A 143,277-nucleotide genomic window follows, 5' to 3' on the forward strand; every position below is an offset into this window, starting at 1 on the left:
GGAGACAGACAGAAAGATAGGGAGACAGACTGACGGATAGGGAGACAGACAGACAGAAACACAGGGAGACAGACATGGTATGCGTACACAGTAACACACACACACATACGGAGACAGATAGACAGACAGACAGACAGACAGACACCCAGACAGACAGGTTGACAGACAAACATGGAGGCAGACAGACTGACGGATATACAGACACACAGATATGTCATGAGATAAATAGTTGCATTTCAATTGCTTTGGCAAAGTCAGTGTTTATTTTCGATGTCAATAAAGCTTTTTGGAATGGAAATCTTTTGAATTCCCTTCATTGATAGATGGACACAAAGAAAGATAGATATAACACAGCTAGACAGACATCGGGACAGACAGATGGTCTTCAACCATATCATTCATTTTTAAATCTCTCTCCCTCCAACTTTTTCTCACCCTCTGTGCTGTCGTTCACTACAAAGTGAAACCCCTTCTGAATGAGACAATGGTAGGGGGGACACGCAAACTCTCTCCCCTCCTCCCTCCCCCTCTTCTCTCTCCGCCTCTTCTCTCTCCCTTCCTCTCTCCCCCTCTTCTCTCTCCCCTCCCCTCTCCCCCTCCTCACTCTCCCCTCCTCTCTCCCCATCTCCTCTCTCTCCTCCTCTCTCCCCCTCTTCTCTATCTCCTCATCCCACCCCATCTTCTCTCTCTCCTCCTCTCTCCCCCTCTTCTCTCTCTCCTCATCCCACCCCATCTTCTCTCTATCCTCCTCTTTCCCCCTCTTCTCTCTCCCCATCCCTCTTTCTGTTCCCCGTCATCAGCTTCACTTGACACTTTCCCTCTATCTGTCTGGCCCTCTGACTCTCCCTATCTTTCTCTTCTTCCATCTGTCCTATCTCTCTCTCTCAATATCCATCTCTCCTTCTTTCTCTAGCTCTTTCTTTCTTTCTTTCTTTCTTTCTTTCTTTCTTTCTTTCTTTCTTTCTTTCTTTCTTTCTTTCTTTCTCTAGCTCTTTCTTTCTTTCTTTCTTTCTTTCTTTCTTTCTTTCTTTCTTTCTTTCTTTCTTTCTCTCTTTCTTTCTTTCTTTCTCTAGCTCTTTCTTTCTCTCTTTCTTTCTTTCTCTCTTTCTTTCTTTCTTTCTCTCTCTCTCTCTCCTCCTATCTCTAATTCCATCTCCCCCTCTCCTCCACTCCCTCTTCTCCTCCTCCTGTGTGTCGTTCTCCCTCTCTTTCTCCTCCTCCTCTCTCCTCTTCCTCCTGTGAATGTCTTTCTCCCTCCTCTCCAACGAGCTCCTCTTCCCACTGCTCCATCTGTTTGGTTTGTTTAGACGGTCGCTCAGAGAACACATTTATTTGTTTATCCCCCAGAGCATAAGCTGCTTTACTGACGTTTTGCTAAAGCACAATGTTGAATATACAATCATTTAGCATTATTTCATCCCAATAATGGGATGAATCGGATCTGATCACTAATCCCGGTGCCGAATCCATCAAACTGGAGTGAAACGGGAAAATGTACATGTTTACGTTTGCACGTAGCCGCCGCTTTGCCCAAAGGGATTTACATTAAAGTGATGAAATTATGTAAAAATTACATTTAAATTAAGGCGATTTTGCTTACGCTTCTACCCAAAGCTACTTACAGCCATTCATTCAGATAATTAGTGCATGTAGTAGAGTTTCATTCAAATTAATAGTTTTAAGTTTGTCAAAGTTTATGCTTAACTTAACGATCCGCCTGACGTCGTACTTTGGAGTTTGGGTGATTTTTTGAGTTTTTTCCATAAATATTATATAGCATATACCAATAATGGCAGAAGCTCTGAAATATAAAAACAAGATTTGCACAAATTTACCGTAAGCATTCCAGTACCCGGTGACAGTCAGTATATTCCCCCTGTAACTCTGAGGACTGCTTTCTCTTTCTCTCTCCAACAGGCTGCAGGGTATTCTGCTTAAAATGCAACGCTACTGCCAGCCGCTATCACAATAAGTAACAAGGGCCAATTCTGAGAGGGGAGGAGGGAGGGAGGGAGGGAAATAGGGAGAGAAATTGCCTTCTCATAGTGAAGAAAAATACTAAAAGGAGAGTTTGATACTTTTTATTCTTTGTGATTGGCGGCTGATACGTCTTAGCCCCTGAAGGTTTAAGTATCTCTCTGTCATCATCCGCCATTTTGTTTCTCTGGGCGGAGCTCTGTTTTATACAATTCTGTGTATATTGACTTTGATTTATTCATTTCCAGTTGACGTGTACCATCTCTGTGGAACTGGAAGAAACTTTTCAACAACCAGTTGTGTGCAATATCTCATGTAACCATAATAATAGATAATAATGCAATAATCTAAAACGCGTACTCAGAGTGTGATGATTCTCATACCCTTGTAGTCTGCACTCTGTCTGGGGTTGAATTGAGGTTGTACTGGTCGCACAGCTTCTCTGGCCTGATTGTATGCTTTCATTGTGAAGGTGTGTGAATGCAACATCTCACCATGGCAGAGACGGGTATGGAGGGACAGAGGAGAGAGTGAAGGGAGTTTTTTTTTAGGTTTGTTTTATTTGGTCTCTTCTGCTCTTTTTCACTTTCTCTCTTTATAACTCCTGAATCGTACCTCCAGCAGCTTCTCAATGATTTGGTTGATTGATTTGACTGGTCTCGGGTGAAGGAGAGATCTGGTCTCTATTGAAGGAACTTCTCTGGTCTCTAGTGAAAGAACTTATCTCCTCTCTAGTGTAGGATCTTCTCTGCTCTCTGGTTTAAAGGCTCTCCTTCTCTGCAGGTCTGGAGAAAAGACATCTCAACTCGACAGCGCCCTCTATTGGTGGAACTGGTTCACAGCGGACTCCTGTTCGTTCTTTATGGTCCTCACAGCGGATATTTGATTTCCACGGCTAGTAACTGTAGCATGTGGGAATCAAAACAAAGAAATCCAAAGGAGAGAACAACAAAAATGATGAACAACAGCCAGGGTATATTTAGAGTCTGTCGATGGTGGTTATGACTGAGGGCAGGGAACAAAGGAGAACATTGTTGTTGGAGATGAGGATGTTGTGTATTGCTAGTCCCTGATGTGTCTGTGTGCGTGTGTGTGTGTGTGTTTAGGTTTGTGTGAGTGTGCGTGTGCGTGTGCGTGTATGCAACTGTGTGTGTGTGTGTGTGTGTGTGTGTGTGTGTGTGTGTGTGTGTGTGTGTGTGTGTGTGTGTGTGTGTGTGTGTGTGTGTGTGTGTGTGTGTGTGTGCCTGCGTGTGATGTGAAAGCTTTTTCTTCATGTGGACAAAAGTGTGTTCAATGGCTTATGAAAAACATTGGAGGTTAAAAGAAAATCTAGATGTACATTCTGTGTGTGAAGGAAATGGGTCGGCTCTGACGCAGTTCCCCGCATGAACGTTTCTCTCCCTCGCTCTCTCTCTCTACCTTTGACCCTCTGTCTCTCTTTACCTTCCTCTCTCTCGCTCTCCCTTTCTCTACCACTCTCTCTCTCTCTCTCTCCCTTTCAAGATTCAAAGGGATATGTTGGCATGGAGAAAGTACATTTACGTTGCCAAAGCATGATAAGTAAGTGAGTCTATAACGTTAGATGGTGCGTTATGGTCGGGTAGGGTTGAGTTATTCAAACTGTTTCCTGGGACTAATCCATAGAATGACTTGTCTATAGCCAACTCTGTAACTCCTCTCTCTTTCTCTGTCTCTGTCTCTCTCTGTCTCTCTCGCTCTCTGTCTTCCTGCATCTCCATCTACCCTTTTCCCCATCACTACCACTCCCTTCCTCCATCAACTCTACTATATCTGAACCACCACTGCCACCATCTGCTGCTCAGCGATGCGGGAGAGTGCCGTGGTTACGGAGTCGAACTCCAAACAGAAGGGATCTTGATTTGATTCCCAATATCCGCTTTCTACTTGTAGGGATCCTTGAGCAAGACGCCCTAATCCTCCCGTTTTCCCCTGAATGAACTCCGTTAGAACCTCCCAGGAAGTCCCTTTGGATCAAATATCTTCTTAATGACAACGATGAAATGGGAAGGACTGGATTGCTGCTCCTTTGTCCCGACTTACGGCCCCCCCACCCTCTGAAATGAAGGACAAACAACGCCATGGTAACACAGAGACTCACGGCCTGTCCCCCATTGAGTCCTCCGGAACAATGGCTCCCTGCGGAGCCGGTGATGGAGCGGTCCAGCCACGACGCAGCCTCCGCCGACCCGGATGTGCTCCTCGTTGCCATGGCTCCACCGCCTCAGCAGCCGAAACCCTGCGGTATCGGGAGGAGCGTCCGTTCAGAGGTAGGGTGGATGGGTAGACCAGTCCACCCCTTGGACCGTACCAACTTGCAGGCCGGTCCGCCCATCAGGCATCGGGATGGACTCTCCCACTTGTGTGTCGGTTATTAGTGGTTTAAAAAGACTGATCAGCATCGTATCACTCCTGGGGAAGTAGGGCACCTTTTAATGTGCTGCGTGTGTTTGGTTGTCTATAGCACATTAGTGGTGTGTTAAATGACATAACAACACTGAATTGCATCATGTGTTTCTTTACCTATTCATCATTTGGAATTACGGTTACGCTAACTATTTTCAATGTTTTATATTACCGGGACAATTTGAAGTCCTTCTCATGGGCAAAACGAGACAGTAGAGAGAGTGTAGACATGATAGCAGACACATCATGAGCCTGGACAGAATACGTGCGGGAAGTGACGGGAAGTGATGTAATTTTACCTTTGTGTCGTGTTTGTTTCTCCACCCTTACTTTGGTGCTCCCGGTCAAATTTGACCGCCCTGTTTTAACTGCCCTTACATTATCACAAAAACCATTGATCATCACCAAATAATATTTGGTGATGTATTTTAAACTGTAAATAATGTCTCAGACTACTGGTTAACATGAATAACTGCAGTGAATAGACACAGAAATTGAAAGCTGCATTCCAAAATTAACATTTATGGTAAAAAAAAGACAGAAAAATCAAAACAGAGACCAAATTCACAGAACGTCAGAACATCAACATGAACACATCGTGTGTGTGTCTGTGTGTGTGTGTGTGTGTGTGTGTGTGTGTGTGTGTGTGTGTGTGTGTGCGTGTGTGTGTGTGTGTGTGTGTGTGTGTGTGTGTGTGTGTGTGTGTGTGTGTGTGTGTGTGTGTGTGTGTGTGTGTGTGTGTGTGTGTGTGTGTGTCTGTGTGTGTGTGTGTGTGTGTGTGTGTTCACAAACAGGAGTGGCATTTTTGCAATCAGGTGGCAGTGTGCCTTGCAAACGTAGGCATCACATTTGAAACATGTAAGACTTGTCTTATTGTCTCTAGGGGCAAAGAGCTCGCATCTTTTCCGTTTCTGCCCCTGTTTTGGGGGGATAGCGGCCAGGGCAGGCTGGGGCTTGCAGTCTCCTAACCAGACTGCCCGAGGCTGGTGTGCGGGGAAGGTGCTGGCGCCGTTGATTTAGAAGAGTCACTAAAGCTTTCCCAAGCTCTGCCAGGAAGAGTCTCCTCTTCCTCATTTCCCCTGATCCCAGGCTGGGTCGATCGCTGTCCACGCCACACATGCATTACATGCCGGCGCTCGTCCACTGTCACCTCGGAGACTGGATTGTACATCGGTAGTAGGCGCTCCACCCACCTGTCCCAAACGTTCCTGATGGCAGCTAGTTTGTCGTCTTGCCAGCGGAAAGGTCGTATAGCTCTGTCATCAAATCTGATAACTCTTGAGAGGACATGAAACTGCTGCAGGGACATAGTTGACCGGAATATAGGCCTCCCTGACTCTGCATCCCACAGGATTTTTGTTTGACCGATGGTTTCCTGCTAGAATCAACAGACCCATTTAGGCTTGGAGGTCTACCTGGTCCAATGCCTTCCATGTGTCCACAAACACAAGCCCCCCTTCCAGGTTTGTCATCGCCAGTATAATTTCCACAATGGACTCTGGTAAAAAGAGTTGGAAGCTGGACTTGATGTGATCCACACGAGGTGTTGCATACCGTGTTGGTCCTGGCGTCATCCTGATGATATTTATCCTCTGTCCTGGGGGGATGAATACCAGAGCAAGTTGCCATCCTTGGACATGGAACGTCACCTCAGGTGTGTCTTCCCCAGGGGCCTCTTCCCCTGGTGCCTCTTCCCCAGATGCCCCCTCCCCAGGTGCCTCTTCCTCAGGGGCCTCTTCCTCAGGGGCCTCTTCCTCGCCATCTTTTGACTGTTCGGTCTCCTGATGGTCTGGTTCAAAATCAGGATTGTTGTCTTCTATTTCCGAGACATCCTCCTCTATTTCTGGTTCAACCTCAATCCCCTCTTCATCAGTTTGAAAAAAAAGGTCATGAGCCTCAAATCGTCCGATCGGGCGCCGACTCATTGTGTTCTGAGTAAAACAAGAGCAATGCACAAGCAAACTATATATAGGGGATCTGTGAGAAGATATCGTACATTTTGTATCGAAAGTGTGGTTCACGTGGGGGGATGGGCACATAAGCCGGGAAAGAGCCGGGTTCCCATAACAAACACCTAATTGGTAACTTTGAAATGTGGAACAGGTGTTACAAAGTTGACTAAACAACTCAAAATTCAATGAAAGTAGTCATCAGCAATTGTATATTTTCAAATGCCCAGTGTGGAGGATATCATAAGCTCGAGACAGATAAATGTAAAACACAATATTTATGATCGATCGAAATGAAAATCGGTCAGATTGACCCGAACACGACGGGAAGGTTAAGATCGGTCGGATCATAAAGACATAAATGAGCACAACAGCTGGGGCGGCATTTGGCTCAGGAGGTAGAGCAGGCTTGCTTGCAACCGGAAGGTTGCTCGTTCAATCCCTGGCTCCTCCTAGCTGTCGAGTGTCGACGTGTCCCTGAGCAAGACACCTCACCCTGACTGCTCCCGACAAGCTGGCTGTCACCTTCCATGGTTGACTCCGTCGTTGGCGTGTGAATGTGTGCATGAATGTGTGCTTCGAGTGGCCAGCGCTCCATTAACGCAGTCTATTTAACAGAGGTGGTAAATCCATGGGGATATTAAGATGTTAATTAATACGGTTGTTTTAAAGTTCCCAAAACATCCCATACATAGCATATGAAGCGACTGACTTCCCTTCCTCTCAGGACTAATAACCGTCGGGGCATCGCGGCTCGTTTACTCTGAGCACCTTATGGACATTGATCTCATTACACCTGTTAGTGGCGCTAATCAGATCTCCTATGTGATCTCTGTTAGCACGATGGAGACGTTTCTCTCTGAGATGAGGGAGCAGGCACAGGGAGGCACCGGTGTCCCCGGGACAGGGAACACATCGTACCACACTCTCAGTTCATGATTTATTGATTTAAGACGCAGGCATCGTGCAGGCTGACGCAGGGAGGAGGAGACGGAGAGGGGGTGAAGAGAGGGAGGGGAAGGGGGTGAGGAGAGAGAGAGACGGGAAGGGGGGTGAGGAGAGGGAGAAAGGGGGAGGGGGGTGAGGAGAGGGGAAGGGGGGTGAGGAGAGGGAGAAAGGGGGAGGGGGGTGAGGAGAGGGGGAGAGTGGGAGGGGATGAGGAGACAGAGACAGTAGAGGTGAGGAGAGGGAGAGATGTGAGGATCGGAGAGAGAATGGACAAAGGGGAGAGGTAAGAAGAGATAGAGGTAAGGGAGGAAGAGGGTGAGAGATGATGGATAGAGGAAGGTGGGGAGACAGGGGGTGAGAGGTGAGAGAAAGAGGAGGAGAGGGATAAGGGGAGCGAGGGGAGGGAATTGCAGAGATGGAGAGAGATGAGAGAGGATGGGGAGAGAGAGGAGGGGAGAGAGACAACCAAGACGCAGACAGAGCAACAGGAAAGTTAAGAACAAAGATGGAAGTGTATCAATAACGAATGAACCGAGGAAAATCTGGGAGATTCAGCTGTAGAAGTTTACGGGAGAAAAACATTCAACACAGCAACGGAGACGATGAGCCAAGAGTGGGAGAAGAGAGATTCGAAATACGGGTATAGAAGATCAAAATCTGTCATCGTGGCAATGTGCTGGAGTCTATAAATCCACCTCACCTGTCTTTGAACTGCAACCGGCATGTTGCCCTAGCTCACTCCCCCTGCGCTTGTCTTTCACTGCGATACCGTGCTGTTTGTCTGTCGATATTTCTCTCATCTCGCACCTGAAAGTAAAGCCCTTAGGAGCAGGAGAGACTGGATTATTTGGGTGTTTCTACATGTATAAAGGGGGCGTTTCCACCACATGTATGATGTATGATTTCCATCATACAGGTGGACACTCCCATTTGTTATATCACTAAAACACACGGAAAGGCAGATTTCAAACGGCTTGTAATGGCTCATCACACTCACACCTGGTGGCAGGATATCACCCCTTTAAAAATAAGGCGAAGGGTTCGAGAGCAGAGGTCGACGTAGAACCATTCAACACGTGGTTGTTGTGTTCATGCGTGGTCCACTTCACTCGGCCTGCTGTGTTTTATCAAAGCCTTTATTTCATCACAGGGACTGGGAGTTCTCCTTGACAGCAGATATACGTCTCCAATATCTAATGCTTTCCTTCCGGGATGCAAAATACAATGGTTTCATTGTTTTACGCTGTTGTTTCTGTTTAAATAACTTTCAGTGATACATCATCTATAAGCCTTTTGTGATGGACTAATCTTTCACAAAACGTTAATATACATTTGCAGACGATTAATAAGTGCTCAGATCCTAGCAGCCTACCCAGAGAAATGTACCAACCGGTAGGCTGATCCAACCATCATGCATCTGGTGGAAACTCCCATTTGTGATGTCACTTGGTGGCAGATTGTGAAATGGCCGGTAATGATTAATCAATATCCCACCTGGTGGTGAAATTGGGTCCCGCTGATATACCACGTATTAATCATCTACAAATGTATGTTTTGTAAAAGATCAGTTTGTCATTAACTAAAGGCTTATAAAAGTCTTGACTGAATAAATGTTATGTCCCATGTTACTTATTTTATCTTTTATGATGGGTTATACATTTTTCTTCAGTACTTCCTCAAGCTAACCAGGCTACACAGCAACCCTACAGCTCAGTGCTATTTCTTATTTAACAACCCTCTCTCCCGTGCAGGCTCTCCCACTCTCCCTCTCTCACCTCTCCCTCTCTCTCCCTCAAGCTCTCTCTGCCTCTCTCTCTCTCTCTCTCTCTATTTCACCACTCTCCCTCTCCCTCTCCTCTCTTCCTTCTCCTCTCTCTCTCTCGCTCTCTCTCACTCTCTCTCTCTCTCTCTCTCTCTCTCTCTCTCTCTCTCTCTCTCTCTCTCTCCCTCTCTCTCTCCTCTTTCCCCTCTCCTCTCTCTCGCCTGCTCTCTCTCCCTCTCTCTCTCCTCTCTCCCCACTCCTCTCTCTCGCTCTCGCTCTCGCTCTCTCTCGCTCTCTCATCTAAACTGTTTTAATGATGCATAAAGCCAAGGTTGGCATGTAAGACATATCGCTGCAGTAGGAAACCATATAGCCTAGTTCAACATGGACAACAGGAACTGCTGTTCTTCTGTTTGGATGATAGAGGGGTTATAATGTCAATAGGAGGGGCATTTTGACCAAACAAAAATAAAACGTCTTAATAGTTTAATAAAGACCATGAGCTCCTGGTCATGGGATATTTTTAGACAACAGCAGCAGGAAGTAGATAAACCAGCAGGACCAGATGAATCATTCGGCTTCATCACGTCAGGTGCTCAAATCTGCGTGAAGTGTGTGTGTGTGTGTGTGTGTGTGTGTGTGTGTGTGTGTGTGTGTGTGTGTGTGTGTGTGTGTGTGTGTGTGTGCGTGTGTGTGTGTGCGTGTGCCGCGTGTGCGTGTGTGTGCATGTGTGCGTGCGTGTGTGTGCGCGCGTGTGTGTTGCATTCAATGACAAGCGGTTAGAGAGAGTACAGCACTGTTTTAATTTAAAAAACAATCATAATATATGATATCCAAAGGGTAGTACAGTAATGAGTGTATAAACGTATGAATAAATGTATTAATTTGCCAGGCCGGCCACGGTGGAAATATATTCACCTCACACTTGCTCTGCCCCATAGCCCCTCTTAGTGGTTCGTTTTGAGTACTGCACCTTGGTATTATTAATACTACGTTTGAGACGTAATGACGTCGAGGGCTGTTTCTGTCCTGAAACATCCCACCTGGCCCAGGTGTGTTTATCTCTTCATCTCAGCCTCAGCTCTGCAGTTACAAATAAGATTGAATCGGATCTCCTCTGAAATAGAAAAACCTACTTCTCCCAGGAGTTCTTCTCTCATCACGGAACCCCTGGAACCCATGCTTGTCCTAGTTGTCGTTCTTCTGGCTCCGTGGACTGTTTATCTGGTGACACAGCTCAAAGGAAGTGGGAGGCTTGTAGTAGTCCGGGACAACGATACAACTCAGGAACCTCTCTCAGCCTAGCCTCAAACCTGGTCCTGTTTCTCACGCACACGCACGCACATGCACACACACTCACGCACACATACGCGCATGCATGCACACACACACACACACACACTCACAGAGAGACAGACAGACAGACAGACAGACAGACAGACAGACAGACAGACAGACAGACAGACAGACAGACAGACAGACAGACAGACAGACAGACAGACAGACAGACAGACAGACGCGCGCGCACACACACACACACACACACACACACACACACACACACACACACACACACACACACACACACACACACACACACACTCACACACACACTTCTGGTATTCACACCTTTCCCAACTCAGACATTGCAACGCCGACCTTGATGACCCCACACACACTGTGGTCGCAGCCAGGCCCTGCTCAACATTGTTTGAGATTCGGCGCATTGTGTGTTATCTGAGCTTGGGTGAGGGGGGTCCTTCCGTCTCAGGAGGTATGCACGCATGGAGACAAAGCTGCTCTGATAACAGCCCCCGACAGAGAGGTGGAGAGAGGCCTTGGAAGTCCTACCGACTGACTTTTATGCATCTCTCTAGACCCGACTGACGGATGAGACCCAATGGCTGACCTGAATGATTGACAACTGATTGACCAGCCAACCGTAGCCTTTAGGTTGAATTCGATTAATTTGATTGGACCTGTTTTTTGTTTTTGAGGGTTTTGAGGGGGATGATTGTGATGATGTTATCTTTTATAATATTTTATTTTTGAGGGTCGGAAAACCGTTTGGAGCATACTGTAAGCTGTGACAATAATAACTGTATCTCTCCATATCTCAAGCCCATATCTCTTGCACCCAGTGGAGTGCAAGAGATATGGGATGGAGCTATGGAGAGATACAGTTATAGTTTTCCCCGCCCCCTGCCAAGCATTCCAGTTGTATGGCTAATTAAAGTTTCCACATGTCTATAAAAGACTCGCTTCATGACAGTCACTTGACTCCATCGTTCGCGATCACAACCTCATAAACGTGATTATGACCTCATCAGTGAGGTGGTGCCCTTATCAATGTGATAGTGACCTCATAAATGAATAAGCCTCACTCAGTGGCACCTTAATAGTGGTGTTTTAGTGGGACGTGGGTGAGCTGTTTCCATAGCTCATAGTGCGGTGGGTAAAGTTAGCTACAGGTGACTTTAAACAAACAGCCACAATTATTGTATGTTAGCGACTTCAATTTTTAGCTTGCTTGTTAGTAAGTAAACTATAACTATAATTAATTATAACTATAATTAATCATGATTAATTATATTTTACTACCCCTATTTTACTACCGGACGTGATCATTCCTTAGAAGCCACCCATTAGTGACTTCTAAGGAATGGGGGGACACACCCACAATTGGGTGTGTCCCCCCCCAGATGTTTGACAGTGGACACGCCCACTTGGGGTGTGACTCATGGGAGGATTTTGTATTGTCTCGTCATGGTGGACCAGTGTGAAGCTCCCGGCGGTGAGGCAAGGACCCCTGAATAAAGACTGATCCACAGTGAGCAAGGGGTCACGTGGAGGGCAGAGGAGTGAAGAAACCAGGAATATCTTTGAAGTCAACACTCTTGTTAATGCTAAATGGACTGCATTTATACAGCACTTTTCTAAACAACGGCCACTCAAAATGCTTTACAATATTTCTTAAGATTCACCCCTTCATGCACTCGTCGGGAGCAGTCAGGGGTGAGGCGTCTTGTTGAGGGACACCTCGACACTAAAACTAGCGACCTTTCGGTTACCAGCCAACCCGCTGTACCTCCTGAGCCACATGAGAGAAGCCCGATTTTATATTGACAGATCCAGAATGAGCATCAGATGACCCGTTTGGAAGATCTGACCGACTCTCTGGGCTGTTACGCGTCAGACAGCGAAGGAGGAGGTGACGTCACACGTGAAAGTGGACGTGCACATACGCACACACACACACACATACACATATACACACATACACACACACACACACACACACAGTTACACGCTGATAAGCACACAAACACATGGATGACTCACAGTCAGGCTCAACCATGTACACAGAAACACACACACACACACAAAACACAGGCAAAACCAAACACACACACACACACACACACACACACGCACACACACACACACACACACACAGGCTCAATCATGACCATAGCAACGCACACACCCACCACGCCGCCCGCGCCACACAACGCACGGGCAGAAACACACACACAGAGGCACACACACACACTCACAACTAAACACAAACACACATCATAAACACACACACACTCACATGCAGGTGTTTTGGCAAACTCAAAACAACACCTCCCAGGACACCGGATGTACTTCATCACGTGACCTGCGATGGTACACGGTGTCCCGTGTGTCTCCGACCTAACAACCACCAGAGAGCAGTTCCACAGCGTCTCCTTCAGTCCTCCGGCTGCTAGTTAGTCATCACTTACACGGCGGCGGACAGGACACGCTCTTATTGTGAAGCTCTTAGAGCGGACAGCATTGTTCTGAGGAAGTCTTGTGCACGGGCCCAGGTGTGGGTTGAACTACAGTGCATTGAACGATAAAGAAAATGTCTCTAGTCCCCCAGAAGTCTGAAGGGCAGTGCCTAGGAACCTTTGAGCAACTCGGTGCTTCCAGATTGTGTTTTATCTTACCGATAGTCGTTTTTTGTGGGTTAAACAATCATAATATTGTCAATCATAAATAATCATAACCCTAATAATAATAATGATCATTTGAAGGTTGATTGAAAAGATTGGCAGCAGAGTAGTACTGGGTGGAAACAGTGGAAAAAACAGGCGGTAATAGAACACGATGGCTCCCACTCTCCCCTGGGTGAACAGTTACTGCCTGGCGGCGGTGTTTATGGGATCTCAACCTTTTATAACGTACAGTATATCACCTCCGCTCAGAGCTGTTGTTTTTATGGTGCGGAGCGACCTTTGCTCCCATCTCACCACGGAAGACCGCCTGCTTACCTTCTGGAAAGTAGGAGTGTATTTTGTGGAGTGGGTACCCCTTCACATTTACATTCACATTTAGGGCATTTAGCAGACGCACACATTTGTCAGTAGAAAGAGAAACAACAATGTATCGCTGTCGGTACAGTAAGGATGTTCATAGAACCAAGTGCCAAGCACTAACAATCACCAGGTTTACCCATTCCCTGTATGCAACAAAGATAGCTAGGATAAGATGCTACACAATGCTAAATACTATTTTTAAGTGCAAGTACGTACAAAATACAATAAGTGCTCCTGCCTAGATCTCTGCTCTTCTCATTGCGTTGATCTCAGATGTGGTAATATGTATAGTGTGTGTTTTATCTCTGTATCCCTGAGACGTCACAGTGAGGCACTTCACTGCAACTAGTAGAAAACTGTCAAAATGGACGCCCTCCAATAACACTTTGCCACTCCGGACTGCAGTGGTTAATTTATCAGAAGCATAATGTGGGTTTTCATATTTACATATGCTTTGATTTTTCTCAGCCTCGCTGGTAAATGAATGGTAATAAATGCACTAAGTGCTTGATGACTAAATGTATGCCTGCCTGGTTATTTGACTGTTAAATATTTGTATTATTAGGCTAAAAACGATGGTAAAAGAAAACAGGACCACTTCTGTGTGCCTGTATTATTGTCCTCTTAAGGATCTCTAGGGATGTGTTTAACCGTTACCATTAAGCATTGATGAACTCTCAGGTGTGTGTGTGTGTGTGTGTGTGTGTGTGTGTGTGTGTGTGTGTGTGTGTGTGTGTGTGTGTGTGTGTGTGTGTGTGTGTGTGTGTGTGGGGGGGGGGGGGGGGGGGGGGGGGGGGGGGGGAGTCCAAAGTCCACCCAGCCTAACCCAAATGGAGACAGAAGATAGCCCCCCTAATCCCAAAGCAAAGCATGAGTGTTCCCGTAAACCTGGAGACACACTCTGGTGACCCAAGCTACTCCACAGTCATCCACAGCTCTACTAGTGCAGCTGTTGTATGAACTCCAATGACTTCAATCTCATTTTATACTCATATTATTCAAGTAGGAAAATATAAGGTCACAGTGACTGTATTGGGGCCCAAATCAGTCCCTGTGACCTTATATTTTCCTACTGGAATAATATGAGTGATTTATGGTCAGCCTATACGTAACATGTCCAACGTCCCCAAAATGAACACATGACATTGCGCACATTAACATTAACATTATGCACGATATTGATCTTCGTCAGCCGGGCGCACTTTTCATTAGTGGGTGTTCAGAAACCCATCGATTCTAGTGTGTGTCACTCCTTTTGGCCCCCCTCCCTCTTTTCGTTTCACTGGTAAGCGGCCACTTTGCAGTTCATTTACGCACGGAGGACACCTCCTGCATGGCACAAGTGCACCTTTCACGCGACGCGTTATGATCTCGGATTATTGCTTTTCTATTCAAAGCAGACTATTTATCAACTATTCATAGATAGCCGACTAGACACTTGGATCCAACTGTAAAACTATCTCCCTTTTTTATTCTAACTTCTGTTTTGGAGCATCTGGTGAAACTTGGATTTCTTCTACGATCAGTGTTTTATACCATGTAGTAGCTCGATTGTCGATCACCATGTTAAGAACACAGTGTTTACTGTACCTCGGAGTCCTTGTGGGGATAACTGCCGCCAATGAGATGTTGAATAAGTGCATTAGAGGCAATCACTCATTCCTCATGAACGTCGTGCTGCTGGAGGACAGCACGCACGACTGGAGCTTGCGCTACGTGAAGGAGGCCGTGCAGAACGCCATCGAGAAGGACTACAAGATCAACCAGGCCGAAGGTACGCACGACATACCGTACGATACGATACGATACACTTGTCTCACTCACTCAGACAAACACAGCCACCAACTCACTCACTCAAACAGACAAACGCAAACACACACGCGCACTCACTCATTCACTCACACGCTTAGGCCTACACACTCTTGTTTTTTAATTAACAATACAGATTAGGTGCCATGGATTATTACACATTTCCCCAGCAAAACTGTTTCAGTCAGACATTTGGAGCCATCCCACTGTCTGTGTTTCATAATGTTGTTTTTTTTGTGTAACTTTTTCTCTATAACAATAATAATAATAATAAAGACAGCTCAAATGGTAATAAACACAAGTAGATATTTATAGACTTGACAATAACTAGTGTCGTGGACAAATACAAGAAGCCGAGAAGGAATGATCAAGGCTTTATTGTCACCGCAGAGAGTAGCCTATCAACATTACCTGAGTTTGTTTGCAAAAGAACTGGCCAATTCGGCCCGGGATCACATGGATACATATATTCATACATTCAAGCATCAGATACAAAGAGTTACATATTAAACATTAGTTATATGAAGTTTAGATATTATGCATTACAGTTATATGAAGTGAGGTTTTTGATTAAAATCCATTCATCGCCTTGTTTATTTACCTGATCTTAAATCACCATGACTTACCACATGTGTTTAAGAGATGAGCCCTGTGAAAGCAATATCAATTTAAACAGTAAAATCGGCATTTGTAATAGTTAACAATGCCACTTTATTTGTCTGTGGCAGATACACTCATAATCCTAAAGCTGGTATTGTCTGATTTTAACCGGGAAAGGATTAAGTTACCTTAATTTAACAATCCGTCTTTACGGATCGTTTTCGCCCGTTTCAGCTCCGTATGGATGGGGCCTAATAAGAAGCCATTTACGTGGGGCGTCGGGGGTTCATCGGAATGGACATTAGTTTAACAAAGGAAGACCAGAGGGGTGTTCCACGAACGGAGGTTTAACAAACACTGAGTTAACGCTGAACTCTTGATTGACCCTGTGCCGACCAACCCAGAGTTTTCGGTTCCACAGCAGCGGTTATGCATTAGTTCAATCAACTCGGGGTTGGTTAACACAGGGTTGTGCGCGTCCACGCCAAACTTAAAAAGACGTGATGTATGGATCATGGAAACCCTGATCGATATGGCGAAACGGGCCGCTTATTTCAATGAAATGGAACTCCAGGTTCTCCTTGAGAGCTATGACGAGGAGAAGGACATTATCACAAGAAAAGGGAACGCTAAAACCTCTGGAACCCGGAGAACCAAAGCCTGGCAACGGATCGCTGACCGCGTAAATGCGTTAGTTACACGTCAAAAGCATGATCCTTAATATTTGAGCCATGAATAGGCTATATAAATATCCCAGTTAAGCATTCTTAAAGATCCACCACATAACCCATTTCTTCTAAAACAATAGGCCTATGTACTCCGATTGCTTCCAAGCGGTCAGAGGATCAAGTATAAAAATGAAGTAAAAAACATACAAACTGGTAAGCTTTTCCCACCATCGTATTGGTATAAATTTAAATAAGCCATTTTTTTAAGCAAATCGTGAAAAGGCCGACAGTCGGCAGACTGGATCTGGCCCTCAAATTGTCTTCAAATTGTCCTCGGTGGAGGAGCTGTTAATAAACATAAATTCAGGGCGCCCTGGCATGGAGGGGGTACCTGGAGGTACCTACCACCTCAGAGAGACATGGGCCATACCCCACACTGGTTGAATGTAGGTTTTTGTGTTTTCTTGTATTTTAGATTTTTTTTGCCTTCGAAGTAACACATGCAAACCGTGTGCTTGCCACAGCGCATACTATTCCAAATGTTTCTTTTTTTGGTAACTGGGTAGAAAACCTAAAAGTGACAATTCATCAACTTCGCAGATCAAGATGGATCAGTGCTTGTAATGAAGCCGCCGGCTACGATCGAACATTCTCCAGTGGATGCAAGTCCGTTAGGACTATTTTATACTTTATGTTGTAAATAGGCCTACTCAGACAATATTGCTCTTTGTATGATAGGAGGCCGATACAAATCTTGGATGTGTCATCTGAAACGACTGCGATGCGCTCAGCATCTCCAGCATTATAGCCTAAATAAAACTACCATTTGAAAAAAACGGAGGGCTACGCAAATAGTCTGGAGTGAACTGAGGCCAGGTCCTCGATTGGTAGTGTTGGCTATGTAAGGCTATTTAAATATATTAAAGATTTGCGCGAGAATCCTATATCTCCACTCCAGCAAAAAGTCATCCAATATGCCAAGATGTCGAGCCGTGGTCTTATCAATCGCTCCCGGTGGATTGCACGTATAATTTGCGCTCTGATATCAGCAGTTCTCTCATCAAAAGGGCATGCCATTGTGAACACATGAAATCTGCGGTGAACGCCGGTTGAAATACCCAAAACCGGGTTATGTTTCAAACTTAACCTGCGCAAAACCTGGTCCGACCAGGTTTGATTCAGAGCATATGTTGCTATAGCAACTAACATACCGTGATCCTTTTGGAACGGAAAACCTAGGGTTACAGCAAACCCTGGGTTAACTTACCCGGTTATGTGATAAAACCGGCTTTGTGGAACACCCCACAGGCAATATCAAGTCTTTAACATTTGGCTCCATTGTAAATATATTTACCTTATATTCTAATATCATTTATACTTAGTGTTAACCTTACGTATACTTATACTTATTATCTAAGTGAACTGAGAAATAGACTGATGTCATTGGCTACGGAGGGATGTCTTGTGTTTGCCGGTCAATTCTGAACTCACTGAGTTGTGTTGAATAACAATGGGACAGGTCTGGTGCCTGTCCTTCCCCTCCCTGATGGTACATTCCTCTCCACTAATATATTCTAACATTTGGCAAATATTCTTTTAAACCTTCTTTATTTTTTATGCCACACTAGGTGGTTAAAAACCAAGAAAGTGATATACTGGTTATTCACCAGGTCGTTGTGAACACAGTGAATTGTTAAATGGTTAATAACCAGGTCGTTGTTAACACAGATAGTTCTAGGCTAGTTATTAGCAAGGTAGTTTTAAACACAGAGTAGTTGGGTGTTCAAACAGCTTTCGGTCTGGGAGTCAAACAGGTTGAGTTCAGAGACACCACTGTAGGAAGATGAACCGTGATACCTGAATGCATCAGGTTTTAGATGTTACAAATCCTTCCTCTCCCTGTGGAAAAGTGTTGTGACAACATGACCAATGCTCGGGTAATATACAGGATGGTGTTCAGCACTGTTCAGCACTTTAGGGAGGCTTAGTCCAAACTGACAGCGTTCAGATACATGTGGGGAAGGAATCCTTTTTGTAGACCGGGCACGTGAACCCAGGAGTTTTAAGCCTCAAGAGACCGTCCAGAAATTGCAGGTAAGGTGACAGGGTTAGTTGTTAGGGTTAGGTCTTGGCTGAGGTGTTAGGTTGAGGTGTTAAGTGTTTTTTTATTGTAATGTCCTTATCCGTTTGTGTCACATTTATTGAATATTGATTGATTGGGGGCGGAGTCCTGGCTGATCGGTGCAGGGTTAATGAGTTTGATCGTCATTCATTAATGCTTGTGGTCTCCCAGGTCTGTCCCTCAAGCTGACGGCGTCCTACACGGGCTTCGACACCGCCGCCTACAACCGGCCGGGCTGCGGCAGCAGCAGCTGTGAGGGGGTGGAGATCCTCAAAGAACTGCACGTAGGAGAACACACGCACACACACACACACACACACACACACACACACACACACACATATAGAACACACCGCGTAGGGGACACAAACACACACACACATATCAGACACACAAACACTGATATTGACTGTAGTGATTGATTATGTATTGATGTTGCTTCTCATTGTGCAGCTAAACAAGAGTCTGGGCTGCATCATGCTGGGACCGTCCTGCACCTTCGCCACGTACCAGCTGGTTGAGTACGTACATGCACGCATACACGCACGCAGGCAGGAATGCACGCACACACTCCGTCACAATAACACACACACATGCACCCGTACCCACTCACTCTCTTCAACCAACCTAACCACACATACACACATACACACACATAGCTAGTTCAGTAGATATAATAAACACCAAAACTGACACAAACACATACGTACAGAGGCAAAAACGCACACACAATACTTTGTTTGGTGTGTGAGCTGACCTCCGTCCCCCTGTGCTGCCCCCCCCCCCCCCCCCCCCCCCCCCCCCCCTCCCCAGCGAGGAGGTGGGTCTGAAACTCAGCATACCTGTCATCTCCGCGGGGAGCTTCGGCTTGTCATGTGACTACAAGCCCAAGCTGACCCGCCTGCTGCCTCCGGGGCGCAAGATCGCTGACTTCCTGCTCCACTTCCTGGTCAAGGAGGTCCCCGACGTCAAGCCGGTCTGGGACATCGCCTACGTGTACAAAAACGAAAACGGCTCCGAGGAGTGCTTCTGGTGAGGGACGCACACCACCGACACACAGCAGGGACACACACCAGGGACACACCCGACACACATCAGGGACACACATCAGGGACACACATCGGGGACACACACCACGGACGCACACCACAGACATACACCAGGGACGCACACCACGGACACACACCACAGACACGCATCAGGGACACACACCAGGGACACACACCAGGGACTCACACCAGAGACACACACCAGAGACGCACACCAGAGACGCACACCACGGACACACACCACGGACGCACACCACAGACACACACCAGGGACACACACCAGGGACACCCACCAGGGACTCACACCAGAGACACACACCAGAGACACACACCAGAGACGCACACCAGGGACGCACACAACGTACACACACAAGAGACACACACCAGGGACACACGCACACCATGGACACACACCAGGGACACACAAGGGACACGATGTACCCCCAGGTACATCAATGCGCTGGAGGGTCAGGGCTAGGGTTAGTGGTTAGGGTCAGGGCTAGGGTTAGTGGTTGGGGTTAGGGTCAGGGCTAGGGTTAGTGGTTGGGGTTAGGGTCAGGGCTAGGGTTAGTGGTTAGGGTCAGGGCTAGGGTTAGTGGTTGCGGTTAGGGTCAGGGCTAGGGTTAGTTGTTGAGGTTAGGGTCAGGGCTAGGGTTAGTGGTTGGGGTTAGGGTCAGGGCTAGGGTTAGTGGTTGAAGTTAGGGTCAGGGCTAGGGTTAGTGGTTAGGGTCAGGGCTAGGGGTAGTGGTTAGGGTCAGGGCTAGGGGTAGTGGTTGGGGTTAGGGTCAGGGCTAGGGTTAGTGGTTGGGGTTAGGGTCAGGGCTAGGGTTAGTGGTTGAGGTTAGGGTCAGGGCTAGGGTTAGTGGTTGGGGTTAGGGTCAGGGCTAGGGTTAGTGGTTGGGGTCAGGGTTAGGGTTAGTTGTTGGGGTTAGGGTCAGGGCTAGGGTTATTGGTTGGGGTTAGGGTCAGGGCTAGGGTTAGTGGTTGGGGTTAGGGTCAGGGCTAGGGTTAGTGGTTAGGGTCAGGGCTAGGGGTAGTGGTTGGGGTTAGGGTCAGGGCTAGGGTTAGTGGTTGGGGTTAGGGTCAGGGCTAGGGTTAGTGGTTGGGGTTAGGGTCAGGGCTAGGGTTAGTGGTTGGGGTTAGGGTCAGGGCTAGGGTTAGTGGTTGGGGTTAGGGTCAGGGCTAGGGTTAGTTGTTGGGGTTAGGGTCAGGGCTAGGGTTAGTGGTTGGGGTTAGGGTCAGGGCTAGGGTTAGTGGTTGGGGTTAGGGTCAGGGCTAGGGTTAGTAGTTGGGGTTAGGGTCAGGGCTAGGGTTAGTGGTTGGGGTTAGGGTCAGGGCTAGGGTTAGTGGTTGGGGTTAGGGTCAGGGTTAGGGTTAGTGGTTGGGGTTAGGGTCAGGGCTAGGGTTAGTGGTTGGGGTTAGGGTCAGGGCTAGGGTTAGTGGTTGGGGTCAGGGCTAGGGTTAGTTGTTGGGGTTAAGTGTTTTGCCCTGCGGAGTGTTTAACCCTCGCTAACCTCTCTCCTATCCCCCAGGTACATCAACGCGCTGGAGGGTCAGGGCTAGGGTTAGTGGTTGGGGTTAGGGTCAGGGCTAGGGTTAGTGGTTGGGGTCAGGGCTAGAGTTAGATGTAGGGGTTAAGTGTTTTGCCCTGCGGAGTGTTTAACCCTCGCTAACCTCTCACCTATCCCCCAGGTACATCAACGCGCTGGAGGGTCAGGGCTAGGGTTAGTGGTTGGGGTTAGGGCTAGGGTTAGATGTAGGGGTTAAGTGTTTTGCCCTGTGGAGGGTTGAACCCTCGCTAACCTCTCGCCTTTCCCCCAGGTACATCAACGCGCTTGAGGCCCCCTCAGCCAGCTTCGCTAAGGGCTTCGACCGCGTCATGGTGCGCGGGGAGAAGGCGTTCCACGACGAGCTCACGGAGAAGCATGGGAAGAGGAAGAGCAACAGTATGCATCCCATAATACCAGGCGCCTAGCAACTGTACCAAGTGGGAGACATGATACCGTTTGTTTGTTTGATGTCGTCAGGGGTGTAGTGGGAAGGTGGACCTACCGGTCAAAACAATATCCAGAACATCGGCCTATTTATTTGTAGAATGGAGGACAGAGACGTGGGAAATTACTGCCTCTAGAGTGGGATTCTGGACATGACGTAATGTATGTTTATGGGGAGTATGACTCTCAGACAGTTTTATAACGTTGAAATACTATACATAATGTTGCTTGGATACTAAAATGTGAGCGACAGCAGGAGAGGCTCATTTTGATAACATATGTCGACATAGTATAGAAACTTTAGGAGCAGCAAGAGTTTATAAATTGTGAGCATTGGGTGGCATCTGCTCACTGCTTCTCCTCTCTGTTCCTCCTCTCTCTCTCTCTCTCTCTCTCTCTCTCTCTCTCTCTCTCTCTTCCTCTGTCCCTCCTCTATCTGAAACTCTATATAGAGGGGAAATAACTTTTTTATACTCTAAAGCTTTTCTCTGCCAAAACAATAACTCTTAACCCTAGCAAGTGCTTCAACGCTAGTTCAGAAATGTAGGATATGTGCAAACACCGTTCACATACGTTTAGCCTCAACTACAACCCTGGATAACTGGGTTGTGCGGAAAAAGTGTTGATGAACATTTGAAAACTTTTTTCAGTTATAGGTGGGCAACCCTTATTAAACAGCTATATTATTCAAAACGAATGAAATATTTTATAGCATTCAATTAATATGAACAAACTTATTTGCTGCTGTTTCACTGCGAAGGTTCATATATAGTATATAAAGAATATATATATATATCTATAAAACTTAAGCAGGCGTTTCATTCAGATACATCGGTAGATGTCATGTAGGAGCAGGTAGAGAGTCGACATCTTGCCTGAGGATGCCTTCAAGTAGACTGTGGACTGTGGATTTGGTATCTTATCCAGAACTGTGTGACTGTGGTCACAAAAGCCACGACACTATCCTGAGTCTTCTGTTGATATTTTCCAATTCACTTCCAGTTTTCATCATGTGCGGGACGATCAGCGACATTGCGTTGCTAAAGAAGTTGAAGATTCATCCGGACATCGTATTCGTTCTCCTCGACATTTACAAGTGAGTAACTTGTCTCTGCCCAGTGCATCACAGTGGTGTGGGGATGGGACCCTCAAAGGGAAGTGTGCTGCTCAGGTGTTGACCATTAAGGGCTGATTATAGTCCCACGTCACGCAACGCAAGGACCACGCAGACGCTTCAACGCAGTCGTGAACCTGTTCTGGTTCTGCGTCGGGTTTTAGTGAGCGGACCAATCACGGCCCTTGCTGCTGCGTCGCCTCGATGGAAGGTTAAAATCTGTGTGAGGCGCACGTCAGGTCCTTGCGGTGGACGCAAGGAGGGTCCGCAAGGAAGTAACGGGTCCGTAACCCCCTTGCGTTGCGTGAACGTGGAACCATAATCAGCCCTTTAGTTGGTTAACACATGGTGATCACTAGTAGGTACAAGATATGGTGATCACTAGTATAAAGAGATATGGCGATCACTAGGAGATACAACACATGGTGATCACTAGTAGATACAAGATATGGTGATCACTAGTATAAAGAGATATGGTGATCCCTAGTATAAAGAGATATGGCGATCACTAGGAGATACAACACATGGTGATCACTAGTAGATACAAGATATGGTGATCACTAGTATAAAGAGATATGGTGATCACTAGGAGATACAACACATGGTGATCACTAATAGATACAAGATATGGTGATCAGTAGGAGATACAAGATATGGTGATCAGTAGGAGATGCAAGATATGGTGATCAGTAGGGGATAAAAGATATGGTGATCACTAGGAGATACAACACATGGTGATCACTAGGAGATACAACACATGGTGATCACTAATAGATACAAGATATGGTGATCAGTAGGAGATACAAGATATGGTGATCAGTAGGGGATAAAAGATATGGTGATCACTAGGAGATACAAGATATGGTGATCACCAGAAACAACACATGTAGATACCAGCATATGTTGATCACTCGATCCACATTTTTGATGGCTAGAGAATGCTACATTTGTGTCTCACGAATTTTCACCGTCTGCATTATCAACTTTGTTTAGATAAAAGTTGGACCATTCACCTCATCTTTCCAAGACTTGCATTCAGGACAGATTTCCTTTCACAGCAGTTGAATATTTCACACCTATGAAACAGTGCTCGTTTGAATTAGAAAATATCCAAGCATGACGGCTCCTGTTATGAGACTTTAGTCTAGGGGATAGAGGGGGTAGCATAAAGCTAACTCAAATAGCACAGACACAGGGTTTCACAAGTAAACAAAGGCTTTATTGGAACCACAAAAATATCTCAAGCCCAGAACAGGTCATATAAACCGTCAGGGTGAGGCTGAAAACAAAACAATCTCTCAAACAGCCCAACAGAAAAAATAATGGGTAAGCCTAGCTCCCTAGCTCAATAGAAACAGGAAAGAATGGGGCACCAATTGAAAGACCACTCATCCCTCCCAACGACCAAAGCTTAAATAAATCGTGACCAACACACATTGCCGAGTGTGGCATAAGGTTGTTCTATTTCATGTAGGCTAGGCCGTCTAGGCTTCGTGCACGGGACAGGCCCATAAGGCGAAGCCTAGACGGCCTAGCCTACATGAAATAAAACTAGAGTTATAATAATAACATAACTGTCAGAGGCTGTTGACTCAAAACAAGTGACCAACGGCCACGGTGGCAACAAACCACAGTTAACAGGCAGGAGCATCAGAGTGCATGTGAGAGCCTGCGAGAGCATGAGGCAGCATCATGTCACCGTCGCCCTTTGAGGAGGTCTGTTGTGTCACGACCGTGTCGTCTCTCCGGTCTCCAGCCCCCAGTACTACGACAACACCACGTCCAGCGCCGGCATGGAGGACGTCCTGGTGGTGACACTGCCTCAGAGGAACTACAGCCTGGACTCTGGGATGCCCTACAACGACACGGTGAGAGAGACTCACTGTCTTTCATCCTGTCTCTCTGTAGGACTGCAGGGTCTGCCCGTCTCGACCGACTGTCCGCTTGCCTTTCTGTCTGTATATGTCTGACAAGCCCCTGAGTCCAGCTTGAAGAAGGAAGCAGAGAACGTTGATAATGAGAGTGTGTTGTGTTGTGGTGATAATGAGAGCACGTTGTGGTGGATAGTGAAACCGTGTTGTGTTCTGGGGATAATGAGAGTGTGTTGTGGTGATAATGAGAGCATGTTGTGGTGATAAAGAGAGCATGTTGTGGTGATAATGAGAGCATGTTGTGGTGATAAAGAGAGCATGTTGTGGTGATAAAGAGAGCATGTTGTGGTGATAAAGAGAGCATGTTGTGGTGATAATGAGAGCACGTTGTGGTGCATAGTGAAACCGTGTTGTGTTCTGGGGATAATGAGAGCATGTTGTGGTGATGATGAGAGTGTGTTGTGTTGTGGTGATAATGAGAGTTTGTTGTGGTGATAATGAGAGCATGTTGTGGTGATATTGAGAGCATGTTGTGGTGATACAGAGAGCATGTTGTGGTGATAATGAGAGCATGTTGTGGTGATGATGAGAGTGTGTTGTGTTGTGGTGATAATGAGAGCATGTGGTGATGATGAGAGTGTGTTGTGTTGTGGTGATAATGAGAGTGTGTTGTGGTGATATGAGAGCATGTTGTGGTGATAATGAGAGTGGTTGTGTTGGGGTGATAATGAGAGCATTTTGTGTTGTGGTGATAATGACAGCGTGTTGTTTTGTGGTGATAATGAGAACATGTTGTGTTGTGGTAATAATGATGCCCCCCCTCCTCCAGATCAATGACTACGTGGCGGGCTACCACAACGGGGCGCTGCTGTTCGGCCAGGTTCTCCGGGAAGAACTTCGGAAAATTCCCCGGGCCTCCAGCATCGACGACAACCCCTTCGGAAACGTCACCTTCGACGGTACCTGTCTGTCTGTCTGTCTGTCTGTCTGTCTGTCTGTCTGTCTGTCTGTCTGTCTGTCTGTCTGTCTGTCTGTCTGTCTGTCTGTCTGTCTGTCTGTCTGTCGGTATGTCTCTCCCTGTCTGTCTGTCTGTCTCTCCGACTATCTGTTTGGATGTCCGTCTATCTCTCAATATCTCTGTCTCCCTGTCTGTCTCTCTCAATAGCTCTCTATCTCTCAATAGCTCTGTCTGACTCTCTGTCTGACTCTCTGTCTCTCTGTCTGACTCTCTGTCTGTCTCTCTGTCTGACTCTCTGTCTCTCTGTCTGACTCTCTGTCTGTCTCTCTGTCTGTCTGTCTGACTCTCTGTCTGACTCTCTGTCCGTTTGTCTGTCTATCTGTTGTCTGTCTGTCTGCAGGTTGGGGGGGACGCTATGTGCTCGATGAATACGGAGACCGGGACGCCAACTTCTCTGTCATCTACACGACCAAGACCACCGGAAAGGTGCTCCCTCCTGTCTCCTCCTCCTCCTGTCTCCTCCTCTCTCCTCCTCTCTACTCCTGTCTCCTCCTCTCTCCTCCTGTCTCCTCCTCTCTCTTCCTGTCTCCCCCTGTTCTCCTCCTCTCTTCTCCTCTCTCCTCCTGTCTCCTCCTGTCTCCTCCTCTCTCCTCCTGTTCTCCTCCTCTCTCCTCCTCTCTCCTCCTCTCTCCTCCTCTCTCCTCCTGTTTCCTCCTCCTCCTCTCTCCTCCTGTTCTCCTCCTGTCTCCTCCTCCTCCTGTCTCCTCCTCCTTTCTCCTCCTCTCTCCCCTTGTTCTCCTCCTCTCTCCTCCTGTTCTCCTGTCTCCTCCTCCTACTGTCTCCTCCTCCTCCTGTCTCCTCCTCCTCCTGTCACCTCCTCTCTCCTCCTGCCTCCTCCTCCTCCTGTCTCCTCCTGCCCCTGTTCTACTCATGTCTCCTCTCTCTCCTCCTCTCTCCTACTGTCTCCTCCTCATCCCCTCATTTTGTTTTAGTAGCACAATGACTTATTAGTAGAGTTCGAGTTTATGAGTTGAAATCTCTATCTCAGGTTGAAATTCCTATGACTAGAAAATTCCCAGAAAATTCCGAAGCCTTTTAAGTTCCTCTTCAACGGGTATGGCAGGAGAGATCTGCTGGATAAGGGAGACAGAGGATTACCTATTACAGTATCAGAGGAATTCGCCCTCCGTATAAACACAGGATATCTGTTGAGGACAGGGAAAGATCTCCTGTAGGACGAGCAGGAAGAACTAAAACTTTCCCCTGATCTCTCCTTACGGGGTCCAGTACCAAACCCTGCTGATCTTCGACTCGTCCAATAACTCGACCACCGTGGTGGACGCCGTCCCGGACCTCCCCTGGGAGGGAGGGACTCTACCCAAGGCACAGCCAGCTGACGGTAACTCACACCTCATTGATACCTGTACAACACACCTGTATGACACATATATGAGTCAACATGGATTTGTTAATCACAATCACTTCCACTCTGAAAATAAGCAGACCTTCAAACTATTTCTAACACTACCACCGTATGTGACTGTAGAATACATTCATAAAGCAGGCAGAGTTCTAACTTTGACTGTAGCATTAACTAGTTAACTTTAACCTATAGTATGAGTATTTCAGTATAAGTACAGTCGGAGATGACTGAAGGGGGCTCCTTTCTTCTTTATAGCCGTCATAAAGCCCACCCGTCTCCTGCTATCAGGATGGGGTTAGACAGATACAGAGAGGTTTAACGCTTCAGGGGTCAACTGAGTAACCATCTCAGGGTCGTCAGGTGAAATGAGGGACACCTGTGGATGTCTGTCAGAATGTAGTCCTTCTATAACTCATTTGACACTTATTTCATTCATGTAGGCAAGATAAAGCTCAAACTTCCTTTAACCATACGGTACATTTCTCCCATGGTATTTTACCTCTATAAAACACCTGTAAACCTGTAAGAATTCACACATTCCACCTTTACATTACATATATAACACACCTGATATGTGTGCTTGTGTCCATGGTTTCATTTGAACGTGTGTGTGTGTGTGCATGTGTGCGTGTGTGTGTGTGCGTGTGTGCGTGTGTGTGTGTGTGTGTGTGTGTGTGTGTGTGTGTGTGCGTGTGTGTGTGTGTGTGTGTGTGTGTGTGTGTGTGTGTGTGTGTGTGTGTGCGCAGAGATGGAACTGCAGGATATCATTGTGATCGTCCTGAGTGTAAGCGTTGTCGTGGTAACAGCCATCGCTTTCATCTTCTACAGGTAAACACACGTCAGCACACATCAGCTGACATCTTTATTCCCCCATTCTTTAGGGTCAATACAGGTGTGTGTGTGTGTGGGTGTGTGTGTGTGTGTGTGGGGGGGGGGGGGTGGGTGTGTGTTCACATGTGTTGGTTCATTTCCCCTGTGTGTGTTTACCTGACATTAGACAGAACAGAAAAGCGCGTAAGAGCCAGAAGAAGTGGTCCCACATCAACCCTGACCTGATTGGACCACTAGACGAGAAGGAGGTGTCCTTGACGGTGAGGTGCAGCCGTCCCAGCCAATGGGAGGACAGCTAAGAGAGGGAGCGGGTGCATTCAGATGACATTCAATTGTTAATTCTATTTCATTAAATTCATAAATATAAATTAACATTATATTTGATGGCGGGATAACATAAAATGAGCAGGTGGTAATTCTAGATTGGTAAATAAATGATGATGAATTTTGTGAGATAATCTAAGTCAATAAAGTGCATGTTGAACTCCCAAGTCAATATGTGTGTGTGTGTGTGTGTGTGTGTGTGTGTGTGTGTGTGTGTGTGTGTGTGTGTGTGTGTGTGTGTGTGTGTGTGTGTGTGTGTGTGTGTGTGTGTGTGTGTGTGTGTGTGTGTTTTACAGATTGAGGACAAAAGAAAGAGCAGCACGTATCATATCAATCGGGGCCGTTATGACAAAAAGGTACAAAAATACATCCTAAAATAAATACATCCAGTATATTGTAGAACCACTTTTATTAACCACTTTTATTGATAGTAAGACAATGTCTTACTACAATAAAAGTATATAAATAAAAGTAAAACTATTTAACTTCAAACCGTTCATAAGATATGTGAGTGTCCAAAGAATGAAACCTATCCTTTATACACGTTAATATACTGTGAGGTTATGGTTCTTGTAATTCTTATTGTTTTTAATATCTGTTTTGTTTAGTCCTTTTTGTTCTGTTGGTCTTTACTTTAGCATTTACTTTAGGGTCTATTCTTCTTTTCATTAGTTGATTGATTTTATCGTATCTTATCCTATGTTTTCCTGCTGGGCTGTTGTAACAAAGGAATTTCTGCTCCGGGGGATTAATAAAGCTGTTATCTACAGTATGTATCTTATCTATCCACCCATGACCCGATCAACACCGGGGATTCGTTGACTTTGACTTTGTTGTTCTGCTCTCCAGCCGGTGATCCTGAAGCAACTGAAACACGCGGACGGGAATTTCAGCGACCACCAGAGGATTGAGCTGAACACCGTAAGACCACTCTCAGCCTGTTCCTGCCTATCTCATCCTGTTTCAACCTGTTTCAGATGGTTTTGATTTGCATCAGACTGTTTCGTCTGAAACACCAGACCTGTTTCAACCTGTTCAAATCAGTTTCAACCAGTTTTAACCTGTTCAACTCAGTTTGCCATCTGTTTCGAACCAGCTCCAACCTATTCAGACCAGTGTCGACCCATTTTGAGCGACTCTGACTTGTTAAAACCCGTTTCAACCAGTCTAGAGTTCGTTCTTCTCCACACTTGTTGGCATGGCATTTAATACGATGATGTCTCGCTGCTTCGGTTGACTTATAGAATAGAAACCGCCATCCCGTGTGTCCAAAGGAGATGATCATCTGCGGCACATGTTTCTGCGTGGCGTGTCACTTCCTGTTGTCTGTTGCAACTTCCTGTGTGTGCTCAGGGACAGGTCCATGGAGCGCTGTGTCAGGCTGTCTGTGTGGGAGTCTCCCATGGCTCGTGTTGTGATGTAACAGTGTCGGCCAATCCCTTATCTCAAAGTGGCTCTCCGCTCCGTCTGACCTTTGACCTCGGATATATGACCGTTTTAACTTAATGACTCTGAACGTAAAGCCATGGTTTTATTAAAACTGTTGACAGGTTATGAGTCACTAATATATCTATCTAAAGGATCACTGTAACACTTGGTTCTGCTCCAAACCGGTCTGCTGCATCAACTCTGTTTCTGAATTCTTTGGGAAAGGAAAATGCAGAATTAGCAGACCAGGTATTAAGCAGTAAAGAGTACTCACTAGTACTCATAGAGTACAAATACTACTACTCACCCACTAAAAGTACTCAGTACTAAGGAAATAGTCCATTGTGACAGTACCCCTTTAATGACATGTATCTGAACTAACCGTAAGTAATTATTGTATCATAAATGAGAAGATCTGAAGATCTAATGATCGTACTTAATACACCCTCCTTGTATGTTGTACGTCTAAATGTAAAAATGGAATAATGTTGACCTTCGCTCCACCAGCTGCTGGGCATCGACTACTACAACCTGGCCAAGTTCTACGGCACGGTCAAGTACGAGTGGGGCGTGTTCGGGGTGTTTGAGCTGTGTGAGAGGGGGTCCCTCCGGGTGAGTGAACCTCTGCTCGCCTCCAGTACAACCTCAGCCGCATCACACCCTCCTCCATACCGTTATGACCAGCCTGTCTCACACCCATCTCCATTAGAGAACATTATGATCAGCCTGTCTCACACCCATCTCCATCAGAGAACATTATGACCAGCCTGTCTCACACCCATCTCCATTAGAGAACATTATGATCAGCCTGTCTCACACCCATCTTCATTAGAGAACATTATGATCAGCCTGTCTCACACCCATCTCCATTAGAGAACATTATGATCAGCCTGTCTCATACCCATCTTCATCCAAGCCCGTTATGATCAGCGTGTCTCACACACAGCTACATCTGAGCACATTATGATCAGCCTGTCTCACACCCATTTCATATCCTCAACAACTTACCGTAATACCCCAAGTATTATCTTAACTTACCCTATCTTAGAATCACAGTCCCACTTTAAATCATTCATTCTCTGCTCTGTTTCATAATAAAGTCGTTGACGATGAAGTAACTAAGCATGAAAACCAGTTAAAGCAATCTCATTATTTCCTTTCAGCATGTTCTCAACGACCTCATCTCCTACCCTGACGAGGCGTTCATGGATATGGAGTTCAAGATCTCCGTGATGTACGACATCGCAAAGGTGTTCACATCGTCCTTCTTCCTGTCTGTTGGTTCCTCCTTGTAAAAAGTTTTCAAACCGTGTGCACCCTGAAAGATGACTGAGTAAACATGTTTTCAGGAAAGTATGAACTACAACTACAAGGTACTTAACATGGTGGGTTACTTACCATGTAAAGTAGATACTAACCATAATGGGGCAATTCAAATATTAGGATACAAATGTTACTTGTAGGGTGTTCCGCGTTCTAATCACCTGTAACTGTACTTGATAATTCAAAGATGGCCGACCCAGGTTAAACACAGTCCCCCTGTCTGTATTGCAGGGCATGTCCTACCTCCACTCCAGCAGCATCGAGAGCCACGGCCGCCTCAAGTCCACCAACTGTGTGGTGGACAACCGCATGGTTGTGAAGATCACTGACTTCGGCTGCCACACCATCCTGACTCCTGCTCTCGGTAAGACCACCCGGACCCCTTCACCTTTACACACATGACCTCGCCACGGTGATGCTCGTAATCCTCAACGTCTTCCTCGTTCTCTCCCTACTGCTCCTCCTTTGCTTCTTCCTCCTCCTCCTCTTGCTCTTCCACTTCAACTTCCTCCTCTTCCTCCTCCTCCTCGTCATTATCCTCCTACTCCTACTATCCTCCCTTTTCCTCCTCATCTTGTTTTTCTTCTATCTTCTCCTCAAACCCATACAATAACTCCTCCTACCCCTCCTCTTCCTCCTCCTCCTCCTCCTCCTCATTCTACAACTCCTGCACCTACTACTCCTCTTCCTCCTCCTGCTCCGCCTCTTCCTTCTCCTCATACCCATACTCCTCCTCCTCCTCCTCCTCCTCCTCTTGCTCCTCCTCCTCCTGCTCCTACTCCTCCTCCTCATCTGGCTCCTCCTCCTCCTGCTCCTCCTCTTGCTCCTCCTACTCTTGCTCCTCCTCCTGCTCCCCCTCCTTCTGCTCCTCATTCCTCCTCCTCCACCTGCTCCCCCTCCTCCTCCTCCTCCTCCCCCTCCTCCTCCTCCTCCTCCTGCTCCCCCTCCTCCTCCTCCTGCTGCTCCTCCTCCTCCTCCTGCTCCCCCTCCTCCTCCTCCTCCTCCTCCTCCTCCTCCTGCTCCTCCTCCTCCTCCTGCTCCCCCTCCTCCTCCTCCTCCTCCTGCTCCTCCTCCTCCTCCTCCTCCTCCTCCTCCTCCTCCTGCTCCCCCTCCTCCTCCTCCTCCTCCTCCTCCTGCTCCCCCTCCTCCTCCTCCTCCTCCTGCTCCTCTTCCTCCTGCTACCCCTCCTCCTCCTCCTCCTCCTGCTCCTCCTCCTCCTGCTACCCCTCCTCCTCCTCCTCCTCCTCCTGCTCCCCCTCCTCCTCCTCCTCCTCCTGCTCCTCCTCCTCCTGCTACCCCTCCTCCTCCTCCTCCTCCTCCTGCTCCTCTTCCTCCTCCTCCTGCTCCTCCTCCTCCTCCTCTTCCTACTGCTCCTCCTCCTCTTGCTCTACCTCCTCCTCCTCCTCCTCCTCCTCCTCCTCCTCCTCCTCCTCCTCCCCCTGCTCCAGACCTATGGACCTCCCCGGAGCACCTCCGTGTGGAAGGAGTCTCTCAGAAAGGAGACATCTACAGCTACTCCATCATCGCCCACGAGATTGTGCTGCGGAGGCCCACCTTCTACACGGCCTGCTGCTCTGAGCGCGCAGGTAGGCCAGGAGGGGCGAGGGCTCCAGTCCTCAGGGTGGTCCACGGTAGAACCCACAGGTAGAACATCTCGGATGAGGAGGTGTGGGGGTTCATCCTTTTCCTCATAAAAATGTCCACAAGCGATGGAATAGTGATGCAACAGTGCAGTCCCAGTGGCCACTGAATGTAATTGCAAGGCATGTTTAGTTTAAATGAAAATATCTAGCATTTTCTCCTAGACCTGACCTTTAAAACCTGACCCATAATCCAAACCACAACCCCCTATCCCTAACTCCTAACCCCAACACCCTATCCCCTAACCTTAACCACTATCGTCCTTTCCCTAACTCCTAACCCCTAACCCTAAGTACTACTGCCCTATCCTAACTCCTAACTCCAGGGTTCAGGGTTATCCATGGTAGAACGTTTCGGACATTGACCTTTGAAACCTTTGAGTGTGCGCCCTTGAAACGGGGTAGGGAATTGAGAAATTGATATGTTATATTCTGTAATTATTGATAATGCTATGAGGCTAACGCTAAACAGTTGAGTAACCATCTATACCCCTGGATTGTAACATTCCGATGCGTAAAATGAACAGTCAATGACCTAACGAGGTAAATACGAAATGCCAGCTACATTATCAGAGCATGCGTGCGTACTGCGTACTGGTAGATAAGGTGAGCGACTCAGAGAATGAGGGACTTTCTTCTATCTTGTTGTGTAACTGTCCATTTCATAGTTATATTATATGCCTAGGGTGTGATCCGCTCACGGCAAGGTGTATCTGCCTGCCTGCTTGTCATTTGCCACCAAATTAAACCAGGCTTGGCTGACCTGACCTTTAAACCTTACCCCCTTACTCTAAAATCTCAAACCCTTTTATGAGCCCTGAACCTTAAAAACGAACCCATACTCCTAACAAGTAAACCCCTATCCCTTAACTCCTAACTCCCTATCCCTAACCCTTTACCCATAATCCTAACCATTAACCCCCATCCCTTCATTCCTAACCATTAACTTTCCTAACCATTGACCAAACCCATAACTCCTAACCCCTGACCCCTGCTGGGTTCCAGAGAAGCTGCACCGGGTTCAGTACCCTTCAGGCCAGACTCTCTTCAGACCGGACCTCAACTTCCAGACGGCCACAGAGACGGAGTTGGAGGTGAGTATAGCTCCTCTGTGATTCTATGGTTTCAGCCCTTCTCAGATGGTCTTCATCACCGGACGTTGAAATCCAATACTCCAAAACGTATGTGTGTGTCTGTGTGTGTGTGTGTGTGTGTGTGTGTGTGTGTGTGTGTGTGTGAATACAGTTGTTCACACTGATTAAAAACTGCTGGGATGAGGACCCAGAGCGCAGGCCAGACTTCAAGAAGATCGAGGGAACTCTGGGTAAGATCTTCAGGTACGTACGGAACACCAACATTACCTGCAAATGCACCACATTTATTACCACCTTTAAGGGTCGGGTAAAGCAATTCTAAACACGATTCCTGCCTATGTAAGGCCATCTGAATGCCTTTGGTGTTTCAAGAGGTAACAAATGTACACTAGTCTTACATCGCCCTGTCCCTGCTAACTCTGGATGGATTAAGATCAGGGTTTCTTATACCAGTGGTTCTCAAATGGGGGAACAAGTACCTCAAGGGGTACTGTGGTAGAAATTAACCTTACATTTTATGTTAAACTATGATTATTATTAGGCCTACATATCATATAGATACTTGAATAGTGGAAAAGAGCTGATCACCTTTAGCCTAGATGTTATGTGCCATGTGGTACCAGTGAGTAGGTCCAGTCCATTCCCACCTGATGTGCCATGTGACACCAGTGAGTGGGTCCAGTCTATTCCCATCTGATGTATACTCTGAAGACAATGCTAACAGTCACACGTGTGCATCATCTCTGTTTGTATAAGGATAATATATGTTCTAAGGTCACATTGCGATCCAGAAGACATGAGAATATGCTGACATCCACACAGTATGACCCAGAAAAACATTCTATGCACATCAATATTCGATGAAAGTCCAACTTTGTATTGTGTAAGAATTGGGGATATAAGGAGCTGTCCGGGATTCATTCAGTAGTGTGTATTCGCGGATACCATTCGGCTTTGTTGTCTCTCGTTTGCGGGTGGCAATAAACTCTCCATCTATACTTGACCTGGACTCTCCGATTCCTCTTTGCTTATAGCTAGTTGAAGTGAATTAGATAAGTTGTTATTATTAATGCCACCACAGTACTTTGGAGCACAGCAGGGGCTACTCAGAAATGTGTTCCTCACCCTGAGCAACTTTAAATTCCGAAAGCTGGACAATCGAAAATCGCGAAAATAGAATAATGGTTGAAATGTGACCCTTTTAGATTAACTAGAGTGTTTGCGCGCAATTGTTCAATGGAAAGTGTAGTATGCTATGAATGCAACTCAATTATTAAATATATTTTACTGTTATTCAGGGCTGATAAGGGCATTGACATTTTAAGATGCAAGGCAACTACTATTGGTTAGTTTAAAATAATAATCATCATTGAGATTAAACATCTCTTCCAGTGTCCTGGCCAAGACAGGCAGTAGTAGCCTACAGTCAGACATAGCATACACACAAAACATAAGAAAATAAAACAACTAAAACAGTCCGCAGGGGGGAAGGGGGATATCAATATCGCAAGACATTACGGGAGGCTCAAGGAGGAGAGTAAAGTGTAATCTTGTGGTTGACTCTATAGACATAATACAACATAGCCTACTGTGTTATTGACATGTTTTCATTGTGCTATAGGGATTTAAGATCGCGCCACTTGTGTGTTGATATGCCGGACGGCGCATTGTTTGAATTTAACGTTTTTTATGTGACAAAATGAACGACATGCCGTTGCTTGTCGAGGTGAGAAATTGTCTATTCCCTTATTTTATTGCAATCTGTACAGTCTATAGACAGAACGTCTTACCTGGGAGAGTTGGTCGACGGCGGAGCCGTTATGTTTAAAAACATAACGTCTTACCTGGGCGAGTGTCGCTGCGGTGTGTGCGCGTGCGTGTGTGTTCTTACAACCCAGTCGCCAAGAAAAAACCTTGACGGTGTACGTTTCCATGAACACTGGATACGTAGCATTTCAACGTAAAATAGCGTGTGATACCTACAATATCAACTCGTGCCGCTGTGGAAGCGGGATTCGGGGTTTGGGTTTCACGGGTTTCGCGGCAAATTGTGGACACGATTGTTGTGGGGGGGGGTTGTTGGGGGGGGGGGAGGTAGACTGTTGTTGACCGGGGAGGGGGGGGGGGGGGAGACACGTTTGTTGAGGGGGGGGGAACACGTTTGTTGAGGGGGGGGGGGGGACACGTTTGTTGAGGGGGGGGACACGCTCGACAACGAGAGTTGTTTTTTATTGAACGTTCGACAACGAGAGTTGGTTTTTATTGAACGAGACTTCAACACGGAACAGCTGCCCGAAACGATGGTCACGTCACTCTCGGTGACGGTGTCGACAACAATGAACACACGAACAATGAACATGTTAATAGAACAACACACAACCACATAACATCCCGAACCCATCAACCCCACTTAATCCTAACAACAAAACAAGTTAACAAAAGCCCCTTTTGTCAACTGACAACCCCAATTCCCAGAATCCCCCGTGGCTCCGGAACACGGCGTCCACACCCGTGGTCGCCACAATATATATATTTTTTCATTTTACATTCCCCTCTGCCTTGGAGCAAAGCGTGACCCTGAAAACGTTTTCTTCTCCATTCTAAATGAATGGGGGAATAGCACCAACAGGGGGCCATACGTTCTCCTAGCATTTGGTGAAATTGTTACGTAGCCTATATTAATCTTTATTATCTGAATGGGAAATGCAATATTTTAGGACAGATACACCATTAAACGCGTTTCTAATGACGTTTCTAGCGAGAAATGTACATTTTCCTTACATAATCTTCAGTCAGTGAATGTGTATGATCTTTATAAATCTTTATTATCTGAATGGGAAATGCAATATTTTAGGACCGATTCACCGTTAAACGTGTTTCTAATAACATTTCTAGCGAGAAATATACTTTTTACTTGCATAATATTCAGTCAGTGATTGTGTCTGATCTTTAGTTTTATAGTTATTAGGAAGATTTTATCGGCTCGCTCGCATGTTTCAACGACGTCAGGTCGTTAGGGACGCTGCTTTCACTAAACTAGCAGCTCACGTGTTTCATGCGTTTGTGTTATTAAACCGTTACTTTATGTAACTTTTAATGATATCATCTTGTTAGAAACACGTATATCTGAGAGCCAACCCAGTCGCCAAAAGCATACGTTGACAGCGAACACACACACACACACACACACACACACACACACACACACACACACACACACACGCACACGGTGCATTTAGCTGCTAAAACAGCAACAAAAAAATATTCCCTCAAATATTATTACTTTCAAAACATTGGCCAAAATGGCCAATAATATAATTTTTATTTGGGATGCTTCTAGGACATTTTGGGTGGATTTTGAACGGTATGTGGGCAGCACGTTTTTTGCAGGCAGGACCTGGCAACCCTGCGCTGTTGCCTGAGGTGCTGAAATGGATCCAGATCTGGATCCATCACTAATCTCCTGAGTGTGTTGGGTGGTATTCTATTTTTTTCAACGGGGCTGCATCCAGTCACTTGACCGTCATGGTTGCTATGGTGGTTGCTATCGACCGCCCCCTCTAATCCTTACATGGCTCTAAAAACCACGCGGCAAAGGAGCTGCCGTCAATTGTGTTGTTTTTGTCGTAAACTGGGGTCCGACGGTTTAAAAATAGACAGATATTCCGAGGTATCCTTAAAAGGCAGCTTGGATGTTTTTATTTTCTGCAGTTTAGACTTCTTCTATAACCTATTTTTTAAAGCAAAACACCAAGTTCATTGACTAACGAGGCAGGGTTATTTGAAACAATTTATTCAATAAATATTTGTGAGAGGTCATTCCTGTTCCTGAGTTTGCTTCCTATTTATGTCTAGTGTACACCCCAACTGTCCAAAAGCATCCCCCCCCCCTCCCCATATGGATTTGGAGAGTTGTTGCCATGTCCCAGTGGTGGAAGTATCATATAATATGAAAGAGGGCATTCAATTATACTACAATGGTCAATTAGGAGGCCGAAGCCCTAAAGGAAGTGATGCAATAGGTGACTGAGTCGAGAACATTTAAGTAAACTGTACCTTGGGGACTCTTATATATCAAAGGGGGTTTCGAAGGACGCATACGCTTCAACCTGTGGCTCCAGCCCTACAGGAAATGACTCAGCAAGTGCTCCATCTCGTTGCACCTCACCCAGCGGCTCGCTTGCAAGATTTTGGCCTGAAGTTCTTCCCAGACCTACACCGTAGCCATGCAACCTGCATATCTGAGAATCAGGCCTCTCTTTAATAATGACAAAAAGTTATGAGAGAAATACACATGAACTTTTTGTTATCTCATAAGCGGCGTGGTGCCGGCTCCTTTTGACCTTTTGACCCCAGACTTCAAAGACGTGGCCACAGGCCAGCTGTGTCTGCACACATTAAGCCACAAATGTACACCTCCATCCCGCAAAAAATGGGGCCTAGAAACTAACCTCTGTCTTATGTACATTGACTGTACTGTTGGAGGTCACGCCCCTTTTCCGGCCTTTTCGAGATAGCTAGGGATGCTAAAATGTTTACACACATTTCCCGGGGCCCCGAGAACGACATATCCAATATTTGTAGTTCTAGCCCATAGAGAAAAAAAGTTTTCCCAAATGGACTGTCATTTGGACAAAGCCCCTCAGAAGTGTTGCCTGCAAGACCTAATGGTTCAGAATGTGGTGGAAAAACAGTTTTTGAGATACGAAGGTCCTACCGCCCTGAAATTTGAATACCATATTCTAGGGCCTAACTGGGACCCCCGCACCGAAACTTGGCCCGGTCGGACCCCGAGGGCAGGAAGGGGGGGCCCTTCCTGCCCGAAACTTGGCCCAGTCGGACCCCGAGTGCAGGAAAGGGGGGCCTGGACTTTCATAATCTTCGCTCAGTGAATGTAAAGGATGTTTGGTCGGATGTTATGACGAAGAATCATAATGTGAATGGGAATATTCTATAAATGTCTTGATATCATCTTTCGTCTCAACACTTCTGCTGCAGCCGCTTAAAGTCTCACTCTGAGAACCTTAAAATATGAATCAATCCATTAGAAGTATGAAAATATCCTTTGAAAGGACATGAAAGTGTCCTTTGACATCTACGTTTCGAGGCGATTGCAACAGTGCATCCACACATGATCATATTTGAATATGTTTCGGGGTAGTAATTAGCTGTCGATTTTGGAGGCCTTTATCAATAATGACCAGCTATAGATTTGCTTCCCGATGGAGATTTTTGACAAATTACATGTTATTTAGCATCTACACGTTAAGCTGAGTCCAATGAGATCAAGCTCGCCCTCTTGCTACACCGAGATCATGTGCTAGACCTAGGTGTACCATGTAAAATACATGTTACCATTTGCTAGAGTGTCATGCTTGGTGTCATTGGACTCAGCTGACACCAAGTCGTAAACTATCTATCTTCTTAAACTTTTCTGAACTCTGTCCCCAATCAGAGGTGGGTCACGGCATGACCACGCACGGTTCTGTCATCTGAATTATTGCCGTCGGGTTCCGACATAGAACAGTTAAGAACCCCTTAGTTTTTAGGGTTGGCGGTTGAGACAGTAGCAGGTCGTGACCCCCGACCCCAGTCCGGAGGCGAGTCCCGCTCACGTTCTCTCGTTCCCTCGGCTCCTTGGCAGCAACCTCCACGACCAGGTTAGCGAGACGTACATGGACAACCTGATCCGCCGGCTGCAGATGTACTCCAGGAACCTGGAGCACCTGGTGGAGGAGCGCACCTCGCTCTACAAGGCCGAGCGGGACCGCGCCGACCGCCTCAACTTCATGCTGCTGCCGGGGTACACTGACTGCACACACACACACAGACACACACAGACACACACAGACACACACACACTGGGCTGGACGTGTAGACCACTCCGCTGGCTTTGCTGGGGAATTGTATCGTCTATTATCTTATTCATTAGATGAGTTAACCCTATTTACTTTATACGTACAGGCGGTGTTTTCCATAACTATTTGCAGCCACTCTACCTCCATCACCAACGCAACCACCACCCATGTTATTATCCCCTCCTCCACCCTCACCAACAATATCATTGGCCCGACATCCACCTCCACGCCTACCACGTCACTGCTGCCCCTATCGCAATCACCTCCTCGAACACCACCACTACCGCCACCTCCTCCATCACCACCACTACCACCACCTCCTCCATCACCACCACTGTCACCTCCTCCATCACCACCACTACTACCTCCGCCCAATCATAACCTCCGCCTCTACCTCCTCCCCCAGGCCGGTGGTGCGCTCGCTGAAGGAGAAGGGGTGTGTGGAGCCGGAGCTGTTCGAGGAGGTGACAGTGTACTTCAGCGACATCGTGGGCTTCACCACCCTCTGCCACTACAGCACGCCCATGGAGGTGGTTGACATGCTCAACGACATCTACAAAAACTTCGACAGCATCCTGGACCACCACGACGTGTACAAGGTACTGATGCTGACGCTAGCTACACTAGATTAGAGCTAACGTACGGACAGACCATTTTAATGAGGTTCAAAAGATTATTAAAGGTCCCATGGCATGAAAATCTCACTTCAGGCGGTTTTCACACATTCATTTGAGTTCCCCTAACATGCCTATCATCTCCGAGTGGCTAAAACTTGCGTTCGGTGTCAAACAAGCATAGGTAGGCTATCCTGCTTGCCTTTGAAAAAATGGAAGCTCAAGCGCACTTATTTGGAATGTGGCCCCATATGTTGTTATAAGGGGCCAAGCTACCCCTTTCTCTGTCTTGCCCGCCCAGAGAATTTGGCCCGCCAATGAGACAATGAGGTACGACCGTGCGAGTGCCACGTGTGTGTGTGTGTGTGTGTGTGTGTGTGTGTGTGTGTGTGTGTGTGTGTGTGTGTGTGTGTGTGTGTGTGTGTGTGTGTGTGTGTGTGTGTGTGTGTGCGATAAGACACACTTTAACGCAAGTGTGGCGCAAAACACGTCTCTGACGTCTGTGGTATTTAGGGTAGTGGGGGTTATCTCAGCCATGGTTGAGAAGGAATCGGGGGAAAGGAACTTCGGCTTTGACTCCCTGAAGTACATGAACTGCGACATGGAGGAGAAATTGATTGTTGCCCAGGGTTTTTCTCCCGCCGGAGCCCCACTGCCCGCTGACGCGAAGCACCACCGCTGCGAAGCGCCGACGCCACGAGGCGCCACCGCCGCGAAGCGCCAGCGCCGCGAGGCGCCACCGCCGCGGGGCCGAGGCACGCCGCTGCCCGCTGCCCGCCGGCCCGCTGTCTGGGGCGCACACAGCTTTTGGCCACGATAATATATATTATATGATATAGATATCTATGTATAGTATGATATAATTTAGATATAGAGCTCCAGGACTCCCGCCGGGGCACCCGGAGTGTTCTAGAATATTTATAGAACAGGACCAAAAGCTGTGTGCGCCTCGCCGTGCGATTAATCCACTGTAGAGAGCGCATGGTACCGTGTCAGCAAACTGCTCAGGGCCACACCCCCACCCTCCTCCCTGACCCGCCTCCCTCCTCCTCATTTGCATTAAAGCTACAGACACCAAACCAGCTCGTTTTGGGAAAGCTCAATGTGCGACTGTCTCGTAGTGTCTGTAACTCTGCACCATGGCTGAATTTCGGGAACGTCTTCAAATACTGTGTTATGGCCCCACTTATATCTATATTAAAGGAACCATAAAGCAGGGTTGCCAACAGTCACGCCCCTGGCGTGACTCTCACGCTTTCACCATCAATCTCACGCTGTCACGCACACGCAAGAAATGTCACGCCAAAATAAAAAATCCTCCCGTTCATTTTCTGCGGGAGCAGACTAACAGCTGTATCATCTGCCTACCTACAACGTGATCACGGCAGTATTCTCTGATCGTTGATTCGCTGAAAACCACGCACATGATACTAAGTTGCGTTTGAAAAGGTCAGAGAGAGTTCAGAGCCGGAGTCTAAGCCCACTGATGCGCGTTTGGGGATGGGTCGGTCGCGACCGATTCGTTCACAACGAATGAATCCCGAACGTGAACGACAAGAACTTGTTCCCCAAAACAAGAAGAACTGGTTCTTTGATTCATTTTTTTTTAACATAAAACAAAAAAATGGTTACGTAAATAAAATATACAAACGAACAGAGCTTCGTCTCCCCGCCACCTTATATCGATTGAGTCTACAACGTTCTCAAAGATTCAGCCAATGAGAGGTAGCAATGGTGTTGCCATGGCACCTGGGTAAACAAATGACAAGGTGGTACCGTCGAATTTGCGCGCTTTCTCTGTCTGACGTATCTTGGGTCATACCATTCGACGTGGGGCCACTAATATATCCCCCTACATTTCCGAAAATAGACTTGACCTCGATCTGTTTATTGGATAAACGCATTTCCCAATCCCATGAGCCTTTTCTCCATTCTACGTCAATTCAAGAACAAAGAAAGAAATTAAACTGCAGTTCGTATTTTTTATTTATGACCATGAAAGTTCTGTAATGCCTGAATTATGAAGAATTAAATGTAAAGTAAAATAAAAATTATAAAAATAAAACCATGAATGACATATAGAGAGTAAGCAAGTGGTATAAATATTGGTGGGACCTTTGCCTATTCAAAATAGTATATCTTGTCGATTTTCACAGGGGGTAGAGCCTAGCCCAGGGTATATCTTGGAATACTTGAGAATCGGGCGAGTGGCACTTTTAAATTCCCCAAATGATTCAAGGTGGCCCAGATTGTACATTTTGAAAAAGCGTTTCCATTCTTTAACTTTTTTTCATAGATGAGGCTTTATACTAAACGAGGACTATTTTGTTAGTACATTTTTTTAGGGTTAAGGGTCGTCCAAAAAATTTGCCGCTCACACTAATATTTTAGAGTCTCACTCCAGCCCCAGTCCCAAAGTTGGCAACCCTGCATAAAGTAGCATGCCATGGGATCTTTGAGGTTCTAAAGGTTTTTCCTGTAGTGGTTGGAAAGGGTTTTGCTTGGGATATTTATGTGTCTGAAGCCTGAAAATGTAGGAATGAATGGATAGAAAAATGTCAACTGGAAAAGCAGAAGGAGGTGAAAAAGATTCCGCTGCTCTTGTGAGTTTGCTGCCAATTAAAGTTTAAGAGACCATACAACAACTAGCTTTGTGTTTAGCTTTCTGATAGAATAGGCTAGCATGCCTGCTATAGAGGTACCAATTGTAGGCAATATCGCAATTTTGTCTAATATGTTTTCAACATTTGAAGGAAGCGTTTGATGGTTTCTCAGAGTATGTATCTACGATAAAGACGTTGAGATAAAGGTAGATTAAGGTAGCAAACCGGGAGTGTGCTATTTTGTTAGCATTGTTAGCTCAGATGTTTTACCAACGGAAACCCGAATGAAAGGTTATCCAGGATCCCCAGAGAGCCCACAGAGTCGAGGGGTCCCAGGTCATGATGTCCCCCCCCCCGACCCCCAGGTGGAGACCATCGGTGACGCCTACATGGTGGCATCCGGCCTGCCGCGCTGCAACGGGAACCGCCACGCCGTGGACATCGCCCACATGGCGCTGGACATCCTGGCCTTCGTCGGGACCTTCCAGCTGCAGCACCTCCCGGGCATCCCCCTGTGGATCCGCATCGGGGTGCACTCCGGTAGGCCCCGCCCCCCCCATGACCCCTGATGACCTCCTCACGACCCTACCATGACCCACTGATGACCCACTGATGACCTCCTCATGACCTCTTCATGACCCCCTGACGACCCCCTAATGACCACATGATTACCTCCTCTTGACCCCCTGATGACCTCATGACCTCCTGATGACCCCATCATGACCCACTGATGACGTCCTCATGACCCCCAGATCCCCCCCTTATGACCCCCTGAGCTCCTGCTAATAATCAAATAATCAATCGTAATCAATAATCAATAATACATTTTTATTTATTTATAAAAATATATTATGAAGTGCTTATCTGGGTATTCAGAGACACTTGCAAATGACAAATAAAACATAGGAATGTTTATTAACCCTCTCACAACCTTCTCAAAACCCTCTCACAACCTCTCTGAACCCTCTCACAACCTCTCATAACTCTCTCACAACCTTCTCATAACCCTCTCTCACAACCTTCTCATAACCCTCTCACAACCTTCTCATAACCCTCTCACAACCTTCTCATAACCCTCTCACAACCTTCTCATAACCCTCTCACAACCTCTCAAAACCTCTCATAACCCTCTCACAACCTTCTCATAACCCTCTCACAACCTTCTCATAACCCTCTCACAACCTCTCAAAACCTCTCATAACCCTCTCACAACCTTCTCATAACCCTCTCACAACCTTCTCATAACCCTCTCACAACCTTTCATAACCCTCTCATAACCTCTCGTAACCATCTCACAACCTCTCACAACCCTCTCACAGCCTTATGGTTACCCTCTCATAACCCTCTCACAACCTCAAATAACTCCTCTCACAACCTCTCATAACCCTCTCACAGCCATTATATAACTGTGCAACTGGAGGACTGCTCCAACAAAATGTGGTTGTCTTGTGCAATGACGATAAAGGTTATTCAATTATATAACATTCTTACCCTCTCATTACCCTCACAACCTTATTGTCACCCTTTCATCGCCCTCTCACAGCCTTGTCATTACCCTCTCATTATCTTCTCTTATCACCGTCTTATCACCGTGATGACCAGTTGTAAAACGGTTTATTATTTGTTTTGCGAGGGGGGCAGAAGTTATCCTTATTTATTTATTTATTTGTCCCTCTATGTTGTTTACATGTTTATCTGTCTATTTATGTCGGCCCGTCTGCCTTTCTGTCTGTCTACATGTCTGTCTGTCGCCCTGTCTGCCTGACTGTCTGCCTAACTGTCTGCCTGTCTGTCTGCCTGGCTGTCTGTCTACCTTTCTGTATGCTTGTCTGTCTTTCTACCTATCTGTCCGTCTGCCTGCCTGCCTGTCTGTCTGTCTGTCTGTCTGTCTGTCTGCCTGTCTGCCTGTCTACCTGTCCACCTGTCTGCAGGCCCCTGTGCAGCTGGAGTGGTGGGGAACAAGATGCCACGCTACTGCCTCTTCGGGGACACAGTGAACACGGCCTCACGCATGGAGTCCACAGGCCTGCGTACGCCACACACACACACACATCTACACACACACACAACTATAAACACAAACACACACACACACATGAACACACACACATACATGCACGCACACACGCACGCAAACACACATATACACACACGCACGCATATGAGGGGCTGCCTGGGACAGAATTCAAACATGCATCTTACACATACTATTATAATCTGCTATATACACCACTTTACTCATACACACACACTAATATACTCTGTTTACATGTAAGTATGAGACTGTATAGTCCTGTATGTGAGAGAGTATAGTAATGTATGTGAGAGCGTATAGTAGTGTGTGAGAGAGCATACATTGGGTATGTGAGAGAGTATAGTAGGGTATTTGAGGAGAGTATAGTTGTTTATGCAAGAGAATATTGTAGTGTGTGTGAGAGAAAATAGTATTATCCTGGCTGGACTTCCTTCTCTGCGATTAAACCTTTGCAGTGCATCCAGAATGCGGCAGCGCGCCTCGTGTTCAACCTACCGAAGTTCTCCCATGCGACCCCCCTCTTCCGGGACCTCCACTGGCTCCCTGTAGTAGTTCGCATCATATTTTAGACGATGGTACTGGCATACAAGGCAGTCGATGGAACTGCCCCTGCCTACCTCCAAGCATTGCTAAAGCCACACACCCCAGCTCGATCCCTCCGCTCAACTACCTCAGCTGGACGTCTGGTACCATCATCGCTAAGAGCTAGCAAAGGCCGTTCAGCAAAGTCACAACTTTTCTCGGTTTTGGGACCTCAGTGGTTGAACGAGCTCCCTGCCGCTCTCAAGACAGAGTCTTGAGAGCAAGAGTCGCTCACTATCTTGCGAAAAGGACTCAAGACTCACCTGTTCAGAGTCCACCTCAACTCTGCATAGCCACCCTCCCCCTTTTGGCCACCATTGTACACGGTATTGTATTGTGTTGTATTGTAATGTATAATAGTACTTAAAGGAGCATTTCACCGGTGGAGGCATGAATATGTATTGCAATTGGGTCCTATATGTAGTCGAATAATAAAATAAAATTCTACTTTGGTGCAGTCTTGACCGAGAAAAGGCAGAAAGTGACTTTTTGGCGCTTGTGGATCGAAGACAACAACTCCCACCATGCACAGCTTCGCTGGCGGCCACTCCCGCTGATCATCTCCGCCTATCGGACACCTCCTTGTTCCATCTACTAATGGAACAAATCAGCGTGGAGCTTGAACCGACGTCACTAGAGTAGTGACGCTTGCACAGAAGCATACGGCCGACATCTTTCTTTATTCTGGGTGGAAATAGTAACATAGTTACGCAATTAAATGCGTTTATGTAAACATTTTTAGCGAGAAATGTGCATTTTAATTTCATAATGTTCGCTCGTTGAATGTGAAGGATGTTTGGTTTGATAGTTATGACGAAGAGGGAACGCTCCATTCACTTGCATGGACAGCGTCTCTGGTTGCTAAGCAACCTCAACGTCTTGGCGGACTATCTGCTGATCAACACTACGAATGCTGGAAACACACCAGACACACCATGTGAAGTTATTTAACCCGATTATTGTTATTTATATCCGACATTATTTAATCTAACCTGAACTAAACTCTATCATGCACCCAAACACGGCGGCATTTGGGTTTCCTACCACGGACTCCTAAATCCAGCGCAGCCACAGGCGCGTTGGCGCGTTGAACCATTTTTGTGACACACAATGATCAAGCTTCAAGTTAAGCACGTTACACGCGTTTGGTGTGGCCGTAGCCCGTGTCCACCAAAAGCGTCTTTTTATGCGGTTTCACCCAAAAAATCGGCTTTGTGTGGACGGGGCCAAGAAGGCGAACACACGTCACCAAGACGGGGAGACAGCGCCAGGCGACTTACGCCACTATCTGCCAATGGATCGTGGATGCCTGGGCTGATATAACAGTCTCAACTGTGGTCTAAGCTTTCACGAAAGCAGGAATAATCACTGAACTGCCAGGCAACAGCAGCGACACTGACTCGGATAATGACGAGAGGGATCCGGGCATGTTGGATGCCGTACTCGCCCAACTGTTCAATTCGGACACACAAGAATTCAAGGGATTCGTAGACGGGGAATGAACTGAAAAAGTGAGCTTATTGTTAAGAGATATTGATATTGATGAGATATTGTTAATATGCACATAAACGTTTGAACATCGTTACCATGGGAGTGACCGGAGTTGTCAGAGCGCTTAATAAAGTTTGACTTTATCTGACTGTTTTGTTGACATTCCCTTTAGCACAGCTCGGTCTGGTCGATGCATAACGCAACCCCAGTCAAACGTTTGACTGCAGTATCTTCTATTCTATGCGCCTTATAATCCGGTGCGCCCTATACATAAAAACAGTTCTAAAATAGGCCATTCATTGAAGGTGCGCTTGATAATCCGGTGTGCCGTATAGTGCGGAAAATACGGCAGCCCTCGTCTATTTCTTTCGAAATGGTGAACTTTTGCATGGAGCCATCTTCTATGTCAGATCGAGTACCCTCCGCCAATGTAGGCCTACTTCAGTTTTATCAACAGCCTCTGTTATCTTAGCTTCAGACGCTGTGGATGTTAGTTTCTGCTGGAGAAGTCCCACCCACTGGCACTGCTCTAATAGGTCTGTAGCGTCAGTGGGTCCCACCCCCTAGAGGGGGGTGGGACTAGTGGTTGTAGTCGGACGAGAATCATCCCCTCTTACACTTCCTATTTTCTTGTACGCAAAAATCGTCATATTGCGTCATAAAAAACAGGAAGTGTTGGAGATCGATACGGATCTCTCCAGTCTCTCCAGAAAATAAGGAAATGATGCTAGACCATTCAAAAATATGCGGGGGGTTCTAAAAATACAAAGCTTATGTGAAATGGGTGAAGTTGCCTTTTAACTGTCTAGCAACTGCAGTAGCTGCTATCATTGCTGTAACACGAGGAATTGGTTAGCGTAGCGATTGTCGTACTTGCACTTGGTTCTATGAACATCCTTTCTGTACCGACAGCGATATATTGTTGTACTTCTTATGACAAATGTACTTATTGTAAGTCGCTTTGGATAAAAGCGTCTGCTAAATGCCCTAAATGTAAATGTACATGTAGTAGTGTGTGTGAGAGAGTTTGACTGAAACTGATGTGAGTTTGATTCCACAGTTCCTGATGGGCTGACAGAAGAGGTAGTAGCTCCTGACACTCAATATACTGAGCTTTCATTTCAATCTGGAATTTCCAGAGATTCTGTTAGGCTGCATTCGCAGCAAAAAAAAATTTGGTCGCTTGTTTGTGTGGTGGCCTGAGTTCGAGAGAAGTTTCCCCTTGTGACCGCCAATTCATTCTCCACCATGGCCAGTCTCTACGTGTTGGGGAAGTACCAGCGACGTCAGAGAAACTGACGCAGTCATTTAGGATTCATAATATCATTCGTTCGATAAAATATTCTACTCAGGGTTTCTTGTGGTTACCGGTCCTGTGTGTGTTCCAACAGTTTATTAGCAGTGGTATCTAATAAATTGCTGTCCAAGCAATAATTCGTACACTGACTCTTCCGTTGTCATTAAAATATATAGATATAATATCACAGCCAAAAGCTGTGTGCGCCTCCGGATGATATTATGATTCTTAAAAATGCGTCGGGATATCCGACGTCTCTGGTCCTTCCACATCAATCTGAGTCCAGATTGAACCGCGACATGGAGCTTTGAGCCCCTCCGGCAGGGGGCCCGGGAGCGGGGCTCCGGGGGCCGGCCTGACTCCTGCCACTCCTCACCGGAGGAGCTCCAGGAGTCCGCAAACGGCAACAATCCCTTCCTCCTCCATGTCGCGGTTCAATCTGGGCTTCAGGACCCCCACGGGGGTTCTAGATTAGAATATTTTATAGAACGGATGATATTATGGATCCTATTTTGACCACCAGAAGCTGCCGCCTCTTCTGTCAGCGAATCAGGAACTGAGGAATCAAACTCACTTCTGTCACACACACTACTATCTTGCATAAACAACTATACTCTCACACACACTACTATACTCACTTGCATAAACAACTATACTCTCTCACATACCCAACTATATACTCTCTCACACACTAATATACTCTCTCAATTACCGTACTAAAATCTCTCACAAACACGACTATACAGTCTCATACATACATGTAAAAGGAGTATAATGGTGTGTGTGTATGTGAATAGTGGTGTTCATGCGAGATTATAATAGTGTGTGTAAAACCAAATATGAACTCTGTTCCAGGCGGCCCCTCATACACACACACACGAACACAGACACCCACATACACACACACACACACACACACACACACATACAAACACACACACACACACACACATAACATTCACAGGCATACACATATCTTGCCCATTCACACGGGAAACCATAACACGCAACCTGCATGCTTTGTGTCAGATTGACATACTCCTTGTCAGAGTGACCTACTTCCTGTTAGATCGACCTACTTCCTGTCTCCTTCCAGCCCTCAGGATCCACGTCAGTGAGTCCACCATTAACATCCTGCAGAGGACTGACTGCAAGTTTGAGTACGAGAAGAGAGGAGAGACCTTCCTGAAGGTAGGACACACACATACGTCCACCCACACAACGTTCAACCTTCCATCAGGTCACTGGGGAATGGAGAAACGTTGTTGTGCACAATAGGTGAAAGCCTCCTCTTCCGGTATTCTTCAAAACAGTCCCAAGATATGTATCCAATGTGTATGTGTCCGATATGTATCCAAATGGATTGAACGCCAGCCATGACCTCCAACCTTCCTCCTCCCTAGGGCAAAGGGAACGAGATGACCTACTGGCTGACGGGCGTGACGGGAGGGGAGTACGACCTGCCCACCCCCCCCACCGCGTGAGTACCCCCCTCCCCCCTCCCATTCCCCCCCACACACATTCACTGGGGCGGGTAATGTGGGGAACAGGAGGTAGAGCGGGTTGGCCTGTAACCGGGAGGTTGCTAGTTCGATCCCCGGCCCCTCCTAGCGTCGAGGTGTCCCTGAGCAAGTCGCCTCACCCTGACTGCCCCTGACCAGCTGGCTGACACCTTGCACGGTTGACACCGCCGTCGGTGTGTGGAGGGACGAATGAGCCGTTGAACGTCGCCTGGATAAAAGCGTCTGCTAAACGCCCTAAAATGCAAAAAGGCGTACATTCAGGGACATCGTGGCGCGTCTCCCGCCGCACGGCTGCGCGCTCTGTGCTCACCCCCACCCCGGGTTCTGCTCTCCTTCCAGGGAGAACTTCCAGCGGCTGCAGCAGGACCTGGCGGAGATGATCATGAGCAGCCTGGAGAGCCGGAGCGCGGGCAGCGGGCCGCTGGAGAAGAGGAAGACCCTGTCCACCAGGGTGCGGCGCCGCGAGACCAACAGCAGCCTGCCCAGTGACGGCCTGCCCGCCTACTTCGACCTGGCCGTCACCGACAACCCCAGCACCTACCTGTGACCCCCGTCCACACACACACACAGACGCACGCAGGCGCACACACTCGTCTGTCATACATTAATGGCCGAGGTTGAGAGGGTGAGGGGTGAGGGGAGGGGGGCTGAGTGGTTAAGGGGGAGAGGAAATAGCAGTAGACGTGAGGGAGGGGAGATGAGGTGAGGGGAATTGAGGGGAGGTGAGGAGATGAGAGGTGAGGCAAATTAAGGTGAGGAGCTGGGAGGGGTGATGAGGTGAGATAAGAGAAAAGGGGAGGTGAGGTGCTGCAAGACATGTTTCGTACTCACATAGTGCCTTAACGACGTTTTAAGTCAACTCTTAAATCACTGGGGCTTAAGGATGAATCCGTTTGTGCAATGTGTGGATTACCTCTGTTGACTCACTGATCACACCAAAGTCACTCAACACTAAGGACAGGTATTGACTGCGTTATCGAGGGCCGGTGAAAGGCTCTCAGCAGATCCTCAATATCTCAGTGTGGATGACCTCCAGACCTCCTAAATGACTCCGCACTTAACCTCATCTGCACACACCGTCGACAGGAGAATATTTATGCAATACTTGTGTTAGAGATAAAAATGTTTACTGTGTAAATATGTTTAGGTATAGAGAGAGGGTCATACTCTTTTGGTTCCTAGTGCTGTTAATTGATATAGATTAAGTATGTTTATATTGATGTAACTATTGGTGATGTATTGATGACCGGAGAATATTTCTCTTCAAAGGATCACTTCCACAATGGTCACGTGTGTCTTGGTTTGTGTTGTGTCTGCAATGTCATGTTTGGAACCGTTTAGTGATAGCATGTTTATTTTGTATTGTGAAGAAAATTAAATAGTTTATGCATATTGAAAAGGATTTTTAATCAATGCGATTTTAATTCAAGATTAACAACAATACTCAATTACAGCGATCGACAGGAAACAATATGCTCCAAGCACAGCGGAATAATATTCTCATTTCAGCTGATTGAGTCGATAAAAAAAGCTGTAGCGTCACAGTTGAAAATAACTCAAATCGAATCATTGTCGGTAAACGTTGAAGCAGAATAAACCATTGACCCTCATGCTGGGTGATAATGGGAGGCGATTACCAACCTCACCACCGCTGTCATGCATTCTCTGGTTGTTGGGGGGTTGTTAAGGGTTGTTAGTGGTTGTGACGGCATCTTGACGGTTCAAATCTAGCCTCTACTGGCCGTAAATGGTCTCTACTGGATTTACTGGTGTTCAGTGTTCACTATCGGCCTCTCCTGGTCTCTAATTGGTTTAAGTGGTCTCTAAAAGGCTGCATGGTGTTAACAGGTCCATACTGGTCTCTACTGTTGTAGAGTGGTCTCTTAAGTCTATACTGGGCTATACTGGTCTCTACGGGTCTATACTGTTGTACAGTGGTCTCTTAAAGTCTATACTGGGCTGTACTGGTCTCTACTGTTGTACAGTGGTCTCTTAAAGTCTATACTGGGCTGTACTGGTCTCTACTGTTGTACAGTGGTCTCTTAAAGTCTATACTGGGCTGTACTGGTCTCTGCCGGTCTTGGCCGTCACCAGGGTGGTGTCTCCCAGCTCGGTGGCAGGAAGTGGAACGCGGTGCTTCCTGCCGGTGGCGCCGGTCTCCCCAACCCAGGTCACCCGGGGACTCCCCCAAGTGTGGTTATTCTGCCCGGCCATGCAGGAAGTGACGTCGTTCTGCCCGGCCACGCATGAAGTGATGTCGTTCTGCCCGGCCATGCAGGAAGTGATGTCGTTCTGCCCGGCCATGCAGGGAGTGATGTCGTTCATGTACACACCATTGCAGTGGGGGCCGGAGGGTTCCGGGTCCTTCCGGAGGGGCTCTGCCGGGTAAGACCCCGGGGCCAGGGGCAGGGGGTCCGTCTTGTCTGTGTCTTGGAGAGCGGGCGGAGGGGCCCCTGGGGAGCCAAGGATCAGTTTTATAGTCTGGTGACACTCCCTGCACACACACACACACACACACACCCACACCCACACCAACACACACACAGAAGTGTTCATTTCATGTATAAATGACTCTCCCGCAAACACACAAACATAACCACCCCCCCCCCCCCCACACACACACACACACACACACATACACACATATATACAATGACAGTTGGGCTGCTGCATATGGATATTTTTGGGAGGGGGGAGGGGGGGTTGTAGGAGCACCTCCTCTTCCTCCTTCTTACAAACCGATGGTAACACTAGAATAGACCAGACATCCCTGGGGAGAGGAGAGGAGACGGGGGGGGGGGGGGGGGGGGGGTGAGAGAAGACATGAGGAGAGGAGAAAACAGAGGAGAGAAGGAGAGGAGACAACAGGAGTGAGGAGAGGAGACAACAGAGGACATAAGGAGAGGAGAGGAGACAACAGGAGTGAGGAGAGGAGACAACAGTGGAGAGTAGGAGAGGAGACAACAGGAGTGAGGAGAGGAGACAACAGAGGAGAGAAGGAGAGGAGACAACAGGAGTGAGGAGAGGAGACAATAGATGACAAAAGGAGAGGAGAGGAGACAACAGGAGTGAGGAGAGGAGACAACAGCGGAGAGTAGGAGAGGAGACAACAGGAGTGAGGAGAGGAGACAACAGAGGAGAGAAGGAGAGGAGACAACAGGAGTGAGGAGAGGAGACAATTGAGGACATAAGGAGAGGAGAGGAGACAACAGGAGTGAGGAGAGGAGAGAATAGAGGACATAAGGAGAGGAGAGGAGACAACAGGAGTGAGGAGAGGAGACAACAGAGGAGAGTAGGAGAGGAGACAACAGGAGTGAGGAGAGGAGACAACAGAGGAGAGAAGGAGAGGAGAAGAGACAACAGGAGTGAGGACAGGAGACAACAGAGGAGAGTAGGAGAGGAGAGGAGACAACAGGAGTGAGGAGAGGAGACAACAGAGGAGAGAAGGAGAGGAGACAACAGGAGTGAGGAGAGGAGACAACAGAGGAGGGTTGTTCTGGCTTGAGTCAGCACCCAACGAGGCAAGGGGTGTCTCCTACTTCGAACTTACAGTTGCCACGGTTACGGTGCTGTCTGTAGATGAGGAACCAGAGCACCAGGGCCATGATGGAGCCGGTGGCCACCACCGCCACCGCGCCCCACAGGTAGGGGCCCGCCGCAGGGCCGGTCCACATGCCAGAACCCTTAGTCAAGGGAGCCGTCACCACACCGGACGTTACTGAGGGAGGAGGGGGAGGAAAGGCAGAGGGGGAGGGGGAGAGGAGAGAGAAGAAGTGGAGAGCTGGGAGGAGAGGGAGAGGGGGGAGGGGGAGAGGAGTGGGGGAGGAGCGGAAGAGGAGAGGGGGAAGAGTGGTAGAGGGGGGAGGAGAGAGGAGAGGAAGAGGGGAGAGGAGAGTGAGAAGGGGGTAGAGAGGAAGAAGGGAGAGGAGAGGAAAGGCACCGAGGAAAGAGGAAATAGGAGAGATAAGGAGGAGAGAGAGGGACGGAGGGTGGGGGTGGAGAGGAGACGAACGGAGCCAAAGAAGTGAAGAACCGGAACAGCAACAGATTATTGCAATATGTTAAAAAAACCTTGGCTGTACTATTATTTTAAAAACGTTTGACATTCATTTTCATGAAATCCTTCTTCGGTTGAAATCAAAGAAATGCGAGACCAAAACAGTTCTAAAACGAGAGCTATTTCTGTATAACTTTATAGATGAGATTTAGAAGGGAACAAAGTATTTCAAACCGTAGGTCGGCTCGGCAGCTGTTGGTTTTGCAGCGGTTGGCTTGGCAGCGGGCGGCCGCGGGGGTCCTGGTTGAGGTTGCTGGTCTTCGGGTCTGTGCAAAGAACAGTAGTCCAGTAAGGTACTCCATGTCTGGCCGGCTGGACACACCCGCTTGACCATGGCGAAGGGTCGAGGGGGGAGGAGGGCAAAGGATGACCTCGCTGTCTGCTGCTGCTGAAAACAGTCTGATGTGAGACAGAGGGAGAGAGAGAGAGGGAGGGAGAGAGAGACAGAGAGACAGAGAGTTTTTGTGAGAGAGAAAGAAATAAAAAAAGAGACAGAGAGAGAAACAGAATGAGAGGTAGCGTAATACAGAGAGTGAGAGAGACACTATGCCCTAAAAAAAGGTTCAGTTCCTCTTTTTTCAAGTAGAGGGTGAATCAGTATCTCCCTGGGGATGGGGGTGGGGGGAGAGATAGAAAGAAAGAGAGAGAAGAGAGAAAGGAGAGATAGAGATGCATAATTCATTTTCATATTCCACATAATAAACTATACTGTACTCTGGTCTACTTAACAGTCAACAAAGCAGCTGAATGTATTCCACAAATGGTAGCACTATTCTGAATGTGATCCCTAAATTTAAAGAAAGAAGGGAAGCATTAATTAGGTTGATTTGATATTTCAGGTGATACATGTTGGGGGTGTTTGGATGTTCTTGTTTAACGCCTAAGGAAGTCATCATGCATCACCCCACCACAATAATGACACCCAGAAATCACTCAGTGACAATGAAAGAGAAATCCCGTTTTTTTAGAACACTTTTTAATCAGATATTTCAAGCGAAAGGCTGCATTGTAAAGTCATTCAAAACATTGATAAATGAACATATATTTATACAAATCTAAATATATATCTACATCAACGTTCCTCGTGGCTTATGCGATTCACTGACAGTAGCAGCAGTGAATCAAACACTGCACTGGTCATGTGTGTCCTTGAGCGTTTTAGGAACAGCTTCCCTTCACCTACATTTTGACACATTTTAATGGACGGAATAGAAAAAGTCAAGTCAAGTCACTTTTATTTATATAGCACATTTAAAAACAACAGGAGTTGACACAAAGCACTTTACATTTGCAGAAATCAGGGTTGGGCAGGACAGTTGTTGAAAGGGACCCAGGGATACACAGGTCTTGACTAAAAAAGAAATGCATAAAATAAGTAGAAAATAAGTAGAAAGAGAACATAGCAGTGGTACTGGATGCCATATTTGTCAAAGATGGAACTCAAGGAAAGCATGTAGAGAGAGGAGAAGAGGAGGGGGCCAAGGATTGAACCTTGGGGGACCCCACACTTCATAGTGGCAGAGGAAGAGGAGTAACGTCCCAACTTAACTGAAAAAGTCCTGTCTGTCAGGTAAGAGGTGAACCAGGTTAAAACAGTGCCCTCCAGCCCAACTCTATGTTCCAGCCTCTGCAGTAGGATGTCATGATCAATAGTGTCAAATGCGGCACTAAGATCTAATAAAACTAAAATGGCGCAGGAACTAGAGTCAGTGCAAAGCAGAATGTAATTGTAAACTTTCAGTAAGGCAGATTCAGTGCTGTGAATAGCTCTAAAACCAGATTGGAATTTATCTAATAAATCAAAACTGATCAAATATGCTGTGAGTTGCTGGAAAACGACTTTCTCCAAAATGTTGGAGATAAAAGGCAGTTTTGAGATGGGTCTGTAATTTTTCAAGTCGCTTGAGTCAAGGGAAGACTTTCTTAGAAGAGGTTGCACAGTAGCATACTTGAAAGTGGAAGGGACAACACCAGTGGCTAGTGAGCTGTTTACTATTGCCAGAATGAAAGGACAAATAATGGCAAAGATATCTCTGAAGAGCTGAGAGGGAATGACATCTGAGGGGCAATGAGTGGGCTTCATCCGTGAGACTACCTGAGATAGCTCAGAAGAAGAGACTGGTGCAAAGTGCTGAAGATGGCTGCTGGTGAGAGGTTGAGGGTCTGCAGGGTCAAGAGAAGAAATAAGGATATTGGCTCTGATTGAGTCAATTTTCTGAATAAAATAAATTAAAACGTTTTCACAGGCTTCAGTGGAGCTTTCAATAGTGTGGGCTAGAGGTTTTAAGATTAAGTTAATGGTTTTAAAAAGTACTTTGGGTCTGTGAGCTTGCTTATTAATTATCTCAGCATAGTAATCAGTTTTAGACGTTTTAACCGCGAGTTGATAGCGGTTTAGGCTATCACGCAGAAGATCATAGGAGATTTGGAGCTTGTCCTTCTTCCATTTGCGTTCAGCTTGTCTGCAGACACGCCGGAGAGCACGGGTGTTGACATTTAGCCAGGGTGAGACTAAGTTGCACCTCTTCTAGGTTTCAGAGGTGCAACTTGATTCAAAGTGTCCGTGCAGGCTGAGTTAAAGATAGAGGCCAAGTCGTCAGTGTTTGAGCAGGTGGGGAAAGAGAATTTTGACGCCGTGGCCGGGTTTAAGATCCGCGAGACAGAGGGAGGCTGAGTGGGGGAGGGGGCGGGGCGTACACACACACGACCACGCCCAGAGTGGACTCAAACTCAATCAGGTGATGATCTGATACAGCTATATCAGAGACGGAGAGATTGGCCACATCAAAACCAGAGGAGAAAACAAGGTCTTAAATATGGCCCCTTTGATGGGTTGGACCAGACACTGACTGTGTTAGGTTAAAAGATTCTAAAACATCCATTAACTCATTGACCATTGGTTTAGTCGGACAGCATATGTGGATGTTAAAATCCCCAACAATCAACAATTTATCTGATCGGGAGGCCATGGAGGAGAGAAGATGTAAACTCATTAATAAATAGGCTACCAGTAGTTTTAGGAGGTCTGTATACCAAAGCACATAGTATAGGGAGGTGAACATTAAGCAGTAGTAATTGAACTTCAAATGAGGAGTAGGCAATTGTGGGCAAAAAACGACATTTAAAAGTGTTATTATTGAATATAGTGGCTAGGCCAACTCCACGGCCAGAGGCCCTGGGAGTGTTCAGAAAACCACAGTGGGGAGGACATAGCTCTCCAAATGGAGTGAGATCATTTGCATTGAGCCATGTTTCTGTTATGAAAAGTACATCCAGTTTCCTAGTGGTAAAAACGTCATTTAGGATAAATTCCTTATTAATCCCGTCACTCCATACTGTCCACTGACTGACTAACTATGGACCGGGCATTAAACAGAGCAATTTTAACAGGTGCGAGTAGCTCGGGTGGCGTAGACGACGTGAGACCCTCGTACTTCAGTGGACGGAGAAGGGTTGTGTTCGCTCCACGCGTCAGGGGAGACCTGGCATTCGGTGGGCGAGGAGACCAGAGCACCGGGATGAGCGTAGTAGATGTTGCAGACGCAGACAGTTGGAGAAGATTCTGGGGCACAGGCTTTTCATGCCATCGACGCCTAGTCGACGAGCGGGAGGGCCATGCCGAGATGAAGGTGGGAATGACACCAGGGGTGTCATTTATAAAGCTGTGCGTGGGATCGTTACTAAAAGGGTTAGTACGTACGCCCAAAAGCCAAGTTTTGCGTGCGCCAAAAAATATTCAGACTTATAAAACCCTGCGTACACACACCTCTAAGCAATCTTTGCTTTATAAATCACAGAGTGCCTACAAGTGTGCGCAGCTGAATCAGCTTCACGTTCCGCCCTGTACACGTCCCTTTTTAACCATAAATGGTCAATTTGGTTTCACAACGCAAGAGAACCGGCTCCGGCCTGTAAAAAGCGGTCCAACTCCAACCCCAGGATTGAGCTGGGCTAGAACGAGAACTGCCTTTACGCCAGGGACAGGGGGCGGGGTTATCCTTACCTTCATAAACAGGAAGACCAACGAAGACCGGCATTTTTAAAAACACCGAAGTAAACAATGGACGTGAAGACAAAAACGCAGTGGACCGTGGAGGAGACAACCTGTCTACTTGGATTCTGGTCTTCTCCCGAGGTCCAGATCAAGTTAGAGGGAGCAACCCGGACAAAGGCTATCTTTGAAAGCGGAGACGTATGCAGATGTTTGCAGTGACGTCATGACGTTGCTCTCGCTGGCTCCATGGCTGGCTCTGGCCGGTGTGAAACCAACTGGTTCATAACTGGGATAAGGCTGGAACCCGTTTTGAACTGGCCCTAGCACCAGCCCGGAACTGGCTCTTGGTTATTTTTGGTGTGAAAGGCCTAAGAGTCCGTAGAAGGACTGGAATGTACAGTATGGTGCGCATACTCAAACCTCCATGGACCACAACAGTTAGTAACAAGCAAAACACATAGACAGTACAGTAGCCTACGCTAGTGATGGCGGGTCAAAGTCAACCAACCCTAGCGAGATGCAACCGAGCGTAAACAGGGAGGAAGGGGAGACTTACACACCGACATGCCGGAGAGAACTGTGACGGTCTCGACAGAGAGGGCTCGAGTGAGGCTGGTGAAATGCTGGGTGCCCAAGAAGTCGAACCACAGGGAAAGCAGGTTAGCGTAGGTAAAAGCCAGGACAATGTTAAAAACAAAAAGATAAAATCCAGTCCAACGAACTTCTCTGGAATTTCTCTGGAAGCGTCTGCCAACACAGAAGCGGCTGCCAGCGTGCGCCGGCGTACTCCGTGCGTACACCTACTGTAGGTGGAGTGTGACAGCCACCTAGCCGGCTGCTACAGCACTTTAAAAAGAGAGGGAGTCTGTCGCCCGGATTCTGTTCACCAAGACGCTGTGGCGACAGACAGACAGCCCTGTCACGTCCTAAGAACATCAGACCAGAACCCAGAGGAATCCAACAGATAGACAGCAAAAGATTGTCTCCATTTAATGCACTTTGGTGTACTTTATCCCCTGAGAAAAATACTTTCTGTTGATTATGCGGATTTCATATCATACAGAAAGAGTTCCTTCAATGTTGGTCGTGTTAAGACACACACACATAAACGCACGCACACACATACACGCACGCACAAAGACATACACACGCACTCACACACGCGCGCACGCGCTCCTCAGGGTGTGAAGAGGATGGGCCTCATAACGATGAAGGTGTAGTTGTAGGACGGGGGCAGGCCCTGGTGCAGAGTTGCGTTGAAGGGGCCGCTCCAGGCAAAGGCTGGCAGACCCCCCTGTGTGGTCGGACCGTTGACCGCCTCTACCTGGAACTCCCCCGCCATGGGGAAGTCTGTCACCTAGGCATCGGGCGAGAGAGAGGTGGAGAGCGTGAGTGTGGGCCGAGCTGAGCGACCAAACTGAGAGATTAAGTGTAAATGTCAGTAATTATATGAACAAAGTTTGTATCATTTGTATATAAATGTATATTATAGTTACAATTAATGATTTACATGATAAATACACACACACATACATACATACACATACATACATACATACATAAACACAAACACATACATATATATATATATATACATATATATATATACATATATATATATATATATATATATACATATATATATATATATACACATATATATATATATATATATATATATATATATATATATATATATATATATATATATATATATATATATATATATATATATATATATATATATATATATATATATATATATACATATATATATATATATATATATATATATATATATATATAAGAATTTAAATCACTAAACATAATCCCTACATTTCAACTGTATATGTAATCTGTAAATGTAATCCTTTAATTTAATCGATAAATGTAATCCCCAATTGTTATCGATATACTTAATCCCTAAATGTAATATGAGAAATGCATTTGCCAACACTAACGCATAAAAGCGTCAGCAGTACCCAGGAAGTGGTTTTACCTTGGTGTCATAGCAACCGCCCGGCATGGGCTTCGACTCCAGCAGGTCGCCCCGGCAACAGATGGTCTTGCAGGCGTCGCCCTCAGAGTACGGGTCTGTCTTGTATTCTGAAACCACGGCAACCGCAACACAGGAAGTTCAGCGTCATTTGAAGGGAACACCATGTCATATTAAACTGTCAACAACAACAACAACGACGACGACAACAAAAATCACAACAGTAGGAGGGAGAGTTTCCTGGTTTAGAAAATAAAAGTATTCTTCTTTGCTTTGTGAAGTCATGCATGAACCCGGAGCTCCAGCTCACCAGCTGAGCTCACAATTCCGCATACACCAGCAGGACCATTAAAAGAAATACTAATAGTTACCTATTTGCACCAACTGGCATTTTTATCCTGATTTACTTAGATCCTTACTGTACCGACAGCGGTATATTGTTTCTCTTCTGACAATTTTTGTAATTGTTAAATCCCGTTTGATGGAAGCCTCTACTAAATGCAAATGTAAAATGTGACGGAAATCCAATCACAAACAAAACGGATAACAATGCAAAAAAAGGAACTTTAAACCAAAACAAGCGTTTTCTCACTCTCCCCCTGGGACCCCAGACCCCTGACCCCACCGTTAAAGCGCATGATGTGTTTGAGGGAGTCCAGGTCCGTGACCCGCCCCTGGTCCCGGCGGAAGATCTTGGCGCGGGGGCAAAGGTCGTAGGAGAAGATGTCCCCAAACTGCTCGACGGCGGCGGGGTAGCCACTCAGCTCGTAGATCCTGCGGTGGAACGGGACGTTGTAGGACGGCCAGTAGCCTGCCGGGGGGGGGGGGGGGGGGCCGGAGGAGAGGACAGAAGGGGGAGGGCGGGGGGAGGGGGAGGCGTGGTGTACAGGACAAAGGGGTGTTAGGTCTCAGAAATAATAAGAGAAATATACACAAATCCCAAATTCACGGCTATGGAGGTGAGCTACGGTGGGTTGTGGGTGTGGTCGATGGGTGGGTGTGGTCATGGGATGGGTGTGGTCATGGGAGGGGTGTGGTCATGGGAGGGGTGTGGTCATGACTGTAGGTGTGGCTGGATCAGGCATGGCCGATGCCGTGGACGATCATGGAGGTTTGTGGTGTCAAGGGTTGTGGGCGTGGCCATGGTTATGGGCACAGTCATGCTGATTGACGTGGTCATTCTTGTGGGCGTGGTCTTGGTTGTGGGCGTGTTCATGGTTGTCGGTGTGGTCATGATTGTGGGCGTGGTCGTGGGTGTGGTCATGGTCGAGGGTGTGGTCATGGTTGTGGGTGTGGTCATGATTGTGGGCGTGGTCGTGGGTGTGGTCATGGTCGAGGGTGTGGTCATGGTTGTGGGCGTGGTCATGGCTGTGGGCGTGGGCAGACCTCGGCGCAGGGCCTGGCTCTGGTCAGAGTACTCCACCAGGCCGGGGATCTGCTCCACCACGGTCAGCGCTCCGTCCTCCACCCAGCGGCCCAGCTTCACCCGGTGGCGGTCCACCACCATGTACTGGTTGTTGTACGTTCCTGGGGGAAGGCCGTTTGGTCATTCATTAGTGCTCAATATGTTACCATGGCAACATGCTGGCATGACATCTTGAAACATTTTTAACTGTAGATTGAATATTCTGCATGTTTATATATATTTATATTCTACATATTTCTTTCCATATTCTACCATCGCTAGTTTAAGGTTGACTATGAAGAAAACTGTTTCTATTTATTTGGCACATATTCACTCATACTACAAGTTCTCGCAAATGTGTCTTGTTATTTTTGATAGCAAGTAAAATAAAACATAAAATACATACAAATAAATAAGATCATTTTTATAAATCATTTGTTGTCTGCAAATAAATGTAATCAACCAATAACTGAAATGAAGCGGTAGTCCCAGAATCAGTCAGTATGTTTTATAATGCAGTCGTAGAGCAACAGGGAGACTAGAAGTGTTACAAATGTAAATACAACCGATACTTTTATTTTAGTCCTTCTGCAGGAAGTGGACCTGCCCCTGGGATGCGTCACTTCCTGTGCTCGTCTCTTCGTGGGCGGTTTCACAGGTCCACTTACTCTACTCAACCATTACTATACCATTACTCTGCTCAATCATATCTATTACTTTACTATAACTCTACTCAACCATTACTATTACTCTACTCCACCATTACAATACCATTACTCTGCTCAACCATATTCATTACTTTACTATAAATCTACTCAACCATTACTATTACACTACCATACAATAACTCTACTATTACTAAACTCAACCATTTCTCTACTCAACCATTACACTGCTTAACCATTACTATTAGCCTACCACACATTACCATTACTCTACTATACCATACTACTACTCTACTCAATCATTTCTATTACTCTACCATAACACTGGAGGTACTATACCATACTCGCGTATGGTATAGTACCTCACACATACAACACATGAAACAGCAGAGTGCTGTGATGGGTTTGAAGAAGTAACGTTTAAAGGCTGAGTGTGCATGAGACCGTTCACTGAGCGTGTGTGTGTACGGAGTGCACCCGAAAAGCCCCAAGCCATAGGCAGGGGGCAGGTTTCAACATATGGCGGGTAAACCGAGGCGTGTCTGGCTGCAGAGGGGAGTTAGGCGGCTGACCCGAGTTGTGCTTGGCGAAGGTTTCAGCCCACTCCTGGCCGGTGCGCGCCAGGCTGTGGGCTAGCCGGACCCTCTGCCATGCCAGCAGGCTCTTGGGGGTCACCAGGGCGTACAGCGAGGCGTTGAACATGTTGTTGGTGGTCTGGGTCATCATCAGGCCGCTGCCCAGCAGGTAGAAGTCGTCCAGAGACACCAGGAACCCTGCGGGGGGTTGGGTGGGGGGGGTTGTGGTGCATGTTGGGAAATAAGAAGAGAGGAACTCAATAGACATGGGACGGAGAGTGGCTAGAAGGAACCGGGCTATCCCCTAGAACCGGGGATCTAGGGGAACTAGCAACCAGAAGGTTGCTAGTTCGATCCCTGGTTCCTCCTAGAGTATCGAGGTGACCCTGAGCAAGACACATAACTCTCACTGCTTTTGATGTTAACAACGGTCCAGTGTCCCCTATACCAAAGGAGATAAGGAAGGAAGCATTGAAGCACCTTTCCTTAGCATTTGGAGAATTCAAACAGCTCTAATCATGTCTGCCACTGAAATACTTCAGGGTCGTTCCACTCAGCTAGGAACCTCCCTAAGCAACAAAAGACTGTTGGACCGTCTCCAGAGGGACAAGGTGAGACAGAGAGAGGGTGAGACAGAGAGAGCTACAGAAGGGTGGTCAGACAGAGAGAGGGGGTGGAGTCAGTGGGCTTAACCACGAATGGCCTCAGCTAGCTCGTCGGGAGCAGTTGGGGTGAGGTGTCTTGCTTAGGAACACCTCGACCCTCAGGGAACAAACTAACAATCTAGCGACTTACAAGCGACATACAAGCGACTGTTGTATGAACCGTTGTTCATACAACAGTCGCTTTGGATCAAAGCATCTGCTAAATGCCCTAATGTAATTGTGAGACAGAGAGAGGGTAAGACTGCGATTATGCAGACAGAAAGGCAGTCTGTGCGTACCAGGGTAGCTGCTGAAGGACAGCTGTCCCGTGGCGGCGTGCGCGTCGCGGACGTTGAAGTCCCAGTGCTTGTAGATCCGCGAGGTGGCGGCGTAGGTGTACCAGCTGGAGTGGGCGAAGAACAGGTTCTCAAAGCCAGGCGACATCTGGGGACCAATCAGAGAGAAGGGGAGGAACCGGCCAATCAGAGAGAGGAGGGGAGGGCACCGGCCAATCAGAGCTAGAGAGAACTTGGAAGGGATGTGACTTTATACTTCAGGATTCAGGAAGAGAGAAAATAACCAACAACCAGTTATCATGAATTATTTAAATAATAACGGAAAAGATTGACGTAAAAATAACGAAACAATATCTTTGATCCAGGCCAACGGCCCTCCTCTCTCCCATGATTAAATGAGGTTAAAATACATTTAAAAAGAAAAAACAAGGTCCCCACACTGCCGTTTGACAGGCGTCTCGGTGACCTCTGACCTTGATGAGAGCGGAGCAGTGGCCCATCTCCGGCCAGCGGAGGCCCCCCATGGGGGGGCGGACCCCCGGGGCCAGAGCCGGGATCAGGTCCAGCAGGTCCCCCACCGCGTTAAGGAACTGGATGGCGAACAGCGACAGGGGCTGGGGGGGCCAGAAGCACAGGTCATACATCCCATAATCCCCATCTGCCTAAATAATCAATTTCACTTTCTTTTTGGTGTGAAAGGCCAAGATACAAGATGAACCTTAAACTATGTCTCAGGCTATCATGACGCGCGTAACGCGTTCAGTGTAGCCGTAGCTTAAGGCTATCATGTAACACAACACCACACGGGGGCCACCTGCTGTCCGTGCTGCTTGGCCCAGTGGGCCACGCCCGCCTGCAGCCCGTCCATCTGGGCCAGGATGAAGCCGGTGTGCCTCCACAGGGGGTCGGAGCTCTGGTTCAGCCGCACCTGCTCCCGGCTCCACTCGTCCTGCTGCCTGCGGCCACACAGGAACATTTACAATGTTACCTCAGGGCGTTTAGCACACGCTTTAATCCAAAGCGACTTATAAGTATATTAGTCAGAAGAAAGAGAAAAATATCTCTCTGACGGTACAGTAAGGATGTTCATAGAACCAAGTCATGTCAACAACAACAACAACAAAAAACCAACAGCAGCACCGACTTCTCCAATTGCTGAAGGGCCCTATCCAACAGAAATCTTTTGTGAAGCGTCAGCATGACATTGGGAGGTTTGGGCTGGAGGTAGGTTCAGACAAAAGCGTCTGCTGAATGCCCTCAATGCAAGTGTAAAAGTAGCTGTTCACAGAGTGGGGGGGGTTTGTCGCGACCGCTCTGGTAGAGGAGTTCAAGAATAGGACTCCCCCTAGCCCACTCCAGTGTAGGTAAATGTTGACGAGGAGTCCAAACATGTCTAGCATAAGAACTCGCGTGTGAACGATTCACCAGGGTACGAGCGGCAGGAGAGGGGCCGTCGGTGGAAAACGAAACAAGCTGTTGCCCTGCTCCACTGCCTTATAAGAGGATGTGAAACCGGCCACACCGAGACCCGTCAGCTAAAGCAGAAGAAGATGTTCTCTGTGGGGACCGGAGGGTTGTTGGTCCCGACGATGTCCGGGGGTTCCGTTTCGAGGGGGTGTGGGGGGGAGGGGGAGGGGGGCGGGGGGGAGGTTAAACCAAAGTAAACAAAAACAGACTCACTTCATGAACTTCTGCACTTTGCTCAGGACCTCTGGGCTTTGGATGAGTTGAGGATACATGTTGGTGTAGTGGTCCATGATCTGCCTGAGAGGAGGAGAGGAGAGAGGAGGGGATAGGAGAGAGGAGAGGAGAGTGGGGAGAGGAGAAGAGAGGAGGAGGAGATGACGAGAGAGGAGGAGACGAGGGAGAGGAGGAGAGGAGAGAGAGGAGAAGAGGGAGGAGGGGAAGGAAGGACAGGGGGAGAGGAGAGGAGTGGAGAGTAGAGGAGGAGAGGAGAGAGAGGAGAGGGATAGGAGGAGACGGAGGACAAGAGGAGAGAGGAGAGCAGAGTTGATAAGAGGTTCCGTCTCACAACCGACAGTCTAAAGAAACAAAGATGTCTGCCGTCTTACTGGGCGGTGAGGTAGCCTTCCAGGTAGCCGGCCAGAAAGAAGGTGATGTCATCGGGCTGGAGGCTCTGGCCATACCCCGCCCGGATCTCCAGCACCCCCCAGCCGGTGGTCAGCAGGGTGTCGTTGAGGTAGCCGTAGGCATCCCCCGTGGACTCCAGCGTGCCCTCCTTCAGCCGGACCGTCTTCTGGGTGGGGTCCCAGTACGCGGTGGCGGCGGTCAGCTCTGACAGACACAGAGCCTTATTTAGCACCACGGACGCCATCGGTTTGGGAGAACGGTTAAGTTGGTCTCGTGACGGTTGATTGGTATACAGTGGATGTTCGTTTTTCTATTTTTTGTAGATTGTTGTTCATTATTGTATTGCTACTAAGTACATAGCTTTCCTATGCAAGTGCTGTGCAGTCAAGCATTCATTCAATTTTAGCCTTCAACGTCTCATCCACAATTTACAGCAATTATGTCAAATAATCGCTTGCATTTATAACAATAAAAACATATTTGATCCTCTCTCCGATCATGTGAATCACATGGGTCCCCCCAACTTTAATGTCCCCTACAATTTACTGCTCAATAATTAAATATTTCGGGGGGGGGGGGGGGATAAGAAGAAGAAGAACCACCAGAGGCGGGACAGACATTATTATGTCTGTTTTGCCACTGAACACAAATGGACATGTCACAGAAAATATTGAGTTAGTTTGACCTCTTATGTGTCACATGTTGTGACAGTTTGTTTTTAAATGAATATACACGTACAGAAGGGAAGTGGATCAAATGTTAAGACAGCAATAGCATTTGGCAAGATTAAAAAAGGAACAGCTTTTGAACATTGAAATATTTAGGACAAATTGAAATTAGAATGTTGAATATGTTTTGATTGTAATAAATGCAAGAAAATCACAATTATAATTGTTGCTTGCATTTGAGATGCCGATGGCAATACTTGAATGGATGTTGACCTCTTAGCGATTTCATAGAAAAGCTTTTGTCAATTCTTTGGACAATATTAAATTAAAGTAGACCTATCTAAGTCATGGAATTCAAAGGACGTAAATTGATCATGTGGATCGTCCCCAACATTGTCTGTTAAACTCTATTTTGAGGTGACAGTATTTTTGCAATTAATGCTCATTTAACCTGCCAGTTCTACATGGCAGATTGAGGGGGTTTGATACTTTCGGTCAACAACATAAGAAGACAGGAGGTCGTTTGGTGTTTCCAGACGGGTCAGGAGGTCCAGCAGGCCTACCGAAACATGATGCATGGAGCACCATGGAGGAGAAAAGGGGGGGGGGGGGGGGAGGGGGTGAGGAGAGAAGAGGGGAGAGGACGAAGGAGAAAATGGTAGAGGAGAGGAGAGGGAGCGCCGTGGAGGTGAAGAGGGGAGAGGAGAGGAGAGGGGAGGGGAGGAGGAGAGAGGAGAGGAGAACCGCGGAGGCGTTGCTACTTACTGTCCGCTGCGGAGGAGGAACCGCCGGCAGCAGCGCTTAGTAAAACAACCAGACACAGTCGGGTGTATAGGAGCATGTTTGTATTTTGTTGCTCCAACGAGTGCTAAATTCGTGCTCTTTAAGGAACCTTCACGCGTGCAGCTCGACTGACAAAAGACAACAACTTCCCGAATCCGGGAACGTGTCCAAGGGTCCAAACTCAAGGAGGTTCCTGGTGGAGGAATGACGTCAGGGGACGACTTCTGATTGGCTACAAGTCACGCGGCGTTTACCTTTACTTTTTAAAAGCGTGTTAAAATTTTGTTGGATTGCATTTTTATCTCACTGTCGATTCCGTTATTCTTAAACTTCTGTCTATCCAAAATAAGTCAGTATCAGAATAAAAATACAACCCACCCCAGACGGGACTCGAACCCACAATCCCTGGCTTAGGAGGCCAGTGCCTTATCCATTAGGCCACTGGGGCTTTCATCAAGTTACATGTTTTTTCTGATATTCATACATTGAATATTTAATATCTACGCTATAAAAAACGAACAATTATTAGTAAACTATATTAAATAATAGTTTAATAGGTAACTATATTTATCGTGAAAGTAATTAACTTTTAAGTCGTTAGACCAAGATAAAAATAAGAATATCTACATATTATGAATTTAAATATCTATCATGTATCACGCTGGCGCAGGGAGAAATATATTTTATTCATAGTCTGAAGCCCCTCACGCACACACACACACACACACAAACAGAAGCAAACGCTGTGTGATTAAAGCCACAATGAAATAAATCATACCAACCGTATATAGCAACAATATTACAATAAACAAAAACATTAAATAATATTTCAGATACACAAACAGTAATTCCCTCAAGCTGTCCGACATAAAAAGATAGTTAACTAATTAAACTTGGAGTGATCCAAGTCTCATGAATAATGAGGCTTGGAATGACAGAAAAGGGTTGCTCCTCACACTAAGTTAATTTAACAAAACAAAAGTGGAAAATATAACTTCTAAAATCAAAGTACAAGGAAGCTTTAGTTTGGTCATAATGCCACAATGATTTCCCTTCATAAATACAATATATCACATACAGTTTAAAGTTTTAAAATGAACTTTGAAAAGGCAAAAGATACGTAGGCTATAGATTTTTAGTGCACTCAATTATAGAGGATCTGAAAACACCAGTGTGTGTTTGTAACAAACCTGCGACATATTTAATCTTGTCTTTATATCCTTCTATCCATTATTTATTTATTTCTACTAGATATGTTTAGTAATTTTACTCAGTTATCAGTTTGTATAGAACTTATAATAATTCCCATTGCCATTCATAAAGGCTTGAGCATTGGCTGAAATATAAAAGCACTTATTGCCTTTTAGCGCGGAGGGTCAGTTAACCCTAATGTATGATCTGTATTAATACCCCTTCATGTTACAACATCCTACACAGGCAGTCAGAAGAGAAGGCACACAACATTCAGACAGTACTGCTGACCGCGCCATAGACGATAAGTCTAAAGTCACTGGGATATACCCCCCCTTCCTGCACTCATCAGAAATAGCACAGGGCTAGCGGTAGCACAGGGCTAGCGGTAGCACAGGGCTAGCGGTAGCACAGGGCTATCGGAGCAGGAAGGATCAAAGGCTTTGATTTGTGGTTGAGACGAACATGCATAATGTATCTCATATTACATTAATAGAATCCAGTGTAACCATCAATATTCCTCTGAATTTTAAATGGGAATAATAAACAAATGAATAATAAACTACATCACTCTGTAACTGTGAACCTTCCAGTGTAATATTCCATTGTAACCTAAACGATTCCAGTGCAACAGAACATTCCAATGTAACTATATGAATATTCCAGTGTAATATTCCAGAACATTCCAGCGTTACTGAGGACATTTCACTGTAATATTCCGGTATAACTGAGATTATTCCAGTGTAATATTCCAGTGTAACTCTGCCCATTCACTGGCGGCACAGCAGGACTTCAGCAGGCCTCTGTCACGGTCGTGGTCTGATCAGGTGACCTTCCCGGCACACGGGCAGGGGGGGGGGGGGAGTGGTTATTTTCCAGAAGCAGTGCAGGAAGATCTCAAGGTGGTGGGGGTGGGTAAGAAGAAGAAGAACCACCAGAGGCGGGACAGATCACATGACCCTGACCCTGTGACCCTCACTCGTCGTCAATCAGCTTCTCGCCGCCGTTCTCCGCCTGTCTGCCCACTCCTCCTCCGCCCTCCTCCTTGTCCTTCGCCTCCTCCTCCTCCTCCTCCTCCTCCTCGTCCTCCTGGTCGTCGTAGGCCTGTGATTGGCCGCCGTAGTTGATCATGGTGCGGGAGAGGTCCACCTCGATGGGGAAGACGTCCGCCTCCTTCAGCACGGCGTAGCACTCGTCGTAGTAGCGCGACATGCCCGACACGAAGCGCTGCAGCTGGAACACGATGTCCTGGACTGGAGAGGGGAAGGCGGGGGGGGGGGGGGGGGAGGGAGAGTAGGGGGGAAGAGGGGGGATTAAGGATTAAGAGAGGGGGGTGGGAGAGGAGAGGGGGGACGGGGTTAGGCGAGAGTAGAAAGGAGACAGGAGATAAAGAGAGGAGGAAAGATGAGATGGGAGGAGGAGAGAGAAGAGGAGAGGGGGGAGGAGGAGGGAGTGAGGGGGTGTGGGAGTTTATCGGACAGGGGGGGGGGGGGGGGGGGGGGGAGAGGAGTGAAGAGAAGGAGGAGGGAGGAGAGGATTGAAAACAGAGAATAGAATGATCGGTGGAAGGAAGGAATGAAAATAAGGCGAAAGGAAAACAAAGAGGAAAAATTTTTAATTTTTAATTTTTAATTCAATCTATCTTTCATTGAGGGACAGACAGAGAGTGAGCGGTAGAGGTGTACCGTGTTTCTGGTCCAGCAGTTCGATCTTCTCCAGCACGTCCTTCCTCATCTTGGCGAAGCGCGCCCGGGCCTCCTGACGACAGCGCAGCACCAGACGGTACTCGTAGTTACCAGTACACACCCGGTACATGGGCTCTCCCATGGCCTGCACGTACACACACACACACACACACACACACACACACACACACACACACACACACACACACACACACACACACACACACACACACACACACGTAAAAGGAATGCATTACTTTTGTAAGGCATCTAGTAGTGCTTGTTGTAAACGTGTTGCAGTGTCATCAGAAAGGCAGAGCTGTCACTCACGATGCTGGTGTACTCCTCATCGTCCATCTCCTTCACCTTCAGGCAGTAGGACTGAAGCAGGGGGAACAGACGGGGGTCATGTGATCATCCTGGCAGAACCTCAGCACAACACACAACATCTTCCACTCCGAGCAGCCTGACTCCAGAGCTGAGACCAGCATTAGGCGACTGATGAGGGCCAGAGATAGACTGGGTACCCCCCATCCCGTTCTGCCGGCGAGTTGAATCGCCCTGCAGAACGGTCTGGAGAAGAGCAATACATTTCTTTCTGCTTCCGATAGTTATTTGCGGGAGCCATTCTACAAGCGGTCTTACCCCCCTGGCGCGCTATTGGCTGGTTTAACACAGGGACCACAGGGAAGCGACGGCAGGCAGCCAATTGCAACCAGAGTCAGTTGAACTAGGCCTGTTGATCAAGCCTCTTGTGCTGAAGAAAATGACAGCAGCCTCCCCAGACCAACGTGCAATCTAAGATGGAGCTTGGTCTGGCGGTAGCCAGGCTAGCCTAGAGGTACAGCCTGAGCGGGGGTCAGAAGGGGTCCTGTGGTAAAACACGGTACTTGCCAGGTATTCAAACTTGACGTCCAGGTACTTGCGGATGGTGAGCTTGGTGTCAGGGATGGCTTTGTGGAGGTACGTGTTCAGGTCATGGAGCATCTGTGGAGAAAAGGTGGGGACCGTGTTACACAGAGATACATCGGTGTGAGACGCACCTCTAAACTGGAGGGCTTGACCAAGTTAATGGTTTCCCAATGACAACATATGCTGCCAATTATGTTGTCAATATGCAAAGGTGATCTTATTTTGTAGTATTTATTAAAGTTTTACAAAAAGTGAGAAAACTGCCCCTAAATAGCAAAGACCAGTAATTTTGGATTGCTGACTAGGTGCTTAATAAGCCAGGAAACTAAAAACACAGTGTTGTTTATTTAGCAATCCATTATTAGCTATTAAGCTTGCTAATTAAAACACCAAGTATTAGCTCATCAGCAAGCTAATTAAACAGCCAGTATTAGCTTATTAGCTAGCTAATCAGCTAGCCAATATGAGTTATCCATGTTAGCCAACAATGCTCATAATGACGATTAGGCTGGAGCGCTGGATGCTATGTTGCGCGAACATTACAGCCGGTAGAACGTTACTCACCGGCTTGATGGTCTTCAGCAGCTGGATTCCGAACTTCTCGATGTTGCGGTGGGCGTCGGCGAACTTCACGAAGGCCTCGCTGGCCGCCGCCTGCGGCTCCCGCACGCCGATGACGGAGAACACGTCCCCGAACGCTGTCAACGGTCACCATGGTTACATATCTGTCACCTGACCTCATGTGCAAACAGACATCGGGGAGCTGCAACGATGTGCAATTCTTCAGCTCATATTCTAAAACGGAACTGGACGTCAGATGATTTAAAATCGGCGGATTCAAATGAAATATTCAAATTAGCGGAATGATACAGGTTTGTGATAGAAAGTCACTTTCCACCAATAAACAAAAAGATAAACAAAGAAATATATAAACCAACGATATAAGCGGGAAATTCAAGATCTAAACAGTATATTTATGTTGATTTATAGAGCTGATGGTACGTTCTGAAGCTCACCTCTGTGGGTCTGAGAAAGCTCAAAGAAGGCCCTGAGAAGCCTCTTGGTGTGCTCCATCAAGCCTGAAAAAAACCAATAACAAACAATAAAAACTTGTATAAAGCGGTTTCAATACTGGGTACAGTTCCAGTTACCGTAGCATTCTGGGAGTCTATTTATCAAGAGTGTGCCAATTAACAAAGTCCTTCAAAATCAATTAGACGACTGCTTCTGTCAGTGTTTAGTTAGTCTCTATACAGAATAATCAAAAGGTAAGTTATAAACATACCTTTATAAAGCTCTGCCGTTTTCTCCAACTCCTCCAGCCTCTTGACCAGTCCGTCTGCAACCACACATCGTCACAAAACAACAAGCGTCACCCTTAGCGGGTAATAACACAGATGATAAACGGACTGCATTTATGAAGAACCAGTGGCCACTCAGAGCGCTTTACAATATTGCCTAACATTCACGGCAGTGTCAACCATACAAGTCGACAGCCAGCTCGTCAGGATCTGTTAGAGTTCGGCGTCTTGCTCAGGGGCACCTTGACACTCCGCCTTAGCTGGAGATCGAACTAGCAACCGGAAGGTTTCTAGTTTGATCCCTGGCTCCTCCCCGCTGAGTGTCAGGCATCGCAGAGCGAGACGCCTCAACCTTACATTCACACACACGTTCACACACCAACGGCGGAGTCGACCATACAAGGCGACAGCCAGCCCGTTAGGAGCAGTTGGGGGGAGGTCTCTTGTTCAGGGACACCTCGACACTCAGCGAGGAGGAGCCAGGGATCAAACTAGAGACCAGCCAACCCACTCGGCCTCCTGAGCCACGTGCCGCCCCTAGACCGGTTCAGACCAGCCAGTACGCCGGGGGGGTCTCACCGTTGCAGAGGATGGCCCGGCTGAGGCCCAGGGCGTCGGCTGTGCCGGAGCTCATGTTCTCCACCAGGCGGTGCTTCACCTTCTTCAGCACTGGAACACAGACATACACACACACACACAAATACACACACACACACACACACACACACACACACACGAGAGACTATCAATCCACTAGGAATTCAACCATACTATTAATGGTATTACAACTTTGCAACGACACGATATATAACTTTCTTCATCTCGGTCTTGGACCGGTATAATTTTCAAACTAGTGACATATCAGAGCAGTGTCTTATAGGGCTGCACGATATACGTTTTCGCATTGTAATCGCTCATTAATTCGCCACCATACAGCTCTGTATAACGAGTGCAAAGCAGAATCTGAATACCATGCAACCAAAGCAAAAAATCTATGTAGGATGCCTTTGCCAGTATTGCACCGTATAAAAAGGGTTCCAAACGGATCTACGCAGATGCACTCCACTACAAAATCACCCGCAATACGTATCACAATATTTTTCTAATGACACCGACGCAGTATTCTCCGTGGGTGGTCGTCTCTGTGCACGTGTCTCACAGCCCTCACCTATGTCCAGGGACTTGCCCTGCTTGGGGTCCGCCTGCAGCTTGTTGTAGTGGATCACAGCTTCTTCCTAACACACACACACACACACACACACACACACACACACACACACACACACACACACACACACACACACACACACACACACACACACACACACACACACACACACACACACACACGTTAGGCTGAACCCGTTACAAGTTGAAAATCATTGCTATTTGTTAGTTATTTCAACGTTCCTAAGTCTATTAATGTTATTTTGGTTCTGAGGACAATTTACCGGCTTAAAAGGGGGACGTCTCGCTCTGCAGTTTTCTAATAACTGAGCGAGTTTTGTTTACAACACGCAGATGGAAGAACTCTCTTAGAGAAGAACTTGAGATAGACTCCTCCCCTTAAGCATTTCAACCAAAACATCATCAGTGTACAGGGCTGATGCATGATGGGATGGAAAATCAGAAGAAACTTCCTAACCCAGCCCCAGAGAGTAGCTTGGGGAGAAGGATTCTGCACTCGAATGCAAACCCTCCTGTTACACTGTACTGCTGCAGGATAAATCCTTCTATACTGCGGTCGTTTTCAGAGTGATAGCGAACGAATCCAAGCACTGGCGTAGCTACCCCACGGTGTAGCGCGCCCAAACAGAGAGACTGACGGTGGAGCCATGGTGCGTAGGATTAAGCAGTAAGCCTTTAATGCCACAATTCATCCCTGGTCCCTCACCGGGGGCAAGGGGCCTCATCCAGCATCCTGGCTCCACAATGGACCCTAAAGACAACACTGGCGCGCTGGGCAGTGACGTAAGGCCGCGCCTGAGGCTGTACGAGAGTTAGGGTTCTCCTAGTCAGGTCTGAATGAGTTTGACTCACTTTGGGTGGATTCAGAGCCATGCAGGCCCACACGAGGCATTGAATACCGAGCGCTGTGGGACGGATACACAAACTGTCTGTGAGTAGCTTTCTCTGTCCCTGACCTTTGCCGCTTTTCCATGTCCTTTGTTTTATTGATTTGTAAATTTATGGAACATTTGAAAGGCAACCTTTTTTATTTGCTCAGTTTAAAATCATAATTTAACGCTACAGATGGAAGATAAAATAAAGTAACCAACATATTGATTACGCGATACTTTAATATATACAACAATGAAGAGTAGAACTAAATCCACATTCTGGTTAGAGTACAGGAATTAGGAGAACATCGGGTTATTCTACTGGTAGATGTGTTTGACTCTGAGCAGAAAGGTTCTTGGTTCGATCCTCATCCTCCAGCTCCCTGGAAGCTTCTTTGAGCACGATGCCCGACCAGATCCCAACCTAGTCCCTGGCGACCTGCATGCATCTCTTTAGATAAAAGCGTCAAAAGCCTAATGAATAAACCTCTGATCAGCGAGAACCAATAGGAACGGAGAACAGGGAACAAAGTGGGGGACAGTGGAGGAGTCAGGGGCACGCATTCCGTCAGGCTGCAGTCATTCCCCTGCCAGTGATGGGCTGTGGGCTGCCTACCTGTACAGCCTGGATCATCTTGGCCACCTCCACCTTGGTTTTCCCCTTCACTAATTTGCCGTTGACCCCGGTGATCTCATCGCCCGCCGCCAGCGTGCCCTCCAAGGCCGCGGGCGTGTTGTCGAACACCTGCAAAGCCACCCACAATTAGAGTTACCCAGTGCCCATTTCACAATTGAAAGGTTGTGAAATAATAATGTTATAAAAATAATTTTACGTTTTTATAACGTTTCAACACATTTCGTTTGAATTATATTCAATAAATGTGTCATGTGAAATGACATGATGTCATTAGCATTATACAGATGTGACCAAACTGAACCATGCAGTTAGCATTGAAGTATGTGCGCGTGTGTATATGTCTCTCTGTGTGTGTGTGTGTGTGTGTGTGTGTGTGTGTGTGTGTGTGTGTGTGTGTGTGTGTGTGTGTGTGTGTGTGTGTGTATATGTCTTTGTTTGTGCGCGTATATACGTCTGAGTGTCTTTGCGTGTTTGTGTGTCTGTGTGTGTGTGTGTGTGTGTGTGTGTGTGTGTGTGTGTGTGTGTGTGTGTGTGTGTGTGTGTGTGTGTGTGTGTGTGACCTGTACGATGTAGAGGCAGGGACAGTGCTGGGCCCCGCCCCCGATGCTGATGCCAATCAGGTTCTGCCCGTCCTTCTTCAGAGTCACCGTTCCGGGGACCGTGGGTATGCCCCTGTAGGGGGAGGGGCCAACACGTGTCAATCAAGAGAAGACCAAGAGATCAAGATCATATTTACATCCATCATATTGTAATCCATTTAAATATGATCTTTACCTCTCAGCTTAGAACAGTTGTAAGATAAGCAATAGATATTAAGAAATATATACTCTATATCTATCTATCTATCTATCTATCTATCTATCTATCTATCTATCTATCTATCTATCTATCTAATCTATCTATCTATCTATCTATCTATAGTAGTATGTAGGTAAATAGAGGGAAAGATGGATGAAGAATCTTTATTGATTATATTTCTCATTTGTGTTGATCGCGTGATATGATATTTCACTCATAATTCATACATAAGAAAAGTCAAGTTCTAAACTTTTAAATCCGTTTTTTTATATAAACAGACAAAAAACGATAACATTAATCACGGTATAAATGGTGCCTTACAACTTGTCTTCTTCAAGGTCATAGTCCATGTCAGTGAACATTCCACTACTGCCTCATCCAACCTGTCAGACCAAACACAGGAACATTATCAATGTTACTTGAAATCTCAACGCATCCAGCACATAATCACAGATTTAGAAAACTGGTTACTTTCTTTAATGTTTCAGAATAATAAGACACCTGGTGATGATAATAACAATTATGATATTGATCTCTATATATAAGTAGCACGTTTTTTTACAGCAATGTTTAAAAAGTGCTTTTTAAGATAAGTGATTAAACTCAGAGATTGAGCCCAACAGGCAAAATTGTTATTATTTGTAATAAATAATGTGTTGATTGTTTCATGCCCAGGGCAGAAATAGGACAGCAATAATTACACGAGAAAATGCTAGTCTATAAACAAAATGTGATGTTTTTATATCAATTATTACATTATTCTTTATTTGGACAGCCTGGGATTGTAACTTTTGATTACCCATGCAATGCAGAGAAGCACATTTTTAATGGAATTTAATGCCAAAGAAGCTACAGCTAGATATCAAGATGATCTAATGCAGATGTACAACAGCTGTTCCAGCCTGCTAGAAGCAACACACACACACAGACACACGCACACACGACCTAGCAGCATGCTAGCAGCAGAGCTTAAGGACCCAGCAGGTGCAGGCAGCTGTTGGATCATCACTGCTGAACGGCTCGCAGTGCAAATCGCACAGTAGACTGCATGTGAAGGAAACAGCCTCGACCGGTGTCCCTGAATGACACCGGACACTGGCCGGACACCATTAGATGACTGGTGGTTTATTAAAGGTGTAAGGGTGACGTCTCCTATGAGAGGAAAGCTACGCCTCTCTGCAGGTCCTCTGTGTGTTAAAGAGAGTTTACCTTGAAATACAACCTGGCTTCGCTCCCGTTATCCTTGACACGCCGGCCAAATAGTCATCGAAGCTTCAGTATGCAACGAAATATAGCGTTAGTTTACTAATGTTTGATTTCCTGGATCGTTTGACGTCACAGGTTCTCTCTGTTTACCTTTGCACGTCACGTCCGGGACAGTGCTCCTCCTTGATGTTTTACTGCGCTTCTTTGTGGTCGCAACATCGCTTCCTTCTGGCCTTATTTGGTACTTTTTGTTGCAACACCGCTCCCTTCTGGCCTTATTTTTATTATTAGGTGAGTGCTGCATGCAGCGCTCAACTATTGTTCTTCATGTTTCATTCTTTCTTTCTTTCTTTCTTTCTTTCTTTCTTTCTTTCTTTCTTTCTTTCTTTCTTTCTTTCTACAAACTTTGGGACCTATCTCCTTCCTCAAATTCTCACCTAGAGACTCCATTAAAAATTGTCAATATTCAGAATAGCTTGGAATCGCGCGCTTCTTTTCATATTATTATTATTTATTTTTTTAACATGGGATTCTTCAACTATTGAGGACCTAACTAAATACATTTTCAACCGTTTATCGTCGCTCAACAAATCGACACACATAATAAATAATATCTAAAAGGAATTTCAATATCATTTAAACTTTCTTCAGAATCACAGTTTTAGTTGCAAACCGTCATATTCTACAGTTGGTCCCATTGAAGCCGTCTGCCCATTCTGACACTTAAATTACATCATGACATCGTAACTCGTTCAAATTTCAATCGTTTACCTTCGTTCAAACCATTTAACAAATCTACACACTCCTATCTTCAATAATGGGTCAGACACGGTCTTTATTATTCATAATATCATCCGAGGCGCACATAGCTTTTGGCCGTGATATTAGATAGATTATATAAATACCCGTACATAATATTATTATTATGTTATATTATATAATATAGATATAGATAGAGCTCCAGGAGTCAGCAAACGGCAACAACCCCTTCTCCTCCATGCTGTGGTTCAGTCTGACAGCTCATTGGTCAATGGGCAGCAGCTCATTTGCATCAATGCTACAGACACCAGAAACAGCGCCTTCTGAAGGGACTGAAACAGAGGGGAATAGCGGAAGACGATATATTTTTTTCCTAAAAGCTATTTCCAGCAAACAGCTTAAAAAAACATGTTTTCTGGAACTCAAATACTATGTTTACTTGTCGGGAAAACACCATAATATGTCTCCTTTAAAGAAACACACACACACACGCACACGCAGTGCAGTGCAGTGCAGTGCAGTGCAGTGCAGTGCAGTGCAGTGCAGTGCAATACATTTGACGTTTCAGATTATTCAGTTTAATTCATTTTACATTTCTGCATTTTCAGCAATGCTTTGCGCTTTTCATTCAGCGGTAACTTTATTTGATTCCAACCATTAACTTTTTCTTAAATGGTGTGCATGTTTACTCCATTTAGACTTTTGAACTTTTGTTCAAATCCCTTCACTTGATTTAAGCCATTTAACGTTTCTTCATGTCTTAATCTATGTGGCTTTATTAAAAAGATATTTTCAACCTCACTTTGTACGACAGCACTCACCGCATTTTCTGCAGGAAACGCATTTTCTAGTTTTATATTCTCTGCATTATTTATATTTAATTACCCTATTTTGGTGCCTGCTGGATCCTGGGTCTGAAGGAGAATACAAATATTGTGCTATTCAGGAATTGTATTGCCGCTTCGAATTTCTAGCCAAGGTTGGACAAAAGTTGTGTTCTGTGTCTATTCAACCTTTTGATGCAAGTTGTAGTCTAAAACCTTTACTTCATCGTTTCCTGTTGTTCCACCATCGTATATTCCCCCTCTGAAATACTTCCTGCCTATGACTATCAATAAATGTTCAACAGATCAAATTAGAATAACCATGATCAGTTTTTGATTGAAAGGCAAGGCAAGGAAACTTTATTTATGTAGCATTTTTCATACACGAGGCAGACTAAAATTGCTTCACGTAAAAACAGTCATACAATCCAATTACATAGTAAAAGAAAATAAAGGCAAAGTAAACTAATTCATTGTAAAAAAGTAAGGTAAAGGTCATGTATTTAAGACTTAGCAGTAAGCTAAATAGTAGTATTACCCTGAGGGAGCATTTCAATACAGAAGATATTCAAATGATGGAACATTATTTCTTCAGGACTACTATCAACACCTGATACTATACCATTTTTGGTATGTTGTTTCCTTTTATACTACAGGCATAAAATGGAAATGCATTGATTTAATGTCTTTCACAAATGAATGCTCAAGGATCAACACCAATACTTCCAATCCAGCCGAATCAGATTGAAATCATACAATACATTGAAACAAAATTGTAAATAGGACCTATACAAATGTAATACAAACATTTTGATAAAAATACAAAAAACACCACAGCGAATACTGTGTTGATTGATTGATTTAATCACAGAGGCTTCTGGGTATTTAATGTTATCGCTCACCTCTTAGAAAACATGAGTTAATGAACCCTAAAAACAATAGACAGTAGGTGGGTTGACTCTTTGAGTTAATCAAGCTATAACAGCTCTCTCTCTCTCTCTCTCTCTCTCTCTCTCTCTCTCTCTCTCTCTCTCTCTCTCTCTCTCTCTCTCTCTCTCTCTCTCTCTCTCTCTCTCTCTCTCTCTCTCTCTCTCTCTCTCTCTCTCTCTCTCTCTCTCTCTCTCTCTCAGGCATACGGTATAAAATTCAACTGATGTGTTCTTCTCAACACATGTCTCCTAGAAAACTAAGTCTGTGAGTTTGGCATAGGAAAGTTAACCACAGGATCCGATCATGGTAGGTTTATTTCATTGTATTGTTCAATGTTTTTTTGGTCCGTACTGTAAAACAACAACTGCAGATGTATTTCACTTGCTTTAAAACCTTTCATGTTCAATGTCTTTTCATAATACATTTGAATGTAATTTCATTGTAAACCTGGACGTTGTACGCAGGGAATGGAGCTCAATAACATTTGTCTCAGCGCCGGAGATCACCTGACCTTCAAAGGGTTGATTCTGCCCGATGCTCAAAGGTAAGACAACAGGACAATCAAAGGTAATCGTACTTTAAAACCCGACCTTAAGATGTTTCATTTGTGGTTGTAATGCTGTTGACTGGTTTTGCCTCCTTGCTTAGTGTTTGCTGGTTTTCATAAAACATTTCATGTTTCAATGGGTTTTTGCAGATGGTTCTTGTTAAACTATTCTTTATTTAACATTTTCTAATTATTTAGTTTTTAGTCATTAGTAGCCAACTGCAGTTTAGTAAATGTATACATTCTGACTTGCTCTTTGACTTTCGTTACGGATCAATCGATCGATCAATCGATTCAGGTTCCAGTTTGACCTCGGCAGTAGCAGCAATGACTTGGCGTTCCATTTCAACCCTCGTTTCCATGACGACGATGATGGAGCCGTGCTCATTTGCAACTCCAAGTGTGATGGTTGCTGGGGCGATGAGAAGCGGGAAAGTCATAATCCTCTAAAGCAAGGCGAGGAGGTCAAGGTCGGACATAAAGCTCTCCCCTGCTGTTATTCACATAGCATTATTCTACTATATCATACGTCATATATCAAAACTTCTAGTGCTTGCGTATGTGTGGGTGAGTCCGGCAGTGTCTTGGTCTGGGTGTGTGTGTTGTGTCTGCGTGCATGTATTCAGGCTTTGGGCCCTATTTTAACGGTCTGAAACGCAAGTGGGAAGCGCAAAGCGCAAGTAGCTTTGTGGGCGGTTCTACGGCGCTATCGCTATTTTACAGGCGGATAAATGACACTTGCGCCGCGGCGCAAGTGTCAAAAGGGTTGGTCTGAAGCAGCCTAGTTACCCGTAGCTGTGGTTTGGGCGTAACGTCCAACAAACCAATGAGAGTGCCAGCTCCCATCCCCTTTAAGAGCCATGAGCGCATTTGAATCGGACGAGTTGATATTTTGACAGCGCGTCTGCAGTCTCCGATGAGACAGATGCACATGAATTTCAAACTGCAAATGGCTCAGTTTATTGCCAAATAATATGGCCTAATTCACACATGGAATAAGGGGTTTTCTTCCACAACTTCAGAAATACTGAGTCCTCAAATAAATTTCGGCAAAGAAAACGTATATGATATAACATATGATATGCGGTAACTGTGGTTCTATTTAATGATATACGCAATACATTATAAACCTTGTTTCTTATCAGTATGCTATCCTAATATGCATGTGTCCCCGCGGTAATAGACATTGCCATTGATTGTATTATGCGTTACGGGTTTAGTTTGTGTGTGTATAAACAGAGCACACACGCGCGCCCGCATTCATTCATTCTTTTTAACACTCACTCGCGGTAAAACAATGTTTTTCACGATCAAATACTCATCAATCCTAAAAGTTATGGGCATGTAGGCCTACACGATGTCTCTGTCAAGAAAATATGTGTTTGCTGTACGGTGTTTGCAGATGCATTGATTTAAAAGTACAACTTATTACCGCTGCATCAGCTGTTCTTTCCCAAATAATTTACCAAGAATGTGCGGCTATGTAGATTGGAGAAGCAAAGTGTATGCGCGAGGTGCACAAGCAATCCGTATGCATTGCATGCGCATGTATGCATGCGCCCTTAAAATAGCATCTGAACAACGCGCCACTGACTTTAAATGTTCATGTTAAAATCATCAAATGATAGACATTGCAGATGTTTGTCAACCAAATCTGCGCACCTTCTTGCCATGAAAGATATTTTTTGATTCTGTTGCGGTTTTTGTTGTTATAATTTCATTTAAATTGTCTTTATTTGTAGTTTAGTAAGAACTAAGGCCATTCGTTTATTTTCGTCTTTGTGTTATTGGTTCTAGTTGTTTCTAAAATGTATTGTTTTCATTTCACATTTTCCCCAGATTGTGTTGAAGTTTACGGGAGACATGTTTAAGGTGGAACTTCCTGGTGGACAGACAGTTGAGTTCCCAAATCGCGAAGGAGCCAGCTTCATCAGCTATGTCAGCGTGAAAGGAGACCTGCAGATCTCTTCCTTTAAAATCAAGAACAATGCCTACTAACTTGAATGGTGACACAAATAGACTGAATTCAATTAACCAGCCTTTTCATTAAACTCATTGTACGAAATTTCAGTTTAGTAGTATGTCTGTGTGTGTCTGTTATTTTTGTGACAGTATTCAACCAATCTGCTAAGATTTAAATGTGAACAGAGTATCTCAAACCTTAACCTCCAACGGCTGCTAGGAGCATGGCTCTATGCCCATTATTCAATGGACATCATTCATGAAAGTGTTAATTAGAGGAATTCATTAAATAATCTTAATGTGAAAGTTCAATGAGGTGTGTAGATTGGTACCATCAGTGATGTTGGAATGTCAGATAGTGTAGTAGAGCAGCGGGTTTTTTTTTTATTGCTGGCAAGAAAAGTAACTCCTAGTTCATCCCAAATCATTGATTATGTGAGCTTTTTCTGAAAACGGGCATTGGTTTAATACATTTGAAATAGAACAGACATTGACATTAGACCTCATTTATGGCCCCTTAAGGCTTTTTTCAGCAGCTGTGCCAACCATCTCTGCTAATACAATCATTTTACTATCTATCAACATATCGTGAACGACTGAAACGTAGTGTGAAGAACTCAAAGAATAACTTTTTATTCACAGAAACCCAGGGGCAGCCTATTGAAAAACCCTTTGCCAAACAGTACTTTGATGACATTCAAAATTTTTGTTTGTGCTGCACAGGGGCGCCGAAAAGGGGGGGTAAAGGAGACGGATTCTAGGGGCCCATGATGGAGGGGGGCCCAGAGAGGCCCCTAATGATGATGAAATTATAATACAGAAAAAATAATGACACTAAGTTTCATTCTTTTCATGGGGCCCAAAATCCCTAGCGGCGCCCCTGGTGCTGCATATTGTTTGTCGAGGTGGCTGTCATTTTTTGTTTTTAAAACATGGTTGCATTCAGGTCCAAAATTGGTTGAAAAATACCTTCAGGAATTTTGCGAGTTAAATCCCTTGCAGTATTTTCCAGTTATACTGGAAAATTATCCAGTTATACTGGAAAATACTAATAGAATTAGTTTCAGATTCCCCCTTTCATGGCATTTCTTTAAGGTCTTAAAAGTTTGAAATGAATTGGAAAAACTAGTTAGCATGCCATACCCTAGGATAGTCATAATAGCGTGCACTGGGGCCCGTCAAAACTACCTTCCAACACTGCTTCGGATTGTAAATAATGTGTAATTGGAGTCTATTTAGGGTGCCAAGCACAAAGTGCGAAGGCAACCTATTTGACTCACACAGCCTAAACCGCTCGCACACGTTTTATGAAACATACTACAGCTTTAGAGGCTGACTCAAGATTAACAGAGAGCAGATATTACACAGATTGGCCCAAAGGTGGCACTATAGCAACAGTCAAAAAATGCAAAATTTGAACAAACATATCTCATAACCGCTTTGACTTAGAGTCATGACACTTTGTTTACACATGCTTATCCTCATGGTGAACAAATATGCCTCAAGAACCTATGACTTTATTTGGATAGATTTACGACTATCTCTTTTACTTTGTTAAAAACACTAAATTCCTTAAAGGGAAACTTCACCCATTTCCATTAAGTTTTGTATCGTTAGTAACCCACTCATATTTTTGAATGGTCGAGCATCATTCCCTTCCTGTTTTAAATGACCAATAAGACGATTTTTGCGTCATTTGAATCAGGAAGTGTAAGAGGGGAGGATTCTCGAAAGACTACCAGCACACTTTAATATGTCCATCAGGGACCCACTGATGCTACAGACCTATTAGATCAGTGCCAGTGGGTGGGACTTCACCAGCAGAAACTGACATCCACAGCGTCTGAAGCTAAGCTAACAGACGCTGTGGAGAAAACGATAGTTATGTTATTATAACTCTAGTTCTATGATTGTAGGCGTAGCCGTCTAGGCTTCGCCTTGTGGGCTTGTCCCGTGCGCGCGCATGCGCGCGCTGAAAATTCAAACTATGCACCTATCAGCGTGGGCACAGCCCACATTTCCCACGGTATCGTGTCTATATAACGCGGTGTATACCGTCGCTCATCCTCCACGCTTTTCTTTCAGCATTTGGAGGGTACAGCAGGTGGGAAACTAGACGGCTACGCCTACAATCATAGAACTAGAGTTATAATAACATAACTATCGTTCTATTTCATGTAGGCTACGCCGTCTAGGCTTCGCCTTATGGGCTAAGGTGAAGCTGCGAGCGGAGCCCGATCAATGTACTCCTGCTGGACCCCAGTCAAAACGACCTAAGTCACCAGAGCACATTAAGACTCAAAAAGCCAAGGAAGTGTAAAACACAACAGCTTTATAAAAACTAATTCCTCCTAGATCAAGCAAGGCAATGATCAAGGGAGAAAAAAGTGAGTCTGTAAAGACTCCGGTTCTATTCCGTGCTTCATGGAACCCATGAAAAGGAAAAGAAAACCAGAGCAACACGGTTTCCATTAGGTCCGCTACCACCGGGGGCGGAGCTACGGAATTCGGCTCTCCAATAATGGGACTCTCTCGGCCGTTTCTTATTTGAAGAAAACGGCGGGAGTGCCTCACTGGTAAACAAAACCACCAGACAATTGGCGAGCCAATAGAAAACCCCCTAGTCTGTTTTTCATTTGAAAAAAGGTGGGAGAGTAAGAGAATGGTAATCAAGACCAACTCGCCAGCCGGCGAGAGGAAATCCAACCACGCCGCTTTAAAGAACATGTCTATATTCTTAAGCCGTAAAAGGGGTCCCGGACTCTAGCACAGAGTTGCCGAGTGAGCCCCTGGACATGTCTAACATGTAAAAACGGACAAAGGGGCCGGGGGAAGACCAAGACGCAGCCGCGCAGATGTCTTCCACCGAAACGCCCTTGAGTAGAGCCGTTGAAGCGGCCACGCTCCGTGTGGAGTGGGCTTTAACGCCCAACGGTGGCGCCAAGCCCTGCCGAGAGTAGGCTAGGCAAACACCCTCACATACCCAGCGAGAAAACCGCTGCTTAGAGAGAGCGCGGCCCCTGCTAGCGTCGCTATAACACACAAACAACTGTTGTGTGGAGCGGAACGCTGCCGAGCGATTCACGTACATAGCCAACGCCCGAACCGGGCACAGGAGATGCAACCCCGCCTCCGCCTCACTAGAATGAGGCGGGGGGTGAAAAGCCTTAAGCACAATATCTGTGGTAACCCGAGGGCAATAATGCACGCACACTTGTAACTCCGTTTAACGTCTTTACTGAAAACATGCTCACAGCATAACAGTCCAAGTCACGAGGCCGACAGGAGGAGAGCAATCCCTAGCACCCCCCGGCGGGGAAACCTGGTATAAGCACTAAGGTTCCGGAGTGCCGGATATAAATGAGTGCAACACTAGTTCAGTCTATAACACTTCTCACCCTTTAAGTAAACACTTATAATACGGTTAACCAAACAAACTGAAATTGCATGAATGTCCCCTTATAAAGTACAGAAATGATATTGCACTAAAACCAACTTAAATCACATCCCAACTTCACAATTTTAACAACAGGCAATCAACAACATTTTACATCAACAACATTTGGAAATGCACAACAATTTTCTTTTTCACATAAGGCAACAACAACCTGTATGGCCTAACACACTTCTTTTTTTTTTTAACAGTTCAGCCTCTCTGGAGGCTTGTGTTGCCGCTCTGACCTTCTCGGTGCAACAGTAGAGTCCACAGACTGGGTAACAGAGTGTGCTGCACTGGGAGGAATTGGGGCAGGGGCAGGTGAGGCAGTTTGCTCAGACAGTCCATCCGAGGGCCGCAACAGTCCATCAATGCACACAGGTGCAACACAGTCCATAGAGCTGCTCACACTGTCCTTGTGCGAAAAACTCTGAGACCCCTTCTCCTCTGCATCGGTGCGGACACGCACATGATCTTGGTGCCTACGAACCTGCCTGCCATCCAACAAGTCAACCACAAAAGAGACTGGACCAGACTGGCGGTGAATAACTCCTGGCAGCCACTTTGAGCCACTGGCAAAGTTCTTGACATACACACAGTCCCCCTGCTGTAAAAGCCGTTCTCTTGCATGTTGGTCCCGTCTCACTTTTTGGTTCTCCTGTGATCGGGCAACTTTTGCTCCTACATCCGGGCGAAGGAGGTCCAGATGAGATTTGGGCTTTCTCCCCAGCAACATCTCCGCTGGAGGCAAACCCGTGGTTGTGTGCGGAGTAATCCGATACTGGAATAAGAAACGTGCCAGCTTCGTCTCCAGCGTGTGCCCCGTCATTTTCCGCAGTCCATCTTTCAGCGTCTCAACAGCACGTTCTGCCAAACCGTTGGAAGCAGGATGGTACGGTGCAGTCAGGATATGTCGGATTCCATTTTTCTCAACAAACGCTTTGAAAACTTCACTGGTGAAAGTGGGCCCGTTGTCACTGACAACTGTATCTGGTAACCCGTGGGTGGCAAAGATGCTTCTGAGCGTGTCAGTGGTAACTGGGGCTGTGATATTTGACATGATGTGTGCTTCCATCCACTTAGAATGAGCGTCCATCAGCACCAGGAACATGTGACCCATAAACGGACCAGCGAAATCCAGGTGGAGCCTGGACCACGGACGTGCCGGCCACTCCCATGGGTGGAGAGGAGCAGGTGCGGGCATCTTCTGGTTACTTTGACACTGTGAACATGCTTTTACCTTTTCTTCCAAAGCACCGTCCATCCCAGGCCACCACACAAACGACCTGGCGAGGCTCTTCATCCTCGACACCCCGGGGTGAGCTTCATGCAGCACTTCCGTTATCTGAGCCCGTCCTGCAGGAGGAATAATCACCCTGGAGCCCCAGAGGATACAGCCATCCAGCACACTTAGCTCCAACTGACGCTTGACATAGGACTTGAGCTCCTCTTGTCCAACTGGTACTGGCCAGCCCTGCAACAGCCATCTCTTGACTTGTGACAGCACCGGGTCTCTTTCAGTCCACTGTTTGATTTGCTTTGCTGTCACCGGAGAGTCAGACAGCCTGTCCAACAAAAACACAGTCTCTGGAAGAAGGTTAGTTTGGCTCGGTGACTCTGGGAGGGGAAGACGGCTGAACGCGTCTGCGTTTGCATTTTCACTTCCTGCTTTAAACACAATGTGATACTGATACGCTGACAAAGTTAATGCCCAGCGCTGCACTCTTGCTGACGCCATGGGTGAAATACCCTTAGTCTCACTAAACAGGCCCAGCAAGGGCTTATGGTCGGTAAAAATCGTAAATGGGCGACCATACAGGTACTGGTGGAACCGTTTCACAGCAAAAACTACAGCTAGCCCCTCTTTCTCTAGCTGCGAGTAACCCTTTTCTGCTGATGTGAGAGTGCGAGACACGTACCCAATAGGCTTTTCATCCCCGTCCTCCATACAGTGCGAAAGGACCGCCCCCACGCCATAGGGTGATGCATCACAGGATAAGACAACTTCTTTGTCTGGGTCAAAGTGCACGAGTAGCGTTGCTGAGTGCAACAGTTCTTTTACCTGCTGGAAAGCTGTCTCTTGAGCTTGTTGCCAATTCCAGGAACAGTCTTTGTGTAGCAGCTGATACAGGGGGGCGAGCACAGTGGAGAGTTCAGGCAAGAACTTCCCATAATAGTTCACTAAGCCCAAGAAAGACCTGAGCTCTGCCACATTCTTTGGAGAAGGAGCCTCCTTTATCACCCTCACCTTCTCTGTCATGGGGGAAAGACCCTGAGCGGAAATCCTGTGACCCAGGTAGGTGACACTTGGAGCCTGGAAAACACATTTACTGCGTTTTAAACGCAGCCCAGCCTCCTTCATTCTCTTTAGCACCTGGTCGAGGTTCCGCAGATGCTCCTCTTCTGTTTTACCAGTCACCAAAATGTCGTCTAGGTAGACAGCAACATGGGGAATGTTCTGCAGGAGGTTGTCCATGGTGCGTTGAAAAATGGATAGGCTGGACGCGACGCCGAAAACCAGACGGTTGTACTTGAACAGCCCCTTGTGGGTGTTGACGGTCACATATTGTTTAGAGTCCTCATCCAGCAACAGCTGTTGGTACGCGTGACTCATGTCCAGTTTTGTAAATGTTTGTCCTCCTGCCAGTGTGGCGAACAAATCCTCAACTCGTGGCAGGGGATAAGTGTCAAGTTGTGAGGTTTGGTTAATTGTCATTTTGTAATCACCACATATCCGCACCTCACCATCCTCTTTCAGCACCGGCACAATCGGGGCTGCCCAGTCAGAGAACTCCACAGGTTCAATAACACCTGACCGCTGCAGCCTGTCCAACTCCGCTTCCACCTAAGCCGTCATGGCGTATGGCACTGTGCGTGGTTTGCAAAAACGTGGCTTTGCGTTGGGGTCCACGGTTAACTTCACCGTTGTGCCGCGGAGGGTGCCGAGCTCATCCTTAAAAACGTCTGCATGCTTTGATAGAATGTCTCCCACCACTCTCATGTGCATGATTTCCCCCCAATTGAGGCGGATTTTCTTTAGGAGGTCCCTTCCAATCAGACTAGGTCTACCACTAACAGCTTCACTGTAACATACTGGCCTTCATACATCACGTCTACTTCTATAGCTCCAAGTAGAGGAATGCACTCACCGGTGTATTGTCTCAGTCTGATGTTAGTCTTTCTTAAAGCAGGCGCTTTCCCAGAGCCCCACTTGAGTATGTGGTTTGACTTATCACCGAAACTGAGGCACCCGTGTCCACCTCCATCGTCAGCTCTTTTCCGTTTATGTGCAGTGTTGCGCAGATCGGGTCTGCCCGGGGTCCACTCAGGTCAATATTAAACATGTTAAAAGAACACTGCTCCTCCGGCTCTTCACTCTGCACATGATGCGTTTTCATTTGGGGTTTTGACTCCCACTCCTTTTTCCATGGCTTTTTAGCACCTCTGCACTTCTTCGCTATGTGCCCCTTTTTCTGGCAGTTATGGCAATCTTTAAAACCACAGTCATTAGCAAGATGTGCTCCCCCACACCGGTAACACTCAACTGACGTCATCGGCTTGCCCCTCCCGTCTTTAAACAGACGGTGAACGGCGCCCTGTGGTACACTTGCGTTAGCTGCTTGAATGTCTTTAGAGTTGATAGCTGCCGTTTCCATTGCATGAGCAATCTCCAGCGCTTTCTTGAAAGTTAGCGTGACTTCACCTAGCAATCGGCGCTGAATGCTGTCATTGTTGATACCACAGACTAACCTGTCCCGTAGCATGTCGTCAATGCCGGTCCAAACTCACAATATTCCGACAGCTGTCTCAGCTCCGCCACGAATGTAGCAACTGAAACTTCAGCTTTGCGTGAATGCGTGTGGAACTTGAAGCGCTGAACAATCACTGACGGCCTGGGGTTGTGATGCTCCTGCACCAGCTTCACCAGCTCTTCGAATGATAGTTCGCCTGGCTTCCGTGGCGTTGCTAAGTTGCGTATCAACTTGTACGTCTTGGCACCGCACGCACTGAGGAGAATCAATCTTTTCCTTTCCGCCCCCACAATGTTATTCGCCAGGAAAAAGTGCTCCAGTCTCTCGACATATTCAATCCAGTCACCATCCAGCTCGACGAATTCACTGAGCGTGCCGACCGTGGCAGTAGCCATGCTGCAATCGAAAACTACACGGAAACTTCTTCTTCGACACTAACTACCCAGTTCTCCGTCATCTATGTTTTAATCCTCGTCGCCAAAAGTGTGGTAACCCGAGGGCAATAATGCACGCACACTTGTAACTCCGTTTAACGTCTTTACTGAAAACATGCTCACAGCATAACAGTCCAAGTCACGAGGCCGACAGGAGGAGAGCAATCCCTAGCACCCCCCGGCGGGGAAACCTGGTATAAGCACTAAGGTTCCGGAGTGCCGGATATAAATGAGTGCAACACTAGTTCAGTCTATAACAATATCCCTCGACCGAAAAGAACTATTAATGTTCTTCGGGAGGAACGCAGGATTAGGTCTGAGCAACGCGAAGGAGCTGTCCTCGTTTAGCAACAAGCAACTCGGGCTGACAGACAGAGCGGTTAGCTCACCGGCCCGCTTGGCAGAAACCAAGGCCAACAAGAACGCCGTCTTAAATGACAGGGCATCCAAAGGGGCCTGGGAGAGAGGCTCGAAAGGATCCCTGGACAATCCGCGCAACACGGTGGGGAGATCCCAGCGTGGTGTAAGCACGCGTGAAACAGGCCTAACACGTCTAGCCCCACGCAAGAATCTCTTGACCAGTGGATGGCTGAAGATTGGTCCACCATCACAGCCTGCATGGCCAGCCGAAACGGCTGCCGCATAGACCTTGATAGTGGAGAAGGCCAAACCTTTTTCCAATAAGTTTTGCAGAAACGAAAGCACGCTTCCCACCTCGCATTGAGATGGGACAGCGTGGTTCGTCTCACACCAATTAGAGAAGGCGCACCACTTCGCCGCATAGAGGGAAGAAGTAGAAGGCGCACGAGCACTCTGAATAGTGTTGATAACCGTCTCAGGCAAACCTTTGCCCTGCAGGATCAACCTCTCAGGAGCCAAACCAACAGCCGTCCCGAGACATCGGGCGGGTGGTGCACCGTCCCGTGGGCCTGTGAAAGCGCATCCGGCCTGAATGGTACTGGCCAAGGCGCCGACCGCGAGAGCGCGGCCAGCTCTGGAAACCACAGAGCTGAACGGTTCTCCGGGGCCACTAATATCAGGGACAGTCTCTCCTGTCTGACCCGTTCCAGAAGAGGAAGGATCAGCTGGAGCGGGGGAAACGCATACAAGAGAGCCCGCGGCCAAGGTGTGTGTGCCAACGCATCTACCCCCAACGGGGGAAGATCCCGAGGGCTGAGGGAGAACCACCACCTGCAGTGCGTGTTCTCCCGGGACGCGAAGAGGTCCACCTGCGCTGTCCCGAACCTCTGCCAGATCAGTCTGACAATGTCGGGATGTAACCGCCACTCGTCTCGGCGGGGACCGCCTCGAGACATGAGGTCCGCCCCAAAGTTCTGGGCGCCCGCGATATGCAGGGCTCTCAGACTGCGGAGATACTGATGAGCCCAAAGCCAGAGCTCGACCGCCTTTCGGTGGAGAGCAGGGGAGCGGACTCCCCCCTGTCTGTTGATGTACGCCGCCGCCGACACGCTGTCTTTCCTGATCAGAACGTGGCGGCCGCGCACCAGGTGAAAGAAATACAACAGCACTTTCCTCACAGCGTCGAGCTCCAACACATTTATGTGTGCTGTAGGGGGCGTGCACCACTCGTCTCCGACCGAGTGAGAGAGGCACGTTCCTCCCCAACCCGTCAACGAGGCGTCCGTGAAGACCACTACGTAGGACGCCACCCTGCCCAGTGGAACACCCTTGAGAAGGGCGGAGGGTCCTTTCCAATATTCCAGGTCTGGCGACACCGAACGGGGGACGAGGAGCACCCTGAGCTTGTGTCGCCTGGGGTCCAACCGTTGGCGAGCAAACCACCGCTGGAGTCTGCGCATAAAAAGCAGACCCAGGGGGACCACGGGGTGGGCAGCTGCCATCAGCCCCAACAGGCGCATGGTGGACAGTGCGGTCACGTTTCTGCGAACGTGAAAACGGGAGAGCGCCGACAGGATGGCGTCTCGCCGAGGAGGCGAAAGCATCGCAGTCATGGTGGCTGAGTCTAGGCAAAGCCCCAAGTAGACTGTCTGCCGGCTGGGGAGCGGGGAGCTCTTCTCCCAGTTGATGGCAAAACCCAGGAACGAGAGATGGTTTATCACCAACATGGTGTCCCTTCTCGCGGTCTCTTCTGAGTTGCTCAGAATAAGCAGATCGTCTAGGTAGAAGAGAATCCTCTTTCCCTGACGTCTGAGCGGTTCCAACGCCGTCTCCACACACTTCGAGAAGGTGCGCGGAGCCAGGGAATAGCCGAACGGCAGACACTGGTACTCGTACGCCATCCCCATAAAGGCAAAGCGGAGAAACTTCCTGTGCGCCTGCCGAACAGGGACGTGGAAGTAAGCATCCTTGAGATCCAGGGATGTGAACCAATCGTCCTCTCTCACACACCGGAACAATGCTCCGACCGTGAGCATTCTGAACTTCCTCGTGGCAACGAATCTGTTGAACACGCGAAGATCCAGAATAGGTCTCATTTCCCCTGACTTCTTGGAAACCAGGAAGTAGCGGGAATAAAAACCTAGGTGAGACTCGTGGGGGGGAACGACAGTGATGGCCCCCTTTACCAAGAGACGTGCCACCTCTGCTGCCAGAGCCGTGCTCGCAGCCGGGTCCCGTAGCGTGGTCTCCACCAACCCCATAAAGGGTGGGGGACGAACGGTCTTTACTCTTTTCTTTAATAGGGAAAGAAAAAGTAGGAGCAAGCGTCCGGAACTTCCCGGTCCGTGGCGCTGCTGCTCTCCCCGTGCGCGGCGGCTGCGGCTGCTGCACCGGGGCTGGATTCGGAGGCGGCCCCATGGAACGCTGGGACCGGCCTAGACCCCGCTTCCTCTCAGCCTGCTGGCGGGAGGAGCCCGTGAGAATCGTCCCGAACCGGGAACGATTCTCACGGACTGACTGCTGGTGCGCAAGCACCTCGGAGAACCTGGGACCAAATAGGCCATCCGGCGCTAGTGGACCCTGGACGAGGCTGGCCCGCTCTCGTTCCGGCACCGCAGTGTGGGAGAGCCATATGACCCTTTGAATCATGGTAGCCCACGCCATATGCTGGCCGGCCGAAACGGCTATCGGCTGGCATAACTGGAGGATGGCGCTGGAAAAGCGGGAAACCGCCAGCCATCTCGCGGCTTCCTCCGGGCCGTAGGCCTCCCTGTCAGCCGACAAGGAGACCATGGCAGAGGAGAGCAGGGCGATGTTGTTGACCGCCGCCGCGGATTGAGAGGCACAAACGAACACCCTGTCCGTTAGGCCGACAATCTGCTTCTGGAGGCGGTCGGGGGGCAGCGGCTTTTCGTTAAGGAGCCATCCGGCGCCCGGACAGAGAAGCGCTGCCAGGGGAGGCTCCAGACGAGGGATCCCCCTCGCCTGAGTATCGGCCCACCCCTCCACGTTGGTGAAATCCGTGTAGGATCTTACCGGAGCCTTCAGGGTCGAAGGGTCCTCACCGGCAGCAATAAACAAGTGCTGCAAAGGCGGGAACAAGGGGCACTGGGTAACCCGCCGGGAAAAAGATGGGGTGCGAAAGCACTCGCCCTGCATATCGTCAGATACGGGGGCGAGAGGCGGGGTCGGCATGGGAATCCCTTTGATGGCCGCCGCCTCACCCATGATCTCCCGGAAGAGATCGGTCATCCGGCGCGGACCCTCGTGTTGTATGACGGTGGCGGTTGTAACCCGAGAGCGGGAAAAACCGGACGCCGAGTCGCCGAAGACGTCGTCCAGGGAGGCGTCGATGATGCCATCGTCGACGTCAGGTCCGAATAGGTCGATGGCGTCAGCCATTTCCACCACAGGGGAAAAGAATTGATGCCTGGAGAGGATCCCCTCTTCAGGCAGCTCCCGGCAGGCGACACAGGAGACGGGGGCCGCCATAGCAGCCGCGGCGTGGTCGGCGCCGAGGCACCAAAAGCACGCCAAGTGCCCGTCACCCGGTGCCAGGGAGGCGGGACAGGAGGCGCATAGGAGTCCTGAAAAGGACCTAGCTCCAGGAGCGCTCTCAGGTGGCCCTGAAAAGGGCCGTTTGTCCGCGGCCTCGCCCGAGCCGCTGCCACCGGCTTGGGAGATCCGTGTTGTAGTTCTCATCTTCTTAATAGTAGTTCTCAATTTCTCGCTGATAAGCACAAGTGCTGAAAGAAAAGGGAGGATGAGCGACGGTATACACCGCGTTATATAGACACGATACCGTGGGAAATGTGGGCGGTGCCCACGCTGATAGGTGCATAGTTTGAATTTTCAGCGCGCGCATGCGCGCGCACGGGACAAGCCCATAAGGCGAAGCCTAGACGGCGTAGCCTACATGAAATAGAACTGAATTAACGTCAATGGCGGAAGCTACTGGATCTTATATAGAAGATGTGGATTTCGAAAATCTGATGTTCGAATCAGATGTTCGTGGCTACCTTTACGAGCCGCAATATAGCGACGAGAAGCTGAAGCTGTTAGAGGAACAGGAGGCGGCTGCTGCGGCTGCTACAGCCGAGGCAGAAGACCTGCCTGTCGCGGACGAGGAGCCCGCAATGGCTCGAGCTGGGGCGGATTGGTGGTGCCAGTGCTCTCACTGTGCGCCAATGGACACAGAGGTAGAGTCCGTCTGCTGCAAAGAATTTCAAAGATGTCGATTTCTTCTGGACAAAATCTCTGAATCAGATGAGGACACGGTCGTATGTGTTGTGGAGCATCCTAAGTTTCGCACCGCATATGTACCGCGCCATCCTGGAGACCTATTTCAGAATCCCAGGAACTGGAAACGTCAGCCAAAGCCTGCAGGGACGAACGGACATCTGACTGTAAACTGAGTGTTTTTATTTTCTATCTGTTACTATCGTGGCATGTTAACTGCATAAAGACCATCTATCGCTAACTGTGTGCTTAATGATTTGTCAAGAGACAATATCGCCCAACAGCCTACCGACACTTTCTGGAATAGGTTCTGCAAGGCGAGAGATTGGGCAGAGGCTGTCGTGTCGTTTTACCTACTTGCGTCGTGACTCGTGCAGACCCTCCGACTAAATTATCCAGCTGCAGACGGCCAGTACTGCGGGCTTCAAGAAGCTGACGACGCTCAGGAGGAACTATAAGTTTCATTGTTTACACATAAGTTTGTTTGTATTTCTTGAAATAAATGGTTCAAATTCACGTTGTTGTAGTCCTTAGTAGTGTATATTCGAGAAATAATATTATTGGACGACCAACATTTCACAAGTGGAGCTACTAAGCTACTGTTGCCTTAGATGAAAACAATAGCAGAATAACGGTCATACATAATTTTTATAAATATTAAGTCTAAATTGCACTATAAATGAGTTGCATATCAGTTACCTCTTTCCAAGTTTATGTTGAACTTCGGTGTAGACCGACAGAGCAGGGGTTACATTATATTTTTTATTCACAAATGAAAGAATTGTGTCATGGGTGTAATAGAATTGTATGATCACGTGTAAATGACGTAACCGATATACGTTGTTACGGAGCACGCATGCACGGACGCGGACCGAAAGTAAAGACGTTGATTTAACTTGGACCGATGTGTGGACGTCTTTTATTATAAGTAACCGAATACTTTACATGGTGTCAGAAGTAGTTCGAGCCGACGATGCCGAAGTTTAATCCGCCGGACAGTTTCTGCATCGAGAGACCTGCAGAATGGAGCGATTGGAAGAAACGCTTCATGCGGTACCGAACGGCTACGAAGCTGGATCAAGAGGATGGAGGGGTACAGGTCAGCACCCTTATCTACGCCATAGGCGGGGAAGCCGAGAACATATTCGGGTCTTTCCATTTTGATGAAGAGGATGACGGAGAGGATTTTGAGGTAGTAATGGGCAAATTTGATGCTTACTTTATACCGCAACGGAATGTCATCCACGAGAGGGCTTGTTTTTACCAACGTGTGCAGCGTGCGGGGGAGAAGGTGGAGATTTTTATTCGCGCCCTTTATGAACTTTCTGAGCATTGCGAATTCGGAGTTACTTGTGAAGAGCACATTAGGGACCGAATTGTGGTGGGCATCAGGGACAAAGAACTCTCCCGAAAACTGCAGCTTATCTCAAATCTCACGTTAGAGATGACAGTTCAGGAGGCTCGTCAACAGGAGGAGGTGAAAGCTCAGCTTAGCCAGCAAGGTGAGGCCGCTGCATGTGCTGTAGAGGAGGTCGCGCGGGGATTTAGCAAATTCAAAATGGACGAACGGAGAAATAACGAAACGGACCAACAACGCAGACGCAGCGAACGGGGTAGCACATGTAACAGATGTGGGAAAATGACGCACAAGATTCAAGAACATTGTCCTGCAATTAAGTCCACATGCAACAAGTGCAAGAAGACTGGACACTGGGAAAGAGTGTGCAAAAGTAAAATGGTAGTTAATGAAGTCAGCGAGCATGAAGTAAATGCAGCTTACTTTCTAGGCTCAGTAAAATGCACATCCTCAAGCAGTGGCGGGCAATGGACAGTAAAGTTGAATATCTGCCACACGCCAGTTAGTTTTAAAATAGACACTGGAGCGGATGTGTGCATTATGAGTGAAGAGACTTTCAAAAGTCTCAGCCAAGTGACTAAACTACATCCAGCAAAGGCCATGCTGTGTAGTCCAGGCGGGCGATTGAACTGCATTGGCCAATTCACAGCGAACGTGTGGCACAAGGACAAAAAGTACTCATTCAGAGTCTACGTAGTTGGAGGAGAGAGTGTGAGCAACCTGCTTAGCAGAGCGGCGGCACAGACAATGGGGCTTGTGAAGAGGATTTGTGAGGTCCGTGGCTCTGGAGGAGAGTTCGGCCTGCTAAAAACGCAGCCGGTACAAATAGCGCTCCAGGAGGATGCCCAACCCTATGCTGTCCACACTGCCCGCAGAGTCCCCATCCCCCTCATGAAGTCTGTTAAGCTGGAGCTGGACAGAATGGAGACCAAAGGCGTCATAGAAAGGGTGACGGAGCCCACGGACTGGTGCGCTCCCATGGTGCCCGCTCCCAAGAAATCAGGACAGGTGCGTATCTGCGTTGACCTACGGAAATTAAACAAGGCCGTGAAGAGGGAGAGGTTTGTTTTGCCGACAACAGATGAGATCACAGCTGAGCTGAGTGGGTCCACGGTGTTCTCATCATTAGACGCAGCAGCGGGGTTCTGGCAGATACCGCTAGACAAGGATAGTCAGAGACTGACAACCTTTATCACACCATTTGCCAGGTACTGTTTCAAACGACTCCCATTTGGGATATCTAGCGCACCCGAAATTTTTCAGAGAAAGATGGTGGAAACACTGGAAGGCCTACCAGGGACGGCTGTTTACATGGACGACATCATAGTGCATGGAAAAGATATGACCCAGCATTACGAACGTCTACAGCAGGTCATGGAGCGCCTGGAGACAGCTGGGCTGAAGCTAAATGTGGAAAAGTGTGCCTTGAGACAGCAAAGACTACATTTCATGGGTCAAGTGATAGACGCAGACGGCACACGGCCTGACCCAGCAAAGGTCTCCGCTATAAACGACCTGACTCCACCCACTAATGTCCACGAGCTGAAGAGAGTCCTTGGGATGGTGAATTATTTAGGTAAATACATCCCAAACTTAGCTGCTGTGGGGCAGCCCATGTACGAACTACTGAAGTCCAAATCTGTGTGGACATGGGGCCCAGTACAGCAGTTAGCGTTCCAATGCATCAAAGAACTTCTTACAACCCCACCCACTCTGGCGTTTTATGACGTCAACAAACCCACTGCTGTCTCTGCAGATTCCAGCAGCTATGGAATCGGGGGCGTGCTGATGCAACTGCACAGTGAGGGCTGGAAACCTGTAGCCTATTGTTCACGGTGCCTGAGTGGGGCGGAAACCAGGTACGCTCAGATAGAAAAGGAGTGCCTGGCGAGCGCCTGGACCTGCGAACGATTTGGGAAATACTTACACGGCCTAGAGGGGTTCAGGCTGATCACAGATCACAAACCGTTGGTCCCGCTAATGAACTCCAAAGACCTGGATACTGTCCCAATCCGCTGCCAGAGACTCCTTATGCGGCTGATGAGGTTCTACCCTACAGCTGAATATGCACCAGGGAAAACCCTCGTCACGGCAGACGCGTTGTCCAGGAGCCCAGTGGGAGATGCTCAGGATGGAGGCGATACCAACGTTGATGTTGAGTGCTACGTAGCATCCATCATCAACAACATGCCGGCTACAGAGAGGAGAATGGACAGTATCAGAGCTGCCATAGTTGTTGATGACACACTACAAGCTGTGACCCGATACATACAGTCCGGGTGGCCTGATCACGTAGGTAAGACACACCCAACGGTTAGAGAGTTCTTCCCCATGAGAAACGAGCTGTCCCTCCACCAGGGCCTGGTGATTAGGGGCAATAGGATAGTAATCCCAGAGACATTGAGAGCAGACGTGTTAGAACGTATCCATGATGGTCATCAGGGACTGACTAAATGCCGAGACAGAGCTAACTCTGCCGTCTGGTGGCCGGGTATATCAGCTCACATCAAGCAGAAAGTCTCAGCCTGCCAGCCTTGTCAGGAACAAAGGAGAGCTCAGTCCAAAGAGCCTTTGATCTCCACACCGCTCCCGGACAGGCCATGGAAAAGAATTGGCATGGACTTATGCGAGTACAACAAACAGAACTATTTAGTCATCTCTGACTACTATTCACGGTTTATTGAGATTCTCCATATGCCCACCACCACTACCGTCCAAGTAGTCACAAAACTGAAAGCTACTTTTGCCCGCTATGGGGTAGCAGACGAAGTGGTCAGTGACCATGGCCCACAGTTTTCGAGTGAAGAGTTCAAACAACTGGCCCGTGAATTGGACTTCACACACGTCACATCGAGCCCACATCATCCTCAAGGCAACGGGCACGCCAAAAGAGCGGTGCAAATAGCAAAAGGGATCCTGAGACAAAAGGATCCTCTCCTGGCACTCATGTGCTACAGATCTACTCCGTGCAGCAGCACTGGGGTAAGCCCAGCAGAACTCTTAATGGGCCGCAAGATTCAAACCACTCTGCCTACCCTTGAAAGCAACCTACAACCCAGACGGCCTAACAAGCAGAGTATTGCAGCCAAGGACGCATCAGAGAAGAGGAAACAAACCTACTACTACAACCAACGCCACGGAGTGAGGAACCTTCCAACACTAAGGGCAGGGGACCACGTCCTCACCAGACTGGACCATCAAAAGTCCTGGGTCACCCCGGCTGTGGTGACTGGCGAGAGCATCACACCGAGATCCTACCTTGTGGAGACGGAGCAGGGAGCCAGACTTCGCCGCAACCGTCGCCATCTTCAGGTGGTGCCCAGCGTGAGGTCTACAACATCGGGTACACTGAGTCCTCCACCAGAGCAGCCGTCCAGTGACCCGGGGAGAAGCCCTACAACGGTTGACACTAACATGGGCGCAGTTGCTGATGGCCTGACTCAGACCAGGTCAGGCAGGGTCAGTAGACCAGTTCAGAGACTGGACTTGTGAGCGTTCGTGTCAACTGGACACTTGGAAAGAAAGAAAAGAGTTCCGGAAATGTATATCAAACTGTGCACTGTGATACATGTGATTGGTAATATTGCATTGAGTTCCAACAATGAAAAGTGTTCCATCTTTAATGTGAAAAGAGTTCCAGAAATGTATATCATACTGTGCACTGTGATACATGTGATTGGTAATATTGCATTGAGTTCCAACTATGAAAAGTGTTTCATCTTTAATGTGAAAAGAATTCCAGAAATGTGTATCATACCGTGTCGGAATGTATTGCTTGGTTTTACATTGAGTTCCAGAAGGCCATACACATTTTCCTAGTTTGGTAATAGAATTAACAGAATAGTGCTTTAATAATCGATGATGTTCCTAGCCCATGTTGATAATTTCAGTGTTAAGATCGTAAGAATCTCAAGGGGGAGATGTAATATAATTGTATGATCACGTGTGAATGACGTAACCGATATACGTTGTTAAAGGACAATTCCGGTATTTTGAACATTGAGCCCCCTTTCTGGTTTGTTTAGGATGAAATAGAGTGGGTGACACCGAAATTTGAACTATTAGTCCTTTCTCGGGTATTTGGCTCATTTTGAATCGCTCCTGCCTGCTTCACAATGGTTGTCTGTGTGCACACACAAACCTGTCAACCCAGCAACCCTAAACGTTCGTTTTCAAAAATGTGCAAGTAACCGAGTGGTTAGTGGCATTCGTGAAGTTTAAAAAAAAAATATCGGCGCAATATGTTTTCCATCCGTGTTAGTTGCTAAATTGAACTATTTTTTCAGATACCTCACAACCGCATATAAACTTCCGCACAAGGTCCCACTCCGTGCAGCACCTACTTTCGACTTCCGTCGGCATCTGCCTGCACTTCCCCCAGGCACACCACCCGCCCGTGATCCTGGGGGGACCGCTTCAGCCGGAGCTTCAGGCGCCTCCATAGCCCTAGCCTCCATCTTACGTAGCTCCTCTTGGGTGAATTCTGGTTCAAAACGATATCCTCTGCCGTCAAAATCGAGTGCGTCCTCCAGAAGCCACCTTTCATAATCCATTTTCAGTGATTTTCTATGTGATTTTCCCTAATCCGAAGTGCTCACGGTACAAGACTTCAAACCAACGTAAACAGCCCACCTTTCCGGTTCGGCGGAGTAATATCATCGTGCAGTAATGAGTCTTCCAACTGAAATCAACTGGCGATAAATGTGCAATAAAACACGACAGAAACCATATATTGCGCCGATAATTTTTTTTTCAACTTCACGAATGCCACTAACCACTCGGTTACTTGTACATTTTTGAAAACGAACGTTTAGGGTTGCTGGGTTGACAGGTTTGTGTATGCACAGTGTGCTGTTAAAAATACTTCACTACAAGTAGGCTATAAGTCCTCCAAATAATTCAGCAGAATTGCATTACTGCCACACGCATAGGCAGCAGTAGTCATTATGCGCTAAAATGGTCCCTGCCAGTGTTTTTCTATTCTGATGTTTGTGGATGAATCTTTCAGCTACAGCTTTGTTACATTTCCTTGCGATGGTTTGCTAGTTTAACTATGGGCCGACAGCAATAAATCAAATGATGTAAGATGATGTGTCCGTTGAGTGGCCCACGCAAGCGGAATCTACAGCTGGTCACTTTCACTGGCTAAGCAAAATGAATCCCGAACAGTTGAACCTCTGAATTGATCCTGAAAGCCTATATGTCCGAGAATAATTCATTTGTATTCCGTTTTAGGCAATCTCACTAAAGGTCACTTAAATTTAGCCTATTCAAGCTCACCAAGTCCAGTATTCAGAATTCAAAGCATTTATTCACAAATACGTTCTATTTTTTTGACAAGCGGAGCCGACAGTCCGGTGCAAACTATGCAAATTAGCCATGTGGACCTAACAGAAGATAGACGCAATGTATAGAACTGATTGTTGTGCATTATTGTGGATATTTAGGCTGGTTAGTTGTGGTTGTTTGTGGTCTTAGTGAAACAGCCTTGCCTTGGAGTTGGAGAAGTTGGAGTGATTGTGTGAATGTGCGAGAGAGAGCGCACCTGCCGTGTTGATGTTGGGCTTGTTGTGGGCTTTTATGTGATCAATGATGTATCTGTCTGATCGTATTAGCTGTAGATGGATGGTTAAATAATGTCACAAGATCGGTCCTACTGCAGGCTCTCATTTGCAAATGCACTGATTGTGTACCCGTCTCCGATATGCTATATACCTGGCATTTATTCAGTTCATGTTCTTCTGAGTGCGCAAGAACGGTGCCAATTATTGTCGTGTTTGCATTGTAATGCACAACTTTGCCCCTCCCTGTTATAAAATAAGGTGCATCCCAACAACTTTAGCCAATGCAGGCTCCTATTGCTTTACCAGTGTGCTTAATATGTGTGTGTGTGTGTGTGTGTGTGTGTGTGTGTGTGTGTGTGTGTGTGTGTGTGTGTGTGTGTGTGTGTGTGTGTGTGTGTGTGTGTGTGTGTGTGTGTGTGTGTGTGTGTCTGCGTGTTGTCATGTAGGCTATAGATATAGATCGATTGTCTTGGCTTGCTTGCATCCATGAAATATTGTAATGTTATGGCCGAGCTGGCTACTGCATATCGCGAACAATCTGGGGATGAGGGCATCCCCGAATAATGATGGGTATTTCGCACACTGCCATCTCAATATATAGCCTAACATATACAAATATATCACTGTACTAGACACAAATATATTTTCCACTAGCTAGTGGTGGTCATTACATTGTAGTGAAACTAGTAAAGACAACACAGCCTTATGTTACGGCGAAACATGGAGGCACTGCAGCTCTAGTTTCGACAATGCGTTACTTTAGTCTGGTCTTTCTCTTCACTGATTGGTTAGACAGCCTTCAAACTTAGTGGTCAAGCAAAGAAGGGGAGGGGCTCGTTCTGCATACCTAATAGCCGGAGCGAATAACTAATAGCCGGAGTGAATGACTAATAGCCGCGGCTATTAGTCATTCAAAACCGTACGGAATCCGTACGGAATCCGTACCAAACCGTACGGAAACCGTACGGAATCCGTACGGGTTTTGCACTTTTACCGCGCCAATCTAGGTCCGGATTGTGGCCTTCTTGGCTTTCCATAGGTTGTGGCAGGATGAGTGAGGAGGTTGGGACTTTGAACTTAATGTTAGGGTCATGTCTTCTGTCCATGACCCTCTTGATAAGATGTCCGATAAACTGGGTGATGTTTGGCGTTAAGATTGTTTTCAATATCCATTGCTTGGACTTCTTGCAGTACACCTGTTTAAACCGTGGTTCACCTGTAAATGACAAGGAATATGATTACACAGAAAATCGGAATGAAGATTTGTCTATAGCAGACACATTCAAGGGAAAGACCGCTGACAAAGTCGCACACGCCCCCTACCTCTCATTCATGCGTGACGGTTCCACTGACAAATCCACCAAGGAGTGCGAGATTATATATGCCCGTATCGTTGAAGATGGAAAACCGTGCAATATTCTTATTGGGCATATTGAGGTTGAACACGCCCATGCAGAAGTTAAGGAGTGTGTCTCATTTCTGTTTCATATAGCTAAATGATAATAACTATATGGAAAAATGCTCTACAGGTTAATTATAAATTCCTTTAGAATAAAATTATTTAATGCCATCATGCCCAGGTATCTTAAAAAACACACACAATAACGTGCGTGTGTGTGTAGAGGGAGAGAGAGAGAGAATATAAATATTCCATGTTATGTGCTTAATTTAAGGCGTTTATGCTGCAGCCAAGAAAGCCTTGTGAGAACTGGGCGGAAAAAATTGTAGCCATGGGTGCAGACGGTGCAGCTGTCAATCTGGGACACAGAGGTGGAGTGATAGCCCTCCTTCAAGCAGAGATTGGGTCCTTCATTGTCTCATTCCACTGCATGCCACACAGGTAGGTTCCCTTTTACCATATCTGCCATACATATTCATTCTCCAAAGTGTAATTACAATTTAAAACAAATATATCTATTTTCTGTAAAGATTGGAGCTAGGGATGTTGAGGGTGCAAAGAGAGGTCTCCATGATTGGGCAGGTGTATGACCTGTTGCACCTCATCTGGAAAACATACCACCTAACCCCTAAATCAATGAGGGAACTCAAAGCACTTGGAGCTGAACAGTCACAGTGAATGCACCGAGTGGAGTGAAAGGGACCAGGTGGCTGCCCCATGTGTCCCGGAGTTTGAGGACCTTCCTAAAACCAGGGAAGGATGGTAATTCCTCTGGCCAGTTTACAGCCGTGTATGTGCACATGGAGCATCTGGCAGGTGCCTCGGCCAGTGCAGATAGCTGGCAGAGCAAAGAAGGTAAGTATTATCTTATCTCAGTCTTTTGTGTTGACAGTATATATCAATTATTGAAAACATTTTAACTTTGGTGTTTTATGAGTTGAGAAACAGAACTACATATTTGCAGGTCAAAGTCAGCATGGGGGATGGGACATGTGGCATTTTGCCACTTCCTGTCAGACCTTTTCTCTTCCATCAGCAACTTCAGCCTGCAGCTTCAGAGAAACAATGTAATCCTACCTCAGGTAAAGAAGAGAGAAAAAGGAGGCCAGGGGATTACTTTTATATTCCCCTTAACATGTTGCTTATATTAAGAATACAACTGTCTTCCCAGGCTGTTAGTGGCATCGAATCTCTCTTGGCTACCATAGAAGCTATGGCAGCTAGCCCCAAACCTGATGGTAAGCTGTCTGAGTTCCTTGCAGCCATGAAGAAGCAGCGCCAACAGAGAGGAGGAGAACCTGGGGCTGGGACGTTCAAGTATCAGGTACACAATATATACTCTATATAAAATCGAATGTATATTTCATGTTAATAAGATGTACATAGCATTTTAATTTTGCATGCTTCACAGGAAGTCACGCTTTCTAAAGGTGAAGCTGCAGAGCGTGCAGAAGGTCAACCAATCAGCCAGTGTGCTCCCAGACTGCAAAGAGCCGTTGTGCTGACCTGTGAGTCCAAAGTGAAACACCTGAAGAATAGATTTAGCAGCCTACTTGGGGGGTTGTTGTATTTTAGCATTATATCATAGGCACAATGACATGTTTAGAGCACTGTTGAGAGGCCTAGCCTTTTTCTGTCTGTCTTTTTCTGATAGAAGAGAACACAAAGGATGCACCAACAGCCAAGGCAGTGAAGTGTTTCAATGTCTTCAGCCATGACTCTTGGCCAGATAATAGGCTGGAGCTCCTGAACCATGGTGTGGAAGAGGTGAACTCTCTCCTACAACACTTCTCCACTGTCCTGGACAGGTGAGTTTTTCGTGTGCTATCATATTTATGTTGACATAATAAATTAAATCATGTTGATACAGACCTCCTTGTTCCTGCCATTCTTCCATCTCATGCCAGGAATGGCTGCAGCAAAGAAAAGGCCAAAGAGGAGTTCCAACTGATGAAAATGACGATAAACACGTCATTCAAGGACAAAAGCTATCTTGGACTGTGGCAAGTCATGACGACAAAAGAGCCCTACTGCTCAGACTTTGCGGTAGGCTCTGTTATCTGTAGTATCAAAAATGACATGATCATTGTCACTGTTGACTTGGTGATTTGGAAAGTTGGTTTGATCACCACACTTCGTCTTTTGCAGAATATCCTACGCCTGGTCCAAATCATGCTGGTGCTCCCAATCTCTTCAGCAGTCTGTGAAAGAGGCTTCTCGTCAGTAAACAGAATCAAGTCAGATGCTAGATCAGTTCAGTTTGAATTAATGAGCTTTAAGTTTATAAGTTATTTATTATGTCGTTTTTAAGTTACCAGTAAGTTCGATGTTCAGAATGTTATGTTCAATATACGTTTAATACAATGTAACAGTATTTTTGTACTGCGGCTCATGCAGAGAAACTTGAATTCAGATTAAAATATTTTGCAAATATCAAGTTTTGGTCATTGTCAATCTTTAACTTTCATCAACATAACATATTAATAACACGCTATACAAAGAAAAATATGGTGCTACCTAATTTGTTTTGGTGCTACTAAATGAAAAGCTAGGTGGCACCAGTGTTACCAGTGAAAAAGTTAGTCTGGAGCCTTGCACCAGCAACAGTTGCACTGTTTTTCTAAATGCATCAGCCGTACTCTCGGTTAATCTAAATGCATATACAGTGTATATATCATTGAAGTAAGACGCTAGTCTGCTGTATGTTGAAGTAGATTTGTGGTAATGTTATCTACTTGCATTAAAGGTCATTCCAAAAGGACTTGTGGAGCGCTGCTCCTTCCAAAGCCCCCAGAAGTTCATAAATGATCTCCTACATGGGATGTATACCAGGGAATATATGGCAGGCCATTCAGTGACTGGCCAGTCATCCAGCAGCTGCACAGAAGGAAAACCTGGCCTAGCCAAACAGGACCTTGTTGAAATAACAAGTAGGTATATAAAAATGAGAAAAGATGTTGGTTGAGTGATACCCTCATTCTCATGCTCATCTTTCGTGTATGTGTTTGTGTGTGTGTGTGTGTGTGTGTGTGTGTGTGTGTGTGTGTGTGTGTGTGTGTGTGTGTGTGTGTGTGTGTGTGTGTGTGTGTGTGTGTGTGTGTGTGTGTATTCCCACAGATGCTGCAAAGTTGAAGTTCACCTACGTAACTGATACGAACATAAAAGCATTTATACGACAAAAGCTGAACAATGCTGCCAAATTTCAGAAACAATAAATTATCAACTGTTTAAAGAAAGTTAAACTTTTGTTCTATTTTTTTTGTATTTTAGCAGTCTAGAAGAAAACACTGTGTTAATGGTGGTTGTAAGCCTAATTTATGTGCAGTGAATTATTGTTACAGCACTATGGTTAAAAATGGCAACAACAAAAAGTGATACAGTTGAAAATATCCATTAGGTATAGTACAATGACATAGTTAAAAGAACAACAAAATACTGCATAATGCAGTTATTGTAATTCAGTATATATAGTACTATGGTATCGTAATTGTAGTATTCTATAGCAAAATAAAAGTATAATAAATGTTCTGTAATTTACTTCAGTAGATTGTAGTTTATGTAGTAAATTGTAGTAGTATATAATGTATTATACTGTAGTAATAAAACTGCAGTTTTCTGTAGTATACTATAGTTTACTGTAGGAGTATATAAGTGGTATACTGTAGTAATAAAACTGCAGTTTTATGTAGTTTACTGTAGTAAAACTACTATTAAAAAACACTACAATATTTACTATAGTATACGTACTTTAGTTTATTTACTATAGTAAACTATAGAATTTTCTGTAGTATACTATAGTTTACTGTAGTAAAACTACTATAGTAAGGTTCAAAAACACTACAATATTTACTATAGTATATATAGGGTATACTATGGATGCCCGTTTCCGCCAGGTAAAAGAAAAAAAAATGCAGGTCATAACTCATTATTTTGACATATGATCTCATTATTTTGAGATAGTATCTCGTTATTTTGACATAGTTATCTCATTATTTTGAGATAGCATCTCATTATTTTGAAATAGTATCTCATTATTTTGACATAATTATCTCATTATTTTGAGATAATTACAGGAAGAATCCTACCGCCAAAAGCACGGGGCTCCTCGAGTCAACGCAAGAAGAAGGTGGGAAGCAAGTTGACATAATAAATTAAATCATGTTGATACAGACCTCCTTGTTCCTGCCATTCTTCCATCTCATGCCAGGAATGGCTGCAGCAAAGAAAAGGCCAAAGAGGAGTTCCAACTGATGAAAATGACGATAAACACGTTTTTGTATAGCGTGTTTATTTACTATAGTAAACTATAGAATTTTCTGTAGTATACTATAGTTTACTGTAGTAAAACTACTATAGTAAGGTTCAAAAACACTACAATATTTACTATAGAATATATAGGGTATACTATGGAAGCCCGTTTCCGCCAGGTAAAAGAAAAAAAAAATGCAGGTCATAACTCATTATTTTGACATATGATCTCATTATTTTGAGATAGTATCTCGTTATTTTGACATAGTTATCTCATTATTTTGAGATAGCATCTCATTATTTTGAAATAGTATCTCATTATTTTGACATAATTATCTCATTATTTTGACATAATTACAGGAAGAATCCTACTGCCAAAAGCACGGGGCTCCTCGAGTCAACGCAAGAAGAAGGTGGGAAGCTGGGAACCACATTGATACTGCTAAAGGTAATCTTGTAATTCTTGCTAACACTCTTTGAGCTCTGAAATACAGTTAAAAAGCTTACTATAACAATAGACTTAACATGGGACTCACGTTAATCAATCGTTATTTAAATGGTACTACAGGCACATTTGGTTAGCGGATCTAAGCTGGCCCTAGGCTACAAATGCTATCTGGTAGTCTATAATGTAGCCTACTTAACACCAGCAAAAAGCGTGTGGTCGATTTGACCTGATTATTTCATGCGTTTGACGCTACTTTCGTATGTTTTCTACATATCAATACATGCGCCATTCCTTTCGCTTGAATATCGCCCGTCTAGTCTCTGCCATAAGCGTGAAGTGAACGGGCAAACCAACAGTGAAAACGACAGAGCGCTAGACAAGAAGTTCCCTGGAGCTAGCGAGTAGCGACAGAAAGTTTTGAGTTCATAATGCACTTTACCTACGTAGGCCTACGTTACCTATCTAATAATAGTCAGGTCACTGAAATTGTTAACTATCCATTGTATTTTCAAATACGTTGTTGGCAATAGCATATCAGTTTAAAACTGTGATAAGCCGTATCCTGTATTATCATGGCTAGTCTGGCTTGGTTGATTGATGTGATTGCTTGCTATCTAACCTACCTAAATCTTATTTAGTTATTAGTTTAGTTATTTAGTTATTCTGATAACTCCTGTTAACATTAACATTGACGGGGTTACGTTAATGTTTTAGATTACATAGTGGATTTACTAGCAACCAGGTAATTTCTTATACGCTGCTGCCATGTAGTGGCCGTTAATTTGAACTCGAAAGACGTGGCAAATCTCATGTAGACAACATTAATGGCTGATGAGTCATTCGTATATATTCTTTATTTTCCTGTCAGAAACCACAAATCTTTGAACAAATTCTCATTCAAACACATACATATATAAACACAACATTGCCTGTCAAATGTCACAACATTGCCTGTCAAATGAACGTTAAACTGAAGATCGTAAAAACCCAAATGGTGGATCTGATTATCTGTTATAAGATAATTTACATGTTATAATTGGTAAATTACAGCGAGCTTCCCTTGCCTTGCCTACAGACTAGAAGTAAAAGATAGACTAGGCCTGACACTGTTGCTTCTTTATAATATGAAGTTTATAAGATTTAAAATGTTCTATTCTCAGTAAATGTTGTTACAGTTGTATCAAATGTGTTGTAGACTATGCGTCTTTGGGGTCGTAATGCTCTTTCCCTAGGCTAATGTAGGCCTATGTTTTATATGTACAGCTTTGTCAACTGTGATATTGTATATTTAACCAATGTCTTATTGACAGATACCAATATGTTTAAAGTCATCTGTGATGACTAAGATTTGATATATGTTTTAGTTAATCTGATAAAAACCTAAAGGTTTTTTTGTGTGTGTACTCACAGGATGGATGACCTCGTCGAGTTTTTAAGGCAGAGACAGGTTCCAGAGGACATGATCGACATCATGGAGCGTGAGAAGGTGTTAAGACTCTCAATATGACTGTAAACAACCACCTTAGATAATTTGCAAAGTCATCAAGCCACAGTTAGAGCGTGTGTCCACCACTGTGTTGATTGCTTAGAAAATAACCTCTGTCGGCGCTAGGGCTGTCAAAATTGCTCAAAAATGACATTCGAATGTTCGTTTGGAAAAAAATCACGAATTCGAACTATTCGAATATCTGGTTGCCTATTTTACGCAGTTGCCGTCAATATGTCAATAATGCGACAAAACCATGGTTCAAATTAGTGGGATATATATATATCATATAAACAGCCCAGTAACGTGGAGGCCTAATCATGAAAAGCCACAACTTTGTATCGCTTGCATTTCACCACCACACCTGCTAGCGCGCAAACTATAGTAATCTGAAGAAGACGCCCGCTTCTGAATGTTACAAAGTATGCTAGTGGTAACGTTCCTTGCTTTGCTTACCATTTATCGAGAAGGCCTATTAAAATCGATAAAGAAAAAAATGCATGTCGCCTACGTCTTCCACCATGCCAGCGAAAGGGCCAGCACTAAGCACCGTTCGGATTCATGAAAAAAAAGCTGTCTCGGACTTTGCCAAGAACATTGCGTTATAGCAGCTTTCACCAGCCAGACTACTAGCTCCCTGAGCTCTACTTCGGATGCTTATTGAATGGCATAGCCGAGCTGGAATACCTATATCCAAGTACGGAAACCCCGAGGGGATAAAATACATTCGCTCTTCACAATACTAGTCTGTTACACTTGTACCGCGGGAGTGTTTTTTCACATTCAAATATTATGAGGGACATCGCGAACAGACAGAGGCTCATTCACAAAGCAGATAGAGGCGCTTGTACCGCGGGAGTGTTTTTTCACATTCGAATATTAATTTTCACGTTCGAATTCGCGTTTTTGGATACATTTCGAACGAATATTCGAACTTCGAATATTCGTTGACACCCCTAGTCGGCGCAAAAAAACGTCTTTGGTGGACACAGGCCTCTAATGTGAAAGGCCTGATGTCAATAGAACGTTTTGCATAGACTCAACAAACATGCATATAATCCCTTATTTTGTTCCTCCCTTGTGACATTTCCTCTCTGTGTTCTCAGATTGATAGAAGTGCCATACTTCTCATGACTGACCAACAGCTCAAACCCTACCTCCCTTCATATGGCGATCGACTGGCGGTGGTCAGCTTTTGTAGGCGGTGTGAAGGTGGCAGTGGAAGAAAAGCCTGGCTTATCGACCGCTTACGCAGCAAGCTGCATAGGAGGACAGAGAGAGGAGATGAAGAAGAAACCAGTTCAGGGCAGAATTCTGCATCTAAAAATGCTTTGAAGACGATGAGGAAGGTTGAGTTAGGATGGATGAATTTCGATAAAAAAATGGATTGCTTCAAGCAAGTTAGAACGAAACGCGGAGGGGGCACGAGAAAGGTAACTGTCTCCAAAGATGCTGAAAGGAAAGATTTGATCAAAGAAGCCATTAAGCTGTACTTTCCCTCCATTTTGGGACCAATAACTTGTTTTGATGTGGACCTGAAAGACTACCAACAGATAGCTGTTAATGAGGGAGTAACAGTTGGCCAATTATACTACGACACAAAACTCTCTCTTCTGAGGTTCTACCTCACCACAAGAGAGAAAACCGACAGTCATTCCAATCAGAGGGATGAGTCTGAGACCCCTCTCTCCCAGGATTTTATCGTTCCATCACCACCTGCAAGACAACCACAAACTTTAGTTGTTGAACAAATACAAGAAGAGGTTGTGGATCTCTTGGACTATGAGGATTTGGAGATTGAGACTACTTCAGTAGACAGCGACATTGTACTCATCTCTACAGGAATCTTCTCTGGTCACACAGAACAAAGTTTGGATGACACATTACCAGTGTCACCACAAGCCATACAAGCAGAGACAGATAAGAGCAATGTAACAATATTGGTGGTCCACAGGGGGCAGGTGCTTCGACAGCTCATTGCGCATTTCCTAGACGACAAAATCACAGACACAAACATCCAGTTCCAGCTCGTTCTGCCAGACGGAACTCTCGAGAAGGGGTTTGATACAGGAGGAGTTGTGAGAGATTGCCTTTCTGAATTCTGGAGTGAGTTTTATGAGCAATGCACAACTGGAAATGAACTGAGAGTACCTTTCCTCCGCCATGATTTTGGACAGCTGGAATGGCAGAGTGTTGGTCGGATCCTTGCCTTTGGATGGAAAATGGAGAGGTATCTCCCCGTGAAGATGGCACCAGTCATAATAGAGCAGGCAGCCTTTGGATTTACAAGGGGCAATGTTGTGGAAAACTTTCTGAAGTACATGCCGGTCTCTGACCGTTCACTCATGGAGTCATGGTGCTCAGACTTCACCATTGTTGATGAAGATGAATTAATTGAAGTCCTTGACAACTATGGTTGCAGGAGGATACCAACAGCTCAAAATGCTGATGCTGTTCTTGAAGAGCTAGCACACAAAACTGTCATTCAAGAGCCAGCGTATGTGATTGAACAGTGGATGGAGGTCTTGAGTGCAACAATTAAAAGCCTTGAAGACCTTACAACAGCTTATGAAACTCTTCAACCAACTGGGAGAAAGATTCTGAAGTCCCTTTACTTTCCGGACACCCTAAATGCCCGTCAAAAAGACATACAAAAGCACCTGACCTTGTACCTGAAGAATGCTGACTCACAACACCTATGCGCCTTCCTGAGATTCTGCACAGGCTCTGATTTGTTCTTAGAAAAGAGAATTACCATTAGCTTCAATCAGCTCCAAGGACTTCAGCGTCGTCCTGTCGCATACACATGTTGCTGTGTGCTGGAGTTGTCTGTTCATTACGACAGTTACCCCGATTTCAGTTCAGAGATGTTCAGAGAACAAAGTTCTGGAATGCAATGTGTGGGTGATGGACATTGTTTGAAGCTCATAGTCAGTTAATGTTCTTGGAGAATAACATGTTTTGCACTGTAAAACACAAATGCTCTTAATAGACACATCTTCTCTACTATGATAAGCAGGGTTTTTTATGATAATATTGCATGTTCTGCACTTTGAGTAATCACATGTTCTGTGAATATTTGTAGTATCAAAGGTTCTGTACGTTTTAGTTCAAGTGGTCAACACAATAATGTGTATGTTTTGGTAAAATAACTCAATTAGATGGTGAGCTCCTTGTTTTAATCTGTTTATATAAATGAACACTTCATATTTATGATGTAGTTATGTACACATGCTGTGATGAATGTAGTTTGAAATCACATATCACTGCTGAGATTAATGATGTAATTGTTTGTTTGTTTGTTTGTTACATAAGATGTATTCTGTGCAGTGAGGTATCCATTTGACGCAGCAAGAGACGAACGGTCTCTCTGTCCGTGATGATCCCTGCCATCCAACACTTCTGTTGCATCCACCTGTAGCCATGTCTTTGGCCAGAGGACTGTAATTGGCGATGTATGAAATCGGCTACTTCTCCGATGTCGGCCTTATTGCGTCTTCGCCACAGCTGATTCCTATGAAGCACTCTTTCTAGAGTTCTTTTACTAATGTTTATGTTGTGCTCCATAGATAATCGAGCCAAAATTTCAGCATTTGTATACTTCCGTCTGAAATAATCTTTAATAATCGAGTTCATCATCTCCAGCTAATCTACTGTAATAATAGGCTATATGTAGCACCTATGGATAAGCTACAATTAGCCTACAATGACTGGTCTGGTCCTGTTGAGAAGTTATCTCAAAATAATGAGATAGTATCTCATTATAACGAGATAGTATCTCAAAATAACGAGATACTATCTCAAAATAACGAGATACTATCTCAAAATAATGAGATACTATCTCAAAATAATGAGTTGTGACCTGCATTGTTCTTTTACGTGGCGGAAACGGGCTTCCATAGTATACTATAGTTTATTTACTATAGTAAACTATAGAATTTTTTCATGTGGGGTGGGGGGGCAGTCGCCCCCCCTGAGACCGCCACACACACAGAGTCCTCCTAAACATTGTTCCTTATAAACACTACTTAAAAGACAACACAAAACAACCCAGAACAAGCGGCTATAAACAACCACAGCCGCATCTGTTCAGGTGTGCCCTGATGTCCCTGGTGCTGGTTCTCAGCGTTAACTACTTCCTTTGATTGACCAATGCAACTTATTCCAGCCAATCAAGGCTAAATTGGAAATATAATAAAACAAAAAATAATAAACGGACTGCTCAGGGAACAGTAATGCCGCACCGGGAGGTGTGTATTTTACTCACCCTATTTGTATAAGAAGGCCATTCTCCTCTTTCATGGTGGCGAAGTGGTCAATAAGTTACCCAGGGAATGTTCAGGGAGCATGAATCTTTGTCAAAATGAAGACATGGCCAGCAAAATAGTAGCTGAAGTTTAGCGCTACCAGCTAGCCACTCTGTGCGGACATAGCTCTCATTGAAAGTGCGATAACCGCTCTTCTTTCTCTCCACACGCAGCTGAAGCTTAGGCATTGGCCTGCCGCCAGATTTATTCTTTAGTTGCTGCCCATGTGGCAGTATGGTTAAATTGTACTAAATACTTTAAAGGGACTCTCACCTTTGTTGCATTTGAGAAATACAGCACATTCAAATCATCCCGCCTTCCTCCAATGCCCCACCCCCTAAGCGTTATCAACGTCGCGTCTGAGCCCGAAATGGGGTCCCGTAATCGGACTGAGCGTGGCGGTTGGTTGCCAACGGTCTGGAGGTCTTCCTGGAGCTCCAGAGTAGCGGGACAACGTCGCGTCTGAGTCCGAAATGGGTCCCGTAATCGGACTGAGTGCGGCGGTTGGTTGCCAACGGTCTGGATGTCTTCCTGGAGCTCCAGAGTAGCGGGACAACGTCGCGTCTGAGTCCGAAATGGGACCCGTAATCGGACTGAGTGCGGCGGTTGGTTGCCAACGGTCTGGATGTCTTCCTGGAGCTCCAGAGTAGCGGGACAACGTCGCGTCTGAGTCCGAAATGGGTCCCGTAATCGGACTGAGTGGTGCGGTTGGGTGCCAACGGTCTGGAGGTCTTCCTGGAGCTCCAAAGTAGCGGGACAACGTCGCGTCTGAGTCCGAAATGGGTCCCGTAATCGGACTGAGTGGTGCGGTTGGGTGCCAACGGTCTGGAGGTCTTCCTGGAGCTCCAGAGTAGCGGGACAACGTCGCGTCTGAGTCCGAAATGGGTCCCGTAATCGGACTGAGTGGTGCGGTTGGGTGCCAACGGTCTGGAGGTCTTCCTGGAGCTCCAGGGGAGCGGGACCACTTGGCTTCTGAGGCCGAACCGGGTCCCCTTGTCGGACTGAATGGTGCAGTTGGTGGCCAACAGTCTGGAAGTCTTCCTGAGGCTCCAGAGGAGGGTAACTCTGTGAGTCCGAGTCCGAGATGAGTCCCCTAATCGGACTGAATGGTGCAGTTGGTGGCCAACAGTCTGGAGGTCTTCCTGAGGCTCCAGAGGAGGGTAACTGTGAGTCTGAGTCCGAGATGAGTCCCCTAATCGGACTGAATGGTGCAGTTTCAGTACGCCGTGGACCACTTTGGTCTGCCATCGTCAGTCGCTACGGTCGCTACTCGCTACTGTCTGCCGTGGAATCAAAACAAACCCTCTAGTTGAGGACGCGCCTTGATGACGCGGGCCCGAATGCGCCACAAGAAGCAGACGGAAAACCTTATATATCCATGCAGCAAACAGACAGGTCTGTCGGCCAATAAGATCATTCGGTCCGAAGAATTTTATTGGTTGAAGTTTTCACTAAATATTATGAGAGTAAAATAATTGTTTGTTTTTACTCCTGGTGGGTCTGTCTTGCATATTAGAGGGTTATTACCTTATTAATACCAATTTAACCTCATCCAAAAAAAGTGTAAAAATGCAACAAAGGTGAGAGTCCCTTTAAATCTCGAACCGCCATAACTCCACTTGCTTATACGATATTGATAATATGATTAAAAAAAAATGCTTTCAAATGTGGAAGAAATGACAGCAACACGGCACCAAAGAATAATCGAAACTGTTAATATAAATGTTTTTATTGGATGTCAAAAAACAGGGAAGCCTGCTTCCCTTGGCCTAAAAAAACATGATCACCAAGTACAACCTACAATTATAGAAATTATGTCAAAAGTAGGCCTAGATGATTCATTTGAAGGATGTGGTGTTTGAATATGCTATTTTGTCCTTGACCCTGATTCAATGAGCATCTGTTATCAGGCCGTAAACCAACAGACCTAGCCAACAATAGGCCATTGGACATAAGCATCTGTCTTGGACTAGTGACTTAAATCGCCCAAAAAAATAATAAATTGCATAACTCAATATTGTGTTGTTCTCAGCATGGAAAATGAATACAGAGCCGAAAGGAAAAAGCTAACCGGCCATGTTTCAAACTTTTGAGCACTAAAGTAAACCCAGCTTTGGCCTGTGAGTGGCACTAAAGATTTCAAATCGGGCCCCCAAACTGATATGATTGTGTCTTTCTTGCGGGTTTGAAATGTTTGGTTTCAGGTCCTATGCTGCCACCTGCTGCCAAACCATAACCTTGAAATGCGTAGTAGCGTGGTAGTTTAGGCAATCAGATATTTTATGATGATTGAATGTGGAAATGTTGAATATTATACTTTGCAATGTTCATATGCACATGCATATGAACGCATGCTTTCATATGTGTGATTCACTGATGTCCAACTCAGGTTGGTTTAATCCTCACACGGTCACATCACACCAGGTGCAATTTTCTGTATCAGTAGCATGCATACGCAATAATGCAAAGCATCAGTGTTTTGTGATATTTTTGTTTCAAAGATCTGGGGTATCCTGTAGGCTGGTTTTCTATTAAAACACACACAAATTACTGTGAGGTCACAATGCGCTCAATGATAGGTTCGGGAAGCTGGACTCGTCATAATGCCTCGTGTCAATCAAGTAGGCCTACCTGCTCAAGTTCTAAAGTTTTCATTCGCCCTTCGACGCCAAGTAGAGGTAAGTCATGACTCATGAACTATAGCTCTAAGTAATAAGTAGTCCCATCTTATGTCAATGCTATTATAAATCCTTCCCTGACACATTATTACATATCAATTATATATTTATCGAAGTGTAAAAGATAAATCTAGCCTACCACATATTGCTCGATTGAAATAAGGTTAAGCCGTGCTCGGGGCGTCGTGGACCTCGGGCCCGCCACGGCCTCTCTCACCTCACTCTCCAACAAACACCAAAGGGCCCTTGCCCCCTCTTCGAAAAGTTCAATGTCATTTTAGAAAGTCATCTAACTGATCGATAACGCTAACAATTATGTATGTTATTGTAGATGGTTTTTCACGGGGAAAACACTGATCGATTTATCGTCGTAACCTTTTGTCACCATAACCGTAAAGTCGAAAACCATAACCGTAATACCGCATGAATACAGATCGGTACATTTGTGGAACGTTCTTGCTGCATGTATTCACGCCATCGCACTTAATGAGGGTCATATCTGAAGCAATGCTGCTGCTGGAGGTGTTTTAATGACTGCATTAGCTCACTCTCTTACTAGCTAGTGGCTAGTGACGTTTATGTTATTACATGGTTCGGTATGCGCTGCACTCACACTCTTGGTTGGTTCAACTTTTCAGTGATGAACCGTGACTTTTACCGAATTAGTGTCTTTATCGACTTCCAATGCAAGTAATGTTGTTGTAAACCTAATGAGACACCGTGATAGGAGCGTACAACTCATGCCGTTTTATTCTCTTTTCACACATTTTTCACATCACTCACACACTTAATTTCTTGTACCAGAATTCAAAATTGCATGAGTATGCTTCAGACCCAAGCAGTGGTCCAATCTATGTATGTGGTAAAGACTCCATTAATTAAATAATAAATTGAATATGTTTCATTACAGAGACTCATAGAGAGATTATCGAACAGCGACGATGGACAGGAAGACATTATTTTCTTTGTGGGCTCAACTGACCCCTGCTTCCATCATGATGGCGGACAGGGAGTCCTACACCGAGGTGACCAGGCTCGTCCCCGCCCCCCCTACTAAGGCCAAGCCCCCGGGCCTTAACCCCCGCTACCCTCGTGGGGCTAGGCTGCCCTGGTTGGCTGCCCCAGCTGGTGGCAGCAACGAGAGGGTCGTCCTCCGCCCCCCTACTGAGGCCAAGCCCCCGGGCCTTAACCCCCGCTACCCTCGTGGGTCTAGGCTGCCCCGGTTGGCTGTGGCTGAGGAGGCTGACGGCCAGGAAGTCTGGATCCAGGCGGCCCACTCCGACACCGTGTCCCTCTGTGCACGGGCTCTGGGTGCCGCCTCGAGCCAGGAGACTTCCCCGGGCCGAACCCCCCCAGGTGAAGAAGTTGTATACTTTAGTGTATTGCAAATATAATTGAAGCATACAAAAGTTATGACAAGTATACTTTTACTTTTTGTGCTTAATTAAAAGTATGTTTAACCCTTATAAGGTGTTCGGGTCTGTGGGACCCGTTTTCAGTTTTTAGCTTTATTAAAGTGATACAAATTATTATTTTTTTGAACTAAGATTCATTGGCTTTGGCTCATTTTCTGTGAGGAACATGAATCAGAAAACATTTTCAAGGACCCCCCCCTGTATACCCCCCCATCACATTTATATTACACACAGGGTGTTCGGGTCCAGTGGACCCGGAGCTAGTTTAAGTGTGGAAATCATAGGTTCTGTGCACCCTCATTTTCCCTTCTTCCTCTGTGTGTGTGTGTGTGTGTGTGTGTGTGTGTGTGTGTGTGTGTGTGTGTGTGTGTGTGTGTGTGTGTGTGTGTGCGTGTGAGAGAGAGAGAGAGAGAGAGAGAGAGAGAGAGAGAGAGAGGGGGAAAGAGAGAGGGGGAAAGAGTAAAGCAGGTGAATGGGCCCTTGGTATGAGCACCCACAGTGTGCACCCACTGTTCCCGCACAAGGTTGCAAAATTGGAGCACCCAACACTATCAAGCTTGGGGACCTGACACTATAAAAAAGCTCTGTCAGCGTGGTTCCATACCACAACTGATCAAGATGGCAAAGCGATTCTCTGTTCAGACTGCCTTACGGTTGATATTTGAAGAGACAGAGGGTTTTGATGGTGATGCAGAGGAAATAGTTTCGGAAAGTGAGGATAACATTTCAGAGTCTGACACCGAGTTTGAAGAGGAGGATGAGCATCAGCCAGCTCCGAAACGTAAAAGAGCCTCAGGACTAGCCCTTCCGCAGCCAGGACAAGCCTGCGAGCAGCAAGCCCCAGGACCATCCCGTGAGCAGGCAGGACCAGCCCGCAAGCAGCCAGCCCCAGGACCATCCCGTGAGCAGCCAGGACCAGCCCGCGAGCAGCCAACCCCAGGACCAACCCGCGAGCAGCCAGCCCCAGGAACAACCCGCAAGCAGCCAGCCCCAGGAACAACCCGCGAGCTGCCAGCCCCAGGAACAACCCGCGAGCAGCCAGCCCCAGGACCAACCCGCAAGCAGCCAGCCCCAGGAACAACCCGCAAGCAGCCAGATGTAGGACCAGCCCGTCAAAAATAAACGCTGTGAAGTGTGTGGACCCATGATGGACAGAAAAACACAATATACATGCAACCAGTGCAAAAAAATACATATGCAATACACACACAGTGAGACTCTGCCCCTCATGTGTGGTATAGACTGATATACGTATAATGGCCGTGTTCAAAGGCTTTAATGTGTTGTTCAGACAGATGTTATTGAGTATGTTTCAATTTCTAATGATGTTGATTATTTCCCAGTTATGCCTGTATTATGAGGCCTTTCCTTATTTTGTTGCATTTTAATACAAAAAGAAACAAAAACGAGTGGCACCTCTATTCATAAATGTGATTTAACAAAGGTAAAGTGAACAAATTTAACATATGTGTTGTTAATATTACTTGCAATTGGGATGAAGTAACCATCTGGTGAGTATTTAAAAAAAAAAGCTTGAGTATGTTGAATTAAAAGGCAATGGGTCCACCAGACCCAGCAGCACCTCCTGTGTAACAAAAACACGAACACCCTATGAGGGTTAACGTATGTACTTTTCAAAAGTGTACTTCATAATAAATGTCATTAAGTTCCACTTTAATGTACTGAAAAAAAAGTATTCTAATTCTGAAATACTTAAAGTGGTATTGCATTGTACTTATAAAAAGTGTACTTTATTGTAAGTGTATTGTAAGTTGTACGTATGTGTACTTAGAAAAAGTATACTAAATAGCAAAGTAGAAGTGTATTTTAGTATACTTGCAGAAAGTTAATCTCAAATTGTATTAGAATGCCTTAGAAAAATTGCAAATAGGTGGTCATTTAGTGTACTTATGTAAGTACACTTATTTTCAAGTCCTGTGTACTACACTATTAAAATGTTTTATTAAAGTGTACTTAATTTCCCCTCATTAGAAGTGGCTGACCCTGACCACCATCGTGGGGCTAGGCTGCCCCGGTTGGCTGCCCCAGCCGTTGGCGCCAACGACAGGATCGTCCTCCGCCCCCCTACTGAGGCCAAGCCCCCGGGCCTTAACCCCCGCTACCCTCGTGGGTCTAGGCTGCCCCGGTTGGCTGTGGCTGAGGAGGCTGACGGCCAGGAAGCCTGGATCCAGGCGGCCAACTCCGACACCGTGTCCCTCTGTGCACGGGCTCTGGGTGCCGCCTCGAGCCAGGAGACTTCCCCGGGCCAAACCCCCCCAGGTGAAGAAGTTGTATACTTTAGTGTATTGCAAATATAATTAAAGTATAGAAAAGTTATTACAAGTGAACTTTTACTTTTTGTGCTTAAATTAAAGTATGTTTAACGTATGTACTTTTCAAAAGTGTACTTCACAATAAATGCCATCAAGTTCCACTTTAATGTACTGAAAAAAAAGTACATTAATTCTGAAATACTTGAAGTGGTATTGCAATGTACTTATAAAAAGTGTACTTTATTGTAAGTGTATTGTAAATTGTACGTATGTGTACTTAGAAAAAGTATACTAAATAGCAAAGTAGAAGTGTATTTTAGTATACTTGCAGAAAGTGAATCTCTAATTGCATCAGAGTGCCTTAGAAAAATTGCAAATACGTGGTCATTGTGTACTTGTGTAAAGTACACTTATTTTCAAGTCCTGTGTAAAACACTATTAAAATGTTTTATTAAAGTGTACTTAATTTCCCCTCATTAGAAGTGGCTGACCCTGACCACCCTCGTGGGGCTAGGCTGCCCCGGTTGGCTGCCCCAGCCGCTGGCGCCAACGAGAGGATCGTCCTCCGCTCTACTGAGGCCAAGCCCCCACATAGACCCCCAGGTGAACAAGTAGTACACTTTATTGTAGTACAAATGTAATTGAAGCATACAAAAGTTATTCCAAGTATATTTGTTGCTTTAAAGTATGCTTAACGTGTACTTTTAAACAGTGTCCTTCACAGTGGATCTGCGGGACGCCCCGCTGAGCTCCGCCCCCTCTTCCTGGAACGCCGCTGCCTCCGCCCGCCGCCGGGCGCTCGGAGGCGCCGAGGCGGACCTCCCTGGGAGGGAGTGCTCCCAGTTCGCCAACGGCCAGAGGTCCCAGGCCCCAGGCAGCCCGCCGGCCTCTGACGTTCCTGAAGGCGTGGCGGGCAGAGGTAAGTGCGCGTTCAGCCCGTTTCCCCCTGTGCAGGAGCGTCTGAGGAACGGCAGGATCCCCCGGGAGAAGCTCCGGGGCCCGCCCCCCCACCAGGCAGGGGAAGAGGCCGGGCCCTCTGGGAAGCGGCAGAAGAACGGGGGCCGCTGTTTCCCCGACCAGAGGCTGACCGCTGAGCCCGAGCTGGAGGAGAAGCTGTTGGATAGCAGAGGTAAGAATGGCATCTTTTACACAAATAAATCAATCCAAAGTAACTTCTTTTTTTAAAGGATTGAGCCTGCATGCCACAAAACTTTAATTATTAGCCCGGGCTTTCATTTGTTTCAATCCCTGAACTCAAGCGGCTTGTGTTTGGGACAGGCGTCCATATGGAACAGGCCTTTAATTCCTTTGGATTTTCCTTTTGGTGAACTGATGCCATCTATTGGCGAAAGTTGGTAATGCTCGGAACTACGTCTGTGATGTTGTCACGCGACCATGGCAAGGCGCCGGCGTCTAATTGAGACCGGCGTTTATTTTTCAAACGTGTGTGTGTGCAGATGAACCGTCCCAGGGCTCCCTCAGCGGCCCCCAGCGAGACCCACCAGAGCCCCCCGGGCCCCACCCCTTCCCCAAACCTGAGCTGGCCATGACACAGAGCCTCACTCTCATCAGCTCAGAGAACTGGTGAGACACACACACACACACCGCAGACACTCAGAATTTTCCCCCACACACACACACACAGAATTAGTCGAAGCAATCCAAACTTGTGTTTCATCTGACTGACCTGCTGTGGTTCTGAACGCAGGCAGGAGAAGATGGAAGGGCTCACGGTGCTGCGCAGTCTGGCCCAGAACCACGTGGACACGCTGCTCCCCAGGCTCCGCGACGTCTGCCTCGCCCTCGTGCAAGAGGTAGCTCCCCCTCTCTGGGCCTGCTCCCTGGTGCTCTCTCTCTCTCTACCACGTAACATGGAGACCAGCGTCTGTCACTGTGGGTGGGCGTGTGAGTGGGCGGGCGGCTGGGTGTGGACAGTCCGTCACTGTCTGCAAGTGTAAAACAAACTCAATCCTCCTGTCTACAGCTTAGTCTATATACCTCGCTGTGTGTAAAACCATCCCCATCAATTCTACACCATAGAACGAGCGGTTGATTCGACATGAACAATGTCAGCAAAACACAGCCTTGAATGAAGCGAAGAGTGTGAAACATATTATAATGTAACGCCTGCATTTCCTTCATATAGCGCTTTCCAAGACACTCAAAGAACCATTACAGAGTGAGTGGTGTCTACCACGTGTGTGTCTGGTTTTCAGGTGAAGAACCTGCGTTCGGGCGTGTCCCGCGTAGCCGTGTGCACGCTGGGCGTCCTGTACTGCCACCTGCAGCGGGCTATGGACAAGGAGGTGGACACCACGGCCAGGGCGCTGCTGCACAAGGCGGCCGAGAGCAACGCCTTCATCCGGGGGGAAGTGGACGCAGCGCTGGGCCACATGGTGCGGCACTGCACGCCGGCACGCTGCATCAACGCCTTCCTGGACGGGGGTTTGAGGTCAGGGGGCAAGATGCAAACGCACAACAGAAAAAATAGACATTTAAACAGGACTTGAGTGTCAAAGGAAACGTTTCTAACATCCTTAATCTGCTTTGGACTGGTAGGTAGGATACTCCAGAGGTCTAGCCGATGTTTCCTTATCTCCATCCGTTGTGTACTTCTGTGGTTTGTGTCTCTTTGTGTGCGTCCTTCATGTTGAGCCTGTGTGCGTCTGCAGCCACCTGAGCGCGGCGGTGAGGAAGTGCGCCGCCCAGCACCTGGCCGACCTGCTGGAGAGGGTGGGCGTGGCCCGCCTGCTGTCCGGAGGGAAGGCCGTGACGGACAGAATCCTCCCGGCCGTGGTCAAGCTGGCCCTGGACTCCTCCCCGGAACCCAGGCACGTAGAGCCCCCAGTGGCTTCCTGTGTTGGCTGAAGGCTTTGGCGTGTGTCCAACGGCTCGGTGACGTGCCGGTCTCACTCCTCCCCCTTCAGGTCCTTTGGCCGCCGGATGTTGCTGTTCCTGTCCTCCCACCGGGACTTTGATAGCCTGCTGGAGAAGAACATCCCCACCAAGGACCTTTCCGCCGCCCGCAAGGCGGTCAGTGGACTCAAGGCAAAGGTACGGAAGGCCCCGCCCTCTCGCCCCACCCTACCGCTTGGTGACGGGTCTGGTGAACGTTGTTGTTGTTGTTGTTGTGTCAGGGTCAGGGTCAGGGTCTGGGTGAGACGCCCCAGACCCCAGCCTCGCTTCCCGGCAGTGGCACCGCCAGGGCCTCGACGCTCCAAAGGAAGCTCCCCAAACCGACCATAGCCCCCAGCCCCACCACCACTACTGCCACCCCCACCAACACCGCCACCACCACCCCCAGGTGAGACTCCTCCCAGACGCATGACAGCCACCTTGGAAATATGTTGGTGAAAGTAAAAGCCTTATGCTATGAGGTCAGCTCCTCTCTCGCGGTCGTGTTCCAGAGCACACATGATGGCTTTTGTTTGCAATGTCTCTCCTATATTTATTTATGCATTTGTTCGTTTTCTCAACTTGAAGCAAACTTTAAGAATATCTTTTATCTTATTTCCAAGATCATATATATATATATATGTAGTAAGTATGTATGCAGTTTCATGACATTATATTTTGTGGTACCCTCCAGGGAGCCCAACTGCAAGTACAGCTCCAAACCTCTGGGGCCCATCATGGAAGACAAGGCTGAGTACATCAGGCAGCTCACCGTTCTGCTGGAGTCCAAGGACTTCAGGGAGCGCATCAAAGGCCTCGACCAGCTGGTGGCCGACTGCCAGCACAACCCCAGCATGGTCATCCGCAGCCTGTTCCCGGTCCGTAAAACCCCCCACCGCTCGTAAACGCCCACTACCTCACACTCGCCCTTATCCCCTCTCCTGGTTGGACTCCCTCCTGTCCCCTTTTTGTTCACCTGTTCCCCGTTTCTCCCCGCTCCCCCAGGTGTTTGACCTCTTCAGAGACCGCCTGCTGGAGTCCAACCGTAAGGTGAACCTGTACGCCCTGGAGGCCCTGCAGGGGATGGTGCGCCTGCTGAAGGACAACCTGTCCGGGGTGCTCAACCACCTGGTGCCCGCCATCGTGGACAACCACCTCAACTCCAAGAACCGCGCTGTGTACTCGGCCGCCACAGGGGCCCTCTGCGAGCTGGTGCTGAACCTCGGTGAGGGCCCGGTGGGGAGCTGTCCAGAACACGGTCCGGTCTGACCACGGTGTTGTCCTTGTTACTCATGTGTTCGTCCCTTGCCCCTCTCCAGACAACAGCCTCCTCCTTGAGCCGTTCTGCTTCAAGGCACGGGTTCTTAGCGGCCAAGCAAAGGTGGACCTGATCGAGAAGGTTGCAGGTTTGTTAATGGCTAAAATGTTTGTTTGTTTTGTTCTTTGCAATGATCAGCACCAAACATACGTATACCATTGTGTGGCCAATCAAGCGGCATCTGATCCGATCTGCTCTGCCGCCTTCATCTCCTCCCTCTCTTCCTATTCCTCGGTCTCCTCCTCTCCTATGTCTCCTCCTGTCTCCCATTATTTTGTCTCTTCCTTGGTTTCCACCTCCTTCTCTTCCTGTCTCCTCCCCTCCCCCTTTCCCTCCGTCTCCTCCCCCCCCCCCCCCCCAGAGCTGGTGATGGAGCTGTACCCCCGCCGGCCCCAGCTGGTGGAGCAGAAGGCGCTGCCCCTCCTGTGGGGCCTGCTGGGCCCTTCCAGCGGCAGCGTGCACCGGGCGACAACCAGCCTGTGCCGAGCCCTCCACCATCAGATGGGGCCCGGCCTGCGGCTGAGCGCCGCCTCCCAGCCCCCGAGCGTCGGCAGGGACCTCAACCAGCTGCTGAGAACCATGTCCTGAATAAAAAATGACCTAAGGACGGGAACGAGAAGACTCACTGCTCTCTTTGCACTTTTACAGGTAGCTTGTGTTGCACTTTAACAGGTACAATTTACAATTACAATTAGGGCATTTAGCAGACGCTTTTATCCAAAGCGACTTACATCGGTTAATACACACATTGACACACCGACGGCAGAGTCAACCATGCAAGGTGACTGGCAGCTCGTCGGGAGCAGTTAGGCAGGGCTCCAGACTGCGACCAATTGGTCACGTTTTGCGACCAGAATTTGAGATTGCGCGACTGAATTTTTGCTGGTCGTGCATGCGCGTCAGCAAAAATTCAGTCGCGCATTTGCCCCTTTTTTTCTTCTTTATTTTTACACGTTAAACGTGGAAGGGGCGCGTCAATGAATCCGGAATCTGTAGCAGGCAAAAGAGTGTGAGAAAGATAGGGAATGGCCACTAAGTGGCTAATGTGTGGAGGGGGAGGGTCATAGAGATTATCGAGCGCGGGAAACCGCCGCGGGTCTGTGAGAAGGAGAACGATCTCAACCTTCCATTCGAACAATGAGCAAGCGAACAATTTGATCGTTCTTCCTACCTGCGGCACTTGCGGCTAGTAGTGTGCCAGTGCCACGGTCTACAGAGTCGGAGGATGATGGCTGCGAGAATTCAGCTGTTTAAGGTACTGTAATTTCGGCTGTGCATGTATTTTTGGAATTTAATTGCTGCAATAAATTATGTTGTTGACTTCTAACATGTTCTGCATTCCTGCAAACTTGTCGCTTTTCGACGACAATCACCGTTTTCTTGGTCAATTGGGTCATTCACGTGAATCGCGTAGAACCAAAGAGTTTTTTTAGGGGGGGGGGGGAAGCTGTCCTTATGCATGAGACACCTGGCTACCGCGCGAGTCTGACGGAAACTCTTGACGTCAATTTGAAGTAGGGGTGTACGGTATAAATGGTATAGAAAGTACACCAGTGTGAATTTGAGCAGAACAAATCTTAATTTTTCTTTAAAGAAAGCCCCTTGTGACAACTACTGATATAAAAAGGGCTTTATAAAATATGTTTGTTTAATATATAAGAGTAATCTGCCCTATGAAAGATAGGTATAAGACATGCTTTTGTTAGTGATATGAAGGAGGAAAAATTCGTGCAAATCTCTGTCCTGGGCACAACCTACTACAAAAACAGGTGCTATTCATGCATGAAAATTACTCAATTTCAATAGCTTTTCGGAGTTAATAAAGAAACAGTTAATTGAAATGTATTGGCCCACTTCAGCCAGAATATGGCCTCCTGCCATATTCTGACTCAGGTCTTCCACACATAGCAGCACTCACCTGGGGTGTGTACATGTTAGCACAGACGACTTGATGGCATTGATGAAGAGGAATCCCAAACAGTCGATGTCTGAGCCAGCGTTCCCCTGCAATCCCAGGCAGACTCCTGACCCGACATCGATAGAGTACTCGGTCTGGCGGTGTATACATATAAAATAATATGTTATTATTGTACTTAACTGTGTAGCAACTGCAGTAGCTGCTATCATGGCTGTAACACGGGGAATTGGTTAGTCTAGCGCGATTGCACTTGGTTCTGCAATGTTCTTCTTGGAAAGAGGGGTCGAATCCAAAGGAATAGCTTTAAAGAGACTTTATTTGTATAAAGTATTTTCGGTATGGTAAACTGATGCTCTGAAGTAAAGAGAGATTGGAGATGTGCCTTAGCACGTGCAGCTGAACTGGCTTCATCGCATGAGCTGTCCCCATCGTCCACCTGCTGGTGGGCCTGGGCAGTTTCACCTCTGTTCTGTTGATATTGGAAAAGCAGGTGTCATGTACACCGATTTCATTTACAGCGAGAGGCTAAATATAATGAGATTTAATGATACAGATAGTTTTAAACACCTGGTGTGAGGCTCGATCGATTAACTCCTCCTCCAGTCTGTACCACACAGCATCCTCTACCTTTCCCTTGAACCTAGGGTCCAGAGCCGTGCCCTCCTCCAAAAACTCCTGAATGCCCTCACCCTGTGAGAGAAGAACATAGATAGATAGATTGATATAGGGTAGATACTTCATTAATCCTGAGGGAAATTCAAGGGACATGTAACAGATGAGCTACTGCAACGGCTGCCACTGCTGCGGCGCACCACAGTATACGTAGAGGTTTCTGTATACCGAATGAAAATAATCAACAAATCAATAAAATAGTGATGCTTACTTGGTATCTTTTGGAAAGGTCATCCCAGACTTTTTCCTTTATGGCATTAGAGAAGAAAGAGTCGTCTGCTGTGACCCTGAAGTGATCTTGAAGTTTTTTTATGATTGGAATAATTTGACCTAGTGTGGCGTTGTTTCCGGAAGAGATGCAAACAGTTGACTGGTACATGATTTTCATCAATTTTACGAACTCCTCTGCTTTCCTGAAGTCGTCACCTGAAATTCTGTCAAGTCTGAAAAATATGCACATAGGTCTTACTAGCATGATTCAATTTTAGGGAAAAAAATGTTAAGCTGCAGCACTGATGGTGAAAATAAGCAAATTCCAAACTTCTCCTTCTCCATGGACTTCTTCAGGCGAGGGTCCATGCAGGCTGCCTGGATGGCAGGGAACATTTCCAGAAAACGCTCCATCATTAAATATAGGCTGTTCCATCTGGTCTTAACGTCCAGAATGACTGAGTGCTCTGGCAGGCCTAAAGATACAGAGAGGACACAAAGTGTGAAACCAATGGTCCATTTATGAATAATGATTTAATAATAAAATATTTTAACCATGACTATTTGAACCAAGTTTAGTGTGTATTACCGAGTATTTTCTGCTTCTCCTTCAAAACAGGTTTAGACAGGGTACACCTTTTCAACCACACCAACAAGGCTCTGACTCTTCCTGCCCACCTTGCAACTGAGGGTATGGTGTATATCTTTTGGGCGGCGATGTTAAGTGTGTGGGCAAAGCAGCCAATTTTTCTCACACTCATCCTTCTCACTGCCACATCCATGTTTGCAGCATTATCCACAGTGATGGCCACAACTTTCTCCTTTACCCCAAATTCTTCCAAAATGTCCCCTATCTCTTCTGCTATTGCTACCCCTGTCTGTGATACATACACTGCCTGCGTGTGCAGTATTTTCTCCTTCATGGCCCCCTCTATTATATAGTGGACAGAAACAGTGAGGTAGTGATCTTGCGCAACACTGGTCCATCCATCAGCAGTCACAGCCACATCCCTGACAGCCTCCAACTCCCTCTTCACATTCTCCTTCTCCACAGCATACCATGCAGGCACGAAAGTATTCGATACCATGTCTCTGGTGGGGGACTGATATTTAGGGTTCAGGGCTGCTATCATCTCCCTACAATTGATGACATTAGAACATAAAGCATTACCAGTGACATACTTTCTTATTTATACTGACAATAACAGTGACAACAACATTATCCAGCCTAAAGCGTATCGTTTAAGCCAACTAGGCTACAGCTTGCTCACCTCCACCATGGGGTATCCACTGTTGAAAAGGGCAGCAAACCTTTAACAATGAACTTGGTGACTACCCTATGGCACTCCTCTCGCTGATCCTTCGTCATTTTCCCCCTTTCTGCCAGCGTGAAGGGATTGACACTAGCAATACCTGGCAATGTCTTCCTTACCTCAGGTATGGTAAGAGGCGGGGCAGAGGCTAACGTAAAGGGAAAAGATGGACATGATGACTTCTACTGCTTTAAACGGTTAGCGTGGCTTTGCTCACAGTAGCCGCGTTTACATGGACATGGACACAAAAAATCATATATAGAATCATATATAAATCATATATACGCCTCAATTGGAATACAATTCTCTGATCTGAATAGAGTTCCATGCGGAATAAGTCCAGATCAACATAACGGTTGTGCGCGAGAGACATACGGACGTACGCTTACCACTTTTGTAAATGCCATATACCTACAGTACATTCGGATTACATCTTTTCAGATTAGAAATCTATTCGGATCAGAAGTGTCCATGTAAAATAAACGCTGACGTAATGTTAACCTAGAAAGCAGCTGCCTGTAAAACCAGGCAAATGTAGGCCCTGTCCACACTAACCCGGGTAAATATAAAAACGCACATTCGCAATGAAAACGATCTCCGTACACAGTGTGGACGGAGATCGTGTTAAGTGATAGTGTGGACTCCACACTATCATTTTGAAATCGTTTTCGGAATGTTTTGCATCCACGTTCCACACGGAAATTATTTTGATAAACAGTTATGGTGACGCGACTCCCGCCACGCCTCTCTGTTTACAGGCGCGCGATCAGCTGATAGTTGCAGTTGATAAGGAACGCACATTCGCAATGAAAACGATCTCCGTACACAGTGTGGACGGAGATCGTGATAAATGATAGTGTGGACTCCACACTATCATTTTCATATCGTTTTCGGAATGTTTTGCATCCACGTTCCACACTGAAATTATTTGGATAAACAGTTGTTATGGTGACGCGACTCCCGCCACGCCTCTCTGTTTACAGGCGCGCCGTCAGCTGACAGTTGCAGTTGATAAGGAACGCACATTCGCAATGAAAACGATCTCAGTACACAGTGTGGATGGAGATCGTGATAAATGATAGTGTGGACTCCACACTATCATTTGCATATCGTTTTCGGAATGTTTTGCGTTCCACACTGAAATTATTTTGATAAACAGCTGTTGTCATGTTGACGCAACTCCCGCCACGCCTCTCTGTTTACATGCGCGCGATCAGCTGATAGTTACAGTTGATCAGCCGGCTAATCATTTTCTCTCACAAGCAAAAATATGGCTCAAACCAAAAGTAACTAGAACTGCAAGCAGTTATGCAGGGGTCCAAGAAGTGAGCATTTCGCCGGCACTTCGCGACAAGAAATGTGCATTTCAGCGGCACAACGCGAAGCAAGTATTCAAAACGCTACCGTGAACAACATGTGGATATAAAGGTTTTGACTGTGGGAGCTTCGGTGTGGGAGTTATAGCCCAAAACGCGTTTTCAGAACATTCCATTGGCTAATTAGGAGATATATTGTGTCGTCGTTTTTTTGCACCCCCTTGTGGCGAATTTTTCCAAAGACAATTTTCCTCTTCCAAATAACTCCCGCCCACATTAATAATTCTTGGCCATATTTTCTATATAGACTCGGGATTGCCCCTTGATGGTTTCCCTTGAGTTTGAAGAACATTCCTTTGGCCAATTAGAAGATATACAATTTCCTCGTTTATTGCGCCCCCTAATGGCGAAATTTTCCGAAATTTTTATCGAACGTCATTAAGGTTAGCATCAACATGTCTGTAAAATTTGGACTCGTTCCGATGTCTAATTTTGGATTTCTTTGGATTTTTGATTTTCCACGTCTAATTTAGCTCATAAACCAATATTCAAAACGCTACCGTTTCGTCGTCGAAGGTCCGATCAAAAAAGTGTCTATCAATTCTATGCGTGTGCGTCTGAAGATGTTGTGTGCAAAGTTTGGTGTCGATTGGTCGAGAAATGTGGGAGGAGTAGGGAAAAAACTTTTTAGCGGTTTTCGCGATTTTGCGAAAAAAAATTATGGACGCAAATGGGCGTGGCCTAGGCCAAAAGATGCAGCAGACTCCAGTGCATCTGTGTGTACAAGTTTTTGGACTCTGGGAGGTTCGGTGTGGGAGTTATAGCCCCAAACGCGTATTCCTTGGTATAGCGCCACCTAGTGACCGGCGTGTCTGGATTTTGTTATCTGAGTAGCGGTGCCGGACCTGGATCCAGTCATGCTATTGGCATGTCCGCACCATTTACGGTTTGGGCTGTGGTCCCACAAGTACGGGGGGAAGTATAACTAGAACTGCAAGCAGTTATGCAGGGGTCCAAGAAGTGTGCATTTCGCCGGCACAACGCGACAAGAAATGTGCGTTTCGCCGGCACAACGCGAAGCAAGTATTCAAAACGCTACCGTGAACAACATGTGGATATAAAGGTTTTGACTGTGGGAGCTTCGGTTTGGGAGTTATAGCCTAAAACGCGTTTTCAGAACATTCCATTGGCCAAATAGGAGATAGACAATGTCGTCGTTTTTTGGCGCCGCCCTGTGGCGAAATTTCCCAAAGACAATTTTCCTTTGCCAAATAACTCCCGCCAATATTAATAATTCTTGGCCATATTTTCTATATAGACTCGGGTTTGCCCCTTGATGGTTTCCCTTGAGTTTGAAGAACATTCCTTTGGCCAATTAGAAGATATACAATTTCCTCGTTTATTGCGCCCCCTAATGGCGAAATTATCCGAATTTTGTATCGTACGACATTAAGGTTGGCACCAACATGTCTGTAAAATTTGGACTCGTTCCGATGTCTAATTTTGGATTTCTTTGGATTTTTGATTTTCCACGTCTAATTTAGCTCATAAACCAATATTCAAAACGCTACCGTTTCATCGTCGAAGGTCCGATCAAAAAAGTGTCTATCAATTCTATGCGTGTGCGTCTGAAGATGCCGTGTGCAAAGTTTGGTGTCGATTGGTCAAGAAATGTGGGAGGAGTAGGGAAAATACAGTTTTGCGGTTTTCGCGATTTTGCGAAAAAAAATTATAGACGCAAATGGGCGTGGCCTATGCCAAAAGTTGCAGCAGACTCCAGTGAATATGTGTGTACAAGTTTTTGGACTGTGGGAGGTTCGGTGTGGGAGTTATAGCCCCAAACGCGTTTTCCCTTGGTATAGCGCCACCTAGTGGCCGGCGTGTCTGTATTTTTGTGGTCGGCGTAATGTTCACGGACCTGGATCTAGTCATGCAATTGGCGTGTCGGCACCATTTACGGTTTGGGCTGTGGGCCCACTTCTAGAGGGAAATAATAATAACTAGAACTGCAAGCAGTTATGCAGGGGTCCAAGAAGTGTGCATTTCGCCGGCACACAAGACAAGAAATGTGCGTTTCGCCGGCACAACGCGAAGCATGTGTTCAAAACGCTACCCTGAACCTGTGGATACAAAGGATTTCACTGTGGTAGGAGTAGCGAGAAGTCAGTGTAGCGTTTTCGCGGCGAAATTTTGTAGAAGATAAACAATTTCGTCGTTTATGGCGCCCCCTAATGGCGAAATTTTCCGAAATTTTTGTCGAACGACATTAAGGTTAGCACCAACATGTGTGTAAAATTTGGACTCGTTCCGATGTCTAATTTTGGATTTCTTTGGATTTTTGATTTTCCACGTCTAATTTAGCTCATAAACCAATATTCAAAACGCTACCGTTTCGTCGTCGAAGGTCCGATCAAAAAAGTGTCTATCATTTCTATGCGTGTGCGTCTGAAGATGCCGTGTGCAAAGTTTGGTGTCGATTGGTCAAGAAATGTGGGAGGAGTAGCGAAAAAACAGTTTTGCGGTTTTCGCGATTTCGCGAAAAAAAATTCTAGACGCAAATGGGCGTGGCCTAGGCCAAAAGATGCAGCAGACTCCAGTGAATATGTGGGTACAAGTTTTTGAATGTGGGAGGTTCGGTGTGGGAGTTATAGCCCCAAACGCATATTCCTTGGTATAGCGCCACCTAGTGGCCGGCAGGTCTGGATTTTGTCGTCTGCATAGTCTTCACGTACCTGGATGTAGTCATGTAATTGGCGTGTGTGCACCATTTACGGTTTGGGCTGTAGTACCACTTTCTTGGTAGGAAGTATAATAAGAAAAATCCTTACAAAAACAATAGGGATCCAACCTGTTGGCTTGGACCCCTAACTAGAACTGCAAGCAGTTATGCAGGGGTCCAAGAAGTGTGCATTTCGCCGGCACAACGCGACAAGAAACGTGCGTTTCGCCGGCACAACGCGAAGCATGTGTTCAAAACGCTACCCTGAACCTGTGGATACAAAGGATATGACTGTGGTAGGAGTAGCGAGAAGTCAGTGTAGCGTTTTCGCGGCGAAATTTTGTAGAAGATAAACAATTTCGTCGTTTATGGTGCCCCCTAATGGCGAAATTTTCCGAATTTTTTGTCGAACGACATTAAGGTTAGCACCAACATGTGTGTAAAATTTGGACTCGTTCCGATGTCTAATTTTGGATTTCTTTGGATTTTTGATTTTCCACGTCTAATTTAGCTCATAAACCAATATTCAAAACGCTACCGTTTCGTCGTCGAAGGTCCGATCAAAAAAGTGTCTATCATTTCTATGCGTGTGCGTCTGAAGATGCCGTGTGCAAAGTTTGGTGTCGATTGGTCAAGAAATGTGGGAGGAGTAGCGAAAAAACAGTTTTGCGGTTTTCGCGATTTTGCGAAAAAAAATTCTAGACACAAATGGGCGTGGCCTAGGCCAAAAGATGCAGCAGACTCCAGTGAATATGTGGGTACAAGTTTTTGAATGTGGGAGGTTCGGTGTGGGAGTTATAGCCCCAAACGCGTATTCCTTGGTATAGCGCCACCTAGTGGCCGGCAGGTCTGGATTTTGTCGTCTGCATAGTCTTCACGTACCTGGATCTAGTCATGTAATTGGTGTGTGTGCAACATTTACGGTTTGGGCTGTAGTACCACTTTCTTGGTAGGAAGTATAATAAGAAAAATCCTTACAAAAACAATAGGGATCCAACCTGTTGGCTTGGACCCCTAACTAGAACTGCAAGCAGTTATGCAGGGGTCCAAGAAGTGTGCATTTCGCCGGCACAACGCGACAAGAAATGTGCGTTTCGCCGGCACAACGCGAAGCAAGTATTCAAAACGCTACCGTGAACAACATGTGGAGGAAAAGGTTTTGACTGTGGGAGCTTCGGTGTGGGAGTTATAGCCTAAAACGCGTTTTCAGAACATTCCATTGGCCAAATAGGAGATAGACAATGTCGTCGTTTTTTGGCGCCGCCCTGTTGGCGAAATTTTCCAAAGACAATTTTCCTTTGCCAAAAGCTCCCGCCCACATTAATAATTCTTGGCCATATTTTCTATATAGACTTGGGTTTGCCCCTTGATGGTTTCCCTTGAGTTTGAAGAACATTCCTTCGGCCAATTAGAAAATATACAATTTCCTCGTTTATTGCGCCCCCTAATGGCGAAATTTTCCGAAATTTTTATCGAACGTCATTAAGGTTAGCACCAACATGTGTGTACAATTTGGACTCGATCCGATGTCTAATTTTGGATTTTTTTGGATTTTTAATTTTCCACGTCTAATTTAGCTCATAAACCAATATTCAAAACGCTACCGTTTTGTCGTCGAGGGTCGGATCCAAAAAGTGATCAATGCATCTTTGCGTGTGCGTCTGAAGAGGCCGTGTGCAAAGTTTGGTGTCGATTGGTCAAGAAATGTGGGAGGAGTAGGGAAAAAACAGTTTTGCGGTTTTCGCGATTTTGCGAAAAAAAATTATGGACGCAAATGGGCGTGGCCTATGTCAAAAGATGCAGCAGACTCCAGTGAATATGTGGGTACAAGTTTTTGACTGTGGAAGGTTCGGTGTGGGAGTTATAGCCCCAAACGCGTATTCCTTGGTATAGCGCCACCTAGTGGCCGGCATGTCTGGATTTTGTCGTCTGCGTACACATCACAGACCTGGATCTAGTCATGCAATTCGCGTGTCCGCACCATTTACGGTTTGGGGTGTGGGCACACTTTTAGTGCTGGAATAATAACTAGAACTGCAAGCAGTTATGCAGGGGTCCAAGAAGTGTGCATTTCGCCGGCACAACGCGACAAGAAATGTGCATTTCGCCGGCACAACGCGAAGCAAGTATTCAAAACGCTACCGTGAACAACATGTGGATATAAAGGTTTTGACTGTGGGAGCTTCGGTGTGGGAGTTATAGCCCAAAACGCGTTTTCAGAACATTCCATTGGCCAAATAGGAGATAGACAATGTCGTTGTTTTTTGGCGCCGCCCTGTGGCGAAATTTTTAATTTTCCAAAGAAAATTTTCCTTTGCCAAATAACTCCCGCCCACATTAATAATTCTTGGCCATATTTTCTATATAGACTCGGGTTTGCCCCTTGATGGTTTCCCTTGAGTTTGAAGAACATTCCTTTGGCCCATTAGAAGATATACAATTTCCTCGTTTATAGCGCCCCCTTAGGGCGTAATTTTCCGAATTTTTATTCGAACGTCGTAAAGGGTGGCGCTACCATGTGTGTAAAATTTGGACTCGTTCCGATGTGTAATTTTGGATTTTTTGGGATTTTGGATTTTCCACGTCTAATTTAGCTAATAAACCAATATTCAAAACGCTACCGTTTCGTCGTCGACGGTCGGATCAAAAAACTGTCTCACGATTCCTTTGCGTGTGCGTCTGAAGATGTCGTGTGCAAAGTTTGGTGTCGATTGGTCAAGAAATGTGGGAGGAGTAGGGAAAAAACAGTTTTGCGGTTTTCGCGATTTTGCGAAAAAAAATTGTGGACGCAAATGGGCGTGGCCTATGCCAAAAGATGCAGCAGACTCCAGTGAATATGTGGGTACAAGGTTTTGAATGTGGGAGGTTCGGTGTGGGAGTTATAGCCCCAAACGCGTCTTTCCTTGGTATAGCGCCACCTAGTGGCCGGCGTGTCTGGATTTTGTTATCTGAGTAGCGGTGCCGGACCTGGATCTAGTCATGCAATTGGCATGTCGGCACCATTTACGGTTTGGGCTGTGGTTCCACTTTCACGGGGAGGTAGTATAATAACTAGAACTGCAAGCAGTTATGCAGGGGTCCAAGAAGTGTGCATTTCGCCGGCACAACGCGACAAGAAATGTGCATTTCGCCGGCACAACGCGAAGCAAGTATTCAAAACGCTACCGTGAACAACATGTGGATATAAAGGTTTTGACTGTGGGAGCTTCGGTGTGGGAGTTATAGCCTAAAACGCGTTTTCAGAACATTCCATGGCCAAATAGGAGATAGACAATGTCGTCGTTTTTTGGCGCCGCCCTGTGGCGAAATTTTCCAAAGAGAATTATCCTTTGCCAAATAACTCCCGCCCACATTAATAATTCTTGGCCATATTTTCTATATAGGCTCGGGTTTGCCCCTTGATGGTTTCCCTTGAGTTTGAAGAACATTCCTTTGGCCAATTAGAAGATATACAATTTCCTCGTTTATTGCGCCCCCTGAGGGCGTAATTTTCCGAATTTTTTATCGAACGCCGTTAAGGTTAGCACCAACATGTGTGTAAAATTTGGACTCGTTCCGATGTCTAATTTTGGATTTCTTTGGATTATTGATTTTCCACGTCTAATTTAGCTCATAAACCAATATTCAAAATGCTACCGTTTCGTCGTCAAAGGTCGCATCAAAAAAGTGTTTCGTGCATTCTTTGCGTGTGCGTCTGAAGATGTCGTGTGCAAAGTTTTGTGTCAATTGGTCGGGAAATGTGGGAGGAGTAGCGAAAAAACAGTTTTGCGGTTTTCGCGATTTTGCGAAAAAAAATTCCAGACGCAAATGGGCGTGGCCTATGCCAAAAGATGCAGCAGACTCCAGTGAATATGTGGGTACAAGTTTTTGACTGTGGGAGGTTCGGTGTGGGAGTTATAGCCCCAAACGCGTTTTCCCTTGGTATAGCGCCACCTAGTGTTCGGCGTGTCTGGATTTTGTCGTCTGCTTAGAACTCAGGGACCTGGATCTAGTCATGCAATTGGCGTGTCGGCACCATTTACGGTTTGGGCTGTGAGCACACTTTTAGGATTAGCACGTCGGAATAATAATAACTAGAACTGCAAGCAGTTATGCAGGGGTCCAAGAAGTGTGCATTTCGCCGGCACAACGCGACAAGAAATGTGCGTTTCGCCGGCACAAAGCGAAGCATGTGTTCAAAACGCTACCCTGAACCTGTGGATACAAAGGATTTGACTGTGGTAAGAGTAGCGAGAAGTTAGTGTAGCGTTTTCGTGGCGAAATTTTGTAGAAGATATACAATTTCCTCGTTTATTGCGCCCCCTAATGGCGAAATTTTCCGAAATTTTTATCGAACGACATTAAGGTTAGCACCAACATGTGTGTAAAACTTGGAGTCGATCCGATGTGTAATTTTGAATTTTTCGGGATTTTGGATATTCCACGTCTAATTTAGCTAATAAACCAATATTCAAAACTCTACCGTTTCGTCGTCGAAGGTTGGATCAAAAAACTGTCTACCACTTCTTTGCATGTGCGTCTGAAGATGCCGTGTGCAAAGTTTGGTGTCGATTGGTCAAGAAATGTGGGAGGAGTAGGGAAAAAACAGTTTTGCGGTTTTCGCGATTTTGCGAAAAAAAATTCTAGACGCAAATGGGCGTGGCCTAGGCCAAAAGATGCAGCAGACTCCAGTGCATCTGTGTGTACAAGTTTTTGGACTCTGGGAGGTTCGGTGTGGGAGTTATAGCTCCAAACACGTATTCCTTGGTATAGCGCCACCTAGTGACCGGCGTGTCTGGATTTTGTTATCTGAGTAGCGGTGCCGGACCTGGATCCAGTCATGCTATTGGCATGTCCGCACCATTTACGGTTTGGGCTGTGGTCCCACAAGTACGGGGGGAAGTATAATAATAGGAAAAATCCTTACAAAAACAATAGGGATCCAACCTGTTGGCTTGGACCCCTAATAATCCTTACAAAAACAATAGGGATCCAACCTGTTGGCTTGGACCCCTAATAAAAATCCTTACAAAAACAATAGGGATCCAACCTGTTGGCTTGGACCCCTAACTAGAACTGCAAGCAGTTATGCAGGGGTCCAAGAAGTGTGCATTTCGCCGGCACAACGCGAAGCATGTGTTCGAAATTGAGAAACGGCGTATGCCAAAAGATGCAGCTGACTCCAGTGAATCTGTGGATATAAAGGTTTTGACTGTGGGAGGTTCGGTGTGGGAGTTATAGCCCAAAACGCGTTTTCAGAACATTCCATTGGCCAATTAGGAGATGTATTATTTCGTCGTTTTTTTGCGCCCTCTTGTGGCGAAATTTTCCAAAGACAATTTTCCTTTTCCAAATAACTCCCGCCCACATTAATAATTCTTGACCATAATTTTTATATAGACTCGGGTTTGCCCCTTGATGGTTCCCTCATAGTTTGAAGAACATTCCTTTGGCCAATTAGAAGATATACAATTTCCTCGTTTATTGCGCCCCCTAATGGCGAAAAATTCCGGAATTTTTATCGAACGACATTAAGGTTAGCACCAACATGTGTGTAAAATTTGGACTCGTTCCGATGTCTAATTTTGGATTTCTTTGGATTTTTGATTTTCCACGTCTAATTTAGCTCATAAACCAATACTCAAAACGCTACCGTTTCGTCGTCGAAGGTCGGATCAAAAAACTGTCATGCGATTCCTTTGCGTGTGCGTCTGAAGATGTCGTGTGCAAAGTTTGGTGTCGATTGGTCAAGAAATGTGGGCGGAGTAGGGAAAAAACAGTTTTGCGGTTTTCGCGATTTTGCGAAAAAAAATTCTAGACGCAAATGGGCGTGGCCTATGCCAAAAGATGCAGCAGACTCCAGTGAATATGTGCGTACAAGTTTTTGACTGTGGGAGTTTCGGTGTGGGAGTTATAGCCCCAAACGCGTTTTCCCTTGGTATAGCGCCACCTAGTGGCCGGCGTGTCTGGATTTTGTCGTCTGCGTAGTCCGAAGAGATCTGGATCTAGTCATGCAATTGGCGTGTCGTCACCATTTACGGTTTGGGCTGTGGGCACACTTTTAGGGAGGTAAGAATAATAATAATAACTAGAACTGCAAGCAGTTATGCAGGGGTCCAAGAAGTGTGCATTTCGCCGGCACAACGCGACAAGAAATGTGCGTTTCGCCGGCACAATGCGAAGCAAGTATTCAAAACGCTACCGTGAACAACATGTGGATATAAAGGTTTTGACTGTGGGAGCTTCGGTGTGGGAGTTATAGCCTAAAACGCGTTTTCAGAACATTGGCCAAATAGGAGATAGACAATGTCGTCGTTTTTTGGCGCCGCCCTGTGGCGACATTTTCCAAAGACAATTTTCCTTTGCCAAAAACTCCCGCCCACATTAATAATTCTTGGCCATATTTTCTATATAGATTCGGGTTTGCCCCTTGATGGTTTCCCTTGAGTTTGAAGAACATTCCTTTGGCCAATTAGAAGATATACAATTTCCTCGTTTATTGCGCCCCCTAATGGCGAAATATTCCGAATTCTTTATTGAACGCCATTAAGGGTAGCACCGACATGTGTCTAAAATTTGGACTTGATCCGATGTCTAATTTTGGTATTTTCTGAATTTTTGCATATCGACGTAAAACGTAGCTAATAAAGCAATATTCAAAACGCTACCGTTTCGTAGTTGAAGGTCGGATCAAAAAAATATGTAGTTTTTCTTTTCGTGTGCGTCTGACGATGTCGTGTGCAAAGTTTGGTGTCGATTGGTCAAGAAATGTGGGCGGAGTAGGGAAAAAACAGTTTTGCGGTTTTCGCGATTTTGCGAAAAAAAATTATAGACGCAAATGGGCGTGGCCTATGCCAAAAGATGCATCAGACTCCAGTGAATCTGTGTGTTCAAGGTTTTGAATGTGGGAGGTTCGGTGTGGGAGTTATAGCCCCAAACGCGATTTTCTTGTTATAGCGCCACCTAGTGGCCGGCAGGTCTGGATTTTGTCGTCTGCTTAGTCCGAACAGATCTGGACCTAGTCATGCAATTTGCGTGTCGGCACCATTTACGGTTTTTGGGTGTGGGCCCACTTTTAGGGGGGTAAAAATAATAATAATAATAGGAATAATCCTTACAAAAACAATAGGGATCCAACCTGTTGGCTTGGACCCCTAATAATCCTTACAAAAACAATAGGGATCCAACCTGTTGGCTTGGACCCCTAAAAAAATCCTTACAAAAACAATAGGGATCCAACCTGTTGGCTTGGACCCCTAATAATAAACACTACAAAAACAATAGGGATCCAACCTGTTGGCTTGGACCCCTAACTAGAACTGCAAGCAGTTATGCAGGGGTCCAAGAAGTGTGCATTTCGCCGGCACAACGCGACAAGAAATGTGCGTTTCGCCGGCACAACGCGAAGCAAGTATTCAAAACGCTACCGTGAACAACATGTGGATATAAAGGTTTTGACTGTGGGAGCTTCGGTGTGGGAGTTATAGCCTGAAACGCGTTTTCAGAACATTCCATTGGCCAAATAGGAGATAGACAATGTCGTCGTTTTTTTGCACCCCCTTGTGGCGAATTTTTCCAAAGACAATTTTCCTTTTCCAAATAACTCCCGCCCACATTAATAATTCTTGGCCATATTTTCTATATAGACTAGGGATTGCCCCTTGATGGTTTCCCTTGAGTTTGAAGAACATTCCTCAGGCAAATGAGAAGATATACAATTTCCTCGTTTATTGCGCCCCCTTATGGCGAAAATTTCCGATTTTTTTATCGAACGCCATTAAGTGGAGCATCGACATGTCTCAAGAATTTGGACTTGATCCGATGTCTAATTTTGGTATTTTTGGGATTTTTGATATTCCACGTCTAATTTAGCTCATAAACCAAGATTCAAAACGCTACCGTTTCGTCGTCGAAGGTCGGATCAAAAAAGTGTCTATCATATGCGTGTGCGTCTGAAGATGCCGTGTGCAAAGTTTGGTGTCGATTGGTCAAGAAATGTGGGAGGAGTAGGGAAAAAACTGTTTTGCGGTTTTCGCGATTTTGCGAAAAAAATGTATGGACGGTAATGGGCGTGGCCTATGTCAAAAGATGCAGCAGACTCCAGTGCATATGTGGGTACAAGTTTTTGATTGTGGGAGGTTCGGTGTGGGAGTTATTGCCCCAAACGCGTATTCCTTGGTATAGCGCCACCTAGTGGCCGGCGTGTCTGGATTTTGTCGTCTGCCTAGAACTCAGGGACCTGGATCTAGTCATGCAATTGGCGTGTCGGCACCATTTACGGTTTTGGCTGTGGGCAGACTTTTAGGTGCTGGAATAATAACTAGAACTGCAAGCAGTTATGCAGGGGTCCAAGAAGTGTGCATTTCGCCGGCACAACGCGACAAGAAATGTGCATTTCGCCGGCACAACGCGAAGCATGTGATCAAAACGCTACCCTGAACCTGTGGATACAAAGGATTTGACTGTGGTAGGAGTAGCGAGAAGTCAGTGTAGCGTTTTCGCGGCTAAATTTTGTAGAAGATATACAATTTCCTCGTTTATTGCGCCCCCTAATGGCGAAATTTTCCGAAATTTTTATCGAACGACATTAAGGTTAACACCAACATTTGTGTAGAATTTGGACTCGATCCGATGTCTAATTTTGGATTTTTTTGGATTTTTAATTTTCCACGTCTAATTTAGCTAATAAAAAAATATTCAAAACTCTACCGTTTCGTCGTCGAAGGTTGGATCAAAAAACTGTCTACCACTTCTTTGCATGTGCGTCTGAAGATGCCGTGTGCAAAGTTTGGTGTCGATTGGTCAAGAAATGTGGGAGGAGTAGGGAAAAAACAGTTTTGCGGTTTTCGCGATTTTGCGAAAAAAAATTCTAGACGCAAATGGGCGTGGCCTAGGCCAAAAGATGCAGCAGACTCCAGTGCATCTGTGTGTACAAGTTTTTGGACTCTGGGAGGTTCGGTGTGGGAGTTAAAGCTCCAAACGCGTATTCCTTGGTATAGCGCCACCTAGTGACCGGCGTGTCTGGATTTTGTTATCTGAGTAGCGGTGCCGGACCTGGATCCAGTCATGCTATTGGCATGTCCGCACCATTTACGGTTTGGGCTGTGGTCCCACAAGTACGGGGGGAAGTATAACTAGAACTGCAAGCAGTTATGCAGGGGTCCAAGAAGTGTGCATTTCGCCGGCACAACGCGACAAGAAATGTGCATTTCGCCGGCACAACGCGAAGCAAGTATTCGAAACCATACCGTGAACAACATGTGGATATAAAGGTTTTGACTGTGGGAGCTTCGGTGTGGGAGTTATAGCCTAAAACGCGTTTTTAGAACATTCCATTGGCCAAATAGGAGATAGACAATGTCGTCTTTTTTTGGCGCCGCCCTGTGGCGAAATTTTCCAAAGACAATTTTCCTTTGCCAAATAACTCCCGCCCATATTAATAATTGTTGGACATATTTTCTATATAGACTCGGGTTTGCCCCTTGATAGTTTCCCTTGAGTTTGAAGAACATTCCTTTGGCCAATTAGAAGATATACAATTTCCTCGTTTATTGCGCCCCCTAATGGCGAAATTTTCCGAAATTTTTATCGAACGTCATTAAGGTTAGCACCAACATGTGTGTACAATTTGGACTCGATCCGATGTCTAATTTTGGATTTTTTTGGATTTTTAATTTTCCACGTCTATTTTAGCTCATAAACCAATATTCAAAACGCTACCGTTTTGTCGTCGAGGGTCGGATCCAAAAAGTGATCAATGCATCTTTGCGTGTGCGTCTGAAGATGCCGTGTGCAAAGTTTGGTGTCGATTGGTCAAGAAATGTGGGAGGAGTAGGGAAAAAACAGTTTTGCGTTTTTCGCGATTTTGCGAAAAAAAATTCTAGACGCAAATGGGCGTGGCCTATGCCAAAAGATGCAGCAGACTCCAGTGAATATGTGCGTACAAGTTTTTGACTGTAGGAGGTTCGGTGTGGGAGTTATACCCGCAAACGCGTATTCCTTGGTATAGCGCCACCTAGTGACCGGCGTGGCTGGATTTTGTCGTCTGCGTACACATCACAGACCTGGATCTAGTCATGCAATTCGCGTGTCGGTACCATTTACGGTTTGGGGTGTGGGCCAACTTTTACGGAAGGAAGTATAATAATAAAAAGAACTAGAACTGCAAGCAGTTATGCAGGGGTCCAAGAAGTGTGCATTTCGCCGGCACAACGCGACAAGAAATGTGCATTTCACCGGCACAACGCGAAGCAAGTATTGAAAACGCTACCGTGAACAACATGTGGATATAAAGGTTTTGACTGTGGGAGCTTCGGTGTGGGAGTTATAGCCTAAAACGCGTTTTCAGAACATTGGCCAAATAGGAGATAGACAATGTCGTCGTTTTTTGGCGCCGCCCTGTGGCGACATTTTCCAAAGACAATTTTCCTTTGCCAAATAACTCCCGCCCACATTAATAATTCTTGGCCATATTTTCTATATAGACTCGAGTTTGCCCCTTGATGGTTCCCTTATAGTCTGAAGAACATTCCTTGGGCCAATTAGAAGATATACAATTTCCTCGTTTATAGCGCCCCCTAATGGCGAAAAATTCCGTTATTTTTATTGAACGCCATTAAGGGTAACACCGACATGTGTCTAAAATGTGGGCTTGATCCGATGTCTAATTTTGGTATTTTTTGAATTTTTGCGTTTCGACGTAAAACGTAGCTAATAAACCAATGTTCAAAACGCTACCGTGTCGTCGTCGAAAGTCGGATCAAAAAACTGTCTGAGGGTTTCTTTGCGTGTGCGTCTGAAGATGCCGTGTGCAAAGTTTGGTGTTGATTGGACGAGAAATGTGGGAGGAGTAGCGAAAAAACTGTTTTGCGGTTTTCGCGATTTTGCGAAAAAAAATTCTAGACGCAAATGGGCGTGGCCTATGCCAAAAGATGCAGCAGACTCCAGTGAATCTGTGTGTACAAGGTTTTGAATGTGGGAGGTTCGGTGTGGGAGTTAAAGCCCCAAACGCGTATTCCTTGGTATAGCGCCACCTAGGGGCCGGCGGGTCTGGATTTGGTCGTCTGCATAGTCCGAAGAGATCTGGATCTAGTCATGCAATTGGCGTGTCTGCACCATTTACGGTTTGGGCTGTGGTCCCACTTTTAGGGAGGTAAGTATAATAGGAAAAATCCTTACAAAAACAATAGGGATCCAACCTGTTGGCTTGGACCCCTAACTAGAACTGCAAGCAGTTATGCAGGGGTCCAAGAAGTGTGCATTTCGCCGGCACAACGCGACAAGAAATGTGCATTTCGCCAGCACAACGCGAAGCAAGTATTCAAAACGCTACCGTGAACAACATGTGGATATAAAGGTTTTGACTGTGGGAGCTTCGGTGTGGGAGTTATAGCCTAAAACGCGTTTTCAGAACATTCCATTGGCCAAATAGGAGATAGACAATGTCGTCGTTTTTTGGCGCCGCCCTGTGGCGAAATTTTCCAAAGACAATTTTCCTTTGCCAAATAACTCCCGCCCATATTAATAATTCTTGGCCATATTTTCTATATAGACTCGGGTTTGCCCCTTGATGGTTTCCCTTGAGTTTGAAGAACATTCCTTTGGCCAATTAGAAGATATACAATTTCCTCGTTTATAGCGCCCCCTTAGGGCGTAATTTTCCGAATTTTTATTCGAACGTCGTTAAGGGTGGCGCTAACATGTGTGTTAAATTTGGACTCGATCCGATGTGTAATTTTGGATTTTTTTGGATTTTGGATTTTTCACGTCTAATTTAGCTAATAAACAAATATTAAAAACGATACCGTTTCGTCGTCGAAGGTCGGATCAAAAAAGTAATGCAGCAATTATTTTCGTGTAGGTCTGAAGATGCCGTGTGCAAAGTTTTGTGTCAATTGG

At 46.3% G+C, this 143,277-nt stretch overlaps 6 protein-coding genes, 2 long non-coding RNA genes, 1 other non-coding gene and 1 pseudogene across 9 annotated transcripts; 5 read left to right on the forward strand and 5 right to left on the reverse strand.

The window, feature by feature from the left end:
* The first annotated feature begins 14,703 nt into the window (after positions 1 to 14,703).
* gucy2ca (guanylate cyclase 2Ca) lies at positions 14,704 to 51,302 on the forward strand. Its single transcript, XM_030349675.1, has 27 exons — positions 14,704 to 15,180; positions 18,777 to 18,889; positions 19,059 to 19,126; positions 19,419 to 19,637; positions 21,476 to 21,600; positions 22,651 to 22,744; positions 24,519 to 24,630; positions 25,463 to 25,592; positions 25,992 to 26,077; positions 26,879 to 26,990; positions 27,761 to 27,842; positions 28,012 to 28,105; positions 28,466 to 28,525; positions 29,019 to 29,090; positions 30,105 to 30,209; positions 30,761 to 30,847; positions 31,152 to 31,284; positions 32,369 to 32,506; positions 33,566 to 33,654; positions 33,806 to 33,897; positions 39,299 to 39,457; positions 39,919 to 40,111; positions 43,095 to 43,269; positions 44,661 to 44,759; positions 49,231 to 49,325; positions 49,538 to 49,614; positions 49,997 to 51,302. The coding sequence occupies exons 1-27, from the start codon at positions 14,970 to 14,972 to the stop codon at positions 50,202 to 50,204; spliced, it is 3,228 nt and encodes a 1,075-aa protein (XP_030205535.1). The 5' UTR covers positions 14,704 to 14,969; the 3' UTR covers positions 50,205 to 51,302.
* LOC115537687 (uncharacterized) lies at positions 51,048 to 54,152 on the reverse strand. Its single transcript, XM_030349735.1, has 3 exons — positions 53,889 to 54,152; positions 53,208 to 53,375; positions 51,048 to 52,110 (listed from the first exon to the last, which is right to left on the reverse strand). Exons 1-3 carry the CDS (start codon positions 54,046 to 54,048, stop codon positions 51,707 to 51,709), a joined length of 732 nt encoding a protein of 243 aa, XP_030205595.1. The 5' UTR covers positions 54,049 to 54,152; the 3' UTR covers positions 51,048 to 51,706.
* Positions 54,153 to 58,675: 4,523 nt separating this feature from the next.
* plbd1a (phospholipase B domain containing 1a) lies at positions 58,676 to 67,019 on the reverse strand. Its single transcript, XM_030349706.1, has 11 exons — positions 66,814 to 67,019; positions 65,362 to 65,584; positions 64,970 to 65,053; positions 64,104 to 64,245; positions 63,763 to 63,903; positions 63,293 to 63,437; positions 62,347 to 62,547; positions 61,091 to 61,231; positions 60,330 to 60,515; positions 59,708 to 59,814; positions 58,676 to 59,065 (listed from the first exon to the last, which is right to left on the reverse strand). Exons 1-11 carry the CDS (start codon positions 66,887 to 66,889, stop codon positions 58,886 to 58,888), a joined length of 1,626 nt encoding a protein of 541 aa, XP_030205566.1. The 5' UTR covers positions 66,890 to 67,019; the 3' UTR covers positions 58,676 to 58,885.
* A 187-nt stretch (positions 67,020 to 67,206) lies between these two features.
* Positions 67,207 to 67,279, reverse strand: trnar-ccu (transfer RNA arginine (anticodon CCU)). Its single transcript has one exon. It is a non-coding gene; the product is annotated as a tRNA-Arg (tRNA).
* A 219-nt stretch (positions 67,280 to 67,498) lies between these two features.
* Positions 67,499 to 76,794, reverse strand: pick1 (protein interacting with prkca 1). Its single transcript, XM_030349726.1, has 13 exons — positions 76,625 to 76,794; positions 75,737 to 75,798; positions 75,178 to 75,289; positions 74,597 to 74,725; positions 73,089 to 73,155; positions 72,500 to 72,589; positions 71,905 to 71,958; positions 71,636 to 71,698; positions 71,184 to 71,317; positions 70,602 to 70,694; positions 70,038 to 70,088; positions 69,708 to 69,852; positions 67,499 to 69,275 (listed from the first exon to the last, which is right to left on the reverse strand). Exons 2-13 carry the CDS (start codon positions 75,775 to 75,777, stop codon positions 68,998 to 69,000), a joined length of 1,257 nt encoding a protein of 418 aa, XP_030205586.1. The 5' UTR covers positions 75,778 to 75,798; positions 76,625 to 76,794; the 3' UTR covers positions 67,499 to 68,997.
* On the forward strand, positions 73,842 to 81,756 carry LOC115537697 (galectin-2). Its single transcript, XM_030349746.1, has 5 exons — positions 73,842 to 74,039; positions 79,335 to 79,440; positions 79,599 to 79,678; positions 79,980 to 80,151; positions 81,521 to 81,756. The coding sequence occupies exons 2-5, from the start codon at positions 79,438 to 79,440 to the stop codon at positions 81,677 to 81,679; spliced, it is 414 nt and encodes a 137-aa protein (XP_030205606.1). The 5' UTR covers positions 73,842 to 74,039; positions 79,335 to 79,437; the 3' UTR covers positions 81,680 to 81,756.
* A 3,513-nt stretch (positions 81,757 to 85,269) lies between these two features.
* Positions 85,270 to 88,423, reverse strand: LOC115557077 (uncharacterized protein K02A2.6-like; annotated as a pseudogene).
* A 14,819-nt stretch (positions 88,424 to 103,242) lies between these two features.
* On the forward strand, positions 103,243 to 104,566 carry LOC115537813 (uncharacterized). Its single transcript, XR_003974910.1, has 4 exons — positions 103,243 to 103,508; positions 103,596 to 103,992; positions 104,092 to 104,230; positions 104,333 to 104,566. It is a non-coding gene; the product is annotated as an uncharacterized LOC115537813 (long non-coding RNA).
* Positions 104,567 to 104,872: 306 nt separating this feature from the next.
* On the forward strand, positions 104,873 to 105,426 carry LOC115534451 (uncharacterized). The gene is made up of 2 exons (XR_003974324.1): positions 104,873 to 105,114; positions 105,302 to 105,426. It is a non-coding gene; the product is annotated as an uncharacterized LOC115534451 (long non-coding RNA).
* Positions 105,427 to 119,726: 14,300 nt separating this feature from the next.
* LOC115557087 (TOG array regulator of axonemal microtubules protein 1-like) lies at positions 119,727 to 124,575 on the forward strand. The gene is made up of 12 exons (XM_030374676.1): positions 119,727 to 119,737; positions 119,789 to 120,168; positions 120,497 to 120,623; positions 120,748 to 120,853; positions 121,256 to 121,491; positions 121,712 to 121,870; positions 121,967 to 122,284; positions 122,371 to 122,395; positions 122,558 to 122,812; positions 122,940 to 123,159; positions 123,254 to 123,340; positions 123,614 to 124,575. Exons 1-12 carry the CDS (start codon positions 119,727 to 119,729, stop codon positions 123,838 to 123,840), a joined length of 2,151 nt encoding a protein of 716 aa, XP_030230536.1. The 3' UTR covers positions 123,841 to 124,575.
* Positions 124,576 to 143,277: the final 18,702 nt, after the last annotated feature.

The sequence above is a fragment of the Gadus morhua genome, chromosome 2 (genome assembly GCF_902167405.1).
Source record: "Gadus morhua chromosome 2, gadMor3.0, whole genome shotgun sequence".
Lineage (NCBI taxonomy): Eukaryota > Metazoa > Chordata > Actinopteri > Gadiformes > Gadidae > Gadus > Gadus morhua.

Coding starts and splice junctions, on each gene's coding strand:
- LOC115537687 (XM_030349735.1), bottom strand. CDS start 54,048: ATGGTCAAGCGGGTGTGTCCAGCCGGCCAGACATGGAGTACCTTACTG. Junction 53,376..53,888: donor AGCTGCCGAGCCGACCTACG/GTTTGAAATACT, acceptor CTCCTCCCTCAG/TAACGTCCGGTGTGGTGACG. Junction 52,111..53,207: donor GCACCGTAACCGTGGCAACT/GTAAGTTCGAAG, acceptor TTGGCTCCCCAG/GGGCCCCTCCGCCCGCTCTC.
- gucy2ca (XM_030349675.1), top strand. CDS start 14,970: ATGTTAAGAACACAGTGTTTACTGTACCTCGGAGTCCTTGTGGGGATA. Junction 28,526..29,018: donor GGGGCCGTTATGACAAAAAG/GTACAAAAATAC, acceptor TCTGCTCTCCAG/CCGGTGATCCTGAAGCAACT. Junction 43,270..44,660: donor CCGCATCGGGGTGCACTCCG/GTAGGCCCCGCC, acceptor ACCTGTCTGCAG/GCCCCTGTGCAGCTGGAGTG.
- plbd1a (XM_030349706.1), bottom strand. CDS start 66,889: ATGCTCCTATACACCCGACTGTGTCTGGTTGTTTTACTAAGCGCTGCT. Junction 63,438..63,762: donor ACTGCTCCGCTCTCATCAAG/GTCAGAGGTCAC, acceptor ATTGGTCCCCAG/ATGTCGCCTGGCTTTGAGAA. Junction 60,516..61,090: donor GAGCCAGGCCCTGCGCCGAG/GTCTGCCCACGC, acceptor CCCCCCCGGCAG/GCTACTGGCCGTCCTACAAC.
- pick1 (XM_030349726.1), bottom strand. CDS start 75,777: ATGTTCACTGACATGGACTATGACCTTGAAGAAGACAAGTT. Junction 71,318..71,635: donor GCTTTCTCAGACCCACAGAG/GTGAGCTTCAGA, acceptor GACCGTTGACAG/CGTTCGGGGACGTGTTCTCC. Junction 69,276..69,707: donor ACTGCTGGACCAGAAACACG/GTACACCTCTAC, acceptor TCCCCTCTCCAG/TCCAGGACATCGTGTTCCAG.
- LOC115537697 (XM_030349746.1), top strand. Junction 79,679..79,979: donor ATTCTGCCCGATGCTCAAAG/GTAAGACAACAG, acceptor CAATCGATTCAG/GTTCCAGTTTGACCTCGGCA. Junction 80,152..81,520: donor AGCAAGGCGAGGAGGTCAAG/GTCGGACATAAA, acceptor CATTTTCCCCAG/ATTGTGTTGAAGTTTACGGG.
- LOC115557087 (XM_030374676.1), top strand. Junction 120,169..120,496: donor GAAGCTGTTGGATAGCAGAG/GTAAGAATGGCA, acceptor GTGTGTGTGCAG/ATGAACCGTCCCAGGGCTCC. Junction 123,160..123,253: donor CGAGCTGGTGCTGAACCTCG/GTGAGGGCCCGG, acceptor GCCCCTCTCCAG/ACAACAGCCTCCTCCTTGAG.